This window comes from Cajanus cajan, chromosome 10 (assembly GCF_000230855.2).
Source record: "Cajanus cajan strain Asha chromosome 10, NIPB_CcT2T_4, whole genome shotgun sequence".
NCBI classification, from domain to species: domain Eukaryota; kingdom Viridiplantae; phylum Streptophyta; class Magnoliopsida; order Fabales; family Fabaceae; genus Cajanus; species Cajanus cajan.
Window position 1 is genome coordinate 26,398,018 of NC_138526.1, and position 144,179 is coordinate 26,542,196.

General features: G+C 35.3%; 5 protein-coding genes and 1 long non-coding RNA gene across 17 annotated transcripts; 2 read left to right on the top strand and 4 right to left on the bottom strand.

Annotated features, from left to right (window-relative positions):
• Window positions 1–17,399: 17,399 nt before the first annotated feature.
• LOC145952399 (uncharacterized) lies at window positions 17,400–18,344 on the bottom strand. The gene has a single exon (XM_083064756.1). The coding sequence runs from the start codon at window positions 18,342–18,344 to the stop codon at window positions 17,400–17,402; it is 945 nt and encodes a 314-aa protein (XP_082920882.1).
• Window positions 18,345–37,504: 19,160 nt separating this feature from the next.
• Window positions 37,505–89,714, top strand: LOC109815482 (uncharacterized). 12 transcript variants are annotated; one of them, XR_014429990.1, is made up of 11 exons: window positions 37,506–37,980; window positions 38,132–38,288; window positions 38,423–38,662; window positions 38,751–38,832; window positions 38,913–39,022; window positions 39,100–39,198; window positions 39,291–39,365; window positions 39,452–39,537; window positions 40,162–40,323; window positions 41,009–41,085; window positions 41,374–41,513. XR_014429990.1 is itself a non-coding variant. In XM_083065034.1 (11 exons), the coding sequence occupies exons 7-10, from the start codon at window positions 39,306–39,308 to the stop codon at window positions 41,382–41,384; spliced, it is 234 nt and encodes a 77-aa protein (XP_082921160.1). In that variant the 5' UTR covers window positions 37,506–37,980; window positions 38,132–38,288; window positions 38,423–38,662; window positions 38,751–38,832; window positions 38,913–39,022; window positions 39,100–39,198; window positions 39,291–39,305; the 3' UTR covers window positions 41,385–41,429; window positions 89,616–89,714. The 12 variants fall into 12 exon arrangements, 10 of the variants coding, with proteins under 10 accessions (XP_082921163.1, XP_082921166.1, XP_082921162.1 ...); XM_083065034.1 differs by lacking the exon at window positions 40,162–40,323 and adding an exon at window positions 89,616–89,714 and having other exon boundaries at window positions 41,374–41,429; XM_083065033.1 differs by lacking the exon at window positions 40,162–40,323 and adding an exon at window positions 49,302–49,584 and having other exon boundaries at window positions 41,374–41,429.
• LOC109791017 (uncharacterized) lies at window positions 73,155–75,902 on the bottom strand. The gene is made up of 3 exons (XM_020350266.3): window positions 75,538–75,902; window positions 74,282–75,259; window positions 73,155–73,394 (listed from the first exon to the last, which is right to left on the bottom strand). The coding sequence occupies exons 1-3, from the start codon at window positions 75,617–75,619 to the stop codon at window positions 73,363–73,365; spliced, it is 1,092 nt and encodes a 363-aa protein (XP_020205855.1). The 5' UTR covers window positions 75,620–75,902; the 3' UTR covers window positions 73,155–73,362.
• A 15,264-nt stretch (window positions 89,715–104,978) lies between the features above and the next one.
• On the top strand, window positions 104,979–106,950 carry LOC145952929 (uncharacterized). The gene is made up of 5 exons (XR_014430432.1): window positions 104,979–105,492; window positions 105,574–105,645; window positions 105,821–105,928; window positions 106,036–106,110; window positions 106,298–106,950. It is a non-coding gene; the product is annotated as an uncharacterized LOC145952929 (long non-coding RNA).
• Window positions 106,951–110,747: 3,797 nt separating this feature from the next.
• On the bottom strand, window positions 110,748–112,844 carry LOC109791015 (zinc transporter 1). The gene is made up of 3 exons (XM_020350263.3): window positions 111,984–112,844; window positions 111,693–111,842; window positions 110,748–111,121 (listed from the first exon to the last, which is right to left on the bottom strand). Exons 1-3 carry the CDS (start codon window positions 112,623–112,625, stop codon window positions 110,816–110,818), a joined length of 1,098 nt encoding a protein of 365 aa, XP_020205852.1. The 5' UTR covers window positions 112,626–112,844; the 3' UTR covers window positions 110,748–110,815.
• Window positions 112,845–133,192: 20,348 nt separating this feature from the next.
• On the bottom strand, window positions 133,193–135,187 carry LOC109791016 (uncharacterized). The gene is made up of 2 exons (XM_020350264.3): window positions 134,739–135,187; window positions 133,193–134,022 (listed from the first exon to the last, which is right to left on the bottom strand). The coding sequence occupies exons 1-2, from the start codon at window positions 135,038–135,040 to the stop codon at window positions 133,539–133,541; spliced, it is 786 nt and encodes a 261-aa protein (XP_020205853.1). The 5' UTR covers window positions 135,041–135,187; the 3' UTR covers window positions 133,193–133,538.
• Between the last annotated feature and the right edge of the window lie 8,992 nt (window positions 135,188–144,179).

The window sequence follows — 144,179 nt, forward strand, 5'->3', positions numbered from 1 at the left end:
ATGAGGACCAACTCAAACTAAAGGCTAAGAAAGATGATGAAGAGAAAAGCAAAAACAAAAACAAAAAGAAAAGAAAAGAAAAAAAGAATTTTTCCTTTGAAGACAAAGGGCTAGGTTCAAAAGAACCTTAACCCTTGTGCCATCCTCCTTCTTTTGGTGCCAAAGAAAGATGGCAATGGAGGATGAGCACCTTTTTAAAAGCCATCATTGCATAAAAGGCACCCAATCCCTAAGATAGATGATTTGGTGAATGAATTGCATGGGGCCAATAATTTAAATGGTGATGCCTCTTTGGCTCTCTCCTTTCCCTAGCACTTTCATTCAACAAATTGTGTACTTAAGGATTGCATCGCTAAAGTTTTAGTATTTTTTACTTCCCTAATTGTGGTTTCACATCTTTTGAAGGATCAATGAAATGGAAGAGCTTAAAGATTTAAGGCCAAATCCTTCTCAAGAAGGAGGGTATGATGGAGGACCATCCTTGGTACTTCACTTCATGTGAGACCCATCACATGGTTCATGGCTATGGCCAATTTGAGTAGTATAGAATTTATTGCTTTATTCCAATTTTACCCTTGTATTTTGGGGTATTTTAGTCATAGGATTTATTTTCCTTGTATTTCCCATTTTACCCTTGTATTATGGGGTGCCTTAGATGATTAGGGTTTTAATTTTGGGCTAGGGTGTTACATGAGGAGGTGACGTATTTTTTGGTGAGCATTGGACCTATTTTTGGTGTTAGAAAGGCTTAGGCCCAAGTGGAGGGCAAAGGTTGCATGGTCTTATCATGCACCTAGAAATAGCCAATCTAACCCCTTAGATTCCATCCTTGGCCACCAAGTAGCATCTAGGGTTCATTTGGCATTTCATTTGAAGTGCATTTGCCTTGTGAATTTCGGACATGCATTGCTCCAAATGCAACCCTAGATGCCTCCCCTCCTATAAATACCCAACACCCCACCACTTGTAAATACTTTGGAATATATAGATTTTGAGTGAGCTTTTATGCCTCAACATCTCTTCCTTAGTCACTAGGTTAACTTCGGCTAGCCTCCTTCATTCTCCACCCTTGGAGAGTGAAACCCTAGAGTGGCCTCCACCTATACTTGGAGTGAGCCAACCTTGAGTAACCAAACACCATTCACCTAAACACTTCTGCCACCCTAAACCTACTTCACGCCCCTCTTCCTTTTCCCATCATAAGTCACCTTTTGTCTACCCTTTGGTGAGCCTAGATCAAGGGCAAGGTCTCCCCCCTTCACACTCTACATCAATCATGGAAGGAGGAAGCCATCAACCTCCTACAACATCATCATCGGGAGGCCGACCCTAAACCACCTCGGTGCGGTGGTATCCACTCCGCGCCTCACCATGAAGTTCCCAGGGAATGACGAAAAGATTATCTCCGTCAGAGCAAACCAGAAGACAGCTCGGCAATGCTACGCCGAAAGCCTGAGGATCTCCTCATCCGGCAAGGAAAGCAAGGGGAGTCCCTCCACCGCTCCCCATTAGATTCCGTTCCCCCATTAGTACAAACGAAACCGTGCACTCTTTTCCCGCCTCAGTCCCAAACTGAGAGGGATTTTAACGAGGCACGCAGAATCATTTAATAACATTCTCCATTTTGCTCACTTATTGCTTTCTTAACTACTGCTTTCTTACATACTGTAAAAATCGAAATTGAACCACCCTCATTCGCGTAAATCTGAGGTCGAGCACGAACCCCGGTATTCTCGTTGAAGGTCGAGTACGAACCTTAATCCAATCATTCGCGTAAATCCGAGGTCAAGCATGAACCCCGGTATTCTCTTTGAAGGTCAAGTACGAACCTTAATCCAATCATTCGCGCAAATCCGAGGTCGAGCACGAACCCCGGTATTCTCGTTGAAGGTAGAGTACGAACCTTAATCCAATCATTCGCGCAAATCTGAGGTCGAGCACGAACCCCGGTATTCTCGTTAAAGGTCGAGTACGAACCTTAACTCAATCATTCGCGTAAATCCAAGGTCGAGTACGAACCTTAATCGAATCATTCGCGTAAATCCGAGGTCGAGCACGAACCCCGGTATTCTCGTTGAAGGTCAAGTACGAACCTTAATCCAATCATTCGCGCAAATCCGAGGTCGAGCACGAACCCCGGTGTCGCCACCGGCCCGAAACGGGCTTTCGGCATTCGCGAAGGATGGTTGGACTCGTTTATTTGTTTAAAAATATGGATTGCTAGAATGACGTATTCTCAAACTGAGACCTTGTCAAACGAGCAATTTTATTAAATGATTCACCAATCCATATTAATCCCAAGCGGGACCCTCCATGGATTAGTGGTTTTCGTAAAAGGAGGGTTCGTGGAGTCGCCACCAATGTTTTACTCAAAACATTGGAAAAAGGGATAAGGCAATTGATTTTATAAATCAACTTTGGCCATTACAACCAGAGTCGGGTAAGGGAGTCGATTACGCGTGGGGAAGGTGTTAGCACCCCACAGCGCCCCTTTCGGGTTCCCTATGACAGATTATTTCTAAAATAATAGCGTAAAATTACTAAATTACCCCTATTTATTATAAGCGATTATAAATTAACTATCTACATGATGACAGTTTAAATATGCACACAGAAAGCAGTAAAAGGATGGATTTAAGAAGAAACCTCTTGAAGCGTGCTTTTATATATTGAGTAAAACTGGGAAGCTTTTTGGCGTTCCCTCGCTCTACAAGCTCGCTCGCTCTCTCCTATAAAATTTTGACTATGGAAATCCGGAGGATTTCCCTTCGACTAGGTTCGAATCTCCAAGCTAAGTGCTCGGAATTCCAGAACTTCGTCGGATCGACTCCCAGAGAGATTCCTAGGGCAGAACACTGCTCAAAAACCCCAGAATACTCAAGGAGGGAGTCAAAACTGAGTGTGAAAGTGTCCAATGACGTCCAATTGACGTCATATTTATAGGGAACAGGCCCAATACGGGCCCTGGAGCCAATACGGCCGTATTGAAATTTTTGAACTTCAATACGGCCGTATTGAGTTCAATACGGCCGTATTGAAATTCAGAAATTTCAATACGGCCGTATTGAGTTCACTGCGGCTGTATTGAAGCTTCAATACGGCCGTATTGATTTCAGTACGGCCGTATTGAAGTTTCAGAAACTTCAATACGGCCGTATTGAGTTCACTGCGGCCGTATTGAAGCTTCAATACGGCCGTATTAAGTTCAGTACGGCCGTATTGGGCTTCATTCCCTCCACTTTCTTATTTTGAGCTATTCTAAGACCTCTAGACCTACAGAGAACCCTCCTAGGGCCTTCCAGGAGTCCTTCTGGCTGATCTTTCTTCAGTCTTCGAGAGTCTTCAAGCTTTATTTCCGACCCGGGCAATTTTAGGGGTCTACAGCTGCCCCCCCTTTACTTAGTCAAACGGTCTTTTGGTGTACCGATTGACAAGTAAAGGAGTTGACCCAATTGTCCGGGTAATGTGCCATCCTTCCGACTTGTAGTGTCTTCAGGTGGGAAAATTGTTGAGTAGCCTCTCCAGGTTGGTGCATACCTCCGCGCTTCTAGTCACTTTGGTAGCGTGAGTCTTGCCCTCTCCAGGGTGAGTTTTCCCTCTCCAGGGTGAGTATTAGTCGTCGCCTCTCCAGGCTCGTGCGTGAGTCTTGCCCTCTCCAGGGTGAGTTTGCCCTCTCCAGGGTGAGTTTGCCCTCTCCGGGGTGAGTATTAGTCGTCGCCTCTCCAGACTTGTGCGTGAGTCTTGCCCTCTCCAGGGTGAGTTTGCCCTCTCCAGGGTGAGTTTGCCCTCTCCGGGGTGAGTATTAGTCGTCGCCTCTCCAGACTTGTGCGTGAGTCTTGCCCTCTCCAGGGTGAGTTTGCCCTCTCCAGGGTGAGTTTGCCCTCTCCGGGGTGAGTATTAGTCGTCGCCTCTCCAGACTTGTGCGTGAGTCTTGCCCTCTCCAGGGTGAGTTTGCCCTCTCCAGGGTGAGTTTGCCCTCTCCGGGGTGAGTATTAGTCGTCGCCTCTCCAGACTTGTGCGTGAGTCTTGCCCTCTCCAGGGTGAGTTTGCCCTCTCCAGGGTCTGCCTCCGTGTTCTTGACGACATTGGCAATGTGAGTTTGCCCTCTCCAGGGATTTGAGATGATTTTTGTCTCCACAGTCCACGATGCTGCTTCGACGGTTTGATTTTGGTGCCACTGAGGGCTGGATAACGCAGGGATCCGTCTAGGGGATGTGCAGTCATTCATAGGTTCCTGTGCCCCAACTTGCATTACATTGTTGGTACCCATTGAGGAATTTCTGTTTCCTTGGGGTGTAGACACAGATGCTCTTCTTGAATTTGAGCGATGCCTTATGTTTGGCTGACGTCCTTTGACGTTGGTGGAGTATCCCGGTTATCTTTATTCGGGTATCTCTTTTGGGTTTTCTGATTTTTGTCGCCTCTGTGTAGGCTGTTATCCGCTGGGGATTCTGTCGTTGATTTTGATTAGCCTCTTCTGTTAGGCGTATCAGCTCGACGTTCAATGATTGGCTAAAAAGCCAAATTCCACTTGGGGAATTGTTATTGATTTTTTTTTTTTTTTTTTTTTGGGTTTTCCTTTTTGAAGGAGTGCCTCTTGTGTAGGCGACTGGGGATTTGAAGTTCAGTGTTCGGCTGAGTGCCAGATTCCTCTTGGGGAATACTTATTGATATTTTTGATTTTTCTCTTTTTGCAGGGATGCCTCTGAGTAGGCGATTGGGGAATGAGGGATCTTATGTATCCCAGAGTATTATTTAGGAAGCCTCTGCAGGCTTAGCCTCACTCAACACTTGAGTTGGAGAGCTATCTTCACTGAGGAAGTGTTAAGTCCTTTGACTTGTATATACTGTTTGGATGATCGCACTTCCATTGGGGATTGCGTCGATTTTGCTTTGATAGCTCTCGCTGGGGATTTTTCCGTGAGTTTGAGCTGAGGTTCCCTCTGGGGAGTATTATTTCTGCGAGCCTCTCCAGGCTCAGTTATTCTGCATACTGTGGAGGATGTGGAGTATTATTTTGGTAAGCCTCTCCAGGCTTAGTTATTCGGTACAAATTGTTTGTTGGATTTTCTATATCCTTGCCTTTTTTATTTTCGGCTTTTTCTGTATTTTGCCTTTTCTTCTGATTTGGCTTTTGCTGTATTTTGCCTTTTTTATGTTTTTGGCTTTTGCTGTACAGAAATTAAAAGTGCTAAAGAAATTAAATTCAGTTATTATGAGAGAGTATTATTTCGGCAAGCCTCTCCAGGCTCAGTTATTTTGTAGGAGTATTATTTCGGCAAGCCTCTCCAGGCTCAATTATTTTGAAGGAGTATTATTTCGACAAGCCTCTCCAGGCTCAATTATTCTGTGGGAGTATTGTTTCGGCAAGCCTCTCCAGGCTCAGTTATTTTGAGAGTATTCTTTCGGCAAGCCTCTCCAGGCTCAGTTATTCTGAGAGTATTCTTTCGGCAAGCCTCTCCAGGCTCAGTTATTCTGAGAGTATTCTTTCGGCAAGCCTCTCCAGGCTCAGTTATTCTGTATGACGCTATTGATTTTCTGAATCTTTGCATTTTGTTTGCTGCTGTCATACACAAGCAATTTTTTCTATTTTTTCTATCTTATGCAATTGCCTCATGATAAGGTCTTTTAAATGTGCAATTAATATGTGTGATGCATGCAATACAATTTTTTATTTTTGTTCATTTATTTAGAAAAGTGAGTGGCTCTCCCTATCCTCTTCTTCTTGGAGGACTTTCTGTCATTGACGCGAGGGAGTATTTTTATGAGCCTTTATGCAGGAGATCTATGGATTTTATAGGAACCCCTCCAATTTTCTTTATTTGACCGATTATTAAGAGAGTTTCGTACAATTTTTGAAACATCAATTTAGAGGCATAATCACATGGTCAAGAGAGAAAAGAAATGAATAGATATTTTATTGATATTCGCAAGTGTTTTTACAGAAAGATATACAGAAGGAAATTTATGAAGAATGGCTGGCCAGGGTAGGCTATATACATTGGGCTTAACAATTATATCTGTAATTGTTGCTCTTTACGTTCCCCTAATTGCTTCGGCCTGAGCCAGGAGTGTAGATGCTGCAAGATGCTTGCTTCTAGAAGATAATCACTTGAATCGCCTTTCGGTTTTCGATTCAAGCGATCGTTGCTTGCTTTGCTTTTACATCTTATTCTTTTGCCCCTAACTTTTGCCTAGGACGTATCCTAGCGGGGATAATTTTGCCTTTGTTTTGCCTAGTACCCTTGTACTGGCGGGCTTTTTGTTTTGCCCTAACTTTTGCCTAGGATGCCCGTTTTGGGTTTTCATCCTAGCGGGCCTATGCAAGCAACGTCTTCAAGCATAGTACTTCTTTACCACGTCAGCGTTGACTGGGTATCGAAGTTCTTCTCCATCCATGTCTATGAGGATTAATGCTCCTTTTGAGAAAGCTCGCTTTGCCACATACGGTCCTTCGTGATTTGGGGCCCACTTTCCGATTTTGTCCTTTTGAGTTGGTAGTAATTTCTTCATTACCAACTCTCCCTCATGGTAGACTCGAGGGTGGACTTTCTTGTCAAGAGCCTTTTTGATCTTCCTCTGATAGGCTTGACCATGGCATATGGCGTTCAGCCGTTTCTCTTGGATAAGGTTCAACCGGTCGTATCGGCTTTGAACCCTTTTTGCCTCGGAAAGTTTTGCTTCCATGATTACCCTTATATAAGGTTTTTCGACTTCGACGTGTAGAATTGCCTCCTGAAGTCCTATAACCATGAAGAGCAAAGGGTAATATCTCGTGTCAGTCTTTAAATGAGACAACCATCTTTTGCACTATTTTCTTGATGTTCTTTTTGGTTGCCTCGACTGCCCCATTCATCTTTGGCCGATATGGGGAAGAGTTGTGGTGTTGGATCTTGAATTCTTGGCTCAGTTCTTCCACCATTTTGTTGTTCAGATTAGATCCATTATCAGTGATGATTTATTTCTCCATGCTTCCACTAGATTATTCCAAAATCTTTTGGGACAAGAGAGAAAAGAAGGAAGGGATATATTTTCAAAAGTTTGTGTTTTAGAGGGGATTATTTTATTTTTGAAAAATGGATTTTGTAAGAATGGATGGCCAAGGTAGGCTTATGTGTTTAGGCTTGCTTGATTAAACACTTATGAAGTTAAGAAAATCTTTGTTTATTGACGTTGTGATTTTGACAACTTGGATAGCTTCTCTTGAACCTTTCTTTTTGAATTCGGTTCATGGTACCATCATGGATTTCTTTTGTTTTTTGATTGTCCTTATTTTTGCCTAAAACACCCTTTTGTGGCGTTTTAGCGGACTTTTGTTTTTATTCATTTTTTGCAACCCTAACTTTTGCCTAGGTCACCCTTTCGTGGGATTCCTAGCGGGTTTTTTGCTCTTATTTTTGCGCAGTCCCTTTTTGGGTTTCCTGCCGAGCTTTTTTTGTTTTTAGGATTTCTTTTTATCCATGATGGCACTTGTCGAGGCCAAGGGGAGGTGCTCCAAGTTGTTACACACATTTCCACATAAAAATGATGTGGGTTTATTATTATTAAGATGATTTTAACCTCATTCATGTTTATTCAAACAGGGTTAAAAAATGTGGTTTAGAATTTTATTATAAGCAAGAAAAGAAGCAATGAGAAAGAATGATTTTATTATAATCATAGTGGAAACATGTGTCCTTATTTCATCACTGATAAGGGTCCCAGTGTTGACCTCTTTTATCTCTCGGCCATGCCCCAAATTCGCAGTCTCCAATTTCTCTTGACGAGTTGGAGTAAGCGAGCTTCTCGTTTTAGCAGTCTTTGCAGATCCGGAGAGATGGTCTCCTCATCACTCTCCAACTCAACCCATTCACTTTTGGATCCCGGTCAGAGCGAACAATTACAGACATAATTATTTTATTGGTTCTGTTTAGGTTTTATTAATGTTAATGGGGAAAGAGAGAAAAGAATAAAAAGAGAATAATGTGTGAAATATGCCTCTTTATTGATATATGTATGTAAAACTGTACAAAAACCCTTATTTACATGAAAAGGTTCTCATGATCTTGGGTACTGATCATGAGTCCCTAAAAGAGAAATATGAAGGGGCCCTATCGTGGCTTGTTCTTCTCTCTACTCCTGCTTTGGTAGAGGATTCTTGCTCACGTCGGGCGCTGTTGAATCAAAAGTGATCCACCCTGCATCGATAAGGTCTTGGACCTTATTTTTGAGAGCTCTACATTTCTCCGTTGAATGCCCCGATGCCCCCGAATGGTATAGACATTTGTCTTGCGGTTTGTACCAATAGGGGTGAGGTGGATCAATCTTCTTTAGTGGAACGTAAGCTAGAAGTTTGGCTTCTACTAGCTTCGGCAGGAGATCGCTGTAGGTGGTCGGAAGTTTATCAAACTTCTTCACAGGGGTGAATTGCGACTTTCCTGACTTCGAAGTGGAAGAAGATGAAGAAATATTTACGGCATTGACTCCTCCCTCCTTCTTCTTCCCGTAGGTCTTCTTGGCTTCAAATGATTGGGAAAGCCCAGCTAGCTTCCCACTTTTCAGCCCTTGTTCCACTCTTTCGCCAATGGTGATGATGTCCGAGAAGAGTGTTGTCGTGTTCCCTATCATCTTGTCATAATAGGGACCGGTCAACGAGTTTATGAATAGGGACACCGTCTCCTTATCCGACAGCGGGGGCTCTATTTGTGCCGCCAACTCCCTCCATCGTTGGGCGTACGCCTTGAAGGATTCATCATTTGTCTTACTCAAGGCTTGAAGATCGGACCTATCGGGTGTTAGGTCGATGTTATATTTATAGCGCTTGAGAAAGGCGTCGGCCAACTGCCTCCATGTGCACACTTGACTTCCATCCAACTGCATATACCAATTGAGTGCGGTGTCAGCCAAGCTCTCTTGGAAGCAATGGATCAAGAGCTTTTCATTGGTAGCATATGCAGCCATTTTTCGGCAATACATGGTGAGATGACTTTTGGGGCAAGTCGATCCCACATATTTTGGGAAATCGGGCACTTTGAATTTGGGAGGGAATTGGATGTCCCTCACCAAGCACATGTCAGCGGCATCTTTGATGTCGAAATCATACCCCTCCATAGCCCTTAGCCGATCCTCGAGGGCGTGGAATTGTTCTTTTGAAACTTCGGGCTCTTTAATCATGATTCCAGCCCCAATAGGTATGGCATGTGGAGGATCTTCTTCATGCTCTTCCTCCTCTCCCTCATGATGGGACCCATGGTCACTGTGATGAGATCCATGAATGTTATGGTGACGCATGAGTTCCAACATTTGCGCCATCTGCTCTTTGAGCTGTGAAAGCTCGGTCGTGAGCTTCTTGTTTTGTTCCTCTAGCGCTTCCATTTTCTTGATTTTCTTTGCGCGTGTGAGGACAGAGAGATGACCAGCCACTTTCTAAAATGAAAGTTTATTCTAATTAGCTTATTTATGATATGAATACACTCTTGATGTGAGCTTGATAATCTTTCATCTTTGAGGCGCTGCCTTTTTAAGATGAAAGTTTATCACCCTCCCTAGGCTATTATCTCTCCACAACGGAGAATCTCAATAGTCACGGGTCTCTTTCACTCACATCGAGAGGGTATTAGTGAACCTATAAATGATGATGAGGATGCATGAGGTATTATTGATAATGATGCCTATGCTCCTTACTTTTATTATATTTTCACACATGATTTTTCCTCTCATGTCATGGTATTTTCATGCATGGGGATTATTCTTTAGACCTTATCACGAGGTTATTTATTAATGCACAAACAATTGCACATAAGCATTTACACAAACAATTCACTCATCCACGAACAGTCACGAGCGAATCACGAGGTAGGGGTCTCCTGCAGAAAAGTGCATATTCAAGGAGGATCTAACTGTTCTCACTTGGTCAAAGGCCCCCAAGGTGCCCCCATTATAGGGACCCAATTCCTCTCATCGTAGGTCGATGGAAAGCTCCAAGGCATCGTCGGACTCAAGTTCATGGTTATCACCTTGAGTGATGTTTTCCGACAACGGTCTACGGGCACCTATAGACCCATTCGACAACCGGCCGTACTAACATCCACTCCCTATGGTTAATCACTCATGCCCCCGGGTATAGAGGGAACTGTTGTGTGCAAAGGTTTGTGTGCAGTTTTTATTTCAAACAATTGCGTAAATTTAAAAATACAACAGTTATTAAAGCCAAATAGATAAACATGTTATCATACAAGCAAGGGGTAATAAAGTAATTTTTAACTATTATTTGTTAAAATAATCTGTCACTAAATGGGACTGACTCTCGAAGCTTCCCCAGTGGAGTCGCCATCTGTCGCCACCGGCCCGAAACGGGCTTTCGGCATTCGCGAAGGATGGTTGGACTCGTTTATTTGTTTAAAAATATGGATTGCTAGAATGACGTATTCTCAAACTGAGACCTTGTCAAACGAGCAATTTTATTAAATGATTCACCAATCCATATTAATCCCAAGCGGGACCCTCCATGGATTAGTGGTTTTCGTAAAAGGAGGGTTCGTGGAGTCGCCACCAATGTTTTACTCAAAACATTGGAAAAAGGGATAAGGCAATTGATTTTATAAATCAACTTTGGCCATTACAACCAGAGTCGGGTAAGGGAGTCGATTACGCGTGGGGAAGGTGTTAGCACCCCACAGCGCCCCTTTCGGGTTCCCTATGACAGATTATTTCTAAAATAATAGCGTAAAATTACTAAATTACCCCTATTTATTATAAGCGATTATAAATTAACTATCTACATGATGACAGTTTAAATATGCACACAGAAAGCAGTAAAAGGATGGATTTAAGAAGAAACCTCTTGAAGCGTGCTTTTATATATTGAGTAAAACTGGGAAGCTTTTTGGCGTTCCCTCGCTCTACAAGCTCGCTCGCTCTCTCCTATAAAATTTTGACTATGGAAATCCGGAGGATTTCCCTTCGACTAGGTTCGAATCTCCAAGCTAAGTGCTCGGAATTCCAGAACTTCGTCGGATCGACTCCCAGAGAGATTCCTAGGGCAGAACACTGCTCAAAAACCCCAGAATACTCAAGGAGGGAGTCAAAACTGAGTGTGAAAGTGTCCAATGACGTCCAATTGACGTCATATTTATAGGGAACAGGCCCAATACGGGCCCTGGAGCCAATACGGCCGTATTGAAATTTTTGAACTTCAATACGGCCGTATTGAGTTCAATACGGCCGTATTGAAATTCAGAAATTTCAATACGGCCGTATTGAGTTCACTGCGGCTGTATTGAAGCTTCAATACGGCCGTATTGATTTCAGTACGGCCGTATTGAAGTTTCAGAAACTTCAATACGGCCGTATTGAGTTCACTGCGGCCGTATTGAAGCTTCAATACGGCCGTATTAAGTTCAGTACGGCCGTATTGGGCTTCATTCCCTCCACTTTCTTATTTTGAGCTATTCTAAGACCTCTAGACCTACAGAGAACCCTCCTAGGGCCTTCCAGGAGTCCTTCTGGCTGATCTTTCTTCAGTCTTGAGAGTCTTCAAGCTTTATTTCCGACCCGGGCAATTTTAGGGGTCTACACCCGGTATTCTTGTTGAAGGTCGAGTACGAACCTTAATCCAATCATTCGCGCAAATCCGAGGTCGAGCACGAACCCCGGTATTCTCGTTAAAGGTCGAGTACGAACCTTAACTCAATCATTCGCGTAAATCCGAGAGAGTTTTTCTTGGTTTCTTGCTTCCTTTCGTCACCCTTCTCCTTTGTGCTTCCGTCGTTGTTTCCGGTGACCCCTTTCTCGTTAGGGTTATTTTCTGAGGAGGAGTACCAGGTACTTCCATTTTATTCGTTTCTTATCTCTTTTTCTCGGAACCTTTCTGGGTGTTCCTCTCTTTTTTTTTATGGCTGGTGGAAGTGGTGCCGGATCTTCTGCGCCTGTCGGGGGCAAGGCGCGTGGCAAGGCGGTGGCCGCCGGAAGGGTCACTGTTGAGAAGAAAGACCCGCCGCCGCCTAGTGGCCCAGAGCCAGGCGTTCATGGTTACGACTGGGTTAAACGCGAGGTGGCTGAGGTTCAGAGCATTTTTCGCTCTTTCCTTGAAGTAAATGCGTTTCGGAGAATGCATAGGGTTTACGATTCTTCCATCTCCCATATGATTCGGCTGGAGCCCTGTCAAGTCGATGAGGGTGTGTACATGGGGAGGTCTACTGATCCCCCAATTTCTATGTGTATCAATGTTTTTTTAGGGATTTGGGTATCTGTCTTCCCTTCACTCAGCTTGAGTGTGATTTTTTGAATTTTATCAACTCGGCTCCTTGCCAATTGCATCCCAATAGTTGGGGTTTTTTGAGGGCTTTTCAGGTCCTGTGTACAGTTTTGGGTATAGAGGTGTCCCTTCGCGTCTTTCTTCATTTTTATCAGTTGAAGATGGGCGCTCCGCCTTACGGTATTCTGTCTTTGAGCGGGAGTAGGGATGGGGTTTTGTTTACTCCCTACTCCCAATCGTATAAAAATTTCAAGTCCGAGTTTTTCCGGGTCGCCCTTGTGGGTGTTGACCCTTTGAAAGATGAGGTGTTCTACTTCGGCGGTTTGTCGAGGTTTCCGTTTTATTGGTGTCCCAAGCCGTCTAGGTTTCACGGTTTGGGGGATCTGAAGGTGACGGCCGCGGAGGCGGCCACCATTAAAAATCTTGCCGCGCTCCCTCGTCCGTTGGATTGCAAGCTTGTTTTGTCGCTTGCAAATTTGCCTTACAGGGAGAGGGGCCTAGAGAGTGAGTATTACGCGTTCTGGTAGGTTATTGGGGCTTTTGTGGTTGCTTCTTATTGATGTGCTTTGCTTTCTTTTCTGCAGGCATTATGGGGAGAAACTTGTGGCGTCAGCTTAAGCATCGCTACAATGTTGCTGAGCTCGAGGTTCCCGAGCCTCCAGAGGAGGATGCCACCCCCCTGAAGACCCACCAGAAGAGGAAAAGGGGGGAGAAGGAAGTCGGAGGGACCTCCGCCCCTTGCGATGCCGAGGAGGCAACTTCGAGGGTTGTGGATGTGGTGGATCTCACCGAGAGTCCTCTGGCTACGAAGGCTTCTCCGGTGGTTATGGGGGAGGTGGCGCAGAGTGTTGGGCCTGCTGCGCGGGACGCCGAGGTAAGTATTCTGTCTATTTACCCGCATTTTCCGTATTAGCTTCGTTTTAGCTTGTTGAGACGGTACGGATTCCCTTGTAGGGCGGGGCTGGCGTTGCCGAGGTGGAGTCCCGGGATGTCGGGCAGGTTGCCCGAGTTGCCAAGGTGGTGAGTATTATCTTTCCCGAACGTTCCCTTTATTTTTTGTTATGTTGTCCGGCTGTCCGACCTGGGTGATTTTTTGTAGGCAGGAAATGTCGCTGAGCCTGGGGTGCAGGCGGGGAATGCTGCTGAGCCTGAGGTGCAGGCTGCCGGGCTGGTCGCCCATGCTGCTAAGGTAAGTTTTGTCTTCTTGTTTCCGTGGTTTCGTATGTCACGTTGTTTATTTTTTGACGTGGGATTTGTTTTTTGCAGGCGGGGCCGGGGGTCCCTAAAGTGGATTCTTTGGGTGCTGAGCAGAGAGCATCGTCCTCTGCCGCGGATTCAGCACCACAGGCAGGCTCGTCGCATGGGCCTGCCCGGACCCAATACCTATCCCATCGTTTTGGGAAGGGGATGGATAAGGTGCGGTTGGATCACGTGAGTGCCTCCGCCGACATGGATTCGTTGTGGAGCGCGGGGGTGACTGCGAAGAGGTTCTTCCCTCAAGAATCGCTGAGCTTCGAGGACTGGGGATTGATTGACAGGGTCGGTCCTGAGGACAGTTTTGATGCTGCCCAGGTCATGCTGCAGTGGGTGATGGGCATAATGAGCCATTGGAAGCCCAAGTGGGCTCAGCAACGAGAAGACCTGGCCAAGCAATAGCAGGAGCTGGCTAAGCAGCAGCAGGAGCTGGCTAAGGTGAGAGGCCGACTCCAGTCGTGGAAAGAGGCGAATAAGATCCTAAGGGAGGATAACAAGGCTCTTAGCGCGGCCCTTGATGAGGCGAAGCGGCGGGAGGCCGAGCTTCAGACTGCGCGTAGTGACCTTGCGCGGGTGCAGAAGTCTCTTGAGATTGCGTTGCGATCTAATAAGACTTATGCTTCTCAGGTGGGGGAGCTGCAGGAGCTCGCCGCTTTCTCCCGGACGCAGGCCCGCTCTCTGGAGGATGAGGTGACGTCCTCCCGTGACCAGGTGCGGACCCTGGAGGATGTTGTGACCTCTCTCAAGGGGGAGTTGGCGGCGGTGACTGAGGAGCGTCTCCGCAGTGAGGCCGTTCTGGGCGGTCGGGAGGACGAGATTGCTGCCCTGAGGGTAGAGCTCGCGGAGCTGGTAGCGGGGAAGGCAGCCGCGGAAGGGCAGCTCGTCGAGGTGGAGTGCTCCGTCGTGGTGGAGCATAAGAGGGGCTTTCAGAAGGCTGCTCGTCAGGCACGGCTTCTTGCTCCCGGGTTCGACTTTTCTTCCATGCATGTGGAGAAGGTGGTCCGCTTTGGGAGGCTAGTTCAGGAGGACGATGTGAACGACAGTTCTAGTGAAAATGCCTCCGCCTAGGCTGTCTTTGTAATTTTTGTTTCCTTTTTCTTTGTTTCATGTGCCGAACTGGTTGTAAATTTGAATTTATATATGTATGTGTTTTTCTTCCTTCGCGGCTGCGTTTGACTTTTCGACCCTTGTGTGTTCTAAGGCATTTGGTGTGCTCTGGACTTGTCTTGTGTTTTACTTGTTTGTTTGTTTTTAGGCCTTCGCTTGGCGTCTGTTGTGTGTTTTTTGTGCATGGTGGTGTCTTTGCCTTGCGTTGGCCGGGTCGGGGTCAGAGATCGACCTCGGCTTTAAGTGAAGCGGGTTGGTGATGGCTCTAGTCTTAGCCTTAGGTGCACTTATGGCTTGTATTCCTTTTGTAAATTTGAGTGGGGCGACTTCATTAAGGTTCGTATCCGACCTTTGACGTGATCGTCAGGGTTCACACTTGATTTCCGCTTTACTTGCTTGAGGTTCGCCTTCGACCTCGTATTTGTGTAAACGGACTTGACCGCTCACGAAGGTTATGAGGTCCGTGCGTGACCTCGGTTTTGGTTTATGCTCGACTTGGGAATGGGGCGTATCGCAACTTGGGCTTGGATTTGAGTGGATGATTCAGTTATGGTTCGAACTCGACCTTAGGTGATGATATTGGGGTTCATATTCGACCCCGGAGTGACATGTTTGAGGTCTGTATCCGACCTCAGATTTTCATGCTTGAGGTTTGTACTTTGACCTCGGTGTGAGGTGAGCGATATAATGAAGGTTCGAATTCGACCTTTAGGTGGGGATATTGAGGCTCGTGCTCGACTCCGGGTTATGTGTTGGGGGTTTGCATTTGTCCTCACTTTGTGGTGAACTGGTTAACGGAGGTTCGACTCCATCCTTTAAGTGGGAATATTGAGGTTCGTACTCGACCTCAAACTCAGGTGGGTGAAAGTGCGGACTCGGCTTTTTACGAAGGCGTCGAGGTTTGTTGTCGACCTCGGCCTCGGGTTCTTCAAGCAAACTGATTTGGTTATGGTTCGGACTCGACCTTAGGTAAGAATACTGAGGTTCATACTCGACCCCGATTTTACATGTTTGATTTGACTAGGGTTTGTGAGCGATTGGATTAAGGTTCGCATTCGTCCTTGAATGGGAATACCGGGGTTCGTATTGGACCTCGGATTTGCATGTTCGGACTTTTTACGAAGACGTCGAGGTTTGTACTTGGTCCTTAACGAGAGTGTCGGGGTTCATGTCTGACCTCGGGTTAACGTGTTTGATTTAAGGTTCATATTCGACCTTCAACGAGAATACCGGGGTTCGTGCTCGACCTCGGATTTGTGCGAATGGTTGGCTTAAGGTTCGTACTCGACCTTCAACAAGAATACCGGGGTTCGTGCTCGACCTCGGATTTGCGCGAATGGTTGGATTAAGGTTCGTACTCGACCTCGAATTTGCGCGAATGATTGGATTAAGGTTCGTACTCGGCCTTCAATGAGAATACTGGGGTTCGTGCTCGACCTCGGATTTGCGCGAATGATTGGATTAAGGTTCGTACTCGACCTTCAACGAGAATACCGGGGTTCGTGCTCGACCTCGGATTTGCGCAAATGATTGGATTAAGGTTCGTACTCGACCTTCAACGAGAATACTGGGGTCCGTGCTCGACCTCAGATTTACGCGAATGATTGAGTTAAGGTTTGTACTCGACCTTTAACGAGAATACCGGGGTTCGTGCTTGACCTCAGATTTGCGCGAATGATTGGATTAAGGTTCGTACTCGACCTTCAACGAGAATACCGGGGTTCGTGCTCGACCTCGGATTTACGCGAATGATTGGATTAAGGTTCGTACTCGACCTTCAACGAGAATACCGGGGTTCGTGCTCGACCTCGGATTTACGCGAATGAGGGTGGTTCAATTTTGATTTTTACAGTAGGTAAGAAAGCAGTAGTTAAGAAAGCAATAGGTGAGCAAAATGGAGAATGTTATTAAATGATTCTGCGTGCCTCGTTAAAAACCCTCTCAGTTTGGGACTGAGGCGGGAAAAGAGTGCACGGTTTCGTTTGTACTAATGGGGGAACGGAATCTAATGGGGAGCGGTGGAGGGACCCCCCTTGCTTTCCTTGCCGGATGAGGAGATCCTCAGGCTTTCGGCGTAACATTGCCGAGCTGTCTTCTGGTTTGCTCTGACGGAGATAATCTTTCCGTCATTCCCTGGGAACTTCATGGTGAGGTGCGGAGTGGATACCACCGCACCGAGGTGGTTTAGGGTCGGCCTCCCGATGATGATGTTGTAGGAGGTGTTGGCCTCCACGAGGAGGTATCGAACCATGATCCTCCTTGTATCCGGAGGTGTTCCGAAGGTTGTCAGCAGGTCCACGTATCCACAGGTGTGGACCCGTTTGCCGGCAAAGCCAACTAGGGGCTCTGTGTGTGGCTGGATTAGAGAATGGGGGACGTCGAGCCTGAGGAATGTTGGCCAGTACAGGACGTCGGCCGAGCTCCCTTGGTCGATGAGTGTCTTTTGTACTTCCCAATTGGCGATCTCTACCACAATGACCATGGGGTCATCTTGGTTAGGGCTGATTCCCACATAGTCCTCATCCGAAAAGGAGATCGGTGGCGAGCTCTTGTGCGAGATCGAGGCGGTGGAGTGGGCGTAGTTGATGCTTCGAAGGTGTCTTTTCCGGGCCGAGCTGCTAGCGCCTCCTCCAGCGAAGCCGCCTGCGATTGTGTTGATTATTCCCCGCAAGGGGGCTGAGTCTGTCTCCTGACTTATTTCGGCCTGTACCGCGCCATTAGCATTTTACTGGGACCCTGTGGGTAAGTCTGTGCGAGCTCCTGACCCGCGGCCTCTCCCGCGTCCCCGGCCTCCAGAGCCACCTCAGGAACCTGGCTGTCGCTGGATGTAGTGGCCGAGGTGGCCTGCCTGGATGAGTTCTTCGATGCAATCCCGGAGCGTGCAACACTCGTCAGTGGTGTGGCCGTAGTTCCTGTGGTACCGGCAGTGTTTGGACTTATCGGCGCTGTTGGGGGTGTGGCCGGGTGGTGGAAGGGCTAGTAGGTTATTGTTACTAGCTTCTTCCAGGATGTGGACTCTCGGGGCGTTTAGGGGAGTGTAGAAGTCATACCTCCCGCTTCTGTTGGCTCTGGCCGGCTTCTTGAATTGGCTGTCATTATTGACTTTTACCTTATCTTTGTGGCCCTGTTCCGGTTTTGCGGGGCCCTTCTCGCGAACTTGGTTGCGAAAGGCCGAGTGCTCTTCCATCTGAATGTAGCCGGCGGCGCGGGCACGCAATTCATCCATGTCGTGGGGGGCGCCGCGGCATAGGCTGTCGACGAATGATCTGGGTTTCAGTGCCATGAGCATTGCGTGTAGGGCGACCTTTGGGTTTAGATTTCGGATCCGAACCGAGATGTTGGAGAAGCGCTCCATGAAAGCTCGCAGAGATTCATCGTCGTTCTGCCTGAGGTTGGCCAAGGCGGCCGAGGTTGTGTGGTGAGGCCGGCTGGTGGCGTATTGTGCCATGAATCGCCGCACCAAGGTGGCAAAGCTGTCGATGGATCCGGCTGGTAGTTGGGTGTACCAATGAAGCGCGGGTCCCTTGAGTGAGGTTGGAAAAACCCTACACAATATAGCGTCGCTGTTAGTGTAAAGGTTTACCTGAGTTGTGTACGAGTCTATGTGCTCGTCGGGGTCCGTGGTGCCGTCGTAGCGGTCAAGGTGGAGGGGCTTCCACCCGCGGTGTAGCGGGGTCTCCATGATGCCATCCACAAAGGGATGACGGCAGAAGGGTTCTTGGCCCTCGGAGACGTGGGTGGGGGCCATGCTGGTACCCTGCCCTGTTCTGTGCGTTATGCATGAGACTGGTGCGTGGCAGGTCGTGAAGTCGGTGCCTTAGTCGTCGCTCGGGATTGGGAGGCTGAATATGTCTCCTCCTCATGATTGTCACTGTCGTGCGGAGGTTGATTGGAGTGATGTCGAGGGAGCTGGGCGCGGATGCACTCATTCTCAGCGCGTAACGCTGCGAGGTCTGCTTATGATGGAATCATGCCTAGGAAGGCAAGAGGTGACATATTGAAGGAGCCAAGAGGAGTTGGCTAGACATGAAGGTTTGGGCCAGTCAGGGCCCAATGGGCCTGATGGGCCTGGGAAGGCCCAAGTTGAACTTTTCATGGGCCATATTTTGTTATAGCTATTTTCATATGTTTTTGTATACATCATGTTAGTATAGGTATCATATATTTTGGTCTTGTATTTTGGACCACATAGAGTAGCATTTTAGGTTTTAGGCTAGTTGGGCCTAGTTTTGGGCTTCATGGGCCTTTGGGCTTTTGCTACTCAATATTGGGCTCATTTTCATTCTTGTAATTTTTCCTTTCCATTGTAATTGTTGGACCAATGTAATTAGGTCATTAGAATAGGAAAATACAAGGAATACTAAAGTATGCTAATTAGGTTAAATTAGGTTTAATTTGGAAGTCATTTAAGTTACATTTGAGTCACATGTTTAGCACCTTGGGTGGCTGAACATGTGCCACTCAAATTAACCCTAAATGACTCTCAAATCACACCTAAATGCACCTTGGTACCTAAATTTTCGGACTTACACATGTGCACCAAAGTTTGAATTCAAATTTCAAATTTGAATTCAAACTTTAGGCGCCATTTTGTGAACCTTAAGCTTAGGCGCCTAAGTGTCATAATTTCGGTGCATACTTAAGCCAATTCCTTCTCACTTTGTATTCACTTTGAATGATTAATGAAATTTGTGAGCCATAGTGCCGAGTTTCTCTCTCAAAGTCTCCTTGAGTTCAACTTCAAAAACCTTAGGAATTCACCTAGAATCCTTCTCTTTGAAGTGTGCTCTCCATTGATGCTTGAGCTTGGATGCTTCCATCCAAGTCTAGACCTCATTCCACTCGTGTTCCATCATCATTCCAGAGTTCTCCATCTTCGGATTCAAGCTCCTTGAAGAAGATCCAAGCCTAGGTGAAGAATAGGAGAAGAACAACATTCACTCCTCCTATCTTCTCCATCAGCTTCATTAGTGGTTCGCATTGCTGCGAGGTCATTCTCATGCTGGGCACGCATGTTCTGGAGGTGGCGTCGTGCTGTTGTCGCATCTGCTCGACTTGGTCGATCAGCCGCCTTAGGGTTGCAGCGTCGCTGTCCATGGTAGTTGAGTGGCTTGCGTCGTCTGCTGCTCGTCTGATGTGGCTTCTAGTAGAAACCATGCAGGTGGCTGATAAGAGTTGTCTTGATCGGCCCCACGGTGGGCGCCAAATGTTCTTACCGGAATTTGACCGTAGGGGTGATCCGTCCAGTAAGATCGATGAGCCTCCTTTGCTTGATGTATTGGTGCTCCAAGATGGGGGAGGTACCTGCAAAAGAGACTCCGATGCCAAAGTTAGGGTTTGCATGAATAATAGTCTCATATATATAATGTACGTACCTTAGGGTGGTTTAGGTTTGCCTTGGGCCTTGGGCCTGAGATAAGATATGTTATAGTATAATATATTGCAATATGATATGATATAGTTGAAGGGCGGATCTGGTCTGGGGCGAGATCCTTGGGTTCGGGTGTGATTTGCTCAAATACCGGGCTGATGTCGCGCAGCGCGTGCCCGGGGTTGTTTTGTATTGCTAATCCGGGCTCAGAGCCCGAGTGTGAAGTACGGTTAGTATAGTATTCATTTGAGAACTCATAGGATTTTAAAAGACTTTTTTTGAGTAAAAAAGTCCATTGGTATTCAATTAGGATTTTATGACACTTAAAAACAATCCAGTGGTATTCAATATGGATTTTCAAGATTTTTTAAAGAGTCCATTAAAATCCATTAGTATTCATTTGAGATTTTTTACAACTTAAAAACAATCCATTGGTATTAAAAAATATAAGGATTTTAAAAGATTGTTGTGTTAGAGGAATTTTGAAGGACTTTCTAGTGTTATCTATAAATATCGAATTCATAAAACAATCCCATCGAAACCCATCAAATTTTGGAGGATTGAAGTGACTTTTCAAGTGCTTCAAAAATTTCCAAGTGAGTTTTTCATTTTTTTTTCCTGTGCTTCCATCTTCTCTTTTTTTTTTCTACTAAAAATATTGCACTACTGTTCATTGCTGGTATATAATATTGTAGTATTGTTCCCATTTCATTCCCCTATTTTGTGAAACTCTGATATGTAAATGACAATGTCATTGACTTGCTCTATTTTTCTCTTCGCTCTCTTTAATTGACTTGTTCTATTTTATTCTATTTAGTTGAATTTGTTCCTATAACACAAAAAAAAATGCTTGAAATTTCAAATTTGAAGTGGTAATATTTTTTATAACACACGTCAAGAAAAAGGAAAGGTGAAAGATGAAATTGATATCATGATTTCTACAATATATATATATAATATGAATTTGAGTTAGGGTTTCTGTGAGTAGAATGATATGAAAATGGATCTTAATTGGGGGAAGAACCCTTTCTGCATAAAAATTGCAATTTCTCTCCTTCTCTTGAGTTTGTTACTCTTATCTCTCCTCCTTTTATGACTCAACAATTATTTTATTTTTTTACTATGAATTTTAATTTTAATTTTTATATTATGAAATTAAGATTTTTTATATTTTAAAAAAAGAAAATTAACATAAGACATTGCAATATCTAATTTTTTAAGGCTTAGGGTTTATTCATCCATTAACTTATTTTAAAAAAAAGGAAATATTGTTAAAATATTTGTTAGAGTAATTTACATTTATAAATATTGTTAAAAAATTATCATATAATATATAACTAAAATATTAATATATATATATATATATATATATATATATTCTCTGTATCTAAATACTTCCGTTTATATAAAAAAATTATATATCTAAATATTTTCTCAGTATCGAATATACTAATTTTTTTAATATAAAAAATTATCTTATGTTTCTATATTTCCGTTTTTACATGTTTTTTTTTTATAATGGCTGGGGTATTTGATCCATTTGGATAGTCAACATATATTCGATCATGTATGATTGATGTGCTTCTAAAAATAATAATATAATTTTATTGATTTTATCTCTTATCCATAATTATTTATATAACTAGTTTACGACATATATTGTTCTAGTAATTCAAATGGGAGACTCACAAGGAAATAATAAAGAAAAAGGAAAAGAGAAAGAAAACTATGAAGCTTGGACCAAGGAGGATTCCGATGAATTGTTACAACTGATAGTTGATGCTATAAAATTTGGATTGCGTGATGCTAATAAATCAATTAGCAAACTAAATGTGGAGAGAATCATCCTTCCTCGTCTTAATGCTAAAATTAAATTCCCTAAAATGTATAATCATTACTTGAGTCAAATGAAGTGGTTTAAGAAACAATATAACAATATGTCAATACTTATGCGCAACAACTCTGGCTTTGGGTGGGATCCAATTACAAAGACATTCATCGCTAGTGATGAAGTATAGAAAGAATACTTAAGGTGAGATTACTTCGTAATCTTTTGAATATATTAATAGTTTACAAGTTTAGTGCATTATATTATTTTAAATATATTAATAATGGATTTTTTTTTTCTAGTCTTACAAGTCACAAAAATCTTCGAGAAAAAAGTATTGTTGATTATGAGGATCTTCGTTGTTAGGGGTAAAACCACTAGTGGGCACACTTCCATGTCACTAGACTCTCATGATACTAATGCTACAACTTTTGGAGAAGAAATGTTGATTTTGGGATGGAAAACTTTTCATATGATCTTAACAATGATATATTCATAACACCAGATCACTATGAACCACCTTACCAACCTCCATCACCTCACCCAAGCATTTCACCACCACAACTCCCTTTAAGCTTAGAGGTTCCCACTGAAAAACCAATTAATCGTATGCGGAGTAGGCCCGAGTATAAAGTGAGTTCTAACTCAGTTGGGAACAATAGTCAAGCTAAAGTTCTAGAAAATCTATCTGTTGGCATTGAGATTATAGCCGCCAATTTTGAAAAAATAACTAACTTTTTGGATAAAAGAGAAAGATACCAAGAGGCAAAGGGAAATATTTGGAGTGCCATAAAAGAGATCCCAAATTTGGATGATCGAACTCACTACATGGCGGCTAATTTGCTCAATACTAATGCAAAGAAAGACTTTTTCTTGATGCTATCAATAGAAGAGCGTTCAGATTGGATAAAGTAAAAGCTAGGATGAACAATATTGTTTTGATGTTATTTTGGTTGCACTTGATTTGAGTATTTTCTTTATAATTTGGTTGTGTATGAACACATGTTGGATTTGTTAAACTATATTGTTTTGGTGTTATTTTGGTTGCACTTGATTGAAGTGTTTGCTTTATATTTTGGTTGTGAATGAACATATTTTGAATGGTGGAATTATATTGTTTTGGTGTTATTTTGGTTGTACTTCATTGAAATATTTTAACATGTTTTTTTTATTATATTATTATTTTTAGTTATATTATTTTATATAGGCACAATGTCACATTCGAGCATGTATGAAGGTAATGACATTATGGAGAATGTGGGTGAATGCTATTTAAGAGGAAAGGATATTATGAAGAATTATTATTATTATTATTTATCTAGACATTGTTGTTTATTGTTATTTTTGTTTTTGACTCTTTTTAAATGTGAATATATGAAAAATTTATTGAAATCTTATCATATGTCAAAAATCCACGAAAATTCTTCAAAATTCCATAAAATCCATTAAAATCCTGATTTAAAAGTCTTGCAGAATTCATTAAAATCCTGCAGAATCCTGCAAAGTCTTAAAAGTCATGAAAATCCTACAAAGTCTTTTTAAATTCGCAAGATTTTTTTAAACTAAAAATGTCTTTTAAAATCCTAATCTAATACACTCCCCTTAGACTTCATGTATATTATTCCATTATAAAAAATATTACATATAATGATATACAAAAAGTTTAATTGCAGGTACAATATATATAGGTATATAACTACACACAATTTTAGTGTTAATTTTAAATTAGATTTAATAACATATTGTGTGTATCACTATAATCTATAATCATAGCTTTTAATAATATATCAACATATATTATAATTATTATGTAAATAAAAATAATTTTTAGTGACAAATATTATGTTACTATAAAGTGTGTATCATTATATGATGATTTTCTTGTAATGTTCCATAACTCTCGGCATTTTAATTTGACTAGTTTATCTTATTGGATAAGTCACTTGTCAAGAAAGGTTTTTATTTTTATTTTTATCGTTTCTTAGAAAAATATACAAAGAACTCAATCAAGACTATTCTAAAGAAAGAGGGATTCAAGTTGAGAACAAGGTAAATCTCAAACTATCTGTTTGAGATTCCAACACCCAAAACTAGCGAAATAATGAAGATGTTGATTTTTTCAAACACCAACTCAAGTGACACATTCCAAACTTATCCATTGACAGCATAGAGAGGAGGAAAAATCCTAGGCTCCAAAATATAGAAAATATATTGGAGTTATCCATCTCATACACAACATCCACGAAACCTTAACCTTTCTCCCATGAAACTTTAATTAAGATCATTAACCATCACCAATAGCTCCTCCTTCTCTACATCACCAACGTCATCAAACGTTGAGAAACCCAAAATCCATCTACCATTGTGATCATGAAGAACTCCTTGGGGCCCAATATGGTTGGAAGGATAACTATAACTCCCATCAACATTTAACTTGTAAAGACTAGCCTTTGGAAGATAACATTTCAAGATAATTGATGGAGAATCAATCAACACTAACTCATCTTTACGTGCAGTAATAATCTCATCACGGATGATAAATATTATGTATTACATGTTATCATTTTAAAATTTGAATAGGATTGATAAATCAAATCAATCAGACTGAGATTTGGACATATGACTAGTTCAAATTGGTTATTAGGTCAGATTTGTTATCGACTTAGTAATGATGTCATTAAACTGGTAAAATTTGGTATGATATAATGATTAAAGTGGGTCTATTTGACTACTACACCACATAAAATTATATATTACAGCAATTTTAATGGGAGTTGCTTGTCCCGGTTCTTGTTTCCAGTCACAGTTTATTTTTATTGGAGCATTCCGACGTGACAATATGAGTTGCTTGAAAAAGAGAGAGAGTTGCTTTTGCAAGCAACTGTTGTTTATCAGATTTTGATGGGGAAAGAAATCAGCAAAGCGACGGTGAGGTGAGGGTTGACGACGGAGGCGCGGATGTTTGACGGCAAGGGCGGGATTTGATGAAAAGGACGAGGTTGATGGCGGAGGCACGGGATTTGACAGCGAGGACGGATTCGTGCACGATGACTTTATTGAAGGTGTCAAGAGCCTTACCAGAGCATCACCATGACCTCCCGCAATAGTTGTAGCGCCTCCCACCAAGCGCGACACACGACCGATGCCGCGCGGAGGTTGGGGTCGTCGAAGGAGGCGTCAATCTTGGCCAACACATCGTATGGAAGCGCCAAGAAATGGGTGGCGGGGAGATGGAGAGTGAGGGGAGGAAAAAGGAAAAATGAGAGAGGAAGAGAATGAGACGGAGAAAAAAAGAGTGAAGGGAAGAGAGTGATGGTTGAGAAAGAAAAAAGAGTCGTTGGGCTTAAAATTAAAAATAAAATAAATTTGGTTCATAAATGATTAGAAAAAAATTATAAAAGTTGAATTCTTAAAGTTTCTTCCTATTGGAGTAAATTTGTGTTTGAGTTTAATGCTGACATTGTAACGACCCACCATGATCTCTACACTTAGTGGAATCACACTACTGCTAGTGAACTAAGAGAAATATTAAGCTGGATAACTCATACATACAGGTATAAATAAGAATGAAAATAACTAAGTTTCTGGTTATAAAATAGACCACCATATATATATAGTCATCCCAAAAATAATATGACTCTAGTGTTGGCCAAGCATAGACGAAAACGTTACCCAAAATGGTAACTCTAACACGAGGATCAAAATCCCCGTCTCGCAACGGTCACCTTAACTCCAAGCTAGCCCTGACCTGCTCTCATACCAAGTATGATCATCACAGTCCTAGCACATGGAAACTGATGGAGGACCATCCTTGGTACTTCACTTCATGTGAGACCCACCACATGGTTCATGGCTATGGCCAATTTGAGTAGTATAGAATTTATTGCTTTATTCCAATTTTACCCTTGTATTTTGGGGTATTTTAGTCATAGGATTTATTTTCTTTGTATTTCTCATTTTACCCTTGTATTATGGGGTGCTTTAGATGATTAGGTTTTTAATTTGGGCTAGGGTATTTCATTAGAGGGTGACGCATTTTTGGTGAGTTTTGGATTTATTTTTGGTGATAGAAAGGCTTAGACCCAAGTGGAGGTAAAGGTTGCATGATCATATCATGCACCTTGATGTAGGTAATCTAGACCCATAGCTTCCAAACTTGGTCACCAAGTAGCATCTAGGGTTCATTTGGCATGTCATTTGGAGTGCATTTGCCTTATGAATTTCGGCCATGCATGTCCCAAATGCAACCCTAGATGCCTCCCCTCCTATAAATACCCAACACCCCACCACTTGTAAATACTTTGGATTATATGATATTGAGTGAGCTTTTATGCCTCAACATCTCTTCCTTAGTCACTAGGTTAACTTCGGCTAGCCTCCTTCATTCTCCACCCTTGGAGAGTGAAACCCTAGAGTGGCCTCCACCTATACTTGGAGTGAGCCAACCTTGAGCAACCAAACACCATTCACCTAAACATATCCGCCACCCTAAACCTACTTCACGCCCATCTTCCTTTTCCCATCATAAGTCACCTTTTGTCTACCCTTTTGTGAGCCTAGATCAAGGGCAAGGTCTTCCCCCTTCACACTCTACATCCATCATGGAAGGAGGAAGCCATCAGAAACAAAAGGGTAAGCTAGAGTTCAAAACCAATCATACAAGTACAGAATAAAATCTATACTAGACATCATCCAACTATCAATCATGTTCATAGAGTCACACCATACACTCTATCCAATACTACTCATGCATAAAATACAATCCACCAATCATGAAGTCAAACACCACACTTCATCATATTAATAATCATGCAATAAATGTATCTCATGATAGATATCAATGCATATCAATCATCTAATGCGTCGTCACGCATACACCTAGGAGATCTCCCTAACAACAGAGTTGTATAAGTGACATCCCATCCTACTGAAACCATCCCAACCGTTTTCACGCCCAATGCGCCCGCTCGGTCATAGATAAACAGGATATAATCCTCACTCGGGTTTACTCGGATGATGTCACTTACACAATTTGAAGTCCAGATCCACCGTCAGGTATAGCACAGCTCGGTACTGTCGCAACCCGAAAATTTCTGATCTTGCGACTAATGGTTTAAACATCCTTTTAAAGATCTCATCGATTAAGGAATGCTTGGACACCAAACTAATCCTTGATCAATGGTTTTGAAAATAGGTTCTATGGAGTCGCCACCAATGTTTTACTCAAAACATTGGAAAAAGAAAAGATTTTTAAAAGATCCAATAATGGCCTTGATAACCAGAATTGGGTTCGGGGGTCGGTTACGTGTAAGGAAGGTATTAAGCACCCTTACAACGCCCTAAATCGGTACCCTATGATGAAGTTAATGCGATAAGAAATAATAAATTAAATATTATATCCCCTTTTATTGATGATTATTTACATGATTTAAAATTTAAATTAACAATTGACTCTAAAATATCTACATGATTGCTCTTATTATAAACAATATTTATCAAATGTAAGAAATAAAATAGAGAGAAGAAAATTGATTTGAATACCTCTTGAACGAGCTCTATTAATCTTCAAAGATGGAGATTTGGGTGCTTTTTGGCAACCCTTCACACTACAATGCCTCACAAAATTCTCAAGAAATACAAAAAGAGAGGGGAAGAGAGAAAAAGAGAGAAATTTCGAGCTATAGGAAGTCTGGACGAAATTTTAGAGTCCGGAGAAATGAGCCCCAGCCGTCTATTTATAGACTTCAGAAGGGGGGTCCAGAACGGCCCGTTCCAAAATCGGAACGGACGATCTGGATATGGCCGTTGTGCCTTAATTTGGACCCTGGAACGGCCCGTTCTGAAACCGGAACGGCCCGTTCCGGGGAACCAGAACGGCCCGTTCTTATTTTAGAACGGGCCGTTCTGGGGTCCAAATTCAGCACACATGATTGGTCTGGAACGGCCTTGGAACGGCTCGTTCTTGATTTAGGAACGGCCCATTTCAGTCCCGTTCGAAATAAGCTTTTACCCCTTTTTGGAGGAGTTTGGAACGGCCTGTTCCAATATTGGAACGGCCCGTTCCAATCTCGGAACAGCCCGTTCCAAATTAGGTTTTTTTGGCTTTTTAGGAGCCTCGGAACGGCCCGTTCCGGACTTTGGAACGGCCCGTTCCGATTTTGGAACGGCTTGTTCCGGGCCCATAAAAATATTTAATTTGTGCTTTTGGGCCCTCTAAAGTCCTGTCTTCTCGTTGGCATGCTTCGGGAGCTCCTTCCCTTCGTAACAGAGGTCTATGTCCTTGTATGCCCCCGAACGAAATTGGGTGTCTACAGCTGCCCCTCTTTACTTGCCCTTTGGCATAGTATTGTGTTGCCTTTCCAAAGGCAAGTAAAGACGTAGACATTTCGTTCGGGTCTTCTCTTCGTCTCTTCGGTGCTTCTGCATTGTTTCCCTTGTGATAGTGAGGTGAAAATTTGGATCTTCACTCTTGTTTTGAAAATAGATACCTTCACGTTGTTTCCTTCGGGTAGACGGTGTTCCCTATATCCTTGCCCCATGTAGAAACTGAGTGTTGGATTGTATGCTTTATTAGATGTCAAGGATGGTGAACCGAAACATCTAGGCTTTCAAGATCCATGTGAATGCCCTATGTCGTTTGCTGTGTCCAAATCTTCTCCTTTACTTCAGCAGTGTAGATGCCTCACACCATTTCCTTCGGGTAGATGGTGTTTACCCGCATCCTTGTCCCTAAGAGCAACTGAGTGTTGGTTTATATGCTCCGTTGGGTGATAAGGATGGTAAACTGAAACATCTAGGCTTCTGGTCTTGATGTAGATGCTTCTTACTGCTTCTACTTGTCTCATGGTAGTGTGTTTCCTTATTTGTAGCTTCTTAAAGAGGGAGTATATTATGAGCTCAGCCTCTCCAGGCTGGACTGATATTTAGGGCTTCAGCCGACCCACTGCTAGTTTTAGGGTCTAGCAACCCTTACCGATCTTGTACTAGTTTTGGGGATCTAGTAACCCTTACCGATCTTGTACTAGTTTTAGGGATCTAGCAACCCTTTCACTAAGGTCAGGTAACCCACTTTGTACTAGTTTTGGGGATCTAGCAACCCTTTTGCTAAGGTCAGGTAACCCATTTTTTTGTTGAAGTAGTTTCGTAGCTCAACCTCTCCAAGCTGGACTGATATTTTAAGGCTTCAGCCAGCCTCCTCTAAGGTCAGGTAACCCACTTTGTTGTTGAAGTAGTTTCGTAGCTCAACCTCTCCAAGCTGGATTGATATTTTAAGGCTTCAGCCGACCTCCTCTAAGGTCAGGTAACCCACTTTGTTGTTGAAGTAGTTTCGTAGCTCAGCCTCTCCAAGCTGGACTGATATTTTAAGGCTTCAGCTGGCCTCCTCTAAGGTCAGGTAACCCACTTTGTTCTTGTACTAGTTTTAGGGATCTAGCAACCCTTTCCGTGTTTGTACTTGATGTCTTCTTGTTGGTGTTGTGAAATGAAAGACTGCCCCCAGGTTGATGGGCAGGAGATGTTTGATGTGCCCCTGTGTTGGTGGGCGGAGAAGTAGATGAATGACACGGATTTCGATGTTGCCCCCTGCCATGTGAGTATTATGATGCCTCTCTAGGCGTCTTTATTGTGGGATGGTTGGTAGGAGTTTGGTTTTGTTCTTGTCAAGGTGAGTATTGTAATGCCTCTCCAGGCATCTTCTTGTTGTAGGTTTTTTTCTTTTCATTTCTTTGTTTAGCTTCGGCTTTTTCACATTTGAAGCTTGCCTTTTTCTGCTATTTTTAGATGCTTCGGCTTTTTCTACATGTACGAAGCTTGCCTTTTTTCTGTTTTATTTTGTGTTGTCATCATTGGTGGAGGGATCCCATCCCATGATGATGTTATTTGCTGAATCTTTATTAATGAGTATTATTTCGGAAGCCACTCCTGGCTTTGGTGAGGAAACCATTCCTAGTCTAGCATTCTCTTGGATCATCTTTCATTTGCTGAAGAAGTAAGGCGTGGTGGCCTCTTCATGCTTATAGTTGCTTGCTTGGTCGATTCCATTCTATTCCACTATTGATGTGTCTTTGCTTAGTGGGCACATAGAATCACTTGGGGTTTTTGTTTGTCACCGTTTCGACTCATGCTTGGCTTTTGAGCTTTTACGAGTGTTTTGTCCTGATGACTCTTCTTGACCCATAGCAAGTAGAATGCATGGATGCATGGATGCAAAGAAAATGCAAGACAAGAATGATTCTTTTATTTTTTTTGTGTAACGCCCTTCCATATGCCCCTAACTCATATGCATGCGATACAGTTTATACTTGTGTTTGTTCCTAAAGATGCAATTCATTTTTTTTATATCAGGAAATTAACCTGTACGTGTTAAGGTTAATGATGACGATTCCTTTCCATTCATGTCGTTTATGATCATTGTTGGGATATGTTCTTTTGAACACGAGGTTCCAGTGGCTCCTCAATTATCAATGTGTAGTCAAGCGTCTCCCAACTCCGTTCGGGGACGTCTCAATCTTTCCTCTGTGAGTATTCACTGTGCATTCTCCGTGTATATTTTTGGTACCATTTTAATGCCATAAGGGTCAAGCGAAAAGAAAGAAGGGATGTTTGTATTTTTTCAAAAGATTGTTAGAAGGGATTTTTTTTTCAAAAGGGGTTTTTAGAAGGATGGCTGGCCAAGGTGGGCTTTAGTGTTTATGGCTATTAAACAAGGAATATTTGTTGCAAAGAAGCTATCATTGTGTTTTAGCCTTTTTGGAAAGTGGAGTGATGACTCGGGGTTGCGTTTTGTTTAGATGATCCCCCTGAGCTGCCTTTCGATTTTCAACTCAGGTTGCTGCTTTAACGTCCTAACTCTTGCCTAGGTCACTTGAGATGTGTTTCCTAGTGGACATTTTTCTTTTGATCTTTTCTTTTGCCTAGGTTACCCAATTTTGCTTGTGGGTTGCCTAGCAGATCTTGCCCTAACTTTTGTGCAGCCCCCTTAGTGGGTTTCCTGCCGGGCCTTCTTTTTCGCAGCATTTGTGTGGGACGACTTTATTTTTATTGAACCCTAGTCATGTTTGGTTTTCTGATTGTTCTTTTGTTATCCTTTCCATGCTATTATCGAGTAACATCTTTGTCGCAAATATATTTTGTTTATTAAGGGTTTATGGATGAGGCCTAGAGTGAATATTTTAAAGGGAGAAGAGAAATGAAAGAATGTTATGGCATTTAAAACAGTACTTCCAATTTACACGTGCCCCTTTAGCAAAGCTCGGAGGCCCGGGCATGCCCCGAGTTCGTGATTCATACACAGAGAGATTAACCGAGGTTGCCCCCTAGATAGGCATGGTTGACGATTGGTTGAACTACATTATGAATGCATTCCCACTTGCTTGAATATGGGTGTTTCGACTTCGGAGTGAAACCTTTATGAATTCTTTCTTTCTAAAGGGAATACTCAAACCGCCTTTCGGTTTTCAACTCAAGTAGGCATTACTTTTTTTTATTTTTATTTATTTTTATGTATCCCTAACTTTTGCATAGGACGTATCCTATCGGGATTTTGATTCTTTTTCTTTACCCTAATTTTTTCCTAGGACACCCTTTACAGGTTTTCATCCTAGCGGGTTTTTGTCATGCAATGCCTTCATTCTTCAATTGAGTTTTGTTGTAATTCCCTAGAAGCAAGGATTCATTCATTCTTGATTGTTCCTCCTATCCCAACAGTTGTCATTTTCGCATGGGGAACTCTTGGTGTTTGAATCGTCAATTTGGGCGTGTTATGCCCCCCAGTCTTCTTGCACAATTACTGGTTTTTAAGTGCTTTCAATTTGATGTATCGAGTTTGCACTTGACTACCAGTGATCTCATTATTTGATTAACACGCACAGGTTAGGTTTCCCTTTTTATTCTTATTTATTATTTACAAGGAAGACATATTATCTATATGAAGTGCAAAATAGGATGCAAAGATGATTGAGAAATTCAACAAATATCATTCTCATTGATTTATTTGTTTAGAGAACATTCTTTGTACAAATATTTTGGTGCACTTTGATGATGTTGTTGAGGCTACAGAAGCTCGTGCTTGAATGATGTCCCTATGGACATGCTTGCTCGTTCGTTGATTTGCAATTAGTTCTTGTTTCTTCTCAGATTCTCTTCTTACTATTCCCATCAGAAGTAACCATCAATAGGATCTTCAAGTTCACCACTATTTTGGTGATTGCCAAAATTTTCATCTTTATTGACGAGGTTGATGAGTCAGAAAAGAAAGATGCAATTTGGAGTGATTTGATAACGAATTGGAGGATTAAGAGAGCTTATCATCAATTTTTTTTTTTCGCTTCAATTTCTTTTTTTTTTTTGCGTGCCTCCTTTTCGAAATTTCAAATAATCTCGTATTTGAGTTGAGGAATGACATCTTTTTAAATCGGAAGAAGTCTGAGAAGATGTAGACTTTGCCTTCTATTGAAAGGATGACGAGAGTCCAAAGCCTAGTAGGCCTCTTTAGTGTGTGCACACGATTCTTGTACTTTAGAATGTTCTCCTTTCTCAAAAATCTTTACATACTATGTGTCTTCCATTTTCTAATGAATGTATATGCTAAACTAAAAGATGCATGATATTTGTTTTCTGCCTAAACTTTATCATTCATTTTTTTTACTAAAAGGAAATGATGCATGATTTTTGCTATATATTTATCTTTTTTTTTTTTGAAATAAACTATCCTATATGATGCTTTGAAGTTTGGGTATATAGAAGGGAGTTAAAATTTTATCATATTTTTTTATTAATATTTATTTGTTTGTAATTCTTATCTATTTGAAATAAATAAACACAAACAAATGCAACACACATATGCTCAAACAAATGTACACCCGCGAACAATCACGTTTAAATTCTTGGTCTGTGGTCCCTGCAAGAAAAGTGCATTGTATAGGATAGTTCTAATCTCGCTGGTCTTAAGGCCCCCAAGGTGCCCCTATTATAGGGACCCAGTATCTCTGTCGCCGTCACCTGGCAAACTCTAAGGTTTGTCGCAGTATTTCAGGCTAGAGTAACCGGTTATCACCTTGAGTGTGATTTCCGACAAGGCTCGCAGGCTCCAAGGCCAAACTTGGGCCGGTCGTACATCAACCACTCCCTATGTTTATTACCCTCATGCCCCCGGGTGTAGGGGGAACTGTTGTGTGCAAAGGATTGTGTACAATTTTTATTTCAAACAAATGTTGAATTTAAACAGGCAAATAAATATTAAAGCCAAACAAATAAAGCAAACAAAGTAAAGGGGAAAATATTTAAATTATTATTTTTATTTTATTAACTTCATCAATTAAATGGGCCTGACCCTCTTTAAACGTCCCCAGCTGTGTAACAGCCCAATTTTCAATGGGCCGTAGGCCCAATTCGTTGCCCAGAACAAGCCGTTTCAAAAGTGAAACGGGCCGTTCTGGAATAAGTTAAAGGCCCAAAATTTGAGAAGCAGAACGGGCCGTTCTGGAGGGAGAACGGGCCGTTCCGGTTTGGAGAACGGGCCATTCCAGAGGGAGAACGGGCCGTTCTGGTTTGGAGAACGGGCCGTTCTGGTTTGGAGAACGGGCCGTTCTGGTTTGGAGAACGGGCCGTTCTGGAAGCAGAACCGACCATTCTGCTGGGTTTGAGAACAGGCCGTTCTGGTTTGGGAACGGGCCATTCCAGTTGAAAAATTTACGTAGGTTTGAAGGGCCCAGAACGGGCCGTTCCGATTTTGGAACAGGCTGTAGTGGTAGGTGGGCAAAAAATCCTATAAATAGGCCTCAAATCCTCTCATTTCTACACACCTCTCATTCTCACTCTCTCTTCTCTTCTGTTCTCTCTTTTGTTCCTCTTCTTCTCTCTGAAGACCAAGGGGAACTCAGAGGATGAGGTTCTGCTCCAGTCTTAGTTCCGATCCTTATTTAAGGAAAAAGAGGAGGTTCTGCCCGAGTTCCTATGTATCCAGGTACGGGGGAAAAAGAGATTATTTATATGTGGAGTTACATGAGGAAATTGGGTAGAAGAAGAACCCTTAGGATTATGAGCAATTTTATAATTATTTCTGTTTGAAAAATTATTGGCATTATTTGATTCTGTATGAATTTAGGAGTACGAATATATGATTTATTTGTAAAAATAATGCTCTGGGAGAGAGAACAAAATTATAGAAAGTGCCTGTAGGCTAGGTTTTGGAAAAGTTGAATTATTTCTGTTTGAGGAATTAATTATACCATTAGATTCGGTATGTGTTGAGGATTATAAATATGCTAATAATTTGTAAGAATGATGATCTGGGAGAGAGAACGAAATTGTAGAAAAGTGCCTGTGAGCACTACTAGAAAAATTAATATTTGTGACGATTTTTGTGACGGAAAAAATAGCATCGCAAATAGTGACGGATTTTGTGAGGGATTTTTAAGTTTTGTGACGGACAAGAATTTAATGACTTTTGTGACGAATTTTGTGACGGAATATATTCCGTCTCTAAAAATCCGTCACAAATTTCGTCACTGAATCAAAAAAAAAATATTTGTGACGGATTTTGTGACGGAAACATTTCCGTCTCTAAAAATCCGTCACAAATTTCATCACTAAATTAAAAAAAATGTTTGTGACGGATTTTGTGACGGAATGAACTTCGTCTCTAAAAAATCCGTCACAAATTTCGTCACTAAAATGAAAAAATTTAGTGACGGATTTTTCCCTCTCAAAATTCCGTCACAAATAGGTTAAAATATTTTGTGAAAAAAATTGTGACAAATTATTCTCTCTCAAAATATTAAATTTTATTTATGAAACTTTTATATTTAAGAATTATGCATAATTAAAGAAAATATGTTATTTTTTTTTAAAAAAATCATAAAATTAAAAATATTTTATTTCATTAAAGGACTGAAAAAATTATGAAATTCATTTAATTAAATAAAAAATTGTCAATTTTGAACATAAGAAACTAAGACATTCATTAAAAATATTTTAAAAAAAACTTGTGAAAATAATAAAAAAAATATTAATTTAATTTTGGCTTAATTACATTTTTGATCCCTCAAGTATTGTAATTGTGTAATTTTGATCCCTAAGATTTTAATTGGATAATTTTAGTCCCTAAAGAATTGTAATTGTCCAATTTTAGTCCTTTAATTTTTAATTGAACAATTTTAGTCTCTCAAAAATCATAATTGTGCAATTTGAATCTCTCTCATTAAAAATTTAAAATTTTAATATATATATATATATATAATAATAATAATTTAAAATTATACCATTATTTGCTTATTTAAGTTAACATATACTATAATTTTTATTAATGTAACAAATGATATATATTTATTATTACTAAATAAATAAAATTTATATATTATTAATAATTTAATATTGCTAATAAATTAATATCAATAATATTTTTAGTATATTTATAGATAAATATAACTTAGTATATATTAATATACTTTTACAAAAATATAAATATAGTAGATAAGATATGTATATTTATATTTTTGTAAAAGTATATTAATATATAATAAGTTATATTTATCAAATTATTAGTTTATGTATAAATATACTAATAATATTATTGATATTAATTTATGAATAATATTATAAAAATATAATATATATATATATATTTATGTATTTATTAATAATAAATATATATCATTTGTGTGACACCCTCTACCCCACATACCATAAAACAAATAACAAAAATTGAATAAAATAATCTTTTTCATATTTGAAATACCAAACATGTTTAATTCAAATCAAAACTCATGTATTTGTGGAATTAAATAGATATTCATACATCTCACGCAATAAGGAATACAACAGAATAATCAAAAAGCAAAATATAAACTTGCATAGTTTATTTGTTTCTCTCAGGGTTCTCTTAAGAACTCACAGAGTACTCTAATCCATACAATAAACATCTTACTCATATAATTGTCTCTTACAATTGCATTCCCTTATGGTGTGTTTGGATGAGTAATTTTACAAATTCAAGGAATTTGAAATTCTTGATATTTGAATTACTTTGATTTCAATTTCTATCATTGTTAAAATATTTCGTTTGGCTAAGTCAATTCTATTTTTTTTAAATTTTAAATTGCTAATATGGATATGATAATTTGATTCTATCATGATAAAATTGCTTTTAAAAATATATTTATATATTGAGATTTTTAAATAAAATTTTATAAAAAAAAATGTTAACCAAATTTTAAATATTTAATAATTTTAAAAATTAGTTTAGATAATATTTAATAATTTTTAAAGTATTTTTAAATATAATAATTTAATTATAATATAATAAATTTTGAAAAACTTATAAATTAAAGTAAAGAAATCAGAAGTGTCAATTTATTTTTCTAAGTTATTGATTTGTTATTTTTTAGTTTAGTTGTTTATTGAAAAATGTCTTTCTAATGTCATAATTTTATAATTTTAAAGTGTAAATTTTTAGTTAAAAAATTAAAAGTTTCTTATTTTATGTTAATAAAATAATATCTTTTAAATTCTTTATTTTTATGTTTAAAAACAAACTATAAATTAATGTAATTTAGATTTAAAAGTGATTAGGATAATTTACAAGTTTTTAATTATTTTTTTTAACTTTAATTGCTTCTAAATGAAGGAAAAAAAGTAAGAAAACAAGATATCTTGAAACCCTTCATTGAGTCATATCAGAATATTTAATATAATTTTAATTATGATTTTTATAATCTTTTGATTTAATACTGGATTTCTTTTGATTATAATATTTTAATATATTTTATTTGAAGTATCAGTTAAGATATTTTATTATCTTTTCATTTTAATTTATTGTAAAATAATTAGAATATTTAATTTAGTATCATAAAAAAATAATCAATTTAAGATTTCATTTATTTAATTTCATTATTTATTATAAAACTTTTAGTTATTGTATTGATAATTTTTTTTAATTAAAATATATTTCAAAATTTTAGTTAATTCATTATCATTCACTTATTTTATTAAAAAGTGATCAAATATAATTTATTTTCAATTAATTTAATAAAATAAAAACTTTAAAATATATATTTAAAATCTGTAACAATTTCTTAGATACTAATATTTAATTAATTTTAATATAGACTAAATTTAATATTAAAAAATTTATTGTGATTTTAGTTATAATTTTTATTATGTTTTGATTTAATATTGGATTTCTTTTGATTATAAAACATAGTAAATAAAATCTAAAATCTGTATCAATATCTTTGATAAAAATATTTAATTAATTTTTAGTTTCCCTCTAAAACCATAGGTAAAATTGGAGAAGATCAGCAGCGGTGTGCCTGTAACCCATCCCTGACAGCAGATTGCCACTGCTTCACCTCTGGCTGGAACGCCACTACCTTCTCTACCCATTGGTACGACTCATTCACTATCTTTCCATCCCAGCCGGCTTCCCTAGAACAAGACATTAGCAGTTAGCAGTTAGCAATGTGGAGAAAAATATTTGGGCACTCTAGGTGAAATTTGCTTCTTCAAAGGTAAAGTTAATAAAATTTCCCTAAAGCATAAACAATTCCACTTAATTAGAAATAATAAATGAATCCCTAAACATTGAGAGATCCCTGTGGAGAGAGTTAGCTATCAAATATAAAAATTAAAAATTAAAAATAAAATTTATAAAACTATAAGAAAAATAAAATAATAATCATGGATGAAGTATAAGAGATGAGTTAATAAAAATGAAAAATAAAATGTAGAAAAGATAAGATATTTTACACACTTCCTCTCCCGCTCAGATCCTCTCTCGCGTCTTCCCCAAAACCCTAACCCTAACCCCCTTCCTCTCCCGCTCCCTCTCCCTCTCCGTCACCGCTTCTCCCTCCCTCTCCGCCCTCTCCTTCCTCCACCGCATCTCCCTCGCGGCCTCCCCCTCCCTCCGCTGCCTCCTCCTCCCTCCGCTGCTTCTTGATCTTAACTTGGGCATAGCTCCCCCTTCTTACACTGACGGTCAAATCAAGAACACACCCAACAATGGGAGTGGTTTGAAGGTTCCGCACGGCTGGGACCAAATACCCGCCGACTCCTTCAGTCTCAAGATGACCAAGCAGATGCGCGTCACGCACCAGGAGAATCCCCACTGCCAACTCGTCTCCTTTGACCGCGACTGCGCCAACGCCTTCCAGCACTACGTCAACGACACCCTCGCCTTCGCAGGAGGTAAGCAAAGTTCACTCTCCAAATTCCATTTTGATACTTCACCTGCTCCCACACTCCACACTCTTTCACAATCATTCGCTGATATGCGAGATTGAAAGAAATGAGCGAGAGTTAAAGTGAGATTAACATTTGCGATTTGATTGTGTTTTAGGGTTTCCAGTCCCGAGGCTGATTTGAATTGGTTTGAGAAGGAGAATTCTGAATCTGTGCAGAGCGTGCGGGTTGCTGTCAACATTCGGCCTTTGATCACGTCAAAGCTTATGGTCGGGTGCACAGCTTGCATCTCCGTCGTCCCTGGTGAACCTCAGGTGTGTTTTCCATTTGGATTTGAATGCTCTGTTCATGTTGTATGTTGCATTTTCTCTTACTCACTCAATTTATGTGATGTTTTTGGATTTAGTGTATGTTGGAATTTGTAAGCATGTGCGAAATTGTTGTGTAGGTGCAAATTGGGTCACACGCTTTCACTTATGACTATGTTTATGGTAGTACGGGATCTCGGTCGTCTGCAATATACGATGATTGGGTAGCTCCACTTGTAGATGCGCTTTTCAATGGCTACAATGCAATCGTTCTTGGAACAAAATGTATGAAGGCTTCTTCTTAGGATAAATCCTCTGATGTTCGCAAGGCAACAGAGGCTTGCATCAATGAGATACTTAGAGTTAGTGGACATGACATGGTATGTGTATGAGAAAATACTGGTTTCTTCCCTTGTTTCATTAAAATTCACGTGATGCCAAGATTCTTGGAATTGTTTATTTGTTTAGATTTAAAAGATAGTTAAAGACATTAATGGACCAGCACTGACACTACTTCTTGAGAAGTTGAAACCATATGGAGCTTTTCAAGGTACATTCTCTTTGGCTCATTCTTCTCTGTGAATCATTGTAAATTTGTGCTTACCTTTTCCTCTCCAATGTTTGTGTTAGAGTCCTTTGAGTCAGCTAGAACAGTTTCAGTGAATGCAACATCAAAATCAAAGGTTGGGAAATCAACTGCCAATGGTGTTTCAAAACATGGAAATAGAGTTGTATCTTTGGTATGTTGATTAATTTTTTAGTTAGTTACTTTTATATTAGTTTGGATTTCTAACTATTTGTTTCATCATCTCAAAAGAGAGCTGTGGCAATAAAGGGCGTCAAGTCTGAATTAATATCTGTTCATGATATAGCGGTCCAGTCTCAAGCCTTGTTAAATATCAAGGATTGTAATAAGGTATTGTTTTCTGAAGTTGGGTATACCAAACATTGCTTAAAATCTTAAAAATAAGTGTGGTTGGACTATCATCTGGATTTCCTTACATGCAGGAAGATAGAAAGAGAATGGTGGTTCGAAGGTTTAAGTTTGAGGACTCACGTATTGAGCAGATTCAAGATCTTGAGGTGGAACTGTTTATTGGAGAATAATCATGCATAACTCAAGCTTTCTATAATTATTGAATTATAATAAATGTGTCTATAATTTTCAGAATGATATGATGAAGTACTTTTCAATGACTGCCCCACGTGTAGTGCATCAGTCTAATTTTGCTGCAACTGGAACTTTCATAGCTCGGTTAGGATTTAATTGCCTTCACTTAACAATTTTTACTCTTTTTTATTTGACAAATTAAATTAAAGAGAAAAAAATAAATGTGTTGATATATGCCTTTGCATATAGCTGTTAGGTATGGAAAATGATGCACAAGTAATAGTCCAGGCCCCTGGCATATACTGCTATGGCATTCTCCCTGTTTTTTTGTTGGAAGTTTTCTTTTGACCAATAAAGATATAGGTTATATCGGAATAGTTTAATTATTTTTTTGGCTTGGATTTCTATGAGTAGGGATAAATTGTTTGCTTATATTTGACACGTATTTCTGTTTCTATATATAGATAATTTGGGTTAAAACCGATTTTTAAATTACTTGATTTCTTAAAATACCAAGGATAGCATGCTAATTTGACAATATGTCAGTTTGATCCTAATTTAATATATATGCTTTACAAATGTAAAATGCTTGATATTATGGACCAATTGCCTTACTATTGTACCGTGCAATGTTTATTGTGCATTGCCTTAATATTAGACACAAGTGTTTTTGTTTACGAATGTGTTATGCACAACAGGTTGGTTTTATTATATTTGTACTTGTATTTACAAATTCATTGCAAGTTGATAGGTTTATTGGCAATTTAGATCTTTGTGGGCGACAAGTCCAAAAGCCATGTAGAACATCCTTTGGTTTCCTTGTGGTGCTGCCACATGCTGAAAGTGATGAAGCTGCTGGATGTGAAAAAGATTTTGGCCACTATGGCTCTTTTGGTGCAAAAATAAGCATGTGTATAACCTAAATTGACAGTGAGCTTTTTTGATAAATTAATAATTTTTTATTGCTGCTTTTAAGTTATAGCTCAACCTCAACCTGATGACCTTTGTTGCAATGTGAATGGCTTTAATCTGCTTCAGATCGTTTTAATTTTTGTACTGTTTTTCTTTCTTCATTCTTTTATGCGATAGTGAATGGCTTTAATCTTCATTCTTAGGATTGGTTTCCACTTTTTATTATATTTCTCTTGCTTATTTTAGTAAAACCAGGAGTCTTATAATAAATAGGGGCTAATGCTTTGTCTTTTTTATTACATCAAGTCAATATCAATTTCAAATCTAGCTTTTGATCCTTCCCTACCTAAAGTTTCAACATGGTATTGAAGTAGTACCATACTTCTTGACTTTTCCCATTGCAATTTTGCTTCCAGGTTCCCTGAAAATTAAAACCTAGAAATTTATTGTGATGATGTCGTCATCTCCATGATTCTTATTTTTTTCTTTCTACTTGTTGTCTTGTTGCTCTCCTGCAGCTACTGTGATATTCGAAATTGATTTACATATAAATTCTCTCAATTTCTACAATTATTTTGCACCGTAGTCAATTTTGATTATGTAATACAATGATACTACATAACAGGCTAGAACTAGACCTCCAATAAATTTAATGGATCTAATAGTCTCATATTTCTTAGCTTGCTTTATTTATTGTCTTCAGATCTTGGACGAAGCACACAGCAGCCCTGGGTTGCATGTGCAGCTGGACCTGGTCTTGCAGAAGAATGTGCAACTTTGGTATAGTTATAAATTGCTTCTGCAAAGATGTATTGTTATGTGTTTGATGTATCATATTGATAACATTTGAAATTATTAATTTAGTGATTACTAACTATATCTTCAATAAAGGTTTGGATTTCTTGTGAGAGATAATAGTTTGGCTGGGAGATTGAGCTAAGATGTCAGCATTGTATCATTATTGTGTTTCAACAATTCATAGAATGTCATGCCAGGAAAAGTAGCTTTCTGGAAATGAAATATGAATATGATGATAAAATTGATATCACATATCTTTATTGTTGTCAGGGTGGATGTAGAACAGGGATGGCCAAAGTTACCAATGCCTATGACCTTCCTGCAAGGTTTGTATATTCCCCCCTGTCACTATGCAATCATGGTTTATTTTTTTGCCTCCTTTCTAGGAGAAAAGATACTTAGAATGTCTTTTAGTCAGTGTTGTTGCATTGATATTTGATGCAAAGGTGCATTCTCATGCTAACTTTGATCCCTTTTGAGTTATAGTTGTATCGACATGGGATTTGTATATTATACACAAATGTAGATGTGTGTGTATAATTGGACAATTGTAAACAACATGTTTTCTCTTTTCTATTTTTTCCCCTGTATTTGAATTTTTGTATGATTTGATTTGGAACATGTTGCCTCTATTAATTGTATGTTTGGTAGATAGGTATAAGGTCATCACTATATAAGCAATCTAGCTTAGTAAAATTAGGTTGCTTCATGTGTATTGTTTGAAGGGGTTTCTTTGCCTAAATGTGTGCCTTGTGGATTTTGATCTCTAAATGATGAAAAGTATCATGGCTATGGATATACTCCAATGAAGCTTTATTGTCATAGTTACACTGATAGAGGTCATTCATTATTTTTCATGTGTTGTCTTGCCGATTAAGCACATCATTAATCTTGGGAACTCCTCTTGATGTCTGTATTGTTCTTTTATCTTCATTTTAAATGATATCATGCATTTTCATAAAAAAGACTTGATATTTTTGTTTTGATTGAAATTGTTTCAATAATAGGCTCGGGTAATCGATTACAAGAAATGGGTAATCGATTACCAGACTCTTAAAAACAAATAGTTCCCTTAAATTTAGTCATTAACAGTTAGTGAGGGATTCATCCCAGTTAGTGACGGATAAAATCCGTCGCAAATTGTGACGGATTTAATCCCTCACAATTTGTGAGGGATTTAATCCCTCACAAACTGCGAGGGATTAAATCCCTCGCAAATTGTGACGGATTCTACTTAATTAAAGTCATCACAGTTTGTGACGGATTTAATCCCTCACAAATTGCGAGGGATTTAATCCCTCACAAATTGCGACGGATTTTTATTAATTTCTAAACATTTATTATTAGAAATTAGTGACGGAAATTATACTGTTTGTGATGCCTTAATTCCGTCACTAATTGTGACGGAAAAAATAATCCGTCACTAAATATTTTGTGACGCCAAATTTTGTGACGGAATCATTTCCGTCACAAATTCCGTCACTAATTGATTTGTGACGGATTTTATCAAAATTAGTGACGGATTTGTTCCCTCTCTAATTTTAATTTTTCTAGTAGTGGAGATAGGTTTTAATTAAGGGTTTTACTGTTTATGCTGAATTATATTAAATTGATAATTCCATTGTTTATAATATTAATTTATGAATGTTATCATTGTATTGATTGATAAGAATGAATGATCTTGATGTGAATTACTTGAGGGGTGTGTAAACCCTTATTTTGTTGGGCTTATCTGTTGTGTATGTGAGGTAGAATTGTGTACGTGATGTGAATTTGAATTATGAGATGAGATGTTGTATGAATGTGATTATGATTGTGATTGTGGTGCCTCACATCAGTGACTAGGGATGGCACGGCCCCTGGGTAAGTGGTGCTACAGGGAGTGCGTTACCCTAACATGGTGTGGGAGGAGTAAGATAGTTCACACACACCATTTATGTCGATTATGGCAGCCCTGACATAGGGTTAATTGCAAGAGACTGTATGGATTGTAATTTGATTGTGGTTCCTCACACTAAAGGATCAAGGATGATACGAACCCTGGTAGTTGATGTTTCAGGGACGAGCGTACTCCCGGATGATCAGGGATGATACGAACCCTGGGTAGGTGATGCTTCAGGGACGAGCGTACTCCTTAATGACTAGGGATGGCACGGCCCCTGGGTAAGTGATGCTACAGGGAGGGCGTGACCCTGGTTTGGTGTGAGAGGCAATTAACTTGTATCACTTGTGTCAGATGTGGCGAGGTCTTGGCATAGTGTTAATTATAAGATTGGTGTGAATTATGGATGTGGAAATGATATTGTTAATTGTAAGATTGACATGAATTATGAATATGGAAATGATGTTGTAAATTGTATAATTGGTGTGGATTATGATGGATTGAGATATGTATGTGAAATGAGATATGTTAAATGTGAATTGAGATGTGAAGATGATGAATGATTGATATATATATATATATATATATATATATATATATATATATATTTTATTAAATAATGAATTATGATGAGATTATATTGTGATGTGTTTGTATGTACTTTGCATATAGATATTTTCTTTTCTCACCGTATAAATTGTGGATATTTTAGGTGAAGAAGATCCGGCTACGAGTAGCATCTAGAAGGTCAATAGTTAAATTATGGGAATGCTCTGATAATGTGACATCAGGGCAGAGGATTTCTAGGACAGAATATTTATATGGATTTGGTATTGTAATAAATGTGTTTAAAATTGTAAACTCTTAAATTTTACCTTTCAAGTTTTATTTTTCAGTCATTTTCTTATATTGAAGAAAAAACAGTTTTGAAGTTTTATGTGAACCCTTTTACGAACCCTTTGAAAGTTTATTCTTCTTAATTAAATTATATTATATATGTGTTGGGGTAGTAAGGGTGTCACATTTAGTGGTATCAGAGCAGGTCGATCCAATCGGCCGTGAGTTGTGAGTCTACTATGCTTGTTCAATAGATGAATGATGGAATGCATTGAGTGTGAAGCTTATTGATGTGCTAATGTGATGATTGATTATGTTATTGTTATTTATTTGTGTGCATTGTGTTCTCAGGATTTGTCTGATAGACATGATATAACTTGATGATGATATTTTTGATTGCTCTTTCTTAATCTCATGATTGCTTAATTAGTTTGATACTTCTTGCTTATGTAAGAAGTAGTGGTTGGGTGGCATCGCTCGTATTGCGAGCATAGGTGCAAGTAGTGGTAGTAGACGAAGTATCTTGCTAACCAACTAGAACTAGTGGAAGCTTGGATGTGGGTAAGAAATTGACTTATCGAATGTATTAAGAGTTTACGATTGGTGGCGTTTCTGAAAGTTATAGTGGTAATGATTGAATCCAAGAGGTTATGTGTCGAGCATTAGAACTTTGAGTGTTCTTGATGAAAGGTCAAAGTGTTGGTGATTTCCTTAAGTTTTGATGCTTGCATATTAATCTTGTTAGGGGTTAAGTTGCATGAGGATTTGATTTCAGCTCTAAGTCTTTTGTGGAATAGGTGAATTATTTTCGTTTAGGGATTGTAGTTGGAAGCTTGGATATGAGTTTAAGGTAGAAAGAAGTAAGTTTGGAAGGGTTGAGGTATTCTGTGGGATGTTAGTGCACTATTGTTGTCTAGTGTAGAAGATGTTTTCACTGTAGTTTTGTTATGCTAGTAGGAGTACCGTATTGATAGATTTGAATTTTGTGGTCTTCATGGAAGTTGTAGTCTTGGATGTGATCTTTTCAATGGCACTGGAATCAGGTAAAATGAAGGTTTAGAACTTCAGTTATAGTTGTTTTGGTAATCAGAGGCTAGTTATAAGCGTTAAATATATCTGTTGTGATTTTTGAATTGTTAGCTGAGAAGAGGATCTATTCAGAATCTCATGTTTTCATAAAAGTGATAGCTTATTCTTTTATCTTTCTTTTGAGATAGGATTGAGATCGTTGGACAAGTGTAACTCTCTAGGTATCATTTTCCTTGACAGTTATTGATGGGATATGTATGCTATCATGATGTTTTTGAGTTACTAGGCAATGCAAGGATAAAAATGATTTTGTTATGATGTTCTGAGGTGTTGTCATGTGGATTGTAAGGTTATTCAAGGTTTTATGATGCTATGTGGTAAAGTTAAGTTCATGCACATGTTATATGGTGTAAAATAGTGATAGATTTATATATATGATTGGGAAGGATGTATATATGAAGGTTTAAATAGGTATTCTAATATGATATGCATGTATGTTGATATGAGGATAGATGACCTTATGGATTAATTAGTGAATGGTTGTGTGTTAGTGAGATTGACCTTAAGATGTGATATCATCATATTAGAGTTAATTTTGAAGATATATCCAAGATAGATTTAGGCCTTGTAATTTTTTGCGCGGATATAACATAGATCTACCTATGGTAGAAGTTGTGCTTAAGTGGGAGATATCAAAAGTCAATTTGTGAGGTTAGAATTTTTATTGAGATAGTTTATAGGAAATTTATTGAGTAAATTTTTAAGATAGCCGTTCACGGTTTAGGCTGCTCTCGTTTCTCTCGTCGCTACTATAGGAATTGCTTTTGCTTTCTTTTCTTCTAGCTATTAAGATGTTTCAGTTCACTAAGTTGTCTTTTGCCTACCCATGAATTCAACAGTAGTTCAAAAGGTTAACCTATATCGAGGATCCCCGGACCTATGCTTATTTTCAACTCCCCAAAGCATTTCGTCGCTTACTTCTCTAGGTTGCTTACTATTTGACTAGATTGACTAGGAAAGACTGCCTTTGTATGGGATAATAAATGTGAGAGTATGTTTCAAACTCTTAAGGAAAGATTGGATAATGTTACCAGATTTTAGTAAGTCTTATGTGGTATACCGTGATGCTTCTAAGATGAATTTGGAGGTAGTATAGATGCAAGGAGGAAGGGTAATAACTTATGTTTCTAAGCAATTGAAAATTTATGAGAGGAATTACCTTACCCATGACATTGAGTGAGCAATCGTGATATTTACACTAAGATTTGGAGACACTACCTATATGATTCTAAGTTGGAGGTATTTAGTGATCATTAGAGCCTCAAATTTTGTTTGACCCGAAGGACTTGAATATGGGACAAAAGAGATAGTTGGGATTTTTGTGGACTAGGATTTCAATCTTAGTTGTTATTTGCATAAAGTCAATGTGATGGTTGATGTTTTGAGTAGGAACCCTCTACATTATTTTTTTCTTATGATTAGAGAGATGGATCTTTTTGGCTGAAATTAAAGATTTAAGTTTGACTTATGAGATTACTCCGAGTAGTATGAAACTAGGTATAACTTGAGTAACGAGTGAATTGTTGAAGGAAATTGGAGACGTATAATTAATTGATTAATTTTGGTGACTAGATATGAGGCTATAAGATAAGGTGATGAATAAGAGTTTGACTTGGGTGTAGATGGACTAGTGAAATTAGAGATATGATATGTATACCTAGTGAACTTACGCTTAGGTGCTTAATCTTTAAAGATGATCACAGAAGTAAAACCAATATTGTGGCAGATGCCTTGATTATGATGACCTCTAGTATATCATTTATGATGATTTAAGGGTTGGATTTGATTGAAGAATTTAAAGACTTATGCTTGGTGTATGAGATTATCCTTAGAAGCATTGAATTTATTGTGTTAAAAGTGACTAGTGAATTAATGGATGAGATTAGAGAAGCCTAGGAGTCAGATCCTTTCTTAGAGAACCAAGTGGAGAAGATTGGTAGAAGTATAGATAACCATTTATGAGTAGAAATCGACATTGTTTTGAGGTGCAAGAACAAACTTGGGTGCATAGTAACCTTGAATTAAGGAAGATGATTTTAGAGGAAGGACATAACAGTACTCTTAATATATATATATATTTAGGAGCTAATGAGATGTATCGGGACCTTAGGAGGATGTATCTGAATAGCGCGGCGGAAGTGAAGTGACCTAAGGTGAAGAAAGGAGTAGAGAAATTGTATACTTGTGTTTAGTATGCTAGAAGTCTTTAGGAATTTTGTAGCACTCAGACGTCCCATTGTTGAAGTGAGATGATGGGTGGATAGGCCTTAATTGTAGGTTTGTCTGAGATGCTTAAGAGGTTGATTCTATTTGTGTTTTAGTGGATAGGCTTGCCAAGTTTACTTGTTTTGGCCTTAGATATCTTTTGATAGAGTTGTATATCAATAAGGTAGTGAGGTCGCATAATAATTAGAAAGTAAGAAGCGAGGAGTCTACCATTGCAAAAATTTCGAGGACGAAATTTCATAAAGGAGGGAAGTATTGTAACAGCCCAATTTTCAATGGGCCGTAGGCCCAATTCGTTGCCCAGAACGAGCCGTTTCAAAAGTGAAACGGGCCGTTCTGGAATAAGTTAAAGGCCCAAAATTTGAGAAGCAGAACGGGTCGTTCTGGAGGGAGAACGGGCCATTCCGGTTTGGAGAACGGGCTATTCCAGAGGGAGAACGGGCCGTTCTGGTTTGGAGAACGGGCCGTTCTGGAAGCAGAACCGGCCGTTCTGCTGGGTTTGAGAACGGGCCGTTCTGGTTTGGGAACGGGCCGTTCCAGTTGAAAAATTTACGTAGGTTTGAAGGGCCCAGAACGGGCCATTCCGATTTTGGAACGGGCCGTAGTGGTAGGTGGGCGAAAAATCCTATAAATAGGCCTCAAATCCTCTCATTTCTACACACCTCTCATTCTCACTCTCTCTTCTCTTCTGTTCTCTCTTTCGTTCCTCTTCTTCTCTCTGAAGACCAAGGGGAACTCAGAGGATGAGGTTCTGCTCCAGTCTTAGTTCCGATCCTTATTTAAGGAAAAAGAGGAGGTTCTGCCCGAGTTCCTATGTATCCAGGTACGGGGGAAAAAGAGATTATTTATATGTGGAGTTACATGAGGAAATTGGGTAGAAGAAGAACCCTTAGGATTATGAGCAATTTTATAATTATTTCTGTTTGAAAAATTATTGGCATTATTTGATTCTGTATGAATTTAGGAGTACGAATATATGATTTATTTGTAAAAATAATGCTCTGGGAGAGAGAACGAAATTATAGAAAGTGCCTGTAGGCTAGGTTTTGGAAAAGTTGAATTATTTATGTTTGAGGAATTAATTATACCATTAGATTCGGTATGTGTTGAGGATTATAAATATGCTAATAATTTGTAAGAATGATGATCTGGGAGAGAGAACGAAATTGTAGAAAAGTGCCTGTGAGATAGGTTTTAATTAAGGGTTTTACTGTTTATGCTGAATTATATTAAATTGATAATTCCATTGTTTATAATATTAATTTATGAATGTTATCATTGTATTGATTGATAAGAATGAATGATCTTGATGTGAATTACTTGAGGGGTGTGTAAACCCTTATTTTGTTGGGCTTATCTGTTGTGTATGTGAGGTAGAATTGTGTACGTGATGTGAATTTGAATTATGAGATGAGATGTTGTATGAATGTGATTATGATTGTGATTGTGGTGCCTCACATCAGTGACTAGGGATGGCACGACCCCTGGGTAAGTGGTGCTACAGGGAGTGCGTGACCCTAACATGGTGTGGGAGGAGTAAGACAGTTAACACACACCACTTATGTCGATTATGGCAGCCCTGACATAGGGTTAATTGCAAGAGACTGTATGGATTGTAATTTGATTGTGGTTCCTCACACTAAAGGATCAAGGATGATACGAACCCTGGTAGTTGATGTTTCAGGGACGAGCGTACTCCCGGATGATCAGGGATGATACGAACCCTGGGTAAGTGATGCTTCAGGGACGAGCGTACTCCTTAATGACTAGGGATGGCACGGCCCCTGGGTAAGTGATGCTATAGGGAGGGCGTGACCCTGGTTTGGTGTGAGAGGCAATTAACTTGTATCACTTGTGTCAGATGTGGCGAGGTCTTGGCATAGTGTTAATTATAAGATTGGTGTGAATTATGGATGTGGAAATGATGTTGTAAATTGTATAATTGGTGTGGATTATGATGGATTGAGATATGTATGTGAAATGAGATATGTTAAATGTGAATTGAGATGTGAAGATGATGAATGATTGATATATATATATATATATATATATATATATATATTATTAAATAATGAATTATGATGAGATTATATTGTGATGTGTTTGTATGTACTTTGCATATAGATATTTTCTTTTCTCACCGTATAAATTGTGGATATTTTAGGTGAAGAAGATCCGGCTACGAGTAGCATCTAGAAAGTCAACAGTTAAATTATGGGAATGCTCTAATAATGTGACATCGGGGCAGAGGATTTCTAGGACAGAATATTTATATGGATTTGGTATTGTAATAAATGTGTTTAAAATTGTAAACTCTTAAATTTTACCTTTCAAGTTTTATTTTTCAGTCATTTTCTTATATTGAAGAAAAAACAGTTTTGAAGTTTTATGTGAACCCTTTTACGAACCCTTTGAAAGTTTATTCTTCTTAATTAAATTATATTATATATGTGTTGGGGTAATAAGGGTGTCACAAGCAGAGTCGCCATCTGTCGCAACCCGAAAATTTCCGATCTTGCGACTAATGGTTTAAACATCATTTTAAAGATCTCATTGATTAAGGAATGCCCGGACACCAGACTAATCCTTAATCAATGGTTTTGAAAATAGGTTCTATGGAGTCGCCACCAATGTTTTACTCAAAACATTGGAAAAAGAAAAGATTTTTAAAAGATCCAATAATGGCCTTGATAACCAGAATTGGGTTCGGGGGTCGGTTACGTGTAAGGAAGGTATTAAGCACCCTTACAACGCCCTAAATCAGTACCCTATGATGAAGTTAATGCGATAAGTAATAATAAATTAAATATTATATCCCCTTTTATTGATGATTATTTACATGATTTAAAATTTAAATTAACAATTGACTCTAAAATATCTACATGATTGCTCTTATTATAAACAATATTTATCAAATGTAAGAAATAAAATAGAGAGAAGAAAATTGATTTGAATACCTCTTGAACGAGCTCTATTAATCTTCAAAGATGGAGATTTGGGTGCTTTTTGGCAACCCTTCACACTACAATGCCTCACAAAAATCTCAAGAAATACAAAAAGAGAGGGGAAGAGAGAAAAAGAGAGAAATTTCGAGCTATAGAAAGTCTGGACGAAATTTTGGAGTCCGGAGAAATGAGCCCCAGCTGTCTATTTATAGACTTCAGAAGGGGGGTCCAGAACGGCCCGTTCCAAAATCGGAACGGCCGTTCTGGATATGGCCCGGAACGGGCCGTTCCGGTTTCAAAATGGGCCGTTCCAAGGTCCAAATTAAGGCACAACGGCCGTTCTGGATATGGCCGTTGTGCCTTAATTTGGACCCTGGAACGACCCGTTCTGAAACTGGAACGGCCCGTTCTGGGGTCCAAATTCAGCACACATGATTGGTCTGGAACGGCTCGTTCTTGATTTAGGAACGGCCCGTTTCAGTCCCGTTCCAAATAAGCTTTTACCCCTTTTTGGAGGAGTTTGGAACGGCCTGTTCCAATATTGAAACGGCCCATTCCAATCTCGGAACAGCCCGTTCCACATTAGGTTTTTTTGGCTTTTTAGGAGCCTCGGAACGGCCCGTTCCGAACCTTGGAACGGCCCGTTCCGATTTTGGAACTGCTCGTTCCGGGCCCATAAAAATATTTAATTTGTGCTTTTGGGCCCTCTGAAGTCCTGTCGTCTCGTTGGCATCCTTCGGGAGCTCCTTCCCTTCGTAACAGAGGTCTATGTCCTTGTTTGTATGCCCCCGGACGAAATTGGGTGTCTACAGGTACGGGCTTACCATGACCTTGGCATGCATAACCAAGTCAATTGTGGAGTTCGCCCACCGACTATCCGCAAGGATCCACGCACCTTCCCAAGTACTTGGTTAAGAGAATAACCCTCGACCTCATACCCCGCTCCAACATTGGCTAAGGACTTAAAGGAGACTCGCCCAACCCAGTGGCCTACCCGAGCACCACTATCCCAAAACTAGTGGCCTACCTTAGCATCACTCTCATATATCAGTGGCCTATCCAAGCACCACTCTCAATAGACTGTATGTGAGGTCTTCCAGTTCGAAAATATATTTCCTCTCCTCAAGTCCTAGGCTAGACTCATGCCATAAGGCATCACATGCAATTATGCATCACACATTATACATGGTCTGCCCACCATCATGATCAACAATCATACACATGTCATAAGACATCACATGCAATAATGCATCATACATCTTACATGGTCTACCGACCATTATGATCAATAATCATACACATATGAACATATACTCATGCCATATCATATTTAAACATTCATATATATCATCACTATGCATACAGATGAATCACACCTCACCATACATCATATATCATACATACATGATCCAAAACTTCAACTTAACATGCATTAGCATCATTTCTTTCATAAACATATTCACGCTCGGCGCAGCCTGAGCTCGCCCAGCCTAATCCCAACCTGAGAGTCCTAAATCTCATCCACGCCCGGCGCGTTTAACTCACGCTTAGTGTCCTTGAGACAGAGACTCCTAAGAGTCTCCACGCCTGACGCAACCAAATCACGCCTGGCCCAATATCCAACCCGAGAGCCCTAAGCTCTTCCACGCCTGGCGCGCTTAACCTGCACCTAGCCTAATCCGAGTTAGAGAGTTCAAAACTCTCATCCAAACTAAAAAATCTAACCACATGCAAACACAAAAACACAATGCATAGGCTCCATACAACACAAAACAAACTCAAAATCAACATGCACCTATCTGATGCATCAAATTCACCAAAAACCCCATTTTTCCCAAAACCCCGAAAAATGAGCGAATTCTCCGATCCAGCCATGGATCCTCAACTTTCATGCATCAATTGAGTTTCTAAACTCACATGCAACTTAAATAACAAACATTCTAGCTTCCCTCACCTGAAGATTGGCTCAAAATAGCCAATAACTGAGAAGAAGTAGAATTCCCTTCCGAAGCTCAACCTGAAACTTCAATCCTCCCAAAGCAGGCTTCCTAATCTGAATTTCAAGAAAAGACAGAAGGCATTAGTGATCTAGAGGAGAAAAAGAATCATACAGAGAAATTTGGGGGAGAAAGGAGCTCACAGACCTAGAGTCCTTCTCTCTAAAACTTCTCTCTAAAAACATCACTTTCTCCTCAACCACACAACCCCTATTTATAGAAGTTCAGGAGTGGCCAGAATGGCCTATTCCAAATCCAGAACGGCCCGTTCTGCACCCCTTCATCATGTGCAAAAATCACATGTAGAAAGGCCCGTTCTGAAACCAGAATAGCTCGTTCTGGGATTCATCCAGAACGGCCCGTTCTCCATCTAGAACGGTTCGTACTCCCTCTAGAATGCCCCGTACTCCTTCCAGAACGGCCCGTACTCCATCCAGAATGGCCCGTTCTCAACTACGATTTACAGGTCAATTTAGTAGTTTGGAACGACCCGTTCCAGATTGGGAACGGCCCGTTCTGAGCTACTAAATCACCCATATTGGGCTTTTGGGCCTTTTGAAATAACTTACTACATTACAATACCCCCCAACAAACAGGAATGTTCGTCCCCAAAAATAGGCTTACCTGAAAAGAGGAATGAATATTATTCCTTGAACTGACTCTCCACCTCCTAGGTAGCCTCACCAGTAGCTACATCCCAAAGAATCTTCATCAAGCTGATAAACTTGCCACGAAGCTCCTTCAACTTGTGATCAACCACAGCTACCGGTCTCTTTTCATAGGTCAAGTTCTTTCTAACTTGCACCTTATCCATCTCTACCACTTGACTCGGGTCTCTGATGTACTTCCTCAACTGTGAAACCTGAAACACATGCTCTCCCTCTTCAAACTCTGGAGGTCTCCTCCTCCTATCAGCTAGGACTTTTGTCGACTCTGGGTAGCCCTCAACCTTTCCTGAATCTATCTCACCATCTCAGTAGTCTAAAGAACTAACTCTGGACCAACCACTACTGACTCACCCTCCTGATACCAACATAATGGAGTCTTACACCTCCTGCCATACAAAGCCTCTAAAGGCGCCATGCCAATACTCAAGTGATAACTGTTATTGTAGGTGAACTCTACCAATGGTAACACCTCCTCCTAGATACCCAGATGATCCAACACACAAGCTCTCAAGAGATCCTCCAGTGACTGAATTGTCCTCTCCGACTGACCATCTATTTGTGGATGATAAGCGGAGCTCAACCTCAACCTCGTCCCCAAAGCCTGATGCAGAGTCTGCCAACCTGGAAGTAAACCTTGGATCTCTGTCAAAAATAATACTAGAAGGCACTCCATGCAACTATACTATCTTTCTAATATACAACTGTGCAAGCCTCTCCAAGGACCACCTCTTGACAGGAAGAAAGTGCGCACACTTTGTCAACCTATCAACAATCACCCAGATAGAGTCAATGTTCCTAGCTGTCATAGGCAACCCAACCACAAAGTCCTTAGTGACACTATCACACTTCTACTTGGGAATCTCCATCAGCACTAAGCTCAAAACCAGCTGCCCTTTCGGTACCAAGCAATCCCAAAATCCTCAACAACTATGGATCTTATAATTGCTTAGTTCCCACCTGTCTCAAGAACTCATTAGTTATGGTGATCATACCACAACTAATGTGATCTTGAACAACCTCTACCTTTAGTCTCAAATCTCTGAACTGCTCAATCAGCTCCAACTCCCTAATCATCATAGCCGACATATGAATGGATTTCCTAATCAATACATCTGCTACCACACTCGCCTTCCCAAGATGATACATCAACTGGAAATCAAAGTCCTTTAGGAATTCTATCCACCTCCTCTACCTCATATTCAACTCCTTCTGATCAAACAGGTACTTTAAACTCTTGTGATCACTGAATACACTAAATCTCGCACTATACAGATAGTGCCTCCACGACTTCAAGGCAAACACCACAGCTGCAAGCTCCAAATTATGAGTAGGATAATTTCTCCCATGAATCTTAAGTTGCCTTGAAACATATGTCACTACTCTCCCTCCCTACATCAACACACCGCCCAACCCCTGGTGAGAAGCATCACAGAACACTTCAAAATACTCACCAGTGTCAGGTAACACCAAAATTAGAGAAGTAGTCAATCACCCCTTCAATTCTTGAAAACTCTGCTCACAAGCGTCCATCCAAACAAAAGGTTGATCCTTCCGAGTCAATTAAGTCAAAGGAATTACTATTCGAGAGAAACCCTCTATGAATCTCTGATAGTAACCCGCTAACCCAACAAAACTCCTAATCTCCGTAACAGTCCTCGAACGCTCCCACTGAATCACAGCCTCCACCTTGGCTGGATCCACTACAATCCCCTCTGCCGATATCACATGCCCCAAACCTCACCTCAGACAACCAAAACTCACACTAGGACAGCTTGGCATACAACTACCTCTCCCTCAGCACCTCTAAAACCAACCTCAGATGATCACGGTGATCCTCCAAAGATCTAGAATACACCAATATATCATCAATGAAGACCACCACAAACCTGTCCAAGAATGACCTAAAAATCATGTTCATGTAATCCATGAACACTGTTTGAGCATTAGTGACACCGAAACGCATCACTACGTACTCATAGTTACCATATCTATAATCATGCTTAGGAAGGCAAGAGGTGACAACTTGAAAGATCCAATAGGAGTGGGCTAGACATGGGGGTTTGGGCCAGTCAAGGCCCAATGAACCCGATGGGCTTGAAAGGCCCAAGTCAAACTTCACATGGGCCTATCTTGTTATGAACATTCTTCTTATGTTTTTGTTAGTTTAGTTTAAATATATTTTGGTCTTGTATTTTGGACCACATAGAGTAACATTTTGGGCTTTAGGCTTGTTGGGCCTAGTTTTGGGCTTCATGAGCCTTTGGGCTTTTGGTACCCAATATTGGGCTCATTTTCTTTCTAGTAATTTTCCTATTCATTGTATTTTCTTGACCATTGTATTTGGGTCATTAGTTTAGGATTTAAGGAGGAATACTAGATTAAGTGAATCAGGCAAATTAGGTTTAATTTAAATTGCATTTAAGTTTCATTTTGAGTCACATGGTTGGCGCCACCTTGGCTGAACATGTGTGACTCAAATTCAACCCTAAATGCAACTTAAATGAAACCTAGATGCATACTTAGCACATTGGGACCGGTGATGCACATGTGGGATAAGGTTTGAATTCAAAATTCAAATTTGAATTTGAATTCAAATCTTGGCGCCACATGTGAAGCCTTCACATTGGCGCCAAGTAACCCTAGTTTCGGATCTATATATGCCTCCTTTTCAACACCTTGTAGACACTTTTGAATATATTGAATTTTCTGAACCATTCTTCAGCTAAATTCCTCAAGAGTCACCAAGAAAGAGAGAAAGAGAAAGTGCCTTCAAAACCCTAGAAATTCACCTAGTTTCCTATCTTTTGAAGTGAGCAATCTCTTGTTGCTTAAGCTTGGATGCTTCCATCCTTAGCTTAGGCTAATTCCATCCAAAGAAATCCTCCATTCAAAGTGTTCTTACGTTTGGTCTTCCATCTCCAAAGAAGAGATCCGTGCATTGGTGAAGCTAAAGAGAGGAACATCTATCACTTCTCCTTCCTTTGCCATCAATTAGTGACACCGAAACGCATCACTACGTACTCATAGTTACCATACCTAGTCCTGAAAGTAGTCTTTAGTATGTCACTCTCCTTTACCCTGATCTGATGGTATTCGAATCTCAAATCAATCATCAAAAACATCGAAGCTCCCATCAGTTGATCCCTCAAATCATCAATCCTCGGAAGTGGATAATTATTCCTTATCGTCAACTTATTTAGTTGCCGATAATCAACACATAAACGGGCCCCACCATCCTTCTTTACTAACAGTACCAGGGCACCCCAAGGAGAAATATTGGGTCTCACCATCTGTTTCTCCAACAAATTCTTGATCTGTTTCTTTAACTCTACCAACTTAGCTGAAGCTCTCTTATAAGGAGCCATTGATACTGGTCCTGCACCTGGTACCAGATCAATGCTAAACTCAACATCAAGCATAAGGGGCAATCCCAGCACATCATCTAGGAAACCTCAGGAAACTCACTAACAATCTCAATCCCAATGATGACCCTCTCTGTCTCAACACTCAAGGTGGCAAACAACATGAAGCACTCAGCTCCATCTCTTATCAACTGCTGAGCTTGAGCCGCTGATAATATCACCTCATCCTCCCACTGAGGAAATACCAACCCTCTCTGAGCATAATCTATAAGGATGTGATGGATAGATAACGAATCCATCCCTAAGATTATGTCAATATCTATCATGAGCAACACAATCAAGTTCACTCGAAACCTCCTACCAAACACCTCTATCGGACATCTCACACACATCTCCGATGTCACCAAAGAAATTGAAGCCAGAGTAGATACATACAAATCAACGTGCAATGCAGACACTGACAACCCAATCTCCCCACACAATCAACAGAAATAAATGAATGTGTGGCACCAAAATCAAATAGGAACAAAACATCCTCACCTGCTGCCTTCCCCTTCCTCTTCACCAAATCTGATAAAGTGGAAGTCTCTACACCTGATAAAGAAAACACTCTTCCTGAAACCGTAGGCCTAACTGGCCTCGAGGCACTCTAGATGGAGTCGATGGAATCTGACAATCTCTGGAAATGTGGCCTAGCCTGCCACATCTGAAAAAAACATTCCTCGGATGGGAACAATCTCTAACCATGTGGATTTCTCCACATCTGTAACACTGCACTGACTGTACTCCATCCTAAGGAGTAGTAGGACGAGGTCCCTTACTAACAGCACCCCTCTGAGACTGAACAGGCCTGTCATAGGGTCCTCTCTACTGACCTCCCCTCCTAGATCCGGATGATCCCTCCTAAACTCTAGCAGCCTTACCACTGCTACCACCACCCTCCAATCTCTCAACAGTTTTTGCCTTCTCAACCAAGGTAGGAAACTCCACTATGGACATAAGGACTGACCCCCCTTCAGCACATGCCTCAACCACTTCTGCAAACTTTCTACATCTCCAAGTCTCAATTATGGCCTGAGAGTAGAAACGAGTCAATTGCTCAAACCTCATAGCATACTCAGAAACAGACAAGCTCCCTTGATGTAGCCTCATGAACTCAGCCCCCTCAGCGTATCTAACGCTGTCTAGGAAATACTTCTCCAAGAAAACTCTCTTGAAGCAATCCCAATCTACAGCCACACCTCTACTCTCCATCATCTACCTGGTGCCTCTCCACCAGTACTCAGTCTCGCCCACCAATATACATATTGCAAAGGCCAACTTCCTCTCCTCAAAAGATCCCAAAACACTAAAGATCTTCTCCATCTCACACAACCACTAATCTGCCACATTAGGATCTGAATCTCCCATTAAACTGAGGAGGCTAACATCTCCTGAACTCTGCTAAATCTCTCCCATCCTGAGAGACCACCGGTCTAGCTGCCTCAGCCACAGCTCTACCCGCCTTCATCTGAGCAAAGTGAGCACTTTGTTGCTGCATCACCATGGCCATCATCTCCATAGCCCTAGCGATCTGATCAAACTGAGGCCTCACCATACTAAAAGAATTCAAACATTATTTTACTAACACTTCATCACTACAACTCACCAAAATTAACACATATCAGAGATATGACACAACAAAAACCTAGAAGGATCACTCCCACAAAGTATCCCAAAAGACTCGACCGGCTCTGATACCATAAAAGTGTAACGACCCGCCATGGTCTCTACACTTAGAGGAATCACACTACTGCTAGTGAACTAAGAGAAATATTAAGCTGGATAACTCATACATACAGGTATAAATAAGAATGAAAATAACTAAGTTTCTGGTTATAAAATAGAACACTAAATATATACAATCATCCCAAAAATAATATGACTCTAGTGCTGATCAAGCACAGACAAAAATGTTACCCAAAATGGTAACTCTAATATAAGGATCAAACTCCCCGTCTCGCAGCGGTCACCTCAAGTCCAAGCTAGTCCTGACCTACTCTCATACCAAGTATGATCATCGTAGTCCCACCACATGGAAACAAAAGGGTAAGCTAGAGTTCAAAACCCATCATACAAGTACAGAATAAAATCTATACTACACATCATCCAACTATCAATCATGTTCATAGAGTCACACTATACACTCTATCCAATACTACTCATGCATAAAATATAATCCACCAATCATGAAGTCAAACACCACACTTCATCATATTAATAATCATGCAATAAATGCATCTCATGACAGATATCAATGCATATCAATCATCTAATGCATCGTCACGCATACACCTGGGAGATCTCCCTAACAACAGAGCTGTATAAGTGACATCCCATCCTACTGAAACCACCCCAACCATTTTCACGCCCAATGCGCCCGCTCGATCATAGCTAAACAGGATATATAATCCTCACTCGGGTTTACTCGGATGATGTCACTTACACAATTGAAAGTCCAGATCCACCGTTAGGTATAGCACAACTGGGTGTCGCCACCGGCCCGAAACGGGCTTTCGGCATTCGCGATTGATGGTTGGACTCGTTATTTTGTTTAAAAAAATAGTGGATTGCTAGAATGACTTATTCTCAAACTGAGACCTCGTCAAACGAGCAATTTTATTAAAAGGCTCACTAATCCATATTAATCCCAAGCGGGACCCTCCATGGATTAGTGGTTTTCATAAAAGGAGGGTTCGTGGAGTCGCCACCAATGTTTTACTCAAAACATTGGAAAAAGGGATAAGGCAATTGATTTAAAAATCAACTTTGGCCACTACAACCAGAGTTGGGTAAGGGAGTCGGTTACGCGTGGGGAAGGTGTTAGCACCCCACGGCGCCCCTTTCGGGTTCCCTATGACAGATTATTTTTAAAAGAACAGTATAAAATTACTAAATTACCCCTATTTATTCTAAGCAATTATAAATTGACTATCTACATGATGACAGTTTAAATATGCACACAGAAAGCAGTAAAAGGAAGGATTGAAAGGAAACCTCTTGAAGCGTGCTTTTATATATTGCAAAGAACTGGGAAGCGTTTTGGCGTTCCCTCGCTCTACAAGCCCGCTCCTCGCTCTCCTAGAACAAAATTTTAACTAAGGGAATCAAAAAGATTTCCCCTCGACTAAGTTCGATCCTCAAGCAAAATGGCTCGGGGCTCAAGAACTTCGTCGGATCGACTCCCAGAGAGATTTCTAGGGCAGAACACTGCTCAAAAACCCCAGAATACTCAAGGAGGGAGTCAAAACTGAGTCAAAAAGTGTGGAATGACGTCCAATTGACGTCATATTTATAGGGAATAGGCGCAATACGCCCTACAGGGGCAATACGGCCGTATTGAAATTTTTGAACTTCAATACGGTCGTATTGAAGTTCAATACGGTCGTATTGAAATTCAGAAATTTCAATACGCCCGTATTGAGTTCGCTGCGGTTGTATTGAAGTGTCAATACGGTCGTATTGACTTCAGTACGACCGTATTGAAGTTTCAAAAACTTCAATACGCCGTATTGAGTTTCGCTGCGGCCGTATTGAAGCTTCAATACGGCCGTATTAAGTTCAGTACGGCCGTATTGGGCTTTTTCCCTCCACTTCCTTATTTTGAGCTATTCTAAGACCTCTAGACCTACAGAGAACCCTCCTAGGGCCTTCGAGGAGTCCTTCTGGCTGATTATCCTTCAGTCTTCGAGAGTCTTCAAGCTTTATTTCCGACCCGGACAATTTTAGGGGTCTACAGCTGCCCCCCCTTTACTTAGTCGGACGGCCTTTTGGTGTATCGGCTGACAAGTAAAGGAGTTGACCCAATTGTCCGGGTATTGCGCCGACCTTCTGACTTGTAGCGTCTTCCGGTGGAAAAATGTTGAGTAGCCTCTCCAGGTGGGTGCATACCTCGGCGCTTCTGACATCCTCGGTAGCTGAGTTTACCTTCTCCAAGGTCAACTTCACTCGACGCCCGAGCTGGAAGTTGGACATCAACGCGGCTCTGATGACGCTGATGGTTGAGTACCGCCTCTCCAGGCTTAGCTTCACTCTTTGCTTGAGCCGGAAGCTAAGTACCTTTGTGACGACGGTGAGCAGTGTGAGTTTTGCCTCTCCAGGCCTAGTCTCGCTCTTTGTTCGAGCCGGAAACCAAGCACCTTTGTGACGACGGTGAGCAGTGTGAGTTTTGCCTCTCCAGGCCTTGCTTTGCTTGTTGCCCAAGCTGGAAGCTGTAAGTACCGTCTCTCCAGGCTTAACTTCACTCTTTGTTCGAGCCGGAAGCTAAGTATCCTTGTGACAACGGTAAGCGGTGAGTACCCCCTTTCCAGAGATAGCTTCGCTCATTGCTCGAGCCGGAAGCTGCATACCTCCGTGTTTGTGACGACGGGGTAGCGTGAATATCTCCTTTCCAGGGATTCGTGATGATTTTGTCTCCACAGTCCACGATGCTGCTTCGACGGTTGTTTTTTGATTTTGTGCCACTAGGGGCAGGATAACGCAGGGATCCGTCTAGGGGATGTGCAGTTACTCATGGGTTCTTGTGTCCCAACTTTCCATTGCGTAGTTGGTGCCCACTGGGGAATTTCTGATTCCTTTGGGGTGTAGACACAAAGATGCTCTTTTTGATGTGAGCGGTGCCTTATGATTGGCTGACGTCCTTTCGACGTTGGTGGAGTATCCCGGTTATCCTTGTTCGGGTGTCTCTTTTGGTTTTCTGATTTTGCTGCCTCTGTGTAGGCTGTTATCCACTGGGGGATTTTGTCGTTGATTTTGATTAGCCTCTTCTGTTAGGCGTATCAGCTTGACGTTCAATGATTGGCTGAGAGCCAGATTCCACTTGGGGAATGATTATTGATTTTTTTATTTTTCTCCTTCTGCAGGGATGCCTCTTGAGTAGGCGACTGGGGATTTGGGGATCTTATGTATCCCAGAGTATTATTTAGGAAGCCTCTACAGGCTTAGCCTCACTCGACACTTGAGTTGGAGAGCTATCTTCACTGAGGAAGTTTAAGTCCTTTGACTTGGATATTCTGCTTGGGTGATCGTGCTTCCATTGGGAATGTCGTCGATCTTGCTTTGATAACTCTTGCTGGGGATTTTGAGTCCAAGAGCGTGAGTTGAGGTTTCTCTGGGGAGTATTATTTCTGCGAGCCTCTCCAGGCTCAGTTATTCTTTGATGTGGGGGATGAGGAGTATTGTTTCGGCAAGCCTCTCCAGGCTCAGTTATTCTGAGAGTATTCTTTCGGCAAGCCTCTCCAGGCTCAATTATTCTGAGATGCTGTTGATTTTCTGAATCTTTGTATTTTGCTTGCTGCTGTCATACACAAGCAATTTTTCTATTTTTCTATTTTATGCAGTTGCCTCATGATAAGGTCTTTGAATGTGCAACTAAAGTGTATGTGATGCACAAATGCAATACAATTTTTATTTTTGTTCATTTATTTTAGAAAAGTGAGTGGCTCTCCCTATCCTCTTCTTCTTGGAGGACTTTCTGTCATTGACGCGAGGGAGTATTTTTGTGAGCCTTTATGCAGGGGATTATGGATTTTACAGGAACCCCTCCAATTTTCTTTTATTGACCGATTATTAATGGAATTTCGTACAATTTTATGAAAAACCAACTCAAAGGCATAATCACATGGTCAAGAGAGAAAAGAAACAAATGGATATTTTATTGATATTCACAAATGTTTATACAGAAAGATTTACAAAAGGAATTTCTGAAGAAAGGCTGGCCAAGGTAGGCTATACATTTTTGGCTTAAACAATTATATCTGTAATTGTCGCTCTTCTCGTTCCCCTAATCGTCTTGGGTGAGATGCCTGAGCCAGGAGTGTAGATACTGCAAGACGCTTGCTTCTAAAAGATTATCACTTGAACCGCCTTTCGGTTTTCGGTTCAAGTGATCGTTGCTTGCTTTACTTTTTGCATCTTATTCTTTTGCCCCTAATTTTTGCCTAGGACGTGTCCTAGCGGGGATAATTTTGCCTTTGTTTTGCCTAGTACCCTTGTACTGGCGGGCTTTTTGTTTTGCCCTAACTTTTGCCTAGGATGCCCTTTTTGGGTTTTCATCCTAGCGGGCTGATGCAAGCAACGTCTTCAAGCATAATACTTCTTTACCACGTCAGCATTGACTGGGTATCGAAGTTCTTCTCCGTCCATGTCTGTGAGAATCAATGCTCCTCCAGAGAAGGCTCGCTTCACCACATATGGTCCTTCGTAATTTGGGGCCCACTTTCCGATTTTGTCCTTTTGAGCTGGTAGCAATTTTTTCATCACCAGCTCTCCCTCATGGTAGATTCGAGGATGGACTTTCTTGTCAAAAGCCTTTTTGATCTTCCTTTGGTAGGCTTGATCATGGCATATAGCGTTCAGTCGTTTTTCTTCGATAAGGTTCAATTGGTTGTATCGACTTTGAACCCATTCTGCCTCGGAAAGTTTTGCTTCCATGATTACTCTCAGAGAAGGTATCTCGACTTCAACCGGCAGAACTGCCTCCATTCCATAAACAAGGGAGAATGGAGTAGCTCCTGTGGATGTACGTACTGAAGTCCTATAACCATGGAGAGCGAAGGGTAGCATCTCATGCCAGTCTTTGAATGAGACAACCATCTTTTGTACTATCTTCTTGATATTCTTATTGGCTGCCTCGACTGCCCCATTCATCTTTGGTCGATATGGGGAAGAGTTATGGTGCTGAATTTTGAACTCTTTGCACAATTCTTCCATCATCTTATTGTTCAAATTGGATCCATTATCAGTGATGATCTTATCGGGAATACCGTATCTGCATATGATGTTCTTCCTTATGAAAGATGTTACCACCTTTCGGGTCACATGAGCATACGATGCCGCTTCTACCCATTTAGTGAAATAGTCAATGGCCACAAGGATGAACCTATGTCCGTTGGATGCTTTTGGCTCGATGGGTCCAATAACATCCATGCCCCACATTGCGAATGGCCATGGTGAAGCCAAAACATTGAGTGGCGTTGGTGGGACATGAATGTTGTCGGCATATGCTTGACATTTGTGGCATTTCCGGATGTATTGGTAACAATCCCTTTCAATGGTCGACCAATAATATCCTGCTCTGAGGATTTTCTTAGCCATTGCAGGCCCGGGAATATGGGTACCGAAAACCCCCTCATGTATTTCTTTGATTACATTTTGAGCTTCGACTTGGTCTATACATCTCAACAAGACCGAGTCATAATTCTTTTTGTAGAGGGTTTCTCCAATCAACAGAAATCCCATGGCCCTTCTTCGGATATGCTTTTTATCATTATCACTAGCCATATCAGGATATTCCCCTTTTGACAGATATTGTTTGATGTCATGGAACCATGGATGATCGTCAACAGCTTCATCTATCAGTAGGCAGAACGCTTGCTTATCGTGCCGCCGGATATTGATGATGGGCATTTCATGCTCCTTATCCAAGGCGAACATCGATGATAGTGTAGCAAGGGCGTCAGCAAACTGATTCTCCTCCCTTGGAATGTATTCAAAGATGACACTTTGGAAGAATTGTGTCAAATCTTTGATATGCTCAACATATGGTATCAGTTTAGGATTTCGGACTTCCCAGTCACCTCGCAGTTGGTGAATGACTAAAGCCGAATCTCCAAATACTTTGAGCTTTAGGATACCATTGTTGATTGCTGCTTGGATTCCTAACGCGCAAGCCTCGTATTCGGCCATGTTATTTGTACAGTCAAAGTTGAGTCTTGCCGTTAAGGGGATATGCTTTCCTTGTGGGGAAATTAATACTGTTCCAATCCCCTGTCCAAGCATGTTGGAGGCTCCATCGAAATACATGGTCCACGTATCATCCTTAGGATCTTCATGTTGTATACTCATTATATGTTCATCGGGGAAATCATCCTGAAGGGATTGATAATCATTGGTCGGCCCATGTGCTAGGTAATCAGCTAGGGTACTGCCTTTGATGGCTTTTTGTGTGACATGTATGATGTCGAATTCTGATAATTGTACTTGCCATCGGGCGATCTTCCCAGTGATTATTGGCTTGTCGAACACGTACTTAATTGGGTCCATTTTGGAGACCAACCAAGTAGTATGCCTTATCATGTACTGCCTGAGCCTTTGTGTTGCCCACGCTAACGCACAGCAAGTCTTTTCTAATGGCGTGTAGCGGGTTTCATAATCAAGGAACTTTTTGCTCAGGTAGTAGATGGCTTGTTCTTTCTTTCCAGTTTCGTCCTGTTGCCCTAGCACGGCTCCCATGGACTCATCAAGCACTGTCAGATAGAGGATTAATGGCCTTCCCTCGACAGGTGGCACCAATATTGGTGGATTGGCCAAGCACTGTTTGACCTTGTCAAAAGCTCGTTGACAATTCTCATCCCAAGTTTCGGAATGATTCTTGCGCAACAGCTTGAATATTGGTTTGCACGTGTCAGTCAATTGTGCGATGAACCTTGCGACGTAGTTCACCCTGCCGAGGAATCCTCTAATTTCTTTCTCAGTTTTAGGAGGAGGCATTTCCATTATTGCCTTTACTTTATCGGGGTCCACCTCTATGCCTTTTTCACTGACGATGAACCCAAGAAGCTTACCCGACCGAACTCCGAAAGTACACTTAGCCGGGTTTAGCTTAAGCTGATACTTACGAAGCCGATTGAATAATTTTCTCAAATATTGGATGTGGTCCATCTCGTCTTTTGACTTTGCGATCATGTCATCCACGTATACTTCAATTTCTTTGTGGATCATATCGTGGAATAGCGTCACCATCGCTCGTTGGTAGGTGGCACCCGCATTTTTAAGTCCAAAAGGCATCACCCTGTAGCAGAAAGTTCCCCAGGGCGTAATGAAAGAAGTTTTCTCGCGGTCTTCTATATTCATCTTGATTTGATTATATCCCGAGTATCCATCCATAAAGGAATAGAGTGTGTTTGTGGCGGTGTGATCCACAAGTGTATCGATGTGGGGCAAGGGAAAATCGTCCTTTGGACTGGCACGATTCAAATCCCTATAATCAACACACACTCTAACCTTCCCATTCTTTTTAACGACTGGCACAATGTTGGCCAGCCATTCAGGATACTGGGATACAACCAAGAATCCCGCGTCCAATTGTTTTTCTACCTCCTCCTTAATCTTTAACGACCATTCGGGCTTGATTCGTCGAAGCTTTTGCTTAATGGGTCGAAACCCCTCTTTTAAGGGCAACTTGTGTTCAACGATGTTGGAGTCCAAACCGGGCATATCGTGGTACGACCATGCAAATACGTCCTTGTATTCCCTCAACAATTGAATCAATTGCGTTTTTATTCCATCACTGATACGGGTCCCAATTTTGACCTCTTTCAATTCTTGACCCTGTCCCAAATTCACGGTCCCCAATTCTTCTTGATTCGGTTGGAGTAGACGAGCTTCTTGATCTAGCAGTCTTTGCAGATCCGGAGAGATGGTCTCCTCATCACTGTCCAACTCAACCCATTCACCCTCAGCTTTCGGATCCCGGTCAGAGCGAGCAATCACAGACATAATTATTTATTGGTTCTGTTTAGGTTTAGAGTTTATTAATATTAATGAGAGAGAGAGAATAGAACAAAATGAGAGAATAATGTGTGAAAAATGCCTTTTTATTGATATATGAGTGTAAAACTGTACAAAACCCTTTATTTACATGAAAAGGTCCTCATGATCTCGGGTACTGATCATGAGTCCCTAAAAGAAAAAATGTGGAGGGGCCCTATCATGGCTTGCCCTTCTCTCTACTCCTGCTGCGGTAGAGGATTCTTGCTCACGTCGGGCGCCGTCGAATCGAAAGTGACCCACCCAGCGTCGATAAGGTCTTGGACCTTATACTTGAGAGCTCGGCAGTTCTCCGTTGAATGCCCTTGTGCCCCCGAGTGGTATAGACATTTGTCTTGTGGATTGTACCAATCGGGGTAGGGTGGATTCACCTTCTTTGGTGGAATGTAAGCTATAAGACGCGCCTCCACTAGCTTCGGCAGGAGATCGCTATAAGTGGTCGGAAGTCTATCAAACTTCTTCACAGAGTTGTTTTGCGATTTGCCTGACTTCGAAGCGGAAGAAGACGGAGCAATGGTTACAGCGTTGACTCCTCCTTCTTTCTTCTTCCCGAAGGCCTTCTTAGCTTCATATGATTGGGAAGGCTTAGCCAGCTTCCCACTTTTAAGTCCTTGTTCCACCCTTTCTCCAATGGTGATGATGTCCGAGAAGAGTGTCGTTGTGTTCCCTATCATTTTATCGTAATAGGGACCAGTCAACGAGTTGATGAATAAGGACACCGTCTCCTTATCCGACAGCGGGGGCTCTATCTGCGCCGCCAACTCCCTCCAACGTTGGGCGTACGCCTTGAAAGATTCATCATTATTCTTACTCAAGGCTTGAAGATCTGACCTATCGGGTGTTAGGTCGATGTTGTATTTGTAGCGCTTGAGAAAGGCGTCGGCCAACTGCCTCCATGTATGTACTAGATTTCCGTCTAGCTGCATATACCAGTTGAGTGCAGTTTCAGCTAAGCTCTCTTGAAAGCAGTGGATCAAGAGCTTTTCATTTGTGGCATATGCAGCCATCTTGCGACAGTACATGGTGAGATGACTTTTAGGGCAAGTCGATCCCACGTACTTTGGGAAATCTGGCACTTTAAATTTAGGAGGGAATTGAATATCCCTCACTAAGCACATATCGGCGGCATCTTTGACATCAAAATCATGCCCCTCCATAGCCCTTAGCCGATCCTCGAGGGCATGGAATTGTTCCTTTGAGACCTCGGGCTCTTTTATTATAATTCCTGCCCCAAGGGGTACGGCGTTTGGAGGATCTTTTTCATGCTCTTCCTCCTCTTCCTCATGATGGGACCCATGCTCACTGTGATGAGATCCATGGACGTTGTGGTGACGCATGAGTTCCATCATTTGCGCCATTTGCTCTTTAAGCTGTGAAAGCTCGGTTGTGAGCTTTTTGTTTTGCTCCTCCAATGCTTCCATTTTCTTGATTTTCCGTGCGCGCGTAAGGACAGAGAGATGACCAGCCACTTTCTAAAAATGAATATTTAATCTAATTAATTTATGGAATGAATACGCTCTTGACATGAGCTTGATAACCCTCCACTTTTAAGGCGCTGCCTTTTTAAAATAGAGTGTTACCTCCCTCCTTGACTCATGATCTCTCCTCAACGGAGAATCTCTATAGTCATGGGTCTCTTTCACTCATGTCAAGAGGTATTGGTGATCCTAAAAATGTATGTTTTTATGAGGATGCATGATGTCTTATTGGTAATGATGTACATGCTCCTTACTTTTATTATATTTTCACACATGGTCTTTCCTCTCATGTCATGGTTTTTTATGCATGGGGATCATTTTTAGACCTTATCACGAGGTTATTTATTATTGCACAAACAATTGCACATAAGCATTTACACAAACAATTCACTCATCCACGAACAGTCACGAGCGAATCACGAGGTAGGGGTCTCCTGCAGAAAAGTGCATATTCAAGGAGGATCTAACTGTTCTCACTTGGTCAACGGCCCCCAAGGTGCCCCCATTATAGGGACCCAATTCCTCTCGTCGTAGGTCGATGGAAAGTTCCAACGCACCGTCGGACTCAAGTTCATGGTTATCACCTTGAGTGATGTTTTCCGACAACGGTCTACGGGCACCTATAGACCCATTCGACAACCGGCCGTACTAACATCCACTCCCTATGGTTAATCACTCATGCCCCCGGGTATAGAGGGAACTGTTGTGTGCAAAGGTTTGTGTACAGTTTGTATTTCAAACAATTGCGGAATTTAGACATACAACAGTTATTTAAAGCCACAAAATAAATCATATTGTCATACAATCAAGGGGTAATGAAGTAATTTTTAACTATTATTTGTTAAAAATAATCTGTCACTAAATGGGACTGACTCTCGAGGCTTCCCCAGCGGAGTCGCCATCTGTCGCCACCGGCCCGAAACGGGCTTTCGGCATTCGCGATTGATGGTTGGACTCGTTATTTTGTTTAAAAAAATAGTGGATTGCTAGAATGACTTATTCTCAAACTGAGACCTCGTCAAACGAGCAATTTTATTAAAAGGCTCACTAATCCATATTAATCCCAAGCGGGACCCTCCATGGATTAGTGGTTTTCATAAAAGGAGGGTTCGTGGAGTCGCCACCAATGTTTTACTCAAAACATTGGAAAAAGGGATAAGGCAATTGATTTAAAAATCAACTTTGGCCACTACAACCAGAGTTGGGTAAGGGAGTCGGTTACGCGTGGGGAAGGTGTTAGCACCCCACGGCGCCCCTTTCGGGTTCCCTATGACAGATTATTTTTAAAAGAACAGTATAAAATTACTAAATTACCCCTATTTATTCTAAGCAATTATAAATTGACTATCTACATGATGACAGTTTAAATATGCACACAGAAAGCAGTAAAAGGAAGGATTGAAAGGAAACCTCTTGAAGCGTGCTTTTATATATTGCAAAGAACTGGGAAGCGTTTTGGCGTTCCCTCGCTCTACAAGCCCGCTCCTCGCTCTCCTAGAACAAAATTTTAACTAAGGGAATCAAAAAGATTTCCCCTCGACTAAGTTCGATCCTCAAGCAAAATGGCTCGGGGCTCAAGAACTTCGTCGGATCGACTCCCAGAGAGATTTCTAGGGCAGAACACTGCTCAAAAACCCCAGAATACTCAAGGAGGGAGTCAAAACTGAGTCAAAAAGTGTGGAATGACGTCCAATTGACGTCATATTTATAGGGAATAGGCGCAATACGCCCTACAGGGGCAATACGGCCGTATTGAAATTTTTGAACTTCAATACGGTCGTATTGAAGTTCAATACGGTCGTATTGAAATTCAGAAATTTCAATACGCCCGTATTGAGTTCGCTGCGGTTGTATTGAAGTGTCAATACGGTCGTATTGACTTCAGTACGACCGTATTGAAGTTTCAAAAACTTCAATACGCCGTATTGAGTTTCGCTGCGGCCGTATTGAAGCTTCAATACGGCCGTATTAAGTTCAGTACGGCCGTATTGGGCTTTTTCCCTCCACTTCCTTATTTTGAGCTATTCTAAGACCTCTAGACCTACAGAGAACCCTCCTAGGGCCTTCGAGGAGTCCTTCTGGCTGATTATCCTTCAGTCTTCGAGAGTCTTCAAGCTTTATTTCCGACCCGGACAATTTTAGGGGTCTACACTGGGTACGGGCTTACCACGACCTAGGCATGCATAACCAAGTCAATTGTGAAGTTCGCGTACCGACTATTTGCAAGGATTCACGTACCTTCCCGAGTACTTGGTTAAGGGAATAACCCTCGACCTCATACCCCGCTCCAACACTAGCTAAGGACTTAGAGGAAATTCACCCAACCCAATGGCCTACCTGAGCACCACTCTCCCAAAACCAGTGGCCTACCTGAGCACCACTCTCATATATCAGTGGCCTATCCAAGCACCACTCTCAAGAGACTCTATGTGAGCTCTTCCAGTTAAAAAATATTTTCTCTCCTCAAGTCCTGGGCTAGACTCATGCCATAAGGCATCACATGCAATTATGCATCACAAATCATACATGGTCTGCCCACTATCATGATCAATAATCATACACATGTCATAATACATCACATGCAATAATGCATCATACATCATACATGGTGTACCCACCATTATGATCAATAATCATACACATATGAACATATACTCATCCCATATCATATTTAAACATTCATATATATCATCACTATGCATACATATGAATCACACCTCACCATACATCATATATCATACATACATGATCCAAAACTTCAACTTAACATGCATTAGCATCATTTCTTTCATAAACATATTCACGCTCGGCGCAGCCTGAGCTCGCCCAGCCTAATCCCAACCTGAGAGGCCTAAAATTCATCCACGCCCGGCGCATTTAACTAATGCTCAGTGTCCTTGAGACAGAGACTCCTAAGAGTCTCCACGCCTGACGCAACCAAATCACGCCTGGCCCAATATCCAACCCGAGAGCCCTAAGCTCTTCCACGCCTGGCGTGCTCAACCTACACCTAGCCTAATCCGAGTCAGAGAGTTCAAAACTCTCATCCAAACTAATAAATCTAACCACATGCAAACACAAAAACACAATGCATAGGCTCCATACAACACAAAACAAACTCAAAATCAACATGCACCTATCTGATGCATCAAATTCACCAAAAACCCCATTTTTCCCAAAGCCCCGAAAAATGAGCGAATTCTCCGATCCAGCCATGGATCCTCAACTTTCATGCATCAATTGAGTTTCTAAACTCACATGCAACTTAAATAACAAACATTCTAGCTTCCCTCACCTGAAGATTGGCTCAAAATAACCAATAACTGAGAAGAAGTAGAATTCCCTTCCGAAGCTCAACCCGAAACTTCAATCCTCCCAAAGCAAGCTTCCTAATCTGAATTTCAAGAAAAGACAGAAGACATTAGTGATCTAGAGGAGAAAAAGAATCATACAGAGAAATTTGGGGGAGAAAGGAGCTCACAGACCTAGAGTCCTTCTCTCTAAAACTTTTAACTTCACTTTCTCCTCAACCACTCAACCCCTATTTATAGAAGTTTAGGAGTGGCCAGAATGGCCTGTTCCAAATCCGGAACGGCCCGTTCTGCACCCCTTCATCATGTGCAAAAATCACATGCAGAACGGCCCGTTCTGAAACTAGAACAGCCCGTTCTCGGATTCATCCAGAACGACTCGTTCTCCATGATGAATGGCCTGTTCTCCATCCAGAACGGCTCGTACTCCCTCCAGAACACCCCGTACTCCCTCCAGAACGGCCTGTACTCCATCCAGAACGACCCGTTCTCAACTACGATTTACAGGTGAATTTAGTAGTTTGGAACAGCCCGTTCCAGATTGGGAACGGCCCGTTCTGGGCTACTAAATCACCCATATTGGGCTTTGGGTCTTCTGAAATAACTTACTATGTTACAAACATGACACACTAGGAACTACTTTTTAACTTTTCAATGCATAAAGCAATTTAAATAAGTTGCTTCTATTGAAGAGACCCTTATATGTTTGACAAATATAACATAATTATAATTTATTTATATTAATTCATGTAGTTCAACTAATAATTCACATTTAGAGTCATTTAATTTTTTATATTTAGAAACAACTCACATAAATTATTGGAAGGAAGGGAGAATGGAATAGAACACCTACTTTTTCATTTAATGCTAAGTTATTCAAAGCATTATAGTGGTTTGAGAATGATTTTGTATAAAGTTTTATTATAGACAAGGATATTTTTAAGTGAAAATACTTAAATATTTATTGATAGAACTTTGGATTTAGTGTATATATTGGGTACATTTTTTATTTTAAAGCTCTTTTTCATTTCTTTTAAGAAAAATATTGAATGAATAAAATAGTACTTTGGACACTTTTTATGAAGATATGTTTCAATGTAGTGTTAAAAATATAATATTTATATCCCATAATTGGATGATGTATTCTCTATATTTCATGTAATTTTGTTAGATTATCAAAATATAATAATCCTTATTATCAAAAAAAATTATTAGAAACTTTAGGAGTTGGATGCTTCAAGTGCATCGGGTTGAACATAAAAAAGAAATAATTAAGGTTGAAAATCCATTGAATTCAATGAAGAACTGAAAACATGTTAGATCAACAATTTTTTTTTCCTTCATTTTCTCTCTTTATTTTTACACAACCAAACAAGGCAGATTCCATATTTCTCATTTATTTCTCCTTTCTCCAGTTCCATGTTATTGGACATGATGTAAAGGGAAATTTTCTTTGAAAAATACAATTTTGTATTAATATTTCCACAAATTTAGAAAGAAGAACATACAAAATCTTACATTGATTTACCCCAAAATAACAAGGTTACATTTAATCTTTACCAACTAGTTAAGATTTTCGTTATATATTTACACTCAATGCGGATACCTCACTGTCTAAATATTTTTTTCTTCAACTTCTTCAAGTTAATATTCTAAGTACTTCTGTTCAAGATTCTTTAGGCTTTGCTCACACCTTCAAAACTTAAAAGAAAATAAAATTTAGGTTAAATTATATTTTTAATTCTTCTACTTATTTATTTTTTGACATAAAAAAATAGAGGGACTAAAAATATAATCTCATTTAGTCCTCTATTCTTTTTATATTTTTAGTCCTTCTATTTATTTTTAGGATTCAATTTAGTGTTATTATTTTTAAAAGATTTAATTTGATCCTTTAATTTTTTTAAAAATATTCAATATTATCTTTTTGTTCAAATTAACGCTAACAACATTAATGAAATGGTACAACTATTTATTGCTCTATCATTTAAAAATAAGATACTATATGAATGGAAATGAGTGAATATTTTATGATAATTATAAAAAACACAAGTAAAAAAAACACTAAACTAATCCTGTGTCTAAAATAATAATTATACAACAATTTAATTATAAAAAACACAAGTAAAAAAAACACTAAACTAATCCTGTGTCTAAAATAATAATTATACAACAATTTAATTATATTCGTATGTTTATTGGAAAACTTTAACGACAGCAAAATGCAGATGAAAGAAAATTCACAGAAAATTTTATCACACATTCTCCTGGATTAGTTAATTTTATGCCGTATATGTATATGAGGACCACTTTATGATTGAAATTCTTTCAAATATGCATATTAGAATATCAGGTAGAGAAGAAAAGGAGGTTAGTCAATATTTGTATAAAGTTTTTTTTTTTCCTGAGATGCATTAAAAGGGTATTTTTTTTTATTTATTAACAGAGAGAATTCTCTTATTAAACACAAAAAATATTCTCTTTCAAAAATTAAACATCGAATAAATAGACATTTTCTTTAACTTAAGTTTTTTTGTATTCACATGAATCAAGATTTAATCCTTAATTATTTAGTTAACTAATGTAAATCCCTCATTTTTTCACGTCAACTCAAGTTAATTAGTGTAATATGAAGTAATTAATTTAATTAGACGATGACACAATATACTATAAGTCAATGGTGAATATACATTACTTACAAAATGCAAAATCTTTGTGTGTAATTCACTGTGGCATACATTCGTAACTTATTTTCACAAGAAAAAGAGGAGAGATTATGAGACAAAGAGTCTTCACTCTTCAAACATTGGTGGGATCCAAAAGTTGCTTTGTTCTAGAGAGAAAAAAGAAAAAGAAAAAGAAAAAAAAAACATTGATCAGTTGTAGATGAAGCGACACCCATCGTAGCCTGTTGAGAAGCAAAAAAGTAGCATTAGTGATGGCAATTTGTAATCAGACCAAACAAGACTTAGGTTAATTATGAAGTTCTTTATATTAGTGCATGTTTATATGATTTTTTTTTTCTTTCAAAAACTTTGTTTCGAAATAAAACATGATCAGTTTTAAAAATAAGTTAAACTAAAAGTATACCTAAATAAAGCAAATAGGTTTAATCAGGATTCAAATATATTTTTAATTCTTACAAATATACTAAATTGAGTTTTAGTTCTTCGATTTTTTTAATTAATTTTGATCCTCGTAAATTTGTCTATTTTTCAATTAGTCATTGTAATTATTTTGTGACGAGATACCATGTATTTAAACATAAATTTAATATATCATTTGATCTTGAAATTTTTTAACATTGTACAATAAGTTCCAACATTAAACAAATTTATAATTAGATCCTCTATTTTTTCTATTTTTGTAATTTAGTTTATAGAATTAGAAATTCGTTTATAATTAATGAAATTTCACAAAATATTATTTATATATTACAAAGTATATTTTATGAAATTTCATGAACAATAAAAAAAATTTCAACCTCAAGAACAAAATAAAAAAAAATATTAAAAAATGAAGAACATAATTACAATTTTTTTAGTTTAGAAAATTAATTAAAAATTTTCAAAAAATTTAGAAAACAAACTATATATTAAACCTTAAACATATTAGAACAACTATACTCTAATGTGACGTAACATCTCTAGATGCATAATAAGTTATCATAGGAAACTATTTTTAAAACTATTAACAATTTCAAAGGACCAAAATCAATTTTTTTTTTAAGATTAAAAAACATAGTTAATGGTTAAAATTTACTAATCTAAATCTATTCTACGATTGTGGACTCACTAGGATCAACTGCAACAAGCATGGCTGTGCCTCCAAACTCGCAATTGCCACCAGCACCTTTGGTCCTTTGCCAGTAGCTATTGAAAGCGTACGAAGCATGTGCATACACAGTGTCGGGCTGATAGCACGGCCCATTGGGCTGAATGGAGGTGCAATCTGCTCCTGACCAACAAGCATAGTTCATGGCCTCTTGGATGATTGGGTCTGGGACTGAGGGCTTAGCCACACACCACAGGGTGGTCCTTGGGGCATAGTTGGGTGGTGGTGGCACACTTGGTGGAGGGTACACTACTGGTGGCTGAAACACACTTGGGCTTGGGACAGAGCCCTCAGTGGGGGATGGAACAGTGCTTGGTGGGCTTGGGAGAGTGCCCCCAGTGGGGGTTGGGATGGTAGTTGGTGGGCTTGGGAGAGTGCCTTCTGTGGGGGATGGGACGGTAGTTGGTGGGCCTGGGGTGATGCCACCTGTGGGGGAAGGGATGATGGAAGGTGGGGTGGGCTCAAAGTAAGGTGGGCTGGGTTCAAAGTAGGGTGGGCCCATTGAGGAGTCAGGTGGGCTTGGTGTGATAATGATGGGAGGATTGAGTATGGGCTCGGGTGAGCCTGGGATGATAGTGGGTGGGCCTGGGACAATTTCTGGGGGGAAGGACCCTGGTGGGCCTGGTGTTATGGTTATTGGGCTTGGAGGGCTTGGTTGAAGGCCTATGGGTGTAGGGATGGTGGTGGTACTTGGTGGTGGGAACACACAAAATGGAGGGCTGTTTTCTGGCAATGGGATTGGAGCCAGTGATTCATAAGGGGGCAAGGAAAATGGGGAGCTAAGACTATAGGGTTGAACATTTGATGAGAATATAGTTGGATTATTATTATTATTCACATCAAAATGCTTCACCACTTTCAACTTCTTTGGGTTCTTGTTCATTGTATTTCTCCTATGTCTAGGGCCTTTCAACAATAGTCTCATTGATCTATCTGCATCTGAAAAACGGGAAAGTAATGTGGCTTTTGGGCCATGAACTTATTTCCATTCAAAATTTGCTTCATCTCAACAATATCATAATGCAATTGTTAATATACCATAGAATCTATTTAAATATAGCCTAGAATGATAGTCCAACAAGCAAATGCCTGTGCATATGCATTACAACACATCTTCCACATGTGACCCATTTATGCAAGATCATAGTTAAATTCAAAATTTGGGAAAAATTGGGATGACATAACATAGTACATTTGTTTAAGTAAAGGAGGCTTACCACAATGAGTGAGAGAAATGGAAGCCAAAGTGAGGTAGAGGAGAAGTATCCCAACATTCTTTCTCACTCTTCTTGTTTCCATGACCAATTGCAATTTTGGTTATTGCAATGGCACAAGAGATATAAAGAGGCACTCCAATTCCAGTGCATTGAAAGACTCAAAGGTAGAACAATGTGAGGTTTTTATATAAATGTAAGAGTGAACCAGAGTAAAGCAAGAAGAGTAGACAAGAGGTTCTGTTTGGGATAAAGATTGATTCTTTGGGTGACACAACTTTGATGCACAGTCATCTTTGGCTGGAGATGTGTGCATGAAGGCATGTCAAAAGTGCAGAAAAGTTGTCACAAATGTGAGTATTTTATGGGAATTGGCTCACCGGCTCAACAATGTCCTTTTCTGGGAGTTTTTATAACTTCATTTCAAGGTGGTATATATGCTTGCTTCTCCCTTGGAAAAGATCAAAGTTTGGTTTTATCAACCCTTTTTCTTTTACTTGCTTTCTACTCAAAGCTCTCTCATGGAAACACTAAGGCGTGTGGAAGAGGTTGGTTTAGTCAATAACCATAACCAAGAAGCCATTAGATACTAGTTAGTTTTAGACATGCAACCTAGAAAATGGCTTGGGGGTTATGAATCCAAATCAACATTCATACATAAACTGACTTTAATTTATATAAACTATGTAATCAACTAATAAAAATCATTATTAGTATAACTTTTAACATGATTATTATACAAGTCAACAAATTTACCTTACACAATAATGTGATTGAATAACCGTGTAAAAATTCTTTATATATGGTCTCACTATATACAAAGTTTTGTCAAACAAAAGAAAAGAGAAAAAAATGAATGGTGGCTTAGTTTCTGCAAAGAGTAGTATATTGTGTATTTGTAACATCTCCTTATAAAGTGCATCACAATTTTTGTCTAACTGGAAATGGATGTGATATGGTTGTTCCTTTGTTGTGATGTTCCAACTCTAAATACTAGTTAAGATACTTTAGGGAAAGTGTGCTTTAGGCTACAATGTACTGCATTAGTGTGTCAATGTCTCATGTTAAGAGCCTAAAATCTGAGGGTGATCTTTTTAAGGAAAAGGAAGAAGGGAAATTGTCTGTAGTGGGAAAAAGAGAGCTTGGTGCATGATGTGACATATGAGTAGGACAAATATAGTATTAATTTGGCCACCTTTATGATGATATCTTTGATAACTTAATGTAACACATTAGATGAGTTATGGTTTTATAAGAGTTAATTTGCCCAATAACAGGGATGAAAGAGTTTTGGTATAAAAGTTTCTTGTTTGGAATCTGATGAATGTTATCTGTAATTGCTTCTTCATTCTGGTTTTTGGTTTGTGAACCATTCCTCTTTTGTCCCAAAATTTAAAATATGCTATTTTGACAATGAGCAAGAGAATAGTTTTACAAATTTAACGTATATTTTCAAGGATGAAATACTAGAGTACAACAACTGATAAGTTTTGTAAATTTAACGTATATTTTCAAGGATGAAATACTAGAGTACAACAACTGATAAGTTTTCAATCATTTGGGTCATGTCAAAGTAAGGTTTCAAAGTTTTTGAGCATAACATAATAAGTATTTTTTTAAAGTTCAATTACCCTTCTAATCTCTATAATTTTATAAATTTAACTTTTTAATTCCCACAATTAAAAATATTTCATTTTAATTCTTATACAAATCACTTTTGATTTTCTTTAGTCCTTATAAATTATAAACTTCTTTTTAATTTTTATGAAAATAGAGGACAAAGACTAAAAAGGATAAAATATAATAGGCTTAATTGCACTTTTAGTCCTCCTAATTTAGTGCAGGAGTAATTTTGGTCCTCATAATTTGAATTGCTTAATTCTGGTTCATAAATTTAAATAATGGACAATTTTAGTCTCACAAACAATTTATCATCCAAAATTTAACAGACGTTAATACTGTGAATTTTATGCTAAATAAATATTAATTATATATCATTTAATTTCTTACGTGTCAAATTATTTAATATTCAAATTTTAAATTTAAATAACATTGAAAACAAAATGAAAAGGGTATTGATATCAATCGCAATGAGAATTTTTCACTAAATTAGAATTTTTTTAAAAAAGTTTATCAAAAAAGCACCTGTACCAATTTATTTACCCATGTAGCACCTTTCACTGTTTACGTTCAGAATTCGGTTCCCGGAGAATCGAATAATGAGCTATTAATTTTTTTTTTTTTTTACGTTTTGGATCTGAGCATGGTGTAAAACTGGATCCAGAATGGCCCGTTCTCCTTTCAAAACGCCTCGTTCTCCTTGCAGCACTTGCAGAACGACCCGTTCTCCTTTTAGAACGGGTCGTTTCGGATGTAAAAATACACACATGATGGATCAAAACACGCCGTTCTACTTAGACGTTCCAGTTTCAAAATTAACAGACTACGCGTGCAAGCAGAACAACCTATTCTGCTCGGAGAACAAGTCGTTCTAGTTGCAACATTAACACGTATAAGAAAGAGAAATATAAAATAAATAAATTTAAAATTTTTAAAATTTGAATATTAAATAATTTGACACGTAAGAAATTAAATAATATATAATTAATGTTTATTTAGCATAAAACGTCTGTTAAATTTTGGATGGTAAATTGTTTGTGGGACTAAAATTGCTCATTATTTAAATATATAGACCAAAATTAAGCAATTCAAATTATGAGGACCAAAATTGCTCCTATACTAAATTAAGAGGACCAAAAGTATTATTAAGTCAAAATAATATGTATAGGGACTAAAATAGAATATTTTTAACTATAGAGATTAAAAGGCTAAATTTATAAAAGGATAAAAAATGCAATTAAATTTTTTAAAAATTATTTTTTGTTTTTGTATCAAGTATAACTTTTTTTTTTTATTTCACAGTTTTATATCTGTATATATTTTCGAAAAACAGAACGAAAAGTACTATTTTAGAAAATAAAAATTATAGAATGGTTCTTCAACAAAGAAGTCCTAATAAAATAATCTCACTAAATGAAATTAAAGTAGCTTTTCAGAAATATTTATTGGCATCTTTCTTTGCTTCAGCCATCAAGCATGTCCATAATGGTTAGATACATAACTTAGCATTTGGATGCATGTGTTCTTCTATGTGAATATGTGATGTGAACGGGGCAAGGTGCATATTTTGGTTACTTTGGTTCATATTTCTTGTTTAATCTTTTATTTATTTATTTATTTTTATTTCTTTAAATGGTTGATGCTTCTGATCATCAAATTGGAAGAATCAGAACAATGTTATGGGCTCAAGAGCTAATTTATTCCTCCCATATGTCAATTTCTGTTATTTTCTTAGAATGTATTTAAACAAGGAATTTTAAAAAGATATGTAGTGTTCGTTTTAGATAATTATATATTGTTCGAGATTTATACTGTTTTATAGGACAATAATTATTTTATCGTCAAGTAGTGTGTTTGGCAATAATTACACACACTCACAGTTTTAAAGAATAATTAAACTTACAAGTTGTTTAGTATCTAAAATAAGATTTTTTAAAACCTGAGGTATTTTAATGGATCGTTTATTATTTAAATTTGGAAATTTATAATTCAATGTTAGTATATAGGAGAAATATTGCATGCATTGTACGAAACCACCATAGTTTTATTTATAGTAAATTTTTTATTTTAATTAAATTAGATAAAAAAATTATTCATCAATACTAATTGACACAAATAATAACAATTTGTACTCTTAAAAAAATTAAAAATTAATCAAAATTATTAACACGTGATAATTTCAATCTATGTATGTAATGACTTTTCAATAGTGAAATTAACCAAGTATAAGTTGACTACTTTTAGAATGTCTCTTACTCAGAATTTGAGAATTTTTAATATTTTTTTCTCTTTCTTTGCTCACTTTGCTAATTAATGTTGATACAGTTTTTATTTTATACCCTCATATTTTAATTGATTTTTGTTCAAGTGGTTAATTAACTCCTTCAATTCAAAATAAAGAAAATCTTATAATTATATTTTTGAGTCACACTCATAATGTGCTTAACACCTCCTGAGGAAAAAGATGAAAGTGAGAGGCACAAAAACATGGAAATAGACACATAATTCTAATATTTCAACAAGACATTCCCTATCAAAATGGTGTGCTTTAATGATTTTTTTTTTCAAAGTAGAAGAAATGTCATTTTCTACAAATCACACTTCAACAATGATGTTCCATTAATTTTTGTTTGCTATGAACTTCAAACTTCAAAGGGTTTGAATCCATAAATATCTTGGCAGAAGGAGACATAAAGTAGAGAGTGTGTTTGGTTCTAGTGGGAATCATGAGAATTGATTTTAACTCCAGTCAAAATTAATTTTATATAATATAATTTTTTGGTTATTAGTAAGCAAGATTGATTTTTCTTCAAAATGTCGGTTTGACAAGAAGTAATAAAAAGTAACTTTTGAACTAGTTTAAAATTTATACTAAATTTTATAATAAACTTGCTTTCAAAATTAAATCATTCAAATATAAATTGCTCCACTTGAAAATAAATTTGAATAAAAATTAATTTTATTTGAATTTAGTTTTATAAACAATCATTCAAACACATACTAACTTACAAAGTATTTGGTATGGTGGAAAATGGTAGAAAAGAAGAGAAGATAAGAGAAATGTGTGAAAGAGAATTTAAGAAATATGAGTAATTTTTTGTAGGACTCAACAAAAATCTTTCACACAAAAATGAGGAGATTTGCATGGAACACTCTAATTATCGGGGTTTAATGTTGTTTCATATATACATATATTTATACACATAATCATTATAATATATATATATATATATATATAAATAATTTGTAATGGTCAAATAAGTTATTAAATGGTATAATAACTCAAACATACACCTCATCTATCTTATATTCACATAAGTATCATTCAAACACATACATATAAACAATATAAAAAAACAAGGAATTTACATACATAATTATTTTAAAAGCTCCTCATATAACATAATAACTTAAGGATCTCCTCATGGGATTATATTGATCTCTCGGCAAATGAGTTAGAATCAACTTATAACAATGATGAATCAAGTCATTTCCTCAAAGATTTGATTGATTGATTCTCAATTATTTTATATAGCAAAAAAATAAATCTATACACTATATTTGCACATGTTCATTGTTTAATTCATTAAACTAAAGGTTTAAATTAATAAAATTTTAATTAACAAGAGAAAGAGAAGAAAAAATAAGAATCTAGTAAAAATTATCGTTGTTTCATTCTCAAAACATCGAAATCACCACCAAAAACCTTCAATTGGGTGAGATGTAAAAAGTCTAGAGAGATTGCATGGGTTCTCCATTTTGCCTTTTAAATATGTTTTGTTTATTAAACAGGAGATTTTTTTTTTGCCTCAAATTGGTTTAAGCCCTTTAAGCTCTTTTTGGAATAATTAACTACAAAGAAAGTAAGATGACTTAAGTCTTTTTGAAATGACTTAAAGCCTTTTTCTGGTAGATTACAATCTTCCATTTTTCTGAAATGGCTTGAGCTTTCTTATTTGGCTTAAGGCCTTTTTTGACCAAGTGTGATTTCTTAATTTCTTGAAATGACTTAAGCCCTTCTGATTTAGCTTAATCCTTTTTGAGTTGGTAGAGATAAACAACTTTACTTCCATGAATTTTTTCTAACTTCAATTTTTTTTTATCTTCTCTCTTTATCTTGATTTCTCTCCTCTTATTCTACAAAATAAAACCACCAAAATTAACCAAAAATTAATTATAATTTGAATGAATTAGATCTCTATATGATAAATATATAACTATATACAATATTTACATCCTTAGGACAATTTGTAATGAAAAAGGGGTGAAGGCATACCATTTGACATAATAATATTCATGAAATTTAAGTAAAAATGACAACTACAAGTTACATCTTTCCAAAAAATATACTTTAACAAAAGAAAGTAAATGACTCTTATATATGTCGACCAACGATTATACACCACTAGAGAATACCTTTGAAGTAAAACCATCAAAAGCTTGCCCACAACCACCTATTGCTCCCAACACCTACTCCTAGCCTACTCTTGTTTCCAAGACACAATCATTGGAATTATGCACACAAATTAAGGGTAAGCTCAAGATAAAAGATAGAGTATATAAAAACACTAAGGATATAAGCATGATCAAACATACAATAAGATATGACTTTTCCATCTACTCATAGTCAACACAACATTAAATCAATGCACAAATCAACATAAGGTTATACCAACCATTAATCATCTAAAATGAATTAACCAACTTAGCTATGTAAATGCATCATAATCAACACAAAACCAACATCATTATGCGTCATGCATACAACTCTAAAGAGCTCTCCTAACAACAAACGATTTACTTAACACAACCAGTTGGGCATTGCCAACATAAACTAGGTAGGTTTTGGATTATCGTTAAGTATATAATAAGGCTTGGATATAGGTCTACAATGACATTGGTATGCAGAGATCAAACCCTCATTGGAATTAGCCTATCTCTTATCCTTTAAATACAACACACTCTTGCAACACTAGGTCGAGGTATGAATCTAGCTCTCAATATTGTTTTCACAAACATGTTTAAAGGACACATATTTTGTTTTAAAAACATCATCACACTTCAAAAGGAAACTCTCGATTGGAAGGGTTTAACAACAAGCTACCAACTCTACAATAGATATCCACAATATGGTATCTTACAACTTAAAAGATTTCCAACAACTTATTTTAATTGAAGCCAACTTTTATCTTTTAAACCAACTTTATAAAAACATACATTTTAAACATCGCAACCACATCAATAGTAGTTTAACAACAAGCCAACATAGAGTTTCCCTCCCATAATTCAACTAAAACAACATTCATTCATTCAACAAAATACACATCAATGTAAGAGCCTTCTCACTTAAACTAGAGCAATGGATGACCTAAGCGAGGACAGAGATAGAAGGAATTTACAATATGTTAGTAAATGACACCTTTACAAAATCTTAAAGTTCATTAAAATAAATGTTATTTATAAACCTTAAAGTCATCCTTAGGTACCAAAAGTAGTTATTTTAAATTTTAGAAGGATGAAAATCAAATAAAAATATTTTATAAGGAGAAAAACCAAAATTTACCCATTTTACAAGAATAAAAAACAATGTTTAGAAATTTTAGAAGAATAAAAAATAAAGAAAATAATTTAAGAGACTAAAATCAAAACTCCCTCATTTTACAAAGATTAAAAACATATTCAAAATGTTTTTTATATTAATTTTTTGTACTCACGTTTTATATTTTCATCCTTGCAAAATATATTGCCCTAATAACTTCAATTTTCAAGATTTATTTAATATTAGTTTTCAAATTTCTATTAGAATTTGTAATAAAGTCATTAATTCATCATTTTATATTTTTATAATTTAGTTTTCATGGTTAAAATAGTTCATTTACAATTTGTGAAATTTAACAAAATATTCTTTGTATTTTTATATTTGGAAAACTACATTATATTACTATTCCATGTTATCATACATGTATATTAGGTTACATTTCTTACTTGTTATAAATTCTTTGATCTCCCTAATCACTAGATCCCCTGGCCTCTTAATGCTAATTATTGAAATTTTCTTAATCTCCCTACTTGTGAACATAATCATCAAAATTATCTCCAAACTCTAAAATTGTTTAGTAGGATATGAAAATATAACAAATATTTTGTCAATGTTATAGTTTGTAAATGTATCACTAACTTCGGATTCTAAATTAAAAAAATATATAAAAAATGAAAGATCCAATTATATTTTTTGTTATTAAAAATATTCAAAAGGTTGAGGAACCAAACAATGTATTAGATTTTTTTGTTATATTGAGAGAGAGAGAGCGAGAGAGAGATTTTTTTTGGGGAGGGGGAGGGGCACTACAAGAAAACATGAATTTAAATGGAGTTTTTTTAGTGGGGGTTATGTTAACCCTCGAGAGAACAAATAATACATATGGGGTTTCAATAACTTTGATTAAATTATTGTGCAATACTAACGGTTGAAAATAAAATCATGGAGAAGTTCATATTGTTAATATATTCCTTTAAAATATTATTATTTTTCAAATTATAATTTTCATTTCTTTTTTTTTCTTTTACCAATCAGGCTTGGCTTTTCCTCTCACATTTGGCTTTCCCTCTCTCGCATTTGGCTTTCCTTCTCATGTACAAACCCTTTCAGATTAGTGAAAAAAAAAACCCTGAAATTTCACCATGTCTCTCACGTAATCCTTCAGAATTCACACATTGGGAAAGTTTTGGCGGTGAATGAGCCTCGTTCTCCCCAGCTCTCACAAACCCTTCTTATTGATACAAAGAAAACCCTGAAATTTTGTGGTATCTTTCACAAACCCTTCCAGATTTTCGTAATGGAGAAATTTGGTCAGCAACTCAACAATTGATACTTCCCTCTTTCCTGATTCACCACCTACGTTTAGCTTCTCCAATGGGTACATTTCTTATCTCTTTTTTATTTGTTTATTAATCAACAATCTATAACTTTTTGCATATATTTTTATGTGTATATACGAAAGGAGGAGTGCTGGAGCATGGTCAAAAGTCTTAATGAGGCAGTTTGAGTTCCTTTCGTAGCTTGAGGTTGGTCCTTTTGCATTTTTTCTATTAATTGACAATGTAAAACCCCGGGCAATCATTTGGGAATTTGAAATTGTTGGAAATTAACCAGGATTTTAAAGTTGCTGATAATTAACCAGAATTTTAAAATTGTTGGTAATTAACCAGGGTTTTAAAACCTCTGGTAATTAACCGAGGTTTTAAAACTGCCGGAAACATGTGCATTTACCTAGGCTTTGCTAAAACAGCTAGTAACACGTTACCGAGATAGTTCAGCTGTGAAAAGTGCAACCGCGGATAACGTCATTAACGGGGTTTTAACCTTGAGTAAATCCAAAATTAACCTCCACTAAATCCAATTTTTTTGTAGTGGGGGGGGGGGGGGTTATATTTAAAGAGCTATAACTTCATCCCACTAGGTTGGCTCCTATGAGGTAAAATATTACTTTTAGTCATGATTTCAGGCTTGAGTTAGAGATCAAGATTTGATCTTTGATTAAGGAGCACAAATGTTAGTTAATAATTTTAGTTAAAAAGAGAGTTTGTGACCACTAAAATATTTTATTATTATTATTATTATTATTATTATTATTATTTTGGTTGACATGTAATTCATGAATGTAGGTCTATTGTACCACTAAAAATGTTTCACAATGAGTTTAACTGGATGGGAGAAATTGCCAAATCAAAGTTCAAAGACACCATGTTATTCTCATAGATTGATACCTTGCAAATATGTTCCAATTGTAGGGACAAAAACTGGAGTCAAGTACTGTTTAAAAGAAACCCTAACAACTTAAGCATAATGAGAAGACCATTAGAATTAATGGACGCAGATTTTGACCCTCTTGAAATGGGACAAACATATGTCCCCATTTTCATTATATACTCTCCTACACTCACGAAAATGGACAAGAATAAGGAAATGTGTAGATAAAGTTCTTAGAAGTATTTATTAAGGAGATTTTTTAATAAACTAAAATTTTTTATATTGAAATTACCAATAAGTTTTTAGAGAAATGAATATAAAAAACTTTTATAAATTAACTTATATGTAAGATAATTGTAACTTGTGGAAAAGTTCTTATATAAATATTTTCGCATAAATTTATCTAAAAAAATTCTACGTACAAGAGAAAAGTCCTTAAAATGTTCATCCATGTTAATTCTATAACACTCCATTTTTCAAAAAATATAATATAAATATTTTATTAATAATTTTGATATTTTTATTTTATTTATAAGGGCTCTTAAATATTTTTTTAAATATGTAATATATTTTAGAATATATGATATGATAATTTATTAAAGAGTAGTATAATATTTTATTAAAAAGGGAAGAGATCTCTAGGATAACTATGGTTAATATGTTGAACTAGAAGGTTAAAGAGAGGTTAGGATTTTTAAAAGAGGAATTTTATGATCAAACCCTTTTTACGCTTGTATTTTCACGTAGCCGTTCACCCATCATCTAGAGCTTAATTATTTAGGTTATGAGAGAGTGAGAAACCTCGTTCTGGCTGTGGATTTGTACGTCGAGTAATGAAATTGACCCTTAATCTTGTGTTTATTATATGCTTATGTACGAGAGATTTTTCCCAATTGTATCTGTTTCACTGTTTATTCTTCTTGTATTTAATTAATGGTATGAATTGCTTGAATGGATGATTGATTTCATGTTTTGAGATTGTAATTGTATGATTTGAATAGGTTTCTTGGGAAAACCTAAGGAAATGTTTTGGTAATTGTATGAGGAGATTGATTGTGTATGTAGTTATGTGTAAATTGTGTATTTTTAGAAGTGTAACGTAACCTATGGAGAGTTCTTACCAATTGAATTGAGAGAAAAAAGTTTGGGTGTGAGTTGTGTTAGATTCTGAAAATTCTGGTATGAACAAACCTTGGTATTCTTGTGATTTCTCTATTGTAATTAATGAAATCGAGTTCTTATTATTGGGTTAAAAAGTATATATTTATAGCTGCATTTTAGAGTCAAGAATCACATAAAAATGTTAAAGAATGATCGAGTTATATGAGTTAAAAGACGAACCTCATATTTTGTGCACGAAATGTAATGTGAATATGTTGTAAGCTTTTAGAGTAGACTTAAATATTAGAATTAGGTTTTTTAATCTTCATGAAAGTTGTAGTCTTGGATGTTAGCTTTCAAATACTGTTGGAATCACCTAAAAATTAGGTCTAGAACTCAAGTTATGATCAAATTAGTGAGCAAAAGTCAAACTGCCAAATTTAGGCTGAAATGTTGCAATTTTGTATTTATTTAAAATAGTAGATAACATATTTAGCTCTTGAGGTCAACATAGAAGTTGGAGATAATTTTCTTAGCTTTCTAATAAAATTAAGATCAACATAATAGCATATATATAGCTCTAGATAAGATGTTTGGACCACGTGATATCGTAGAAGATTAAGTTATGAAAATGTAGTATGTGAATGTGCTATTGATATGCTTGTGATTCATGTATAAGTTGTAGTGATGTGATTCCTTATGCCATTGATTGATAACATTTAATTGATATAGTTGAATTGTTAATTTCTATATTGAAAATGATTGATGATTTTATGATATCGGATTAGTTGGCAATGAATTAATGAGATCATGTAAAATGTTATTCATAGAGTCTGTTTGACATGCATCATGTGCATACAAGTGTTTTTTTAAATGTACGATATGAAATACACCGCTAAAGAAGGTCTTTTGTGTAAAATCTAGAGAACCAACATTGGGGATAACTTAATTTGGAAGTCTCAGTCCTACCCTAGTAAGCACGAGATGTATCTTGTATGACTTACACTAAAAGAATTTCGCAGATTAGCGAGGGATATAAACCCAAGCTATTTTCTCGCTAATTAGTGAGGGACTAGCGAGGGATACATTTCCTCTTGAATCCCTCGCTAATTAGCGAGCAAATAGCTTGGGTTTATATCCCTCGCTAAATTCCCTCGCTAATAGGAACATTTTGCGACCAACCTTTATCTCCTCGCAAATCCATCGCTGAAGTTAGTGTTTATTTAGCGAGGAACTTAGGCCCTCGCAAATCCCTTGCAAATCCCTCGCCAAATTATGAGCCAAAATAAAAAAAATGAATTTTTCATCTAGCGAGGGAGTTTTTGTGTCGCAAATCCCTCGTCAATGAGTTATAAGTATAGCCCTCGCAAATGCCTCGCAAAGCCTTCGCAAATTAGTGAGGGAAAAGTTTTTTCGCTAATCCCTCGCAAATTTAGAGAACAGGACCCTCACAAATTGTTATTAACTCCCTCTCAAATTTAGAGAATAAATCCCTTGCAAATTGCTTTATAGTGTGTTTGGATGGGTAATTTAAATGGAGTAATTCATTTATTTGGAGAATTTCAAATTCTTTGAGGTGAAATAAGTTGTTTGGATGAAGAATTTATAAAGAATTTGAAATTAAAGTATTTGTAAAATTTCTTGAAATATTAAAATTTCAAATTCTCCCAAAAAAATAAGAATTTGAAATTCCTCATATTTTTTTCTTTTTATTTTACTTATATATATTTTATCTTATCTGTTATCTCTTCATTTTTTAATTATTGAATATTAAAAATATTTTTAAAATTATTAAATATTATCTAATATTAATTTTAAAAATTATTAAATATTATTATCTAACATTATCTATTAAATAAAATTATTGATTAAAAGATAAAGTATATACAAATTTTTAGACTTAATTTATTGAATAAGAAATTTAATATATAACGTAATTACATTCATTAAATAACTCTTTTAAGAGTTACTTTTGAAGTAACTGAATTTTCACTCATATATATTTTTTAAAACTCACACACACACACACACACACATATATATATATATATATATCATAAATGTTAAATATAATTTAGATGTTTACAATATGAATTTAGTCCATGTATGTTTTGTTTTCTTAATTTTGATAATAATATTTTTGTTTATTTTGATTTAGATATGAATTTAGTCTTTGTAAGTTCATGTTTTCTCAATTTTAGTTTTTATAAATTTTAATTTATTTTTATCTTTATAAATATGTATTTTTCAAATTTTAGTTCTTTAAATATATATTATAATTTTGTTTCACTTTAGTTCATGTAACTTCGTACTAACAACTAAAATTAGAAAGAAAAAAATATAAAATTATACTGACTAAACTTTGAAAAAAATATTATAAAGATTGAAATTGAAATTGAGAAAGGATAATCTTATAAGGATTAAAAATAATTTTAAAAAATTGGAAGGATCAATATTAATAAACTTTAAATTAATATTAACTTATATTTCATATATAATATTTGAAAAATTAAAGTAAGCAGAAATTATATATATATATATATATATATATATATATATATATATATATATATATTAGTCAATTTTATCAAGATATTTGTTAATTATCATATTATATATAAAGAAAGTTTTTTTTTCTAAACATATATCACGATTTTTTCAAAAACTTTTTTGCTCAGCATGTTTTTTTTTACTCCATCTTTTTTAATAAATTTAATTTAATTTGCCTTCTCTCCATAACTCTCTCTATATATATAGAGAGAGAGAGAGAGAGTGTGTGTGTATGCGTGAGAGAGTTATGGAAAAAAGGAAAATTAAATTAAATTATCTATATATATATGTGTGTGTGTGTGTGTATGTGTGTGTGTGTGTGTGTTTCTTTTCAATAAATATAACTCTACTTTCTTCTCTCTCGCCACATTAGTATGCTATAATACTTTTCTTTTTATAAGTTTTTTGTTCCAAATATTATTTTATTTTTATACAATTGTAATTTTAGTACATTTATATCATATATAAATAAATCTTAAATGAAAATTTTATTATAATGTTGTGAAAAGAAATACTACTTTTTAAAGTATGTATTTTACTACTAATGTATTTTCTATAATTAATAAATATTGCATGATTGTGTAAAGAAAAAAAAATATATACTTACTTTTTCTCCAAAATAAAAGCAATATTAATATTGTAAGAGGTAAAAGTAATAAATACATGAGATTTAAAACAAAACTAATTGCATAGAGTAAATATTTCACTTTATTTTTAATTTATTTTAAATTTTTTCAAACACAAGTATTTTATTATTTTTAAAACTAAAACAACAACTTAATTATTACTTTGGAATTTAAAATAATATCATATTAGAATTGTAATAGTATATCTTTTTGTATATTTTTATCAGTATTGTTTCTATTTAATTTATTGTTTTTTTATTTATAGTTTAAATTAAATTCATTTATAAAGATAAAATTTATTTAAATTTATCAAAAAAAAGTTTAAAATACTTGTATTTAATAATATAATATGTTAAAAAAATTATATTGACTAATATTTTTTACACTTATATAAAATAAATGAAAAAAGAGTTATTACCCGCTTTTTTTTTTAGTTTCCCTCCAACCCTAAGAGTGAAATTTGCTTCTTCAAATTTCAGAAACCAACCTCACGAAGAGGAGGTGAAAGGTGAGGTGAAGAGGAGGTGAGTGTGGCTTGCACGTTTCGGAACGTTTCAGAGCGTGAGCGTGAGTGTGGCTTCCCCTTGAATGGTGTCGTCCAGTAGAGCGGAATCAGTTCTTCACGAAAAGGTTTGTCTCTCTTTTTCGCTCTTTTTTTCGCTCACAAAGAGGTTTGTTTCTCTCTGTTTTTCGCTTTTGTTTTCTCTTTTTGTACCAATAAATAAACAAGTATGTGGTTGCCGCTTCCGCTTCCGGTGATTAATGGTTTCTGTAAAATGCAAATCCCTAACATTATCTGTTTCCTTTTTAAGATATAGAAAAGAAAAGAAACAATGATCATCTTTGATAAAATGCAAATAATGGGCATGACTTAAACTATGATAAAGTCTTCTTTCTTTGGTATTTCTTCTTAAGATTTGAGTTTGTCTATATTTTTTAATTTCGCAGTTTTTAATTAAATTTCAACAATTAATGGATTGTTAGACTAAACTAAAAAATCACCACTTTTGTGTTTGATTGATATGATGGAAATCTTGATGAAGAATGATGACAAGATAATATAAATGATACTTTTTATTAATTGGGCTAAAGATTATAATAAACTGCTGTATTATTTTGCTCATGGGATAATTGGAGTTAAGGTAGTAATAGAAATGTGAGTAAATGCATTTGTGTAGCAGTAACAACAAAAAAGAAGGTAACATATGAGATATTGAAGAGAGTGGGAGGAAAACTATAGTTTATATTTAGCCTCTATCAAGTTAGTAAACATGTAACTCTCTGAAACTTGTGTCTAATGTTTACTGGATCAAGCTATCAAATCAAGTTTTGAATCATGAATCGGCATACTTATTTTTTAAATCATGAATTACAAATAACATAAAATATACTTTCACATAAAGATATTAGTATTTTAAAGTCAGACTAGTAAATAATTCATTGCATAAAACTGAAACATAAGCTGACATATTGCAAATGAACTTCAAAATAATCCAAGATTCAAGTCATAAATCAAAATGATAAAAAAAGAGTGACTAGCTACAAAAAGTCGTTTTGTGTCACGACACATCTCCACATCATAATAATTATGCTTACTATAGTTAGCATGGCTATTTCAGACAACATTTAAATTAACTATGCTTGCTGATTTTTTATTTATACTTGTTGATTTTCAAACTTAATTTGACTTGCGCATTTTCTTTTCAATGAAGCTAATCAGGAACAAGGACATTGAATGGTATCCACAGATTATTGAGGTGGGCTCTCTGAGATATTATGCTTGTTTCAGCTGTTTATATCTTGTTTTGATACAAAGCTAATTCCAATTTGAATGATTAAAAATGCAATCATGTTTGCTATTGTGTGTTTTATAGTTTGAATCATAATATATTGGAGTGTCCTTTTTGGGAGTGAACCAGAAACCTTTTATCTTCAATTAATAGTTAGATACCAAATAACCATGTTTCATAGAGATGAATACAAGTAGTTGTTTGCTGAGATTTGAGATGGCAAGCTTAGAGAAACTATTGCCAATACAAGAGTCAGTGTGGGTAGGTGTTGTTCTCTTTCTTGTTTCCTCAGTTGTTTTCTGACGTAAAGCTAATGACCTATGACAAAAGAAAAAATATCAATTAAAATAGAAAAGTGTTGGCCAATGGAAATCTTTTTGATAAATGGTCAATATTTAATTAGATAAAAGGAAAGGAAAAATAAATATGCGTGCAGAGAAAACTACATTCCCTGATATTCACGTTCGAAAACAGAGAAAGCCATAAATTATGAAAATGGTCTTTGTTTAAATAAATAATTTTTATTATATTTTTTACCAATTAAATCCGAGTGGGGTTTGGAATGCAGATTTAGATTTGACAAGGGCTGCTAGCTTAGCGAAGAATATTTAAAGAAGCTAATAATTCTGATTTGTGACATTGAACTTTTAAATATTTGAAGAGTATCCCTTGTTAGCCCAAGACCAATGACATCCCAGGAACATATAACATGCTTAAATTATTTTGAAGAGGATTCTATTAGTCACTAGTCAGTAATTTGAATTCACAACAAATCAAGCAAGCAATTTGAATTTACTTATTGGATTGCAGTTTTCTACAAACTTTTGTTTTCCCTGTATGTTGTTAGATTCATGATGGTAATAATATAAATGTAACAATTGAATTTATCATTTAATATAATATTATGTTCTTTTATGGTTTAACTAATTTTAGAATTGAATTTTCCTAAATTACTTCATTTTACATGAATGTGTGGAATCTAGCTGTATGTACTATTAGGCATGAGTATACTTGGCAACAATGGCCATAGTGACCATTTCTTGCTTCAAAGTGGAGCAAAATTCAAGTCTACTTTGCATTGCAATTTAGTTTTGTTGTTTTTTTTATAAATAATATTTATTTTTATTTAGTTACGCTTGGTAGAAACAATTAAAATTTCTAGATGGGTATGCATCTAACATATCACGTTGCATTAATATAGATGAAGGAAATATATATGGAATGAAAAGTCATGACTGTCATGTTTTTATGCAAAGACTAATTCCTTTGGCGTTTCGTGATATGTTGCCAAAGCCAATATGGGGAGTATTAACATAACTCAGCTTGTTTTTCAAAGAAATTTGTGCACATGAGATACGTACTTCCGTCATGGACAATGTTAAGGTTTCCATTATTGAAACAATTTGCAAGCTTGAAAAGATTTTTTCGCCAGCATTCTTTGATTTCATAGAACATTTAATTAGGCATCTCCCTTATGAAGCCAAGGTTGGCGGACCAGTGTAGTACAGATAGATGTATCCATTTGAGAGGTGCATGTTGTACTTGAAAAAGAAGGTTCGAAATAAAGCAAGGGTTGAAAGATCCATTTGTGAAGCTTATATTGTGGAAGAAATTTCTAATTTTGCTTCTATGTACTTCGATCCAACTATACAAACAAGACACACTCAAGTTCCTCGAAATGATGATGGTGGTGAAGATACCAATGGTGATGATAAGTTGTCTATTTTTAAATACCCATGTCGTCCTATTGGCAAGGGTCAAAAAATAATATTAACAGATAAAGAGCTTGAAATTGTTGAGACATATGTTCTTGTAAATTGCAATGAAGCGGAACCTTATCTCCAGTAAGTTTGCTCCCTAATTTTTCAATTTTGGTAGTTTATAGTGAAATTAGTTTTCTTATTAATTTTATTATATGTATTAGACAATTTGAGGATTCGCTAAAGGAAACAAATCCCAATATTGATGAGGATGAAAATATGGAAACTTGCGATAAAAACTTCAGTAAATGGTTGAAACATCAAGTGAGTAAACTTACTCATAAATGTATATAATGTTCTTTTTAACGTTCATAATATATACTAAGTGATGCAGCCATTTTTTATCTTTGAAATCATTTATAGGTAAGTACAAATCAAGTTGATGATCGAATGATTAAAGAGATAAGTTATGGTCCATCTAAATTTGCAACTTCTTTTAATGGCTTAATAGTTAATGGATATAGATTTCATACTAAGGACTATGGACATAATAAAGCCACCATGAATAGTGGGGTATGCGTTCGGAGAAATATATATGGTGAGAATGATTTAGACTATTATGGAATTATTAAGGAGATATTAGAATTATCATATCTTGGACATCAAAGAGTAATTATCCTACGCTGCCACTGGTTTGACCCAAATGGTGTCACTATTGATGAAAGATATGGGTTGGTTGATATCAAACATAAATCAAAGCTTCAATCACATGAGCCATTTGTTTTAGCTAAACAAGCACAACAAGTTTACTACACAAGATACCCACAAAGTGGGGGTAGATCTAGTGATGAATGGTGGGCAGCTTGCAAAGTTAGACCAAAAATTTTTATGGCTGAGACATTAAATGATGAATTTGGTGGTTCAAATGAGCTAACTTATATTGATTATTATCAAGATGATGGATCCATAAGAGCACACCAAAGTGTTATACATGATGAGACGATACCATTGTTTGATGGAATTGCTCTAATGGAAGAAGTAGGCAACAATGATATACATCATCCAATGGACAACTTGCATCATGATCACTTCATTGATGATATTAAAAATGATGAGATTGAAGATATTAACGAGTTCATAGATGACGGGGAATTATATGATTTAGAATCTAGTTATGATTAACAACTTGATTTTGAAAGGTGATGAATATATTCTAAAAGGTTTTAGTTTCAACATATTACACATAATTACTCATTTTTTAGTGTTAAAATAAGAAATAGATAAAAGGGTTTCTAATTGGTACTAGTATTGCCTTATTTGATTACTTGTGGTTCTTTATGACTTCAATTTCCCATATAAATGATCATTTTTTGTTGTTTTAATTTTATGTAGGTAATCATTATGCCAACTACTCGAGGAAAAGGGCGTCGGGTTAATCAAGCCAATAATCTCCATCAGCTCACTCAAATTGCTTCGAATCCTCCACCACAACATGTTTCTCATCACTCACCTCGTACACTTTTAGAATAACATTTTAATTATTAACTCTATATTTATTTAAATGCAATGGATAAAAACTAACTTTTCTTTACTATGTCTGTCTAGGTGATGGATCTACTAGTTCATTAGCTAATGGTGGTGCTACATCAGCTAGTGGTGGACAATCATCTGATACCACCCCATTGATTAATGGTGGTGAATCAAATACTGTCCCAACATCTGATAATCAACAACCTACTATGGTGCCTTCAAGTGAAGATTCTAATGTAGAAGTTGATAGGAGGCAAATAATATCCGTGGAGGCAGTTTCTAAACTGTAAGTAAAATTGAATTTATGAATATGATTAATACTTTAAATTCATGTTATTGAACTATTTGTGGTTTGAATTGAATTATAGGAAGAGGTTTGCTCAACAATTTGTGACTCGGTATATCATTTCTGAGGTAATGTCAAGGATGCCTTATGTTGTAGATTGTTGGAAAATTTATTGCCCTGAAATGAAAGAAATTTTATTTAATGATTTTAAGGTAAGTAATTAATCTAATAGTATTATATATTATATCATTATATCAACAACTATTTTTTTTTTACTTCAGTTGTATTATTGCAGGAAAAATATTGTTTTGCATCAGAATATGATCGTGTGATGGCGAGGGAAGTTTGGGAAAAAACATGCATGGATAGGTATTTTGATCAATTGTGTAAAGACAGGGATAAAGCAATAAAAGTAGCAAACTCAAGAAATTATGAGGATTTAAGGGCTCACAAGTCTAGAGGGATGAAAGCTGAAATATGGAATGGGTTGATCGACATTTGGAATACACTAGAATGGCAAAAGAAATCTGTTGCTGGAAGACAAAACAGGGCTGCCCAGCCTGAAGCAATGGTGCACATAGGAGGGTCAAGAAGCTTCGGGCATCACAAAAAAATTATGGTAATCAAATCATATTGAATTTTGTCAATAATTAATGAGTGATGTTTGCTTTATTCCTATTCTAATATAATTGTTTTACTTAGATAATCCATGGTAAAAGTTACTTGTTTTTTAGATTTATTAATTTAGCTAATATTTGGAATTTGTTACATTTAAAATTGTGTTATTAATGATGTCTTAAAAAAAAAATTTTACCCATGGATTTTTTTAAGTGCAGTTTTTTTTTAATTCTTTAACAAGTTGTGAAAGTTAAAGGTTTTGAAAATTAATGACCTTCTTTGGTAAATTTCATTACTTACAATTTGTATTGTAATCTTTTTATAGGAGGCACAACAGAATTGTGCTGTTTCTTATTGTGAAGTGTATAACAAAGTTCACAAAAAAATGATGGTGAATTGGTCTCAACTAGGGCAAAGAAATTTATTGTATGTTATTTTATATTTTAAGATTGATTATGTACTTTTTTAACCTCTTTCTATTTCACTTATTTTTTTTGTTTATTATTTGTAGGAAACATATGAAGAATCAATGACACAAAAATATGCAGAAGACACTTCATCTCATCCTGTAATTGATTTTGATATTTGGTTAAAAGCTACAGGTGAAAACAAGAAGAAAAGAGTGCATGGCATGGGACATAGCTTGGATCTTGGAACTAGTAGCTCTACCCAAGCTTCATGTCCAGAGGTTGCAGGTTCCTCTACAAATCTTATGCCTGACAGAAGAACGGGTCACTACAGTCATAAATAATGCATTGGCCTCTTTTTTGCAAACACAATTACCAGAGATGATGAGGCAAATAATTCAGGTAGTTCAACCATCAACAACACCATCAACCAACCAACATAGGGAGGATCAAGGACGAGATGATGATTTTACTAGCTTAGGTTGATTACTATTTAGGATGACTCGTTATTTGGCTTTTCTTTTTGTAAGACATTGATTAGTTTGGGTTTCTTTAAGATAGTATGCACAAGTTGGATTTTGTAAGACATTTAACAATTTGGTTTTGTAAGAGATATTGTTACATGCAACTTTTATTTTAAATCATGTCGAATTGAAAAAAAATTATGTAGTTGATTTAGATTTATTTAAAATATCAAATTAAGTGGCATATCTATAAGGATTCATGAGAGAATAATGAATATATATAGATAAATTGAGAAGGTTTCGCGAGATATTAGTCAGGGATTCACGAGGAAACTCAAAAGATATGTTGTGAAGGTTTCGCGAGGGAACTCAATCCATATGCTTTGATGGATTAGCGAGAAAACTCAAAAGATATGTTGTGAAGGTTTCGCGAGGGATTAGCGTGGTATTCGCGAGGGAACGCAATTGATATGTTTTGATGGATTTACGTGGGATTAGCGAGGGATTTGCGAAGGACACATTTGCGAGGGGTTAGCGAGGGATTTGTGACGAACATATTTGTGAGTGGTTAGCGAGGGATTTGCGAAGAACCTCAATTGATATATTGCGACAGAGTTGCGAGAAATTAGCGACAATATCGCGAGGGATAATTGCGACGGAGTGGCGAAAGATTAGTAGCGATGGAGTAGCGACAAAGTAGCGAAGGATATCTTGCAAAGGTTTTGCAACGTGTTAGCGAGGAAGTATTAAATTCAATTAGCGAGGGAATTTGGGTTCTACATTTGCGAGGCAATAGTGATGAATTAGCGGCACAAATTTGCGACGGACTAGCGAAGCTGTTTGCGAGGGAAAAGCGAGGGAATGTAGCGAGGGAATTGCGAGGGATACGCATCTGTCACCAATTAGCGACTTGAATTTAGTGAGGGAATAATCCTTCGTAAATCCCTTGCTAGTCCCTCGCCATTTTGTTTAGTGAGGGATTTGCGAAGGATCGTTCCCTTTCTAATTTACAATTTTCTTGTAGTGTTAGTTATCTCGACCAGACCTTGGTAGTATGTCCTTCAAGTGAGAGTGCGTAGAGGGGGTGTGACCCGACACATATTCACTACTAGAAAAACACTATTCAACGTCGCTATATTTACATCAGTTCTCTAGGAAACGATGTAAAAGAGAAGTGCAGTGGCAATTTTGTAAATAAGTAAAATATATAAGGATATTTACATCGGTTTAGAAATAAACAATTCTACATCGGTTACATGAGGGACCGATGTAGAAATTAAATTAGTCAACTATTCTACATCAGGTTTTTTGTTGACCGATGTAGAAGGGTGACCAAATTTTCCCTTCCCGCAAACGCACAGTAGCAGCCCTCATCTAATCAGTCGCGCCCTCTCACAACATATTTTGAAACGCACCCTAAACACTCTCAGCCCTTAAGAGCTGTCTACAATCCAAGCTCGCGGATCTTCGTCCAAGCTCGCGGATCTTCAACGAACAACTTTCGAAGGAAGCATTGTAATAAATCTGTATACTTTGCACACTGCACATCCGAGATGATATTTATCACTCATTTGTTGGCTGAAGAACCCGATAAACTTGTAGTGAAGCCATTTTAGCTTCGTATCAGAGGTTTCTTGAAACAAGGTGGTCCTATTAGAGTTTTTGGCTATTTTTGAGGTCAGACATTTCCATCTCTAAATTTATTTTGTAATAAACACTTTTTTTATTTTTACATTTTAAGTTTTTGGCTGGCTCGATTCTTCTCCATATCTTACATTTACTTTCTGATTTACGATATCTATATACTGTCTTTCTTATTGTCAGGAATGGTAGCAGCCCTTACTAATGAGAGTGCAACCAGCAAATTTGTATACTTTGCACACTGCACATCAGAGATGATATTTATCACTCATTTGTTGGCTGAAGAACCCGAGAAACTTGCAGTGAAGTCATTTTAGCCTCGTATTAGAGGTTTCTTGAAACAAGGTGGTCCTATCAGAGTTTTTGGCTATTTCTGAGGTCAGACATTTCCATCTCTGAAGTTATTTTGTAATAAACATTTTTTTTATTTTTACATTTTAAGTTTTTGGTTGGATATCTGGATGCACATAATTTCTGGTCCTATAGAAATTTAATTCTGCAAACTATAATAGGATGCGTGAGTTTTGGTACATGTATAAAGTTCAAAAAGATTTGTTCTAATACCCCTAATTATTAATAACTGATAAGTTCTGCATTTAGATGAAGCTCTGATAACATTTTTAAACTGTAAGATATCAGTGTGAGGTCAACAATGCTTTCACATTTAGTTTCAATTTCTTTAGGGTTAAAATTTTGTGCTTACTGCTGAGGAAATGCCAGAGGCCTAGTATGTTAGAAGGGAGTGGAATGGTTGTAACAACATGGGCAGCTGTCTCGTGTTGAGTGGTGAAGGGTTTTTTTTTTGTTGATTTGTGGTGGTGGAAAAAAAGAGAAGGGGGGGAGCTATCTCTTAATTGCTTTATGCAACTTTTCCATTTTTCTGTGTTGTTGTTTGTGTTCTATATAGAGGGCTACCTCTGATTTTAAGGAGCTGGCCTCCTGATGGAAATGGTAAGGAGGAGTGATGAATGTTCTTCTCCTTAGCTCTCCTTATGCACGGATCTTCTTCAAGGAGATGGAAACCACAAAGATGAACACTAGATGGAGGAAGAATCTCAAATATAGAAGAGGCTTAAGCCTTGGATGGAAGCATCCAAGCTTAAGGTGCAAGGGAAAGCTCACTTCAAAGAGGAGGAAAACCTAGTAGGGTTCCTAAGGTGAAGCTTTCTCTCATGGTGACTCTTGAACGAAATTTGGCTGAATAAGCTCTCAAATTTCATTATTCTCAAAAGTGAATACAAAGAGTGGAAGAATCACTTAAGTAGGGTTCCAAGTGTGCAACTTTGGGCGCCTAAATCCAAGGCTACATGTGGCGCCCAAAATTTGAATTCAAACTTGAAATTTGAATTCAAATTTTGGCTCCCATGTGCTAGTCCGAAAATTTAGGTGCCTAGATGCATTTAGGTTTGATTTGAGAGTTATTTAGGGTTAATTTGAGTGGCACATGTTCAGCCACCCATGGTGCTAAACATGTGACTCAAATGTAACTTAAATGACTTCTAAATTAAACCTAGTTTAACCTATTTTACCTATTTAAGTAATTCTTGTATATTCCTAATCTAATGACCTAAATACAATGGTCAAACAAATACAATGGAAAGGAAAAATTACAAGAATGAAAATGAGCCCAATATTGGGTACCAAAAGCCCAAAGGCCCATGAAGCCCAAAACTAGGCCCAACAAGCCTAAAACCTAAAATGCTACTCTATGTGGTCCAAAATACAAGACCAAAATATATGATACCTATACTAACATGATGTATACAAAACATATGAAAATAGCTATAACAAAATATGGCCCATGAAAAGTTCAACTTGGGCCTTCCCAGGCCCATCAGGCCCATTGGGCCCTGACTGGCCCAAACCTTCATGTCTAGCCAACTCCTCTTGGCTCCTTCAATATGTCACCTCTTGCCTTCCTAGGCATGATTCCATCATCCCCTCCCTCTTGAAAAGAATTTGTCCTCAAATCACGAGGATGCATGGAATAAGAAACATCACCTACATACACAACAAACCATGTATAAGAGGTGACATGTTTATGATGAGAAAATGGATTATGGATCCTAAGAGGAGTCCTTATATCTAGCCTAAGAAAAAATAAACCATCAAAATTAGACTCCCTAAAAGTAGAAATAGGCTCCTCTCCTAAGCATAACCTAGAAGTAAAACCTAAGAATGTAATAACACTATGACTAAGACAATGAAAAGAATGATTTTTAAACACTACAATATCTTGCCTAAAATACCCTAAATGGTACCCTAGGCTTTTCCTAAAATATAAAGAAAAGAATACTAGAAAACGTCCTAAACAATTTTGAATCATATTGTTTGGTAGATAAAATGTCTTGGAAAATCTTGAAAACTCATATAAACTGTTTTTGTTTTGTAGGGAAGGGTGCAAATTAAGTTCAAATAAAGATGAACTTCCCATAAGATCAAAAATAGAATATGAAATATGACAAGATGTATCTATCAAACAATATATTCCAAAATTTGGGTGCTTTATTAGAAAAACTATGGTAGAAGGATTCCTAAAGAGAGGAAGGCTATCTTCCTTGGGCACCTCCAAGGAAGTAGCACAAGAAGTAGCACAAGAAGTGGAACTAAATGTAGTCCACTCCTTCTTCACTACATCTTGAAGTTGAGATTCATTTTTCTTTAGAATGATTTGTTCTTGAATCTCTACTTCATGACTAGTGGTAAGATTAGGGTAAGAGTTAAGGTCTTTACTTATGAAGAGAGTATTTTGTAAATGATTTTTAGTGGTAGAACAACTCTCTTCACTCACAAGTCCTTTAGAGGAATTATTTTCCTCCTTACTCTTCCCTAAGAGCAATGCCTTTTTTCTTTCTTTTTCTCTTGTTTTTCTCAATTTTTCTTTTGCTAAAAGTTTTTCTCTCTTTTGTTTAATAATGTGAATTTCTTCCTCTAAAATTGCAATTTGTGCTTTTTTTTCAAGTTTTTCTTTTTGTTTTTTTAAAGCTTCTTGCTTTGTCCAAGGTGTTAGTGATTTAAGCCTTTGAGTAGAATGTGAAAAACCTTTTGGAGAGCTTAATTCACTACCACTTGAGAAATATTTTCTCATGATTAAACAAAATAATTTTTTTTTTTGTATATGCTATGCAAAAAGTTATAAAATGTTTTTGGTATTTTCTAGGAATGAAAATAGCACTTGGAAGTCTAAGTGTACAAGTTGCACTATCAAGGGAGGTGAGCTACAAAGAGCCACTTAATAACCAAGCCTTTTCAAGTGGAAATCACTAAACTCCTTTGTGATACTTCCAATTCCCCAAAGCTTTTCACAAAAATTTTGAATGCTTTTTCACAATTTGTTTGTTTTTGAGACTAAACTAAACGTGAGCAAGTAAATCTACACAAGTCTAGACGTTTCAAGGCAGCAAAATAAAGCAATTAAAAGACAAAGAACTTAAAGGAAACAATGTAAGCAACTAGTCGGATATCCTAAGTGGAAGCTTGAAACATATGAAATTTCCAAGCCACTTCCACTAGCACTACACGTGAGGATGCTAACAAGGAGTTAGATATACCTGACCAGCTTCTTAATACTCCCTCCAAGCTTTACAAATTGATTTTAAAATATAAGAGAGATTGCAAAATTTAAACTAGCCTAGAAAGCAATAAATGGCGGTTTTGGTGACCAATTTAGTGACGGATTGTTGTGCAAATTTTCCAACACTTAATCAAGTGTTTAATCCGCCACTAATCCTTCAATATGATGCTACTGAACCTGCAAAAGAAACACAACAAAGAGGTTAATGGTGGCTGCCTCACAAGGTGAAAGGAATGGTCACTCAAGTGAAGGAAGTTTAGGAGAAGTTTTGGTCACTAAATTAGGTCAAATTTTTAGGTCTTAGTGTCCAAACTTTTCCTACTCTTTGTTGAGAAATGCTTGATCCTTGAGCAAGGATTTGAGGCCACTTCCAGCACAGGGAAATTATTGAAAGAAAACTAGACAAGCAATAAAGCACAATTTGGAAAGCTTATACCAAAACTTAAGAGTAATATGTATATATGACAAGACTCAAAGAGGTTCAACAAGTAAAACTGGAAAATAAGACTCCAAATAAGGCTAGCACTCAGTTAGGAATGTTCCTAGATAGGTACTAGAGTAGATGAACAAAACAAAAAAAATTTGAAAGCAATTGGATAAGTATAGCACAAGTAGTAGTCAAAACAATAACAAGGAATCAAGTGATTTTTCACCAATGTACACCTCTCGGCTTTTTCACTTTAAAATGCTTTCTCTAATTTTTTTTTTAATTATTTCTTTTTCTATATTCAAGTTAAGAGTCCAGAGAGTATATTTGCCTTTTGTTTCAAATTTTTCTAAGATTCCAAGCTATAGAAACCGTGACTACAAGTTAGACAAAAATTCAAGTGAAAACAAGGAAACTAGTGCACTAGTTTTTAGGTTTTGTCTTGGATTCTTTTGTACACTTTTCTTCTTTGAATCTTTGTACTTTTCTTTTGATTTAGGCTCTGTTTTTGTCTCTGTTTTCAGCCTATTTACTTTTTAAAATTTGAATCCAAAAGATAGTGCACTAGAAGTAAGATTAAGCACTTGAAATTTTGAGTCACAAAATTTTTTTTATAAGATTTTTCAATGGAAATGTGATTTGAAAACTTAAGACACAATGGAAACCTAACTCTAAAGAAACTTACTAGAACTAATAGCAAGTTATGAACACAATAAGGTAAAAGAAAAAGCACATATAGGAGGCAAGAACAATAAGCAACCCGAGAGCAACAAATTGATGAACTAGACACAAAGAAAATTTAGGTCAACATGCTATTCAAGGAATTTTAAGACATATAAAGACTACACAAACATACTAAGACAAAACATGGATTAAAAACCAAAATCTAAATGCAATGTATGCAGTCCAATCACGGACACATATTAGGAATGGAGAGACTCAAAATTAAAATCAAAAATAAGCACAAGCTAATAGGTCCTAAACAAGTTGATTGAGGAAGAAAATTCAAGAACAATCAACCAATGGATCTATGGAACAAAATATGATATAAAGCATGTAGATCCGAAAAGAAACTCAAACAAGACACTTAGAACACAAAGAACACAAAAATAATCGGACCAAAAACTCAAGAACTTATCTCCTTGAAGACCTTGCTCTTGATACCAAAAATGATGGAAATGGTAAGGAGGAGTGATGAATGTTCTTCTCCTTAGCTCTCCTTATGCACGGATCTTCTTCAAGGAGATGGAAACCACAAAGATGAACACTAGATGGAGGAAGAATCTCAGATATAGAAGAGGCTTAAGCCTTGGATGGAAGCATCCAAGCTTAAGGTGCAAGGGAAAGCTCACTTCAAAGAGGAGGAAAACCTAGTAGGGTTCCTAAGGTGAAGCTTTCTCTCATGGTGACTCTTGAACGAAATTTGGCTGAATAAGCTCTCAAATTTCATTATTCTCAAAAGTGAATACAAAGAGTGGAAGAATCACTTAAGTAGGGTTCCAAGTGTGCAACTTTGGGCGCCTAAATCCAAGGCTACATGTGGCGCCCAAAATTTGAATTCAAACTTGAAATTTGAATTCAAATTTTGGCTCCCATGTGCTAGTCCGAAAATTTAGGTGCCTAGATGCATTTAGGTTTGATTTGAGAGTTATTTAGGGTTAATTTGAGTGGCACATGTTCAGCCACCCATGGTGCTAAACATGTGACTCAAATGTAACTTAAATGACTTCTAAATTAAACCTAGTTTAACCTATTTTACCTATTTAAGTAATTCTTGTATATTCCTAATCTAATGACCTAAATACAATGGTCAAACAAATACAATGGAAAGGAAAAATTACAAGAATGAAAATGAGCCCAATATTGGGTACCAAAAGCCCAAAGGCCCATGAAGCCCAAAACTAGGCCCAACAAGCCTAAAACCTAAAATGCTACTCTATGTGGTCCAAAATACAAGACCAAAATATATGATACCTATACTAACATGATGTATACAAAACATATGAAAATAGCTATAACAAAATATGACCCATGAAAAGTTCAACTTGGGCCTTCCCAGGCCCATCAGGCCCATTGGGCCCTGACTGGCCCAAACCTTCATGTCTAGCCAACTCCTCTTGGCTCCTTCAATATGTCACCTCTTGCCTTCCTAGGCATGATTCCAAATTAAACCTAGTTTAACCTATTTTACCTATTTGTGGTGGTGGAAAAAAAGAGAAGGGGGGGAGCTATCTCTTAATTGCTTTCTGCAACTTTTCCATTTTTCTGTGTTGTTGTTTGTGTTCTATATAGAGGGCTACCTCTGATTTTAAGGAGCTGGCCTCCCCCACACATACTCTTCTATAGTAAATTTCAATTCCTATCTATAATTTTATAAAACTTTTGTTTTTTAGGTTGAGGATGTTGTTGTGCTTGCATTAGCCCGACATAGAAGACCAAATTCTGTTCAGCAGTCCGTTTTAGGTATTTAACATCTTGTTTCTTTTTTAGATGTCAGTTTTTTTTACTTAATCAATTTGGTTACTCAATTCTTTCATTTGATCCCTGACTTCTATTTGCCTGCTGGTAGTACATACTACAGTTCTAGCATATTAATTGAGTTTTGTCTTTCCTTTTATTTATTCAGTTTTGCTAACTTTAGGTTATGTCTTAGTATTATGGTTTGTCTTGCGTGGATGTCTCATTTGTGATTAGAATTCTAAGTAGTTTTGATTCATGTACACCTATTTTTTTTTATAGTAATTTTCCCAAAATTGTTATTTTGGAACTATTCCAAAATAGGCTGTTTAGTAGTGTAGATGATTTGAATTATAATGTTCTCATTTTTATTCACTTATTTTCAGATTCCAAATCACATGATGATGTCAAATATTCGGAATCATTTGGTAAGAATTAAGTTGTCAGCTTTAATTTTAGTGCTAAATTTGATCTTTATCTATTTTAAGTTTTGGTAAGAAATAGATTTCCAGTTTTTATTTTGGCATTTACTTTGTTGTGCTTTTGTAATATTAAATTAACTGTTATTCAAAATCCCTAAGGAGTGTTGTAATAGTCAAGGTTGCATTTGTAAAAGTTCATTTTCTAACCACTGTAGCAAAGCAACACTCCATAATTCAACTGCAATGTCCGTGTTTTGTTTTTTTTCACATGATGAATCAACAAAAGCATAAAGCAGACATACAAGTAATAGACCGGAACACTCTAAATACTTTTAGTTAGTCTTTTAGAACCTCTGACATAATATTGCCAATTAAAAAAATATAGTAGTAGATAATTTCCCCTACCAATTTGGCTCGAATCACTGTAGATTTCAACAAAGTCACCACCGCACATAGAAAAACCTTCAGTAATTCCTGCACTGCTCCAGTACATTGTAACCAAGAATATTATGATTATAAGATATGTCATACCATAAGATGTATTGACATTTTAGTGTTTCTACGAGCTTCTAATATTCTCCATTTACTGTATTTGATAACAGGAACATATTTGAACAGGTCTTACTTTATGAATCTAATAGAACAAGATAATCAAATACTTTAAACAGAAATTTTTGTTTCGTTATAACTAAGAATCCCACTAGCTTAAAATGTTAGGTGAATAAGCATGAATGAATTTGTGTTACATCTCCATACCGTATATGTGCAAACTTTATGCAACTAAATCTCCCCTCTGTAACTTCAATTTATTGTCTAACATTTTGAAATTCATTTTTAGGCTGCAGTACTGGCTATGGATGATTCAGTGTTAGATGTTGATCAGGTGGAAAATCTCATTAAATTCAAAAGCATAATATATTATTAAAGAAGTTATTAAAAGAGAGATATCCATCGTGAAGATTGTCAGGCATCCTAATATAGTTATATTGCACGAGGTATGTATAGATATTCTAATATGTCAGGAATTAGACCATATTTCTTTCTCTTATATTTCTAACATTATTTTCAAATTTTAGGTTTTGGCTAGCCAGACCAAGATCTACATAACCCTCGAGTTTGTAATGGGAGGGGAACTATATGATAAAATTGTAAGATTTTATGTTTATATATTTTGGAATATATTGAAGGTTAATTCTTTTAAATTAGTAATCATTGTTGAGATGCTAACAAACTATATTTCTAATGATTTGATTAGTTTTTTTATTAGATTTTGTTTGTTGTTCATGACTTTATGTTACAATTACACTACTTCTGGACCTGTAGGTTCATCATGGAAAGCTTCCTGAAAACGAATATAGGCGCTAGTTTCAACAACTTATAGACGATGTTGATCATTGTCATAGAAAGGGTGTGTACCATAGAGACTTGAAGGTGAAAGAAAAAATATTATATGTGTGTGTATACATTCTTACTGTAGTAAATGTTTTAAACATTTAATGCTCTGTCTTGATCAATTTTTTTTCTTCTCTTTTAAATAGCCTGAAAACCTTCTTCTTGATGCTTATGGAAATTTGAAGGTTTCTGACTTTGGTTTGAGTGCATTGACTAAACAGGTAAGATTGTACTCGTAAAATGAAGATGACTAAGCAGATTTTTTTTTATAATTAAGAAGAAACATACATTGATTCCATCCTACTGATAGCTTGTTTTTGCTTTGTCTCTGGATAATGATTTTGGAAATGGTAAAAGCTGTAGAACTAATGTCTTCCGTCATTTTCTCTTTGTCTTTCTTTGTTATAGGGTGTTGGCCTTCTTCACACCACATGTGAGACCCCAAATTATGTTGCCCGAGGTAAAATTGGTTATACACAACATGGACGTCATTCATAATTGTTGCCATGATCTTTAGCTGCTTTCCATATGGGTGATGGGCCACTTGTTTTAGATTAACAGTTTGATGTAATTCTCCATATCAAGTTTAGTTATGGTTTTATGAACGAATCACTGGTGATAAAATAGATCATTAGTATTGACAAGGATGGATCCAAAACACTGTCAAAGGGCTCCCCAGTTTTTTAATAATAAATTTAAATAAATGTTAAAATATAATTGTTAAATTAAATACATCATGCCTTTTTTTATCTAACTTGTGAATTTCGTTATTTAAATCATAAAATTCATCAACAATAAAATGTATATCAATTTTTAATCAATCTCTTAATATAATCATATATTTATCATAATAAATATATTTCATCATAAAAATATAAAATATTTTTCCAAAGAGTCCAGGGAGAGGGGAGTGTCCTCTACATTACAACTTTTGTGTTTTTCTCTAAATTCAGCAGGAATATTAAAATACATAGATTAACAGAGAAGGTATTCAAAACTGAAAATGAGGATATATGCAACTAAATTATAATATAATTTGAATTTAGAATTTAGAAAAGTGAAATCAAGAATGACATGTCATTCTTTGTGCCCTTGTGTGAGACTAAAATAAGAAATTAATACACTTTAAATTTAAAGTAGTCTAATTCAATATGTAGGAGTAGAAATTATGCCTTTATCTTGGAACAATAGTCATCTCCATCTCAGTTAATTATTTATAAATTTGATTATTGAATCAATAATTATTTAACTTTTCTCATCTCATGACAATGATATAGTCAATTTATATGCACAAGGCTAGTTATTTTAGGAAACAATTTTGGTTGTGGCAAGTTGCATTTTTCTTCTAAGTGATTTAATTATGAGTTAGTACACATGTGATTTTTTCCTTTAGTGCAATGATGTTCACTTGTAATGTGCTTTGGTTTCGCTGAAATGATCATTTGCAGGTGCTCAGCAATCGAGGATATGATGGTGTGGCAGCTGATGTTTGGTCATGTGGAGTCATCCTATATGTTCTAATGGCTGGATATCTTCCTTTTGAGGAGGCAGACCTTCCAACACTATACAGAAGGGTATTCTACCTTTCTCTTATAATCTTGAAGCAGACTTGTAAGAGCTAGAAAGAAGAGCAAAATGTGTAGGTAGTGTTATAATCTCTCTGACTTCTGTTTTTCACTCATTCTCTATCAAAACTCAATTCTCTTGCCTTATTAGATAACATGAGGGACCTTTTGTGAGTGTGCTAAGTGTTCATTTTAGGAGCTTTCAGTGGTGTAGATTGATAACCAGCTTCTAACTTCTTGTTGATTTTTCTTTTTATTTAAACTTGTAGATCAATGCTGCAGAATTTGTTTGTCCATTCTGGTTTTCTGCTCACACAAAGTCATTCATACATAAAATTCTGGATCCTAATCCTAAAACAGGAGTACAATTTTTCATTTGTTTCATTCTTAATTTATTTTAGGCTCTAGTACAAACATAAATGATACATGCATTATGATATAATAATATGAAGTGTATTTCATTGATTATCTTGACACATTTTGATAATTTCAAGTCTGTTTATTCCTACTACTTAATGCTAGTCTTTGTTTTTTGTTTTCCTTTTTATATTTTTTATTTAGGAAACATAAAAGTCTCAAATAGCCAAAATTGAGACACTAATCAATGTTCTTCCCATTAAAGGATGTCACTGTCAGTTATGATCCGTTTTGTAGTCTTCTGGTATTTTTGACTTTTGATTTTTGCTGACGGTATAATTAATAAATACATTTCTTATATATAGATTTTTGTGTTATGTATGTTTCTGCCCAAGTATATTATCTCTTGTCCTATTAATTATAGTTGTATAAGGATTTACACTTATTTGGGAAATTTTACACATGATTATTGGCAAATGCTTTTGAATTTAATAATATATTATTAAATAACTCCTTTAATGAGATTTTTCTGGGTTGTGTTGGTCCTCTTCTACAAATAAGCATGATTTTTTTTTAAAAAAAATGTAATCTACATCGGTTGTCCAGAGAACCGATGTAGATTTAAGCATAAATCTACATCAGTTCTCTGGACAACCGATGTAGATTTATGCTTAAATCTACATCGGTTTTTCAGAACCGATGTAAAAATGTATACATTTTCTACATCGCTCTATTCTACATCGGTTTTAGAACCGATGTAGATGACTTTAGAGAACCGATGTAGAATATGCATCTTGTAGTAGTGATTCCTAGACTACTTTACATGTATTGTTAACGATAATGCACAAATGTGATATGTAATATTTTTACTGATGCCACATGCATGATAACATGTAGTTTGTGTCTATTGCATATGCATTATAATCTTATATATTGTTACTTACTATGTTATGAATGAGTTTAAATATGATGATGTATAACTATGTATGTTATATCATGTTGTATGTGTTGTTTGTGTTTGTCTAGCTAGTTTGCATTCTTGCACCATGAGCTATAATGAGATGTTTCTCACTCTCTTTCTCTTTTGTGTTGTTTTCTTATGATTGTTGCAGGTGATCCTCAACATGGTGTTGAGGATGTTGGCGATGAGACCTAATACTTAATGTTGGATTTTTCTCTGATGGAATATGTGACACCGATGAATTAGTCAGGACTAGTTAGGATTTGATTCTTGCTATTTACTTTGAGTAGTTTAATTTTTATTTATGTTGTAATTGTTATTTCTACTAAGTCTAGTTTATGTTAAAATATGATTCTCTCTACCTATGTGAACTTTGAGTTTATTTATTATATTAAAATTATTCAATTTTATATTGTATTTTGTGTTATGGTATGTGAGATAGAAGGTGTCACAAATTTCATTGACAAATCATACATTAAGTATGTAATCATTTTTTTTAAAAGTGTTTCAACATGGACACATAATGCATATATTCTCTTACCAAATTATTAGTTCAAAGTATCATCAATTTGTTGACTACTCATCCTTGTTGAGAATTCAATTTTCCCACTTTTAATAAGATATTTCTTCTTAACTTTTTTTTTTTTTTTGTATTTACAAGATTTAAATTTAAAAACATATCAAAAAATTAAATTTAGTTTCCCTTTGGACCCACCATGCAATTATATACAACATGCATATTGTGCTTAGTTATCCTTGTAAAGTTGTAACCTATGGTCAATTTGCCTTATGTATCATTTAAGTGTTAAAGTATTATGACCTTTTTGGGAACAATTTGAATGTGGGGTTCTTACAAGAACTTGTTCCACTGAGTTGTTGACCATTGACGAACCACAACTCCACAAAACTACGTAATTATTGTTTATATTCCACTTTAATATTTTTTTTCTTTTACTTATTTTCTACTATTTTGTCGCTTAGTACAATATTTTAAGAAAAAGAATGTCAATATACAATTTATAATTTGAATTTTTTTTTAAATTATAGCATGAAACGTTTTTAAAAAGACCAAATCTAGCTAAGTACCAACGACTTGTTTAAAAATTTCATTTTGACTTTCTAGTTTAATTTATTTATATTTTAAAGTTGTTATTTTATTGCTGAATGCTTAATAGATATTTTAAGCTTTCGTTCCTCATCATCAATCATTGAAGAATATGATTGAAAAAGCATCCAATACTTTATATTTCTAATGTAAAAGTTTTGTAAGTACGGCATAAACTGCATTTTTATTTCTCTATTCATATTCCTGGTGGTGCTTATTTTGATGCAGCACACGATTAAAAAGACTTCATATTTTAATTTCAAAATTTTAGTTTTTAAATATTATAATTAATTATCATGAGTTTAATGATCATATAATCTAAATGTAAAAATATTTAAATTATCAATCAATAAAAAGTTATTATTAATAATTTTAAAATAATTATAGTAAAAATTAACAAACTCGTCATATATGAGTTTCTAATTAGATAACACTAAAACATTTTACATTGTCTATATATAACTTTTTTCTCTTAAAAAAATATCATTTTGATTTTTTCATCCATTTTTTATTTTATATTTAACAAATTTATATAACATAATATTGATAAATCATATGATAATCACCATAAAAAGTAAAGTAACATATATGACATGATAATTCAACATTTGTGTTAATGTGCTACACATGTTGACATGACAAGTTAACACATTAAATTATCATGTCAATATCTATTAATGTCACACTGGCAAAATTTATTTTATATATATATATATATATATATATATATATCCACAATTGTAATATTTAAAGAAATAATTTTATGAAAATAAAACTACTAAAGTTGTACTATTTTTTCATTTAAAAGAGATTAAAAATGCACTTAAACCAAAAGAAAATGAAGAGAAAGAAGTAAAAACAATATTGAAGTGAAAGAAAATTAAGCATAAGAAAATGCTCTATTTTACTGAGTAATGTTGAAAGTGAAAGACCAAAACTTAAGCCCATTTGGCCAATAGAGACATGCAACCTGCACCTAAAAGAAGAGAGATATTTGCCCCTAATTGGAGCTTCATATTGTTCTGCAACCTTGGGTTCATAAAATCTGCTGCTAGTAGATCCACCAATGCCATGTAGATCAAAATCCCAGCAGAAGCAGAATTGAAAACCCCTTCAACAACCAAAGCAGTTGGACTATTCTCTTTGTACACACTTGACACTCCCATTCCAATTGCTATCCCAATTGGAGTTGTTAGAGAGAAAAAAGTAGCCATAATTGCCATAGACTTTGACTCAAACTTTGCCTGCCATAATATAACTCTATTTAGCATTAATTAGAAGCTTGTAAAAACATGTAGATGGGTTGTTTTCTTTTTTGAACCTAGTAACCAATTTTAAAGTTATAGGACCAACCAAAAACATGTTTTTAATTAACTAGTGACTGATTGGTCTTTCTCTTTTTCCCTTCATGAAAAAAGTTAGATGAAAATATAAGGATGTTGCCATCATGACAACATTTTGGAGCCCATTATGTGCTACTTTCTAAATTGCACAAAATTCTTTTCTATTTGAAACTTACATTTCATAATAGTAAATGAATCCAACTTCATTTTTCAGTGTTTTCTAAAGCCCATATGAATCTTTTTTCCATCTTTATTACTATTGATACTGTTCTATAATTAAACTTTTAGAATTTTAATTTAGTGGCAGTGCAAATTTTTTTTGAGAAGTAGCGCAAAATTAGCTCCAATATAAAAGTTAGATTTTAATTTAGGAGAAAGGCACAAATTATTTTATTAATAAATACTTACATGGAAAATCTATGTATAACCTTAATTTTTTATTTATGAAAATATACAAACCAAATTGCAATACCTGAGAGATGCAACCACCAAGCCCCATCCCCTCAAAAAATTGATGGAAAGAAAGGGCCACTAGAAGTGGCTTTATGGTATCAATGCTCCCTGAAGTTCCTAATGATATTCCAATGATCACTGAATGGACCACTATTCCTATCTCCAACACCTAGCACACAAGCCAACAATCCAAACTCAACAACATTGATAACACAAATATTAAGATTTCCAAATCCAACATATCCAAGAAAAAAGTACTGAGAATTGTGTAAGTGATATAAATTCCTTGGAAACAACTAAATGATCTTACTTGTGATATGATACGCTGCCTAATTACTTCAGGTGTTACTGAGCCCTCAGAGGAGAAAGTTGATGGTCCATGAGCATGGCCATGTGTGGCATGTGTATGAACATGTACGTGACCAACATGATCATCCCCCATTTCTTCATCAGTTGTAGGAACTTGCTTAGAGGGATTAAAGTGTAGCCTATGGTAAAACCCTGTGGCAAATGAGTCCACCATAAGGGTCCCTATGGAGGCCAACATGGCAACAAAGCCAGTGAAGGGAAACTTGCCCCAAGGGTTATCCTTCAAACAAGGTGAAGTCAAGTTCTCAAATGCATCAGGGAGTATGTGGACAAAGCCAGTGGCAAGGATCACACCTGCAGCAAAGGCCTTAACCATGAAGAATATGTCATTCTTGGGGTTAAGTGCTGGGATTTTCTTGCTCAACAATGGAAGGCTCACACCAAGAGCACCAGCAAAAAGTACAGAAGCAATTGAGCCAAGTTTGTAGTGGAGGACTTCACTTGGATCACTCTTGTTACCCTCTTCAGTGTCACATGAACAAGAATATCCTAAGACCATGGTTGGTAAAATAATAAGGACACAACAACAAATATAGAACAACTTTGACATGGTGGTTGTTGAATTACTAGCTAGAAAGTTCATCAGTTTTGTGGAAATTGATATTGTCACAACTCACTAGTGAGTGAAGGAAGAGAAATTATGGGTGGTGTAGGAACGTATGAGGAATTGTTGGTGCTAGGTATGAGTCTTTGAGAAGTGTTTTCATGATTGTTATATACAAGAGGGAAAAGGTTATGTTTGTGTGTTGATACAGTGTTCTTGGGATCTAGGATTGCTCATATGTAATAAAAGACAAAAGGAGAGAAAATAATAAAAGCCACCCTGAGAGGCTCAAAACATGAGCACCTTGAACAGCCAATGACACTATGTGACGTCAAACATAAATTTGGTAAAAGGGCCACAACCATACTCATTTTCATTTTTTAATTCGATTTTTTTTCTTCATAATACATCATTGGAAAGGAAAAGGACTTTTAAGGGAGATTAAACGCTACACTGAGAATTAATTTCGTAATCAGTTCAAAGGAATGAAGCTTGAAAAGATACTTCAAAATCTCATCTAAAACACGTTAGCAAACTTTATTATAAGTGTATTTAAAAATTTATAATTATAACCTATTACCCTAATCCGATTATTTTGATGCCAAATCTATTTTGTACTAGACTACTAGTGAGTATGATATTTACAATGATGATGCAATTGTTTTATTAAGTATTGACATTTTTCTTTTTCTTTTCACATACTTAACAACTTATGTTCAACACATAGTAATGATCAATTAAAAAATATATTAATGTAAAATAGTTAAATATGAAAAGAATCTTTATGATTTGATGTTTAGATACTAATTAATATATAAACGGTGTACGAAAATAGTATACAAATAACATATTGATGTGATTTGTTCAAAGTGTTGAGCCAGGCCACAATGGATTAGTAAAACATGAAGGAATTTATATTTTTGTAAAAGGATATTGCAATCTGAATTGAGCATTTATGCATGTTCCTAGATGGAAATTACTAGTTTGAATAATCTGCAATGCTTTTGGATGGCAAGGCAAAAGCACCTTTTAGCACCCAAGGGCATTTAAGTCCTTTGGACTGAAAAAGAGTCTTAAAAGCAAAAATGGGGTCATAGAATGGAATGACGTGCATCCATAGTGGGAAAAGATATCTTATCTAAAAAAAAAAAAAGACCAAATAAAATATGCACTTATGTTGACAACATGTTGTCATGCAAACCCCTTAACATGTGTGATTTACCTAGAATGGGTTCATTATTGGTCTTGATTTGGTTAATATGTCGATATTATGTCCTAACATCTCAAGTCTATTTAAAGGTTATAGTTGATTATATTGTTAAAGTTATGGGAAAAGAGTTGGTACAACACGTTTCTCTTTGGATAGCTATTACTAGAGTTATCAGAGTGATTTGTTTTGCACATTGTTTCTGCCAAATATTATTTAAAAATAACCAGTTTTTGGAGCAGATTCTTTAGGAGAGTACAACTTTGGGATTTCTCTTGTTTCTTTGTTTGGATTGTAATTCATAAATGCAGGGTATAGGATGCTGGGTTGAAGAACATGAAGGGGTGGAAACGGTGGATTTGATCTCTCATAAAGTGGTCACAATGGATGATTCACAACTCCCCAAAACAAAGTGTTCCACATCACCAAGGTTTTTTATTTTTATTTTTTTTATATATTTTATTTTAATCTAAAAGAGTAAACTATATTTTTAAGTCCTCTAATTTTAGTCTTTTTAAAAAATATCTTATTTTAAATTATCTAATTTAAAAATAATTTTTATTTTATTTTTAAAGTTGTTTATATAATATTTGATAAAAAAAATTTAAGCATTATTTTTTATATTAAAATTTAAAGTATTATTTAAGTCACTTTTAAAATTTCAAGTGCAATGCACTTTTAAATTAAAGAGACTAAAACCGTATATTAAAATTCTGAGAGGCTAAAATTGGATTTTGAAAATTTTAGAGACTAAAAATATATCTTATTTTTCATTATAAATTACATTAATTTCAAATTTTAAAACAGCTTACTACCTTCATGAATATAAATTAAGAAAACAAATGAAAAATATATAGGCCAAAACACCTTCGAGTTATTCATCACATATATGTTGAAGTTATGATTCATTCACACAAGTCATATTACTTGCTACTTTTCAATTGAATGTACTTTTATATCGAGGATACGGATTTTTAAATATTTTAATCACCATTCATTTTGATTAAAAATTTTAGGTTGGCTCTGGTTCCAAACCAAAATAGAAAAATAACAAAAAGATAAGGTAGTAAAAATCTGAACTTTAAATTAACCCAAATACAAATTAAATTAACCCAAATACAAATTAAATGTGGAATCACACCCCACCCAATATATGATTTTAATTATTATTATATTTTATATTTACTATACTAAAAAAATAATCTTGTAATAATACATATTATAGAATAATAAAATATTTATCATTAAAAACTACTTTGACTTATATTATAGATATAATATATGTTAATATATTGTTAAATAATGTAGATATATGTTATAGTGACATATAATATATTATTAAATTTTATTTAAAATTTACTTTAAAATTATATATAAATATATATAAAATAAATTATATATATATTAAATTTATAATGATATTATATATATATAACATTTTTGTGAAAATACATTTCATTTACTTGTTTAGACCTCTAGACTAAAAAAAGTGAAATATAGAAATTGCTAAAGTAGAAGAGTCATTCTTCATACTATTGGGTCTCATATATATAACATATGTATCTTAGAACATTTGTAGTGGGAGTTGCTTATAAACAACTCTATGTGTCACATCAGCTCTTTTTTATTTTATGAGTTACTTAAATTTTAGCAAAGTTGTTTGTAGAAGTTCCAATACTAAAATTTAAGCAATCCATAAAGTAAAAAAGAATTAATATTATATAATGTAATACAAGAAATTACTTATAAACAATTTCACCAGACATGCTCTTAGTATGATTAATGAATATTATGTCTTTGTTAATCAACATCTCGCACTCCATTCCCACTATATAGAACTTTATTGATTTAATTATTATTGAGCTATACTATAAAGTTAAAGCATCTTCTTGTATGCTTATAGTGAGTCACAGATCATATAAAATATATATAAGGTTCGCATTTCATCACACTTTATGATTAAATTAATACTTATGAAAGCATAATAGTAAAAGAAAAACTATATTGCTCTGTACATAATTTTTTTAAATAAATATTTATAATTTAAAATATTTTCATTGTTTCCCAATATTTCTAAAATATTATAATTGAGTTCTTACTAGGATTACTTAATAATAAATAACACATTAAATAAGTTATTATATTTTATCAATATTTTGGTTATAATTTAGCAAAGTTAATGGCATATATAAATGTAAAGAAACCTAGCTAATTTAAAAGTTAAAAACTATGTTACAAAAAATAAATTATAAAAAGTTACTTAAAAATTCGATAAAACTTGCTGCATAGATCTACAATTCAATGTAACCTAAAAGTGATTTCTTACGATATACATTAACAAAAAATAGCTTTATATAGTGGGCTTGATGTGTAAGATGTTGAGGAGCAAAGACATAATGTCGACATATAACATGCTAAACAGTCTTGGTAAGATGCACAATAAATCAATTTTAAATAATGAAAATGTATCACCTCTTTCAATATAAAAACATATTTTAATTTCTTTATCTTATTATTAAAATTTATTTTAAATTTTTTTTTTAAAAACATTCATTTTATTTTAATATTAAAATTTGAATTAATGTTGTCTTTTTAAAATAGTGATCATTGTAACGTAGCAAATTATTTCAGAAGGCCCAAAAGTTCAGTATGGGTGATTTAGTAGCCCAGAACGGGCCGCTCCAAGCTACTGAATTGACCTACAAAACATAGCTAAGAACGGGTCGTTCTAGAGGGAGAACGGGCCTTTCCAAACCCCAAAACGGGCCATTCCGGAGGAGTACGGGCCGTTTTGGATGGAGAACGGGTCGTTCTAGATGAGTCCCAGAACGGGCCGTTCTGATTTCAGAACGGGCCCTTCTACATGTGATTTTTGTGCAAGTTGAGGGAGTTCAGAACGGACCGTTCCGGATTCGGAACAGGCCGTTCTGGCCACTCCTTTCTATAAATAGGGGTTGGTGGTTGAGGAGAAAGTGAAATTTTTAGAGAGAAGTTTTAGAGAGAAGGACTCTGAGTCTGTGAGCTCCTTTCTCTCCTAAATTTCTCTGTATGATTCTTTTTCTCCTCTAGATCACTAATGCCTTTTGTCTTTTCTTGAAATTCAGATTAGGAAGCTTGCTTTGGGAGGATTGAAGTTCCGGGTTGAGCTTCGGAAGAAAATTCTACTTATTCTCAGTTATTGGCTATTTTGAGCCAATCTTCAGGTGAGGAAAGCTAGAATGTTTGTTGTTAGGTTGCATGTGAGTTTAAAAACTCAATTGTTGTATGAATGTTAAGAATCCATAGATGGATTGAAGAAAATCTCATTTTTTGGGATTTTGAGAAAAAAGAGGATTTTGATGATTTTGATGCATTGGTTGAATGCATATGAGATTTAAGTTTATTTTGAGTTGTATGGAGCCTATGCATTGTGTTTTTGTGTTTGCATGTGGCTGGATTTGTTAGTTTGGATGACAGTTTTTAAACTCTCTGATTGGGATTTAGGCCGGGCGCAAGTTGAGTGCGCCAGGCGTGGAAGAGCTTAGAGCTCTCGGGTTGGTGTTAGGTTAGGCGCGAGCTGACTGCGCCAAGAGTGAATATATTTATAAATAATTGATTTCAATTGATGCTTATGTATGTTTAAAGTTGAAGTTTTAGATCATGTATGTATGATATATGATGTATGGTGCAGTATGATTCATATGTATGCTTTGTGATGATACGTATGAATGTTTGAATCTGATATGGCATGAGTATATGTTCATATATATGTGTATGATTATTGATCATAATGGTAGGTAGACCATGTATGATGTATGATGCATTATTGCATATGATGTCTTATGACATGTGTATGATTGTTGATCATGATGGTGGGCAGACCATGTATGATGTGTGATGCATAATTGCATGTGATGCCTTATGGCATGAGTTTAGCCTAGGACTTAGGAGAGGAAAAATATTTTTGAACTGGAAGAGCTCACATAGAGTCTCTTGAGAGTGGTGCTTGGATAGGCCACTGATATATGAGAGTGGTGCTCAGGGAGGCCATTGGATTTGGGAGAGTGGTGCTCAGATAGGCCACTGGGTTAGGTGAGTCTCCTCTAAGTCCTTAGCTAGTGTTGGAGCGGGGTATGAGGTCGAGGGCTAATCCCTTAACCAAGTACTCGGGAAGGTTGCATGGATCCTTGCAGATAGTCGGTGGGCGAACTCCACAATTGACTTGGTTATGCATGCCAAGGTCGTGGTAAGCCCGTACCTAGCTGTGTTATACCTGACGGTGGATCTGGACTTCCAATTGTGTAAGTGACATCATCTGAGTAAACCCGAGTGAGGATTATATCCTGTTTAGCTGTGACCGAGCGGGCGCATTGGGCGTGAAAACGGTTGGGGTGGTTTCAGTAGGATGGAATGTCACTTATACAACTTTATTAGGAATCTTCCATGCCCGGCGCGCCCAATCCACGCCCGACGTAAAATCAGGCACAGACCTCACAAGGGTCTCGCGCCCGACGCACTCCTCTACGCCCAGCGTCGCCCCAAGCAAAGACCCCCAAGGAGTCTTTATGCCCAGCGTGCTCAGAGCACGCCGACGCCATATCAGTAACCAAAATAACAGGGTAAACATCTGATATCGCGCCTGGTGTGGTTCTCCCCATGCCCGACGTGATTCATCCAGAGGCTTCCATTCCTAATCTCGCTCGGCGCGACCAACCTTGCGCCCGACGTGATTGGACAATGGAGTTCCCTGATGAACGCACGTCCGACGCCAAGAACTGCACCCGGCATGAACTCAAACAGCAACCCTCACAACTTCAAAAATTTCAACCAAAAACCTGAAAATCAGCCAACTCAAACACATGCAATCCATGAAATGAAATACATTTACTTCATACGACTCCAAAACAAACTTTATTTCAACATGCAACCATCAAACACATCAAAATCACCATTTTCCCAATTTTCCCAAAACCCTGAAAATGAGAAATTCTTCAAATCAATCAATGATTCTCAACATTTTTACTCCAAATGAGTTCTTAAACTCACACACAACCAACGAGTTTACAATCTAGCTTCCCTCACCTTAAAGAAGAAGAATCCGAGCTCCGGGGAAGAGAAATAAAAAGAAAAAGAAAGTTTGTGCTTCCAACTAGCACCTCACACCTCTATTCAGCACCTTCAACAATAACAACACCACAAGGAGGCTCAGAATCTTCTAGAACAAAAGAATAGAAAATGAGGAGAAAAGAAAGTGTTGAGGGAAAGGAAGAAGAAAAAAACAAGTCTTACACTCATCATACTTATATTTCTTTTTTATTTACATATTAATTAAGTTTCGTAATTTTAATATTAGTGTGAGACAAATAAAATAAGTTTCTCATCTTGAATAAATTAAAAGGAATTTTATAGTTATATCTCGAAATTAAAAATAATCATTAGTTTTGAAATATAAACATTAATTCAAAGTTAATTTAAAAAAAATTACAAAACTAAAATAATCATTTAAAAAATAAAGAAGCAAAAATAAGTATTAAAATTACTCTCTTCAGTATAACATTAATTTATTTAACAGAAAATAAAATTATTAATAATAGTACAATATATTATATTAATATTTTTTAATAGCACATATATCATGAACAAAGTTTTCAATTATGTAATATAGGATATATATATATATATATATATATATATATATAAATTTCCTCGTAATATCTTGAGATTTGGTTTTAATTAAACCTTATAAAAAAATTAATATGTTTTTAGTTTTTCACATTCATAAAAAATAACGTGATTTTAACCCATCATCAAAAATTTCAAACATGTGTTTGTGTTAACATATGGAGACTAATAATATATTAAAAAATTTATATAGATTCAAACTGAATTTCAAAATATTTTGATGGAAAAAATTATATTTTATTCTATTGCCATCATATTATTCCAACATAAAATACTACTACCTCTTAATTTGTGTGTACTACCTCAAACATCAGTGGTTTAATCTGAAATGGAAAGAATAATTGTTAAGTTTTAGAACGTTTGATTTTTTTTAGTTTTTTTTATTTATAATTTCCTAACTTTTAAATTAATTGAATATGCTGTTACACAAATACTTAATTTATGAAATATATATATATATATATATATATATATATATATATATATATATATATATAAAGAATGTTATAATAACATCTGTGTAATTTTTACTAAGTATTATATCGTTCAATAATTTTATATTAAATGTGAATTTTGTAAATCTAACCATTAGATTGAAAGTTCATATTACTGTATATGATTATATATTTTGTTAAAATTAAACAACAATTTTAAGATAATCAAATTATTTATATTTTAATATATTTTGAAATATATATATATATATATATATATATATATATATTACGTTAATTTTGTTTTATAAAAATAAAGTATTAAATTATTATAGGTATATGATCTAAGAATAAATTTTTTTTTAATTTAATTATTAAATTTATATTTAATATAAATTTATTGAGTTATATAATACTGAATCAATAATTTGAAGTTGAAGAGTGACGAGACTTTCAGAAAATGATTTTTCTAAGAAGCTTGTCCCATTTTGAAATGTTATAATTTCCATGATTTTAATTGGTAAAAGCACTAAAAAGTGAATGAGTTTAATTCAAATGTGTTCGAATGCCATTGGACATTGGAAAAGAGGAGAGAATAAAACGTCTTTTTATAGAAAAGTGGTATGATGTGTTATTTTACAGTGACATTGAGAAAAATGGTATCCAAACACAGCGTTAATCAATCAATAAAAGAGATATTATGCCATAATATTTTCTTTTGTAATTAGTGCAACGTAGCTATCAATTCATTTTCATGCATGTTCTTTGGCCATGTTGAGCAATGTATATTCTTGCCCCAATACTCAACATGCACGTACGATTGCTATTTTTCCATCAAGAATCGACTTTTTTTCAAAACTTATCTTATCCGAGATTCATATTTTCTCACTTTTTTTTTACTATCTATTTCTCACTTTCATATAAAACGTGTTTAATTTATTCTTTTACTTTTTCTTATGTTATGTGTTTGGCACTAGTAATTGTAGAGGTCATTATCATAGGCGATATATTTTTTTTGGTGCATATATTTTGTTAATTCTTTGTGCTTTAATTTCTTAAAAAAAATTCTCCTTTATATTTTTTTATTTAGTTTTTATTTTTATTTTCTCTTCTGTTTTGTAAATTTATTGTTAAATTTTTTTCATACTCTCTAAATAAGTACTTAAAATCACTTATATCCTAGTTCTAATTGTCAATGCATATTTAATCATAATTATTTTTATCATTTATTTTATTTTATTTTTAAAAAATACACTGAAGTACGAAATACATTTTTATGCTATCAATGATAAAGGGATATTCTCTTTTGATATACATAATTTTTTTTTGGATAATATTATCCTTAATTAATTATTTTATTTTATTTTATTTATATTTATTTTAAAATAAACAGAAACATAAAGTATTTGTTTTTATGCTATTCTCAATAACGATAATAACCACCACCTTTGGGAGAAATGCTAATGAAACCTTAGTTGGACCATGTAAGTTGATAAAGCATATATTATTGATACCTAGCTTCCAAATCAAAATGAACCACTGTTGAAAGTGAAACATGAACAAAAAATAAAACTCTAACTTCTAGAATGGAAATTTTATTTAGGAAAAGTCTTTTCCTTCTTTATTCTTAAAATAACTTGAGAATTTATTAAATGCAATACAGATCATGGTACTTGCATGGGTTAGAGATGTCAATATGAGTCAACTGACTTACCATAGATTCGAGTCAGGTCGGATTAGAAAAAAAATATCGATTTTGACTAAGTTTTAACTCATCAACTCACTTAACTTGTGAGACAAATGAGTTCAAGCCTAAATGAGCCATAATGACCTGTTTAACCTACTAGAATTAATAGATAAATATTTTGTTTATAGTTCTTGTTTTAAATTTTGATTGATATTTTATTTAGTATTTGCATTTGAATTAATGATAGACTTGATTTCTTGATGGGTTAAATTATAATTTTTTTTATTTTTTTTTATTAAAAATAAGAACATGTAATTAATTATTTTAAATTTTTAAAATTTTTGGTGAGCCAACCCACCAACTTGCGGTGAGTTGAGAGAGGTTGAAATTTTTCTACTCACTAAAAAGTGAGTCGAGTTGGATTGACACATTTAAGGTACTAATCCGTGGTGAGCCAACTTATGTGAACTAAACTGGCTTACTCTGATACCTCTATTATGGATTATTTGGGTCATGCTACTTATGGAGGTATTTTTTGAGACACCTCAGGTGTGTATTTAGTTGATTTTGCATCTTATATTGGTATTCACTCTACTCTGTATGTTGAGCTAGTTGCAATTATGATCATGGTGGAACGTACATATGAAGTGATTCTATGATAGTTTTGCTGCATTTGATAATACATCCTCGGTGCCCTAGAGCATATATGGTGGTGCCATTTTCTCTCTCCCTATATGTATTCAAATGAGATTTTTTTAATCACACATTTTCATAGAAGGGAACCAATGTGCAGATAAATTTGCCAACTATGCCCTAGTTAACCGTTTGGGGTTTGCTTGGTGAGATGTTTTACCAGCTTTTGTTAGGGATTCTTTTTTTCGTAAGTTTTGATCTAGTCCCCTCATGTTTTGTCTTGTGCTTTTTTCTTCTTTTAATAATATTCTTGGTGATGGATGATTATTAGGCATAATAATACCAACTTAGTTGGGATGTCTTGATTACAATGATGCCTATAAACGCATCTTGGCCTTAAAAAAAATTCTTAAAAGCTTTTTGACTCCTTGTGTTGTATGTGACAAGGAGTAAAACCTTAATCATCAGAAATTGTAAAAATAATAATTGAAAATCTATTTTTTTTTCATTGAAGTGTAGCAATTGTTTAAGTTGAAATATCATGATTAATAACACGTTGTTGAGTCACACCACTATGTAATTAACAAGAGCACATTTAGTTTGACGCGCGGTTGTTTGTTTTTGTTTTTTTTTTTTTTAAATAGTTTTTATTTTCAATTTTCACTTGTTTTTGAAAATATTTTGAAAGAACATGATTTCAACAATTTAACCGAACATATTTCTAATACAATTTCTTGTTTTCTTAAAAACAAAAGCAAACAATCGAACCAAACTCCTAAATAATTAGTATTTTAGCTTATGCAATGTTGATGATGTATTTTTATTTTATATAAATAAAATTTATAATAAATAAATACTTTTAAATATATAAATATATTATAATTAAAATTTGTAATAAATATTTTTATTATATAAAATTTATTTATATTTATGATAAATAACTCATATTTTGATACAACATTATTTTTAACTATTGAAAGTTTTTAAATAAAAATATTGTAGTTTAATTTAAAAATAAAAAATATTAAAATATTAAAAAATATATATAATAATTTAAGGAAAAAAAATTAAAGACACTCTTGCCGAAAATAAATCACTAAAAAAACTTTTATTGAATGGCCTCTAAAAGCACACTTGTTTAAGAAAATTATTATAATTCATATATAGAGAGGACATATTCAAGTTTAAATACTAAATATGTTATTAGTAATTAATTTTAAATATTAAGAGGTGTCTAGGTCAATTGATTGAATAAAGTGTGTAAATAGAAATAAAATAGACTTTAATAATATTATTAAAATTAACAAGGTCAAGAAATAATGAAATACAAGAAAGATAGAGAAAAATAAAGATATGAAAGGGGGAGAGAGAGAGAGTGAGAGTGAGAGTAAGAGAGAGAGAGATAGGAAGGGAGAGTGGGAGAATTAAAGAGAAATAGAAGGAGAAAGGGAGAAAGAAAAAGAGAGAGAGGGGGGAGAGGGAGAAAGAGAGATAGAAATAGAGAGAGAGAAAGAAAGAAAAAAGAGAGAAAGAAAGAAAGAGAGAGGGAGATAGAGAGAGAGGGACAGGGAGAGAAGGGAAGTGAGAGTGAGAGAGATAAAGAAAGAGAAAGAAAAATAGAGGAGAGAGAAAAAGAGAGAGATTTTCTATTTTAAAAAAAGGATATTGTGGTCTTTTATATGTATTAAACTTTTTCCCTAACTCGGAAAAGTTGGATTCCTACCCCCCTCATGGGAATGTTTTTGTGAAAAAGTGGGATAAATGGCTTTTGGGAAACTCCTGAGAATCTTTTTTTTTTTTTTTAAATAGCTACCAAACATAGAAAACTAAAATTCTCACTTTAAGATTCCCAAGAATGTAAAATTAAACACTCCACATATCAAATGCCCCCTTAGTGAGAGATTTTCTTGTAGATGTGTTCAACCTATACCTAAGAGAGAGACTAAGTTTGCCATAAACTTAGTACTTGGTACAACATCCATATTTATAGCACCTTATAGGATGTCTCCTAAGGAATTAGTTGAGCTTAAGAAACAAGTATAAGAGCTTCAAGAGAAACAGTTCATTAGGTTAAGGGTATCACCATAAGGAGCACATGTGTTATTAGTAAAGAAAAAGGATGAGAGCATGAGATTGTTTGTAGAATACCACCAACTTAACAAGGTTATTATTAAGAATATATATCATTTGTCTAAGATAGATGAGTTTATGGATCAACTAATTAGGCCTTGTGTATTTAGCAAAATAAATTAACTTGAGATCATGTTACTATTAGATTTGAGTGAAGTCTAAGGATATTCCAAAGACCGCCTTTAGGACACACTATGAGTATTTGGTTATGTCTTTTGGTGTATAATTAAATTTTTTTAAGAAAATTAAGAGTAGTTATGATTCTCTAAAAAATAATTAAAATTATTATATTTGAAAATTTTAATAACAAATTATTTTAGCATAAGAAAAAAAAAACGATATATAGATATTTAAGGAAATTGGTATTTTAACTTGTGTAATACACATATAAAATATACTAAAATTTATAATAAGTTATATATACAAATAAATATTATGTTTGGATATATAAAATTATATTTAAAATTTGTATAAATAGATATTTTTAAACATATAATTTATATTTTATATTTATGATGAATCATTTATATTGTAATACAATATTATTTTTATTTGCTAATTATTTATTTTAAAATATTAAAATTTTATTCATAAATGATTATGACAAATAAAAATCAAATTAGATAAGAAATTAACAAAAATATCCTTAAAAACTCTCTCTTCAAAGAAAAACTTCTAAAAACACCCTCATGTAAGATAAAGATTTGTATTTGATATATAAGGGTTGATTTAATTGAAATTGAAATATTTAAAAAGGTTAATACTATTATATTTAATTATTACAAATAAAACAAAATGTGAGTATAATAACAAAATGAAGGAAACAAAATATATATAAGGAAATTTAATTGAAATTGAAATATTTAAAAACGTTAATAGTGTTATATTTAATTATTACAAATAAAAGAGAAAGCGAGTAAATTAAGAGAAATTACGATCTAAATGAAATTTTAAAATTTAATTTGAAGAAGTTATTAGGAAAAAAAATAGAAAGAAAAGGAAAATAAGTTAAAATTGGCTTGCGTATAAGTTTATTTTTAAAGAATCTATTTTATTAGTTTCTCTTAAATGATATTTTTAACTTATGCATAAGTTAATTTTAAAAATGGAGAAATTTATTTTAATTTTTTTTTCTAAAAGTTTATTTGCAGAAATTTGTTGGGAATTCATGTGTATGAGATCAAATGAAAATGTATCGCTGTCCAATTTTGTGATTCATATATATGTTCTAAATTAATCAATTGGATGATGAGTTTACGCATTTAGAGGGTTAGGGTTATTGTGTATGGATTTGATGGTTCTGGACTGAAATCTGATGATTTGATAATGTAGTAATTTGGAGGAGACGGACCGTGTAGATTACAAGTCTATGAAGAGCAGATTTTGCGATTGTGTTGGGCATGAAGATGATCACACCACATGTGAGGTTGCTAAAAAGGTCCCAAACCTCTCAGCATTGGTCGTGAGTGTTGCGCCTAGCACCATTTGACATTGATTCTTACGAGCATGGGGACGTTGGGCATGGCCCAAACCACACCGAGCGAGACTTAGACAGTAAGGTCCCATACCTTGCTATGTTAGGTGTGAGTGATCCCACTTTGGGCGTGAGTTTGGTAGAGAGGCCTTGACCTATTCACGTTAGGAGTGAATCAAATCTCGTCGGACGCCATGCCTTTTTTTATTTTTAAATGCTTTACCTTGTGAATTGACTAATAAATGAGGCACTGTGAGGAGGGATTAAAATTGAATACTAATAGAAGGAATTAATGAATAATGATGTGGAAATTGATGTAATCTATTATGAGTCTATGCATGTGGGGTATCATAGGTCATCTACTTGTGTCATATAGAGTGTTATATGGGGAAACCTCTAATAGGAATAAAAGACTATCATGGCCAGTTGTAACACTTTGATAGGGCCTTGATAGACATCCCTCAATTGAGGTGGTTCAGGGAGATCACTATTGACGGGTGGTTCCTACATTATTCGATGGGATGATCTCGTTCCATTACTATTAAGTTATTCTATATTCTAAATGATGATGAGAAGATTGGTATCGCATACATAGAGTTAGGAGCGTGCATTGCACGGGTCTTATATTATTATTGTTATATTGAGTGATTGGATGATAAAGTATGATGCATAAAGGTATATTGATTGTCATTATTGATATAATTGAGAATGTTTATGATTATTGATATGAGTAAGAATGTTTATGAATATATGAGATGTTATTGAGGTATAAGTGTGTGTGTGTGTATGTGTGTATTTACCATTATATTTTATATATGTTGTTTATGGATGAGATATATTTTCACTCTCTATGTTTGTATGTTTGTGTTTGGACTAAATGTCACTTGCAAGATTAGAGTAGGTATAGGAAGATATGTTTGATGAGAAAGAGACATAAAGATGGATTATGCTCTGACAGTGTAACATTGAAGCAAAATTTTAATTTTAGTAGTTGTTGGATTGTTGGGTTGTTATTTAATTATGTTTTATTGTTGAATATATTTATTTTGATTCAAACGATATTTCATGTTTCTTTGTTTAATAAAGTGATGGATAAAGATTTGTGAACCATTTTACTATATTTTAACAAGAATAGTTTTATTATTAGATTTTATTTTATTTTCCAAAATTATTATTATTTATTTAATTAAATTTTTAGAGTAGAAGGGTGTCACAGGTATTGATAGGAAGTAAAGCAAAATGAAAAAAAAAAAAAACATCTTATATAGACTAAATTATGTAATTTTTAAGTGTATGAAAAAGATAAATATCAAAAGGTAAGTATAGTGCAAATGCAAGGATCAAAAGTTAAAGATAGTGTACGTATAAGAATCGAAAGGAAAATATAGTTCAAGTATAAAAACCAGAATGTAAAACACAAGGTAAAATATTGTCATATCATTGTTATCTCATCATCTACTATTAAGTATTATGTTTTATTTAAAGACTAAGATAATAAGTGGAAAATTCAATATATGGACTCAAATTTTATAAAAAATGAATGAAGGTAAGTAATGAGATATATTTGAAAGAGTAATAATATTTGAATATCTAATTATTTAATACATATACTTTATTAGCATTAATTATTTTTCGTATTTTTTTCATATCAATCACACATAATTATATCTTTTATCACTCTTTATCTCTATAGGTGTCTTATAGAATTTGATTGTCCAAACATTATTTTCTTGGATAAAACTTGTACCTACAATAGGACACAATAGTAAATTTATCCTCCTCCTTTGAACTCCTTGTCTTTAGTTTCATGGTCTTCGATCCGGCTTATTTAAGAAGGAACAAAGTGTACCAAATGTAATTATTTATACCAGACCCTTACTGAATTTGGGCCTTAGTGACAAACCCAAGTCTCCAAGCTTTTCCTTGAGTTATCTCCAGGATAATAAAAACAATAAATCTTTTTTTTTATTACAAATTTCATTTCCAACTTTACTCCTAAAACTACTCCTTTATAAATTGTTATATTTCAATTTACAAACTACCCATACCTTTCAAATAACTACCTTCCTCAGTAATTTTGTTTTTTTTTTTAATTTTTTTAAATGGTAGAGACACCATTTAATAACTATCTATTTCTTAACTTTATTCTTATTTTTCAAATGAAAGAGGCAAGAAGTATCCTTTTCTACAGGTAATGCATAAAGCCCATTAGGTTTAGTTGGGAGCGTGGTACATACTAACAACGTTAGGGTCAAAGGTTGGAAACTATAGCACATGAACTTCATATATATAAATCTGCTTTCTTCATCAGAAGCATTTGATTGTGCCAACGAAAATGTGAGAAAATGGTTACAGTTACACCCTCATAATAAAAACAAATAATCAGAGGATCTTTAAATTCAGAGTCAACTTTCACAAAGATGTGGAATGTAGAGTGTGAATCCATTTTGTTTTGTTGGTAAGAGCCTCTTGTTAGGGACCGTACTCATAGGGCTTCAATTCAGCATCTAAGTTCAGATAAGGTCAGAACAACATAACAAAGTCAAATGTTGCAATACTTATCATCTCAAGATCATGAAGCAGTTGCTTTTTGCATTTGTCTCTTCCTGATAATGGTTTGGCACTAGTTTCATATGATAGCAACCTGAAAACAAAAATACATTTCCTAGAAAATAAATAAATTATATATATATATATTGTACAACTTTATTAAAGTCAGTGCATAATGTGTTGGAACACATTTCTTTTTTGGTTCTTATATAAAGTTCAGTCACAAGTCGCATTGTTTCTCATGTAATGTCGTGCATATAACTTATATATGACATTTCCTAACTGATTTATATTCATGAGGTATATTAATACTAATGGATTTCTATTAAAATAGAGACCTATTGTCGAAGATACTTCATATTTTATAATTGTGAAATATATCAATATCTTTTATTTAATTTAGATAATTATCGAGATTATTATATTTTTGGGTCTTGTATTTGCCAAAAATAAATATTTTAATTTAGTTTTATTTAATTAGTGGATTTATTTTAAATTTTTAGGTATTTTTTTATGGTTTTTTTGTTAATTTGAAGATACCGGAATGAAAGAGCTAATGCCAAAAAGACATTCAAAGGAGCTAAACATTGGAGCTCTTACTCAAAGCAAGAGGGAAACAAGTTTTAAACAATTTCATAGTCGTTTAAGCAAGTCGAATGATTTCTCTTAGCGAGTCAACTCAAAAGACACCCTTAGAGTATCATGACAAGCTCACACAAACAAGTCAGTTGATTTCGCTAAGCGAGCTAACACAATAAGGCCAACTGGACATGTCATTGAGTTCACCTAAGCGAGCCAACCTTGTCACTTAAGCAAGTCTCTACGAAAAATGCTCATTTAAAACATTATAAAATTAGGACTCGTGAAAATAGAGGGGTGCTTCACATTTAGTTTATTTCATATAGATTAAAGAGAGTTAGAGTGAGGGCCTTTGTAATCATAGATCACTTGATGACCTCCTTTTGAACCTTGTTTAAATTCCTTAGTCATGAGCGATCAAGTCTCCTATTGTTAGATGTTGATGAAGTTGTCATAGTTCATGTAATTCTTCTTGCTCACATTTAATAAAGGTTTTATTCAGCTAATCATTTTTACTTTTCTCTTATATTTTATTTGAGGTTGAGAAACAATTTTAAAATTACATTCTAGATGATAACATTTATTACTAATAAGAATAGGATAAACATTATTAGTCAATTTTTAGATATTTAACCTTAACGCGAACTACTTAATAAATTTTATCAATGAATTGAGATTTTTATTAAAGGACTCAAAATTTTTCATCTAAGAAATTAAGGTTTAAGTGAATTCAAAGTTGTTGAATTAATTATTTAATTACCGAAACTAAAAGAGAATTGGGGGGATTCATAGAGGCAAGATTAGTAAAAATAATCTATAACAATTCTATAAATTAATGTCAAATTCTTATTTTAAACTATCGTCTATTTTTGAACTCTTACTTGTTTTCTAAAATTTTATGAAATTCTTTAAGCAAATAATTTCTCTTAATTCTCCTAATTACTATCAAAATTAGATTAATCAATCATAGTGCAAGTTCTCGAGATATGAATACTTGGACTTTTATCTATTTACTACTTGTGATAATTGGTATACTTGCTAGATGCCTAACATGTTATGTATTTTTCCAGAAAATTTTCCTCACTCTTCCCTAATTATATAATTGGTATTTTTTTTATCCGTAAAAATTATAATGATTACAATAAAATTTGAAACTTTGTCTATACTATCAAACTCCTACCACTAGCCAACCCTAATCGTTAATTATATTTTGGTATGTAACTGTTAGTGTATTTAGACGAGAAACAAACTTTTTTCATTCATATGTAACGCACTCGCAAAAGAAATTAGGTGAGACAAGAAAGAACTACAGCATTTTGGAAGCTTAAAATTCCTCATCTTCTAAGGAGTACGCATCTCTTTAAATTGCGTTGAGTAAAACCTAATTAGACATTTCTTAGCATTTTCTTATTGGTAGCAAACTCACGTTATCTCTCTTTTGAGTCTTGTCTTGAGTAGAAGGCATCTCAATATATAAATTCTTGAGAACTTGAATGAGTCTAAATCCAAATAAGCTAGTTTATGAGGTGAGACTTATCCCTCATTTATTTTCACATCAGTTCACAAGACTGCATTTTTGCATATTTGCTATCATCAAATATCATCTTAAGAATTTGAATTTGAGTCTAAGTTAACTCCAAAAGTTTTCTAATGAAATGGGACTTTCTTCCCACTTATACATACTAATAATATGTTAGCCATAACATTAGTGAGTGAATGCGGGATATCCATTCCCCAACATAAAAGTCCACAGTTTTTCTCCTTAATGGAGATTATCTACATCTCAAAATCTGAAATTTGTAGTAATTAATTGCAAAAATAATTTCTTATATTTTTGTGCAAAGGTCCAAATATTGTGACCATGGATCAAAAAATTTTCATTTTGATGCTTTATCCCATATATTTGGATAGGATACCACATAACTTTCTTAGAAAGGGGTGCTGCAATCTTGTTCCTCTACTTCAGTCATTGTTTAACTCAAGGAAAACTCAGATTCAAAAAGAAGACTTAAAGTGGTGGGTAGGGATATATCAACAGAAGCGTATTTTGCAACCATGTATTTTTTTTTCCAATTACCATATCATCATAAAAAAGTCAACAACATCAAGTCAAAATATGGTAATTGACAAATTCCAAGTAACCAGATGAGAAAAAAAAAAGTGAAAAGAGAGGCAAATTCCCAATTTTCTTCTTAAAATGGGAATTTCACCATCCATTAGGAATGTTCAAAGAAGCTGCCATGGAAGCAAGAAGTAGTTAAGATTAGAGAGTGCACATGAACCAGTTTGGAAATACAGAATCATAAGATTTTAAATTAAGTCAATAAAGACCTATTTGGATAAATTTCTTCAAAAATACTTAGGAGAAAAAAATAAAAAAAGAAAATTAAAATAAGTTTCTCTATAAGCTAAAATTATCTTATGCATAAATTAAAAATGAGATTTTGAAAAGGTTAAAATGAGAGAACTTTTACAATTTAGCTTATGCATAAACTAATTTTAGTTTATGAAGAAACTTATTGATGGAAGAGCATGGACCAAGGGTCCAACCATTAGAGTAATGGCCAGAAGATTACTTGAAGACTTGACTACTTCAGAGCTTAGTGGGCCCAATGGACTTGGTGGGCCTAGGGTGCTTTTCACTTGGACTTTAATTGTTTGACACCACTCTTTATTGCATATTATTAGAGTAGGAATGTATTTTGTTTTGGTCTTGTATTTTGGACCATAGTTTAGGAATTTTGGGCTTTAGGCTTATTGGGCCTAGAATTGGGCTTCATGGACCTTTGGGCTTTTGACACCCAATATTGGACTCATTTTCATTGTTGTAAATTTTCCTTTCCATTGTATTTTCTTGACCAATGTATTTCGGTCATTAGCATAGGATTTATGGAGGATTATTGGATTAAGGTGATTAGGCAAAACTAGGTTTAATTTAGGTTGCATTTAAGTTGCATTTTGAGTCACATGGATGGCGCCACTCATGGCTGAACATGTGTGACTCAAAATCAACCATAAATGAGACTCAAATTAAACTTAAGTGCATTTAGCTCCTTGGTTCACGACTAAGCACATGTGAGTGGAAGATTTGAATTCAAATTTCAAATTTGAATTCAAATCTTGGCGTCACATGTGAAGCTTTCACCTTGGCGCCAATTGCTCTCAAGACCGGACCTATAAATCCCTTAAGACTCGACTTTGTAATCACTTTTTGAATAATAAGAATTTCTGAAAATCTTCTTCAGCTAATTCCCTCAAAGAGTCACCGTGAGAGTGCCTTCAACCCTAGGAATCCTACTTAGTCTTTCCTACATTTGAAGTGAACAATCTCTTGAGCCTTAAGCTAGGATACTTTCATCCTTAGTCTAGGCTCCTTTGTTCCGAGAACTTCCTTCAATTCAAGTTTCTTCATTCGGTTCTTCCTCTCCAAAGAAGAGATCCTACGCAAGGTGAAGACAAGGAGAAAATTCATCATTCATTTCTCCTAGCTCCACCATCACTTATATTATTTTTTCTTCCTATTTTACTCTTTTAGAAGTGCTAGTACATAGTCTTAATTCAAATACGATTTATGTCTAGATTTCCAGTAGAAAGTATTAGAATTACATTTTGTCACAAGTAAATAACCACTTTACTCCAACTTTTTCACTTGCTTCATATCAGTTCATGTACCCAAAACACACCTTCTCAGGTCCTTGGTACTAACATAACTTACTGTTTGATAGTTTGAGGACTAAAATGACCATTCACTCATTACATTTTCTACTTCTAGGTAATGATAAGTAACATTTTTCACTTCTAGGTTAAGATAAGTTTGCATTAACAAAAATGCACACTCACTTATTGGTTGCAAACTAGTAAGTTTAAACCTTTCGGAATGAAAATCTACAAATCATTGTGATATAGTTTATAACAGAACTGCATTAATGTGAATACTGTTTTAGGTTATATCATTGTCAACATAGATATACGAGTTCTTTAACAAGTGAAAGGAACTATGTGTGTGATCTATGTATTATGTGGAGAATGCAATCAGGTGTATATATCTGACCAACTTAGTCCAAAAGAAATTGGAGGAAGGTAAAGATTTCTACATAACAATATATGTCGTTTTACAACTTCTAAATCAAATTTTATTAAAGAACAAATTAGTACCCAATCCTAAGTCATAAACGGAGTTTCAAACATTTGAATGAAAATTGCCAATAGAAGACTAATAAGATAAACAAATAAAAATTACCAGGGTAAAACTATAGTACAAGTTTAAAAGAGATTATAGAATGCCCCCCATTAAATAAGGGTGATCCATAAGGTACAACAATTATATGAGGAAAAAAATAAAGAAAAGGTTCAGTTCTGTTCAACAACTACTAAAATTAATTTCAGAAGCTTACTGCTTATAGATGTGTTAACAAACATAGGAATCCCCATTTCCTTCAACAACAAAGTGAGCAACTTTTAACATTTATGCATCCCTGCCTATCTATATACACTCTTGTCCTTGAAGAAAAACCATTTTATGCTATGAAACAAATTCATTATACTTATACCTAACCTATTAAACACTAATGTATACATAACAAGTGCTAGCTCATAGCTATGAACATGTAGCAAGACCATCTTGAGGTAGCAAACTCCCCTCTTGATCCAATGTGTCCTTAACTGCTTTGTAAAAGGCTAACCATGAAGAAGAGTAGGCATCAACAGGACTCCACAAAAAGGTAGGATTTGGACTTGCAGGGCATGCAGTAACCAAATCCAAAACTGAAACTGGTTTAATATTCTGTGGGAAATTAAATGCCAAGTTATCAACTTTGTGTTCATAAATTTTGCCATTTCTGTCCAATTTGTACCTTGAAGTGCCCTGAAACTCTCCTTTGGTCTCCCAAGGAACCCTTGGCACACCCTTGAGGTTCCACCTAACCAATATCACATTCTCTGAAGGCTGCCACACCCTATACACATCAAGTGCAATCTCCCGAAACAGGATTTTGCCATGAAACCTCAATGCCCAGAAGATCAATTTGTACTTCTCAATCCCAGTAAATGTGTTCAAGGGGTCCATGAATGTTATGTCATCCCTGAAATGATCACGTTCCAATCAAAACTTCCTTAAAACTTTAAAACATTTATGAAAAAATGGATAAACTCATACAGTTTTTGATCTGTAGGAACCGAATTTGGTAATAAAAAGGATATACAACATACCCTCTACTGAATCAACTGAACTAGACCCCCTTAATACTCACATTCATTACATGTAAACTTACCCTAGGGATTTGGCTCGTCTAAAGTTTAGCCGAGAAAAGTAACTAATCTGTTTTAATAAATTAACTATTAATATTTCAACACATTCACGAAGTATTATGCATATACATGTAATATCAACCGTTGATTTTCTCGTTAACAATTGAGATTAAACTTATTTTACCCTCCAAAGTGAGTTGCTACCATTACTATTCGTATTATTTTCCAACCAAATTTAGTATTTTAACTGGCTAATAACAACCAATTTTAGTTACTAAAAGAAAGACAATGGTTACAAATAGTGCTAAGTGCCAATACTTAGTTACTAAGTGCTAAGCACAACCAATTTTAGTCACTAAATGCTGCCAAATCGATTCCTGTCACTGTTATGACTAACAGAAGCTAAGTTTCACGAAGAGACTAAATTTTGGTTATCAACTTTGAGACAGGCGAGTACATGTCCATGGACCAAAGTGCTAACACTACACAGATATAGTATTTGAATTTTGTCCAAAGAAGAGAATTTGAAGAGATGGGGTGAGAAAGGTACCTATAAATTTCATAATTGAGGTCTTTGATGAAGATCAAAGGAAGGTCCTCACGGATGGTCCTGACAGCAAGGCCAAGGTTGAGGTAGAATTCATCCTTTGGCTGGTGTTGCTGCTTATTATCCTGTGGTGTGTTAACCTGTGCAATTGAAGTTGTTTGGAGAGGTAAAGAGGAGCATGTGGTGGAAGATAAGGGAAAGTGAGAAGTGGGTTTTGATGGTGAGAGAGTTTGGTGAAGGGGTTTGTCTTTGGATTTGGATTGGGCCAAGAGAGAAGGTTGGAGATTTGGTAGAAGAAAAGCCATCAACTCTTGGTTTTGCAAAGATATTGTTGTTAGCTTCTCATTTGAGAGAGAGAGAGATTGAGAAGAGAAGAGATTTGTGTCTTTGTTTGTTCTGCTTTGTGTCTGTGACTTTCTGTGCTGATGATGCAAATTGAGGCTCTTGTTAACTTCGTATTTTGTGTTTGAGTGGCTTCAAACGTAGCCATGAAATCTATGTGAATACAAACAAATGATGTTGCCAATTTTGCATATTCACCCTTGTATTTTCTAATATTGCATTTTGTATGTCAAAAGCAAGTCCTTATAAGAAGTGGTGGAATTAAGGAGGGTATATACTAGGGATTTGGGATGGTACATGTATAGTGATCAATCCTTACACTATTTAATATTTTTTATTTGATAATTTTATCTTAAAATTTATTATTATATTAAAATAAAATTAATATTTTAGTTTATACAATTTATAGATTAAATATTTATTGATAAATTATTTTAAAAATATTAAAATTTAATTCATAAATAATTACGATATATAAAAATTATATTAAATATAAAATTAATGAATCTTTAAAAAAATTAAAATATTTTTATGTAAAATAGTCATTCATATTTTATATAAGAAGTTGATTTGACTTATAAATTATATTTATAGTATTTTATATTAATTTAAAACTATTTAATACATATTAAACTTATGCGTGCAACCACGCAAGCTAAACCTAACCAACCTCTCAAAATCTTTGAACGTGATTCACAAAGTTAGTGATTAAACCAACATGCTTTTATATTTTTTGAAAGATTAAACCAATGCCTTTAAAAATTACTTTTATATATGGTAGGACAATTGAATAATTAACACATTTTAAAATATGGTCAATTAATAATACACGTGATAAACGTACGTTATTATTGTAATTATTTTGTTTTGCAAGTGTACGGTACACGTACAAAGAGAAGCAACACATTTCTGCTTCCAAATCCTTATCAAAGAGAATCCTAAAATAAATAAAAGCTAGTCGATTACGAAAATTTAGTTAATTTTTATCACAATATATTAAATTTTATTTAATAAAATATATTTTTATATTTTATTTCATTTTAAAAGATAATATAATTATATAAATTTAATATGAAAAATTATATTTTTTTTATGTCTAAATCTCAGACAAGAGTCATTTTTCTTCATTTCAAAATTTTCAAATAAATATAAAAATTAAAATGTGATAAGATGATAATTAACTTATTGAAGGAGAGAGGTAAAAGCAAAATATTAAAAATAAGATTTGAATATATATATATATATATATATATATATATATATATATACCACTATAATACATATTAGTAAAAGTGGGACATTTTGTGTCTTGTCATAAAAATATAAATAAAAATGATAAAATTAAGAAAATGTATTATTAACTTCATAATAGTAAGGTAGTTAAATAAATTAGTTAAAAAATAAGAAAAAATTAAATAAATTAATTAAGAGATAAAAAGGGTAAAAAAAGAGTTGGACACCAAAATAAGGTATTCTCTTTATTAATATTATAAATGAATGTACTTTTTTATTATTTTATACTTTTGTTTACTGTATTTCTATTTTGATATTATTATATAATTTCATATTTAATAGAAATAAAATAATTTTATTTGTCGGTTGTACTTCTTCAAGGGTGAATTGTTTTAGTTAAAGCTATTTTGTAAAGATGCATTTTAATTAGAATTACATATATTGTCAAAGAATAATAGTACATATTTCAACTTTGATATGGCAATTCATCTCATCAAGAATTGATTAGTTAGGCTATTTATTTTGCTTTTGAAAAAATGATTAATAAGAACTAATATCTCAATTAAAACCTTTTATCTTTCAATAAAGTCAATGGTCCTTTTCCTAAACATGCATTTCAATTTTAGTTTGTTAATAAATAACTTTTTTTTTTCACCTCATGAAAATAACTTCTATAACCTACATTTTTATGCTTCAATAGGTAGATAGAATTGTGGCACTATATTTATTTCTAATGCATTAAAGTGAATTTTTAATATAATAATTAATAATTTTTATAATTAATATTTTTCTTAGATATTTTATGTGAAATACTAAAAATATATATAAATATTATACATGAATTTTTAATGTATTAATGTTCAATTTTAGTGTAGTAAATAATACTTTTATGTAATATTTAATATACTTTTAGACTTAAATATATTTTTAGTCTTTTAAATTCAGAGTAAATTTATTTTTGATCTCTCGAATTTAAAATGTCATTTTTAGTCCTTATAATTTTATAAAATATTATTTTGGTCGCAAGCCATAAATAATATATTTGAAAGTGACAGAGTGAGACAATTATGCACCATTAACTATATTTAATGTAATATTTTTAATGACAAAGACATTAGTAAATAGATTTTATGTGATAATATTTGAAAATTTTCTAAACAAAATTTGAGTATAAGAATTAAAACAATATCTTTTTAAATTACATGACTAAAAGATCAATATTTAATTTGAGGGATTAAAAAGTAAATGGTAGACTTAAAAATATATTTAAACCTATACTTTTACGTAATATTCTTTCACATTTACTTTAACTAATAATTAATTACAATAATTAATAGTTTTATGATGTCATTACCGTTTCTATTTTAAGACTTCATACCAAATATTATTATTATTATTATTATTTATTCACAGCAAGTTATTTACTTTATATTTATTTGAATTTTATGCATAATTTTTTACATGTATTTTTTGACAAATAATTATTTGCACTTTAAAATAGAGAATTTTCTATTTTAGTTTTTAATGATATTTTATATATTAATTATAAAAAAATGTATAAGAAAATATTGTATAAATTGTTTTCTTTGTATTATTATTATAATGTACGCATTTATGTGATTAAACTTCATTAGATGATGGCAATTCAATTATACGTAAAGAATAAAAAAAATTCTAAATTGTAGTTTCCATATGATACATAAAATTTATCAACTAATCAATTAAAGACAATTGGACAAGTATGAAATATAGTAGGAACATAATTAAAAAAATTACTATAAAGCAATAATTCAAATCAAGTATGAAATATAGTAGGAACATAATTAAAAAAATTAAGGATAAAATAAAGGAATGTGACTATCTAACCTTATTCTACATCGATAGCTGAAGTAAGATATATTTTCACGCCCTTATTTTCCTTTGTGGATGTTTTATATGTGATTGTAGGAGGCTTCCTTTTTGCAAAAGTTTAGTTGATTAAAGTGATAACTTTGATACCTATGATACTAAGGATTTTTTATTATGTTCATGCTTTATGAATTATAATTTACTTTCCTTAAGATATATCTTCTTTAGATTTGTAATGGCTAGGCATTTGGTTTGATTTTATTTGAATTTCGAATGTAATACTCTTTACCTTTATTTAAAGTTATTCAAATGTAATATATGTTAGTCACTTAGCCTCAATTAACTTAAGAGGGGGGGGGGGGGGGATGAATTAAGTTTTCTAAATTTCCTCTTATAAAAACTTTTCCAATTACTTTCATGTCAAATTTAATTCCGTAGATAAATTTATATGTAAAGAATGAATGATGATGCAAACTACACAATTACAATTAATAACAAGAAATTAAAAGTGTAGGGAAAGAAGAATTGCAAACTTGATTTTATACTGGTTCGGCCAATCCTGCCTACATCCAGTCCTCAAGTCTCCCACTTGAGATTTTCACTACTCTTGTAAACCTTACAAGACTTGAATCCTCCAACACCTCGGAACTCCCTTTCCTTGTGTTGTGATTCAAAAAACCAACAAGGAGAAAAACCCTTTCTCCTTTACAGATCAACAAATCAATAGGGTATTACAAAATGACTCTCTTTGAAGAGTGAATATTAGACTTTTATGATCTTAAAGAACTCTTTAGAGATTTTGCAAATGACTTTGGCCAAGTAAATTTTGTAAATGATTTTCACAATAGAGTTCGTCACCTTTCTCTGAAAAATTATAGGTATTTATAGACAATTGTTTCTTAGGTTATGTCTTTTCATGAAGAGTTGTAACTTTCTATAATTTTTCAGAAAATAGGCTCTGGTAATTGATTACAAGACTTGGTAATCGATTATAACGGTTTAAGTTCAAAATGTTTGAAACGTATAATTTAAATTCAAATTTTGAAATTTTATCTTCTGGTAATCGATTACAAGGTTTGGTAATCGATTACCAGAACACATTTTGTATTCAGAATTTGAACTTTGAAATTTCTTGTTCTGGTAATGGATTACTGTTAGAAAAGAATGGCACAATCTAAGAGGGGGGGTGAATTGGATTCTATGACCCTTTAAAAAATTTCAGAGTATTTAGGATCTTTATTTCACTTAAACTTTTCTAAGGCTGAATTTTCAATGAAGTTTCCTTAAAGACTTGTTATAGAAAAATGAATTCTATATGCCTTCTTGATTACAAAATAATGAGGTTCAAATGTAATGTTTTAATTCAGTTTAAACCACCAATATTCACACATACATGCTAATCAAGAATCATCTTCTTTAATGTACAATCAAGATATTACTCAAAGTAAAAGATAAAGGTAGAAGAAGATTGCACAAGTCTTTTATCTTGGTTTAGCCACTCCACATGTGACCTACATCCAGTCCTCAATCAGCACCTGATCAAGATTTGTTCCACTATCTCAATGAAGAAGATTTACAAGCATACCACACATGCATATACTTCAACACTAAAGATAACCACTTTCTTGACCCCAAGAAAGCACCCCTTGTAGAAACCCACTACAAGAATCCTTACCACTTGAGAAACCCTTCTCAAGATTTTACAAGTATTTACACAGAATTAAGGAAACGAATTCACCTGGAATTCAAAAGCAAATCTTAATCTTCCCCTTTCAAGAATGTGATGATGATGATGATCCTTTCTCTAAGTTTTTTACAAACGTTTTTCTTCTTAGATTCACAAAGAAAACTCTCCAAGATTGTCACAAAGACTCCTCAAAAACGCTTTTCTAAATTTGATTATCAATTCTAACTCTGTTCTGAAGTTTCAAAATGTTCAAACTATTTATAAAAGTTTCAGAACCAGATAATCGATTATTTTAAAGAATAATCAATTATTTTGTTCTTCAGATTTTCTGGAAACCAACCAAGAACAATATAATCGATTATTTTGCTGGATAATCGATTATTCCAGAGAGTCATTTATGGGATAATCGATTATTTCACAAATAATCGATTACTGCAGCAAGGCATCCCACTTTTCCTGTTGCTGGAATAATCGATTATATTTAATGATAATCGATTATTTTGAGTTAGTTTTCAAAACTCCGTTTTAAGTCTCAAAATAACTTTTTAGTCCCTTTAACTCATCATCATACACTCTCTACTTAGTTTAGATATAGATTAGCTTATGCACACAGCACACACAACAAATAAAATCATTCAAAACAATTTATATACTAATTCCTATTACATAACACTTTCTTTGACTTTGTTTTTATCTTCTAAGTTGTTTGGTGTTTGTTGTTGTCCTCGACACACATTTTGTGATCATCAAAACTCTTTTAAGCTTCAGAGATAATCTTGATCTTCATCAAGTTCAGGCTCCTCTAAGCTCAACAATTACAAGGTCTGGTAATGGATTACCAAAACATATTTTTTTATTGTTTCAAAAACTTTTATGTAGAAAACTTCATCTCAATAATTTCTTTCACAAATATCTTTCAAGAAATGATTTGAACTATTCTTTAAAGCTTTTGTTAAGTCTTTTGAAAACATTTTTACTTACTTTCAAAAGATTTAAAACTTGTTTAAATTTAAAGAGATTAATTTGAGATTTTTGAAAACTTATTCTCAAGGCCAAGCATACTTGCAATTCCAAAAGATTCTTTTACATACTTAGCTAAGTTGACAAGACTTATCTATGTATCACTTGAGATCTTGTTCTTGCATCAACTTGCTTTAGCTCAACCTTGATTCTTCTTCAATGCTTTATAATCACTTTGGCATCATCAAAACATTTATACATATTTTCTTCCACAATATATAATTATTATATTTATTTAATTATACATACGGGATATGTAACACCCCATATTTCATAATTTATAATAATAATATTTTAATATTTTAAATGTGTTTATTAAAGAATTTTGATATTATTTAACTACTTATATGAGCACTATTTTATTATAAAGCATTATTTTTAACTAGTATTTTGGTTATTTAATATAAAACATATTTTTATGAAAATGTATTTTATTTAGAGTTAAGCATATGTTATTTTGTATTAAAAAGAGAAAGTATATTTTTATTATTTTAATTATTTTATGAGAAGGAAAAAAGAGACATAGTGGTTTTTCACTAAATAATAATAACTATTATTATTATTATTAATTATTTTTATTATTTTAAGAAAGGGGGTTATCAGTAGAGCAAACCAGATTCACACATCTCACTTCTTTCTTCTCTTCCTTTTTACGCCCCTGAAGAACAAGAAGAACTCCAAGAAGAGGACCAACCTAATTTCGTTCGCGCTTCGTCTTCTACTCATCAAGGTAAGGGAGGAGTCAGAAACCTCACTCGGAGGTGTGGGAATAATTGTTGGGTAGTCGGATTGGCTCTCAATCCCTTGCCTCATGTATACGTATAAGAACAGACACTTTATAAAAGTATTTTGTTTTGCTTTATGATTGTTCTGTTGCATTCCTTGTGTGATTGTAAGTGTGAATATGTGTTCGATTTTAAAAATAGATAAGTTTTGATATGAATTTGAGTGCTCTGTGGTTTCCTACGGGAAACCCTATGAGAAATAAGCAAATTTTAAATGTTTTATGTTTTGACTCTTGAGTCTTTTATTGTGTTCCTTGATAAATGTTGAGCATAAATATGTGTTTAATTTTGAAATTGGATATGTTTGATAACAAGATTGACCCCCAATCCTTTACGTGCTTATGGAAACGGACACCTTATGAATGTTTTCTATTTTGTTTTTTTGACTATTTTGTTGCATTCCTCGTATGATTCTAAGTATGAATATGTGCTTAATTCTGAAAATAGATAAGTTTGATAGCAAGATTGGCCCCAATCCTTTGCTTGACTATGAAAATAGGTACTTTATGAATGTTTTATATTTTGCTTTTTGACTGTTCTGTTGCATTCCTTGTATGATTTTTAGTACGAATATGTGTTTAATTTTGAAAATAGATAAGATTTGATATAAATTAGAGTGTTTTGTGGGTTTCGACGGGAAACCCTATGAGGATCAATTAAGGACATGATCTTTTGATGAAAACCATTATGTGCGTGACCTTATGGGATGATTATGAAGATGTGAAATGTGACAAACACTACTAGAAAAGTGTCATTTTCCTGCAAAAAAATATTTGCAGAATTTTTTTGCGAATTTTCTTGCAAAAAAATATTCGCAGAAATTTTTTGCGAAAAATAATTTACAGATATTTCTTACAAATTTTGCTATAAGTTTAATGATCATAGAAATTTTTTTCCATGGTAAAAATTTGCAGAAAATATTATAAGAATTTTATTTTGTTTCTTGCAGATTTTCTTCCAAAAATAAATTTGCAAGTAATGTTTACTAAATGATAGAAAAATTTTGCAGGTAACTTTTCTAGCAAAATTTCCACAGGAAAAATAAAAAAATATATTTAAATTTATAAGTTTAATATTTTAAAAAAACTTCAAGTCCCACATTGATTGAAAATAAAATAATTAAAGAGTATATAAGTTGGGGCAACACTTACCTTACAAGTTGATTTGTATGGTTGAGTGTTAGGCTTTCAATCTACAATTTTAAAATTTAAAAGATTATGTATAACATGTTGGAGGCATGGAAACAAATGTTTCGGATGAATTCATTGTGAGCATTTGAAAGTTAAAGAATTATTAATAGAATTTATAGTAATTTCTTTAATTTTTTTCGTAAAAAATATTCTTGCAGAATTTCTTGCGAAAAAATTCGCAAGAAACTTTCCTGCAAATTTTTTTTTTGCAGGAAACTTTCCTGCGAATTTTTTTCGCAAGAATTTCCTGCGAATTTTAAAATTTGCAAAACTATATTATCCACGAAAGTATTACCTGCAGATAAAATTTCGTAGAAAAATTTGTAGGAACATGTTTTCTGCAAATTTTTCATAAAAATTCGCAGGAAAAGTCGCATGTATTAAGAGAAATTCTAGCAGTGAAATGATATGAGACATGATAAGTGAAATGTTAAGTCAATGAAATAGTGAATGTGTGACATGCATCATATACATATATGACTCCAGGTGTGCCGCTTAAGCCGCATGCCAGTGATGTATTGAGTTATTCCAAGTGTGCCGCTTAGGCTACATGCCAATAATGAAATGAGTTATTCTAGGTGTGCCGCTTAGGCCACATGCCAGTGATGAAATGAGTTATTCTAGGTGTGCCGCTTAGGCCGCATGCCAGTGATGTATTAAGCTATTCTAGATGTACCTTGGGTCACCAGTGATGTATTGAGTTATACTAGGTGTGTCGCTTAAGCCGCATGCTAGAGATGGATTGAGCTATTCCAGGTGTACCTTGAGTCACTAGTGATGTATCTATGAAGGAACGTGCCCCAGGTATGTTGTTGTAGCAACATGCTAGTGATGAGAAATGTGCAACTTCCATATGGCGCCACATGCATGCATTTATGAGTTGAGTCCATGACATTATTGCATGATAAGTGAATGTGCATCTATTATAATGTATTTATAACTTGAGAGTTGTGCTTGGTTATGTGTAACTTGTGTAGTACTTGTTATGAAGGTGTGTGTCTTGCCTAACATTTATTTCTACATCTGGACCAGAGTGAGATGTTTCTCACTCCCTTATTGCCCTATGTGTATTTTTATTGTGTTGCAGGTGATCATTAGCATGAAGATGTTGGTGATGAGGTTTAAGTCTCATTGTGGGGTGTGCTCTGATAGGACATGTGACATCGGGGCTTAGTTAGGATTAACTTATAATAGAGTTGTGAGAGAGAAAGGTAGAGAGAGAGAGAGAGCAAAATAGAGGAAACGAGATAAATTTTACAATAAGAGAATTATGTTTTCATTAACTAATTCAAAAGGAAAACAATACAGGTATATATAAATCCAATTTATATTGGTCTAT

Coding starts and splice junctions, on each gene's coding strand:
- LOC145952399 (XM_083064756.1), bottom strand. CDS start 18,344: ATGGCCCCCACCCACGTCTCCGAGGGCCAAGAACCCTTCTGCCGTCAT.
- LOC109815482 (XM_083065037.1), top strand. CDS start 39,306: ATGGTGGTTCGAAGGTTTAAGTTTGAGGACTCACGTATTGAGCAGATT. Junction 39,366..39,451: donor AGCAGATTCAAGATCTTGAG/GTGGAACTGTTT, acceptor TATAATTTTCAG/AATGATATGATGAAGTACTT. Junction 41,430..49,301: donor GCCTATGACCTTCCTGCAAG/GTTTGTATATTC, acceptor TGGATATTTTAG/GTGAAGAAGATCCGGCTACG.
- LOC109791017 (XM_020350266.3), bottom strand. CDS start 75,619: ATGGAAACAAGAAGAGTGAGAAAGAATGTTGGGATACTTCTCCTCTAC. Junction 75,260..75,537: donor CATTTCTCTCACTCATTGTG/GTAAGCCTCCTT, acceptor CCCGTTTTTCAG/ATGCAGATAGATCAATGAGA. Junction 73,395..74,281: donor GCTTGTTGCAGTTGATCCTA/GTGAGTCCACAA, acceptor GCTTCTCAACAG/GCTACGATGGGTGTCGCTTC.
- LOC109791015 (XM_020350263.3), bottom strand. CDS start 112,625: ATGAACTTTCTAGCTAGTAATTCAACAACCACCATGTCAAAGTTGTTC. Junction 111,843..111,983: donor GGCAGCGTATCATATCACAA/GTAAGATCATTT, acceptor CTTGTGTGCTAG/GTGTTGGAGATAGGAATAGT. Junction 111,122..111,692: donor TTGGTGGTTGCATCTCTCAG/GTATTGCAATTT, acceptor ATATTATGGCAG/GCAAAGTTTGAGTCAAAGTC.
- LOC109791016 (XM_020350264.3), bottom strand. CDS start 135,040: ATGGCTTTTCTTCTACCAAATCTCCAACCTTCTCTCTTGGCCCAATCC. Junction 134,023..134,738: donor CTCAATTATGAAATTTATAG/GTACCTTTCTCA, acceptor TGATCATTTCAG/GGATGACATAACATTCATGG.